Source organism: Natator depressus, chromosome 20 (genome assembly GCF_965152275.1).
Source record: "Natator depressus isolate rNatDep1 chromosome 20, rNatDep2.hap1, whole genome shotgun sequence".
Taxonomy (NCBI): domain Eukaryota; kingdom Metazoa; phylum Chordata; order Testudines; family Cheloniidae; genus Natator; species Natator depressus.
In genome coordinates, this window is record NC_134253.1 from 8,428,919 (window position 1) to 8,571,574 (window position 142,656).

The window sequence follows — 142,656 nt, forward strand, 5'->3', positions numbered from 1 at the left end:
ATAAAGGCACTGAAGCCCCTGAGGGGCCCAGGCACTGGAGGTATGGGAGCCACCTTACCCAGAGCTGGCAGGATGGGAGCGGTGCTGGGTTTGGGTGCGCCCTACAGCAGGGCTCAAAGAGCCACCTCTGCCTTCCTCCCCGGAGCCCACAAGCTGACTGTTGTCGCTGTGGGTTTTATCCAGTTCAATGCACCGCCCTGGCATCACCGTGCAGGAAAACAACCCGCCCACTCCCTGGTGCACAGCTGAGCTAGCTGTGCCGCGGGGACCTGCCCTTTGCAGCCGGCGGGGCGTGGCCCAGTGCCAGCTGCAACTTGGGGCAGCTCTGCCTGTCTGTGCTGGGGCACCAGCGCCACTGGGCTCTGGGCTACTGAGGCCTGAAACTGCCGGCGCAGAAAGGCCTGTGTGCCCCTTTCCTACGACAGACACCCCAGGACCCTGCGTTAGCAGGGAGCCCCGGGGTCACGGCGAGAAGGGCAGAGCCACAGCCATGGGGAGAAGGAGCCGCGGCCTGTGGCCATGATAGCAGATTGTGGGGAACGGGGTCACTCTCCACTGGGGCAGGGTCGCCCCTCTGCCCTTCCCCCTGGGAAGCTGTTTGGGTCAGGGGAGGCACAATCTGAATCTGGGCCTGGCACTTTGCTCAGCTTTGAGTGACACCTCGGCCCCAGGGGCACTGGGCTGGGGGGGGCAGCCCCTGGGGGGATCAGCGCCTGTGCCAGTGGGGAGGCACCTCTCTGCTCTCAAGCCACCTCCTGCATTCAGATGCCCTGTGAGTGGGGCTTGTAGGCAGGCTGTGGAGGGGTCAGCCTGGGAGGGATGCTGCGGGGGCTACAGGGGGTCAGCCTGGGCTGAGCTGGGAGGATGCTGGGAGGGTGATGGAGGGTGAGGCTGGGAGGGATGGTTGGGGGGTGATGGAGGGTCGGGCTGGGCTGAGCTGGGAGGATGCTGGGAGGGTGATGGAGGGTCAGGCTGGGCTGAGCTGGGAGGATGCTTGGAGGGTCGTGCTGCGAGGGATGGTGGGGGGCAACAGAGGGTTGGGCTGGGCTGAGCTGGGAGGATGCTGGGAGGGTGATGGAGGGTCGGGCTGGGCTGAGCTGGGAGGATGCTGGGAGGGTGATGGAGGGTCGGGCTGGGCTGAGCTGGGAGGATGCTGGGAGGGTGATGGAGGGTCGGGCTGGGCTGAGCTGGGAGGGATGGTTGGGGGGTGATGGAGGGTCGGGCTGGGCTGAGCTGGGAGGATGCTGGGAGGGTGATGGAGGGTCAGGCTGGGCTGAGCTGGGAGGATGCTTGGAGGGTCGTGCTGCGAGGGATGGTGGGGGGCAACAGAGGGTTGGGCTGGGCTGAGCTGGGAGGATGCTGGGAGGGTGATGGAGGGTCGGGCTGGGCTGAGCTGGGAGGATGCTGGGAGGGTGATGGAGGGTCGGGCTGGGCTGAGCTGGGAGGATGCTGGGAGGGTGATGGAGGGTCGGGCTGGGCTGAGCTGGGAGGATGCTGGGAGGGTGATGGAGGGTCGGGCTGGGCTGAGCTGGGAGGATGCTGGGAGGGTGATGGAGGGTCGGGCTGGGCTGAGCTGGGAGGATGCTGGGAGGGTGATGGAGGGTCGGGCTGGGCTGAGCTGGGAGGATGCTGGGAGGGTGATGGAGGGTCGGGCTGGGCTGAGCTGGGAGGATGCTGGGAGGGTGATGGAGGGTCGGGCTGGGAGGGATGGTGGGGGGCAACAGAGGGCTGGGCTGGGCTGAGCTGGGAGGGATGCTCGGCTGTAGTGGAGCTACAAAGCTGGGGGTTGTAGTCGAGGAGAGAGGTTGTCTTCACGGTGTTGCTCAAGGATTGTCTTGTAGGCAGTTGGTGCTGTGGGCTTGTGTGGAAGAATGAGGTGGGCAGTAGAGGTGACTGGGTTGGCAGTACCAAGCTACCTGCCTCCATGGTGCTGCAACCAGCTTGGCTGGGGAAGCACAGGGCTGAACTTACAGCTGATGTCCCCAGTCCAGGCCAGATAGGTGCATGGTGCAGTGGAACCCAATGGGTGGGAGGAGACTACCTCTCCCCCCATGGCGCCCTCACAGACAGCCAGTGGGCAAGGGGCAGCTGTCTATGCCCGGGGGTCTTAGTGTTGGCAGTGTAGCTGTAGCCAAGTGGGGCCCAGCATACAGAGGGGGGGCAGGGGGGGATCTCTTTCATTGGACCAACTTCTGCTGGAGAGAGAGAGCTTCAGAGCCACACCAAGCCCTTCTTCGGGTGTGAAGTTCTCCCAGCTCACAGCAAGGGGCAAGTGCACAGATTGCTCAGCGTAAGGAGTCAGCACATGTTGTAAGTGACCTGTGAGCTGTGGTGGTGTGTTAACACCGCTGCAGGGGCAGGAGAACAAGGGGGCTGGTGGGTTACAGGTGGTTGTAATAAGTCGGAGAGCCAGTGTCTGTTCAGCCCATGATTTTCAGTGTCTAGCCGTTAGGAATTGAGCCTTAACCACTAGCCCCCCTTTTTGTCCTATGTTAACAGGCCACTCTACCGCGCCTGGCCCCTTCCACCATTTGCTAACTGTGACGGTGCACTCATATGATGTTATGAAAATATGCGAATGAGCGTGAATATGATGTAACTGGAATATGCTTCATGCAAAAGGTCTCTTGTAAGGTATCATTACAAAGCTTATAATCTACCGTGTGTGTTCATCCAATGTGTATAAATGTATCATTCTTGTATCTGAAACTAGAAATATGAAATATAACTCTGAGGTCCTATTTGTAATTACGCAAAGTGTGGGCCATTAATGGTGGCTTGGAATCTTGATGGCTCCCATTAACCAGGACAATTGGTTGTAAATGGCTCTGTTTACTTGTAAGTCTTCCTGTATACGTGTGCTAGCAAGTGGGTAATGAAGTCTTACAGTGACATGTGATCACGTCACCTGAACTGGAATCCATCTTTAACCTGGTGCTTTTCCATTTAGGAACCCAGAAAGGGACAGAGGATTCCTGCCTTGTGCAAAAGATGTATAAGGGGGTGGAACAGAACAAAGGGGGCTGCAGTCATGAGAAATCCCCTAGCTACCACCTGAGCTGGAACAAGGGCTGTACCAGGGGAAAGGATTGTGCCCAGACTAGGAAGGCATCCAGTCTGTGAAAGAAGCTTATTGAAACATCTCTGAGGGTGAGATTTTATCTATATTCAGTTTTCTACTGTATTAGGCTTAGACTTGCGTGTTTCATTTTATTTTGCTTGGGAATTTACTTTGTTCTGCCTGTTATTACTTGGAACCACTTAAATCATACTTTTTTTTATTTAATAGAATCACTTTTTACTTATTAACCCAGAGTAAGTATTCATACCTGGGGGGCAAAGAGCTGTGCGTATCTCTCTATCAGTGTTATAGAGGGCGAACAATTTATGAGTTTACCCTGTATAAGCTTTATACAGGGTAAAACAGATTTATTTGGGGTTTGGACCCCATTGGGAGCTGGGTATCTGAGTGCTGGAGACAGGAGCACTTCTTAAGCGGTTTTTAGTTAAGTCTGCAGCTTGTGGGGGATGGGCTCCCACCTCATCTCTAGGGGATCAGTAATAGCTGTAGTGACTAGCAGCTCCAGGGCACTGGGGCAGGGACAGCCCCTTCCCACTCCCCCCAGGAGATAGCAGCCTCCAAGAATCCCCTGGGGCAGGTGTTTATATGACTGCTCTGCCCCAGAGAAAGCCCCCAGCCCTGCCCTCCTACATGCTTCACCAAAGCCCAGCCACTGGGAGCGGGTCCCCTGGGCTGCCTGCCTCACAATGGCCCAGACCTGCAGGGCTGGGAGAGACCCTGAGCGATGCCAAGGGAACCCCCCTCTCCCTCTCCAGCAGGATGCCCAGCCCCATGGCCTGCAGCCTGGAGAGAACTCCTTAGAGCCACCCCCATCAGGAGCCAGCCCAGGACGTGGGCTGGTCCCGGAGTCACTGCTGCACTGCAGCCCCTCCTCGCTGCTACTGCTACCCCCAACCCACTGCTGCCCCCTTGCACTGCCAGCCCCATTCCCTGTGCTGCCCTGCCAAAGCAGGATGGCGGTGGGGGCAGAACAAGGTAGGGGCTGGGTCAGTGCAGGTCCCATTTCATCCATCTCCTCTCTGAGTCAGCCAGTTTTTCCAGCCTCTCCCAGCTGGCCTGGGTGCCATCACTTGCTGGCAGTTTCCGAGGCTCCTGGCCCAGGGAGAGTTAGGTTTCCAGGCATGCCTGGCACCTGGAAATGCAGGTTCTGGTGGTGGTGGGGCACTGGGGAATGGAGCCCCCCTGAGCCTGGCAGACAATCCCTCGGGCACCCGTCCCAGCGTGGTGCTGGTGGTGGGGTGCTCAGTGCACTCTGTAGAGCCATGTTGTTATTGATGTGGGAAGCCGTGTTCACCTCCCCAGGCAACAGAGCCAGGAAATAGAACCCAGGAGTCCTGGCTCTCAGCCCCTCCCCCTTCCTGCTGTAATCACTAGACCCCACTTCCACCCCAGAGTTGGGAACACAGTCCTGGAGACCTGATTCGCTGTCCCTCTGCTCTAACCACTTGACCACCTGCCCTCCCACCCATGAAGAAGGCAAGGGAGACTTGACAAAGGGATTCCCTATACCAGCTCTCCAGCGCCATCTGCTGCCCCAGGAGCCTGGTTTGTTTTACAGAGGCCCTGGCTTAAGCATTTATTTTCAAGATGAAAATTTTTTGATGAAACACAAGAACAAAATCAAAACAAGTGTTTATATTAAAACAGAGTGATTCTGCAAAACAAATGGCATTATAACTTATTGTAGCCTTTTTTGGAGGCAAAATGTTTGAGTCTCTTATCTTTCTCAAGGCAGAACTAAGTATTATCTAGACCATCCCTGACAGGGGTTTGTCCAACCTGCTCTTAAAAATCCCCAGTGATGGAGATTCCACCACCTCCCTAGGCAATTTATTCCAGTGCTTCACCACCCTGACAGGTAGGAAGTTTTTCCTAACGTCCAACCTAAACGTCCCTTGCTGCAATTTAAGCCCATGGCTTCTTGTCCCATCCTCAGAGGTTAAGATGAACTACGCCACCATCCTCCTGGTTTCCAGAAAGGCTCAGCCGGCGCGGGGCCCTGCTGCTCGGCAGAAGAGGGTGAGGGCTGGTCTACACGGGCACTTTACAGCGCGGCAACTTGCTCACTCAGGGGTGTGAAAAAACACCCCCCTGAGCACAGCAAGTTTCAGCGCTGCAAAGTGCCCGTGTAGACAAGGCCCCAGGCTGGGAGCTATTCCCCTCGTGGAGGTGGGTTTTTTAGAGCGCTGGGAGCCCCAGCGCTGTGCCCTGACCACACAAGCCACATTAAAGCGCTGCCACAGCAGTGCCAGTGTAGACTAGCCCTGAGACTGGGAGGGGGGAGGAAGAGCAGGGGGCTCTTCCTCTTCTCCCCTCCCCCCTCTCCTGGCCATGCCAGACTGTGCTGTCCTTGGGGCAAGGACCATGGCCAATAGCCAGGGCTGGTGTTCAAGGACTGGGTGGGACAGGCTGCACAGTGCCTGAGGCTGAGGAGCCAGGCCATTTCGTCAGGAGCCATGGGTGCTTTGCCCTGAGGGAGGCTGCTGCGCAGGGGCACGCAGATCCCAGCTCCCCCTCACGCCCACAGGGTGGGCTGCACTCTGCCGTGGCTGGGGAGGGGTTGCTGGTGTAAGGGGCGGACTCAAACCCTCCCTCCAGAGGTCACTCCTGTCCTGTCTCCCACAATGCCACAGGGCCATGCCTACCAGGACAGCATCTTGAGGGGCAATTGCCACCTCGCCGCCCTCCCAAGCCAAAGCGAATGGGGAGTCCCCCAGGGACCCAGAAACAAACCAGGCACTCTAAAACTCATCCTGCCATCCCCAAACCTAGTGACTCCAGCCAGCCACCCCGCCTTGGAATCCGACCTTGGCTCAGCTCACTGGGCAACATCCACCCCAGAGCTTAATCTGTTCCCCCCCGGCTCGTCGTATCCGCAGTAACAGGATAAGGCCTCTAGCTTGCCCTTCCCCCCATCAGCTGCAGCTTACCTCAGGAACAGGCCTGCCCCAGCGCTCGCTGGTTACAGATAAAATGCCAAATTAACAGTTGGGTCGATGCTTTATTTTTGCAATTAAGAAGTATACCTGCCACCCTCCCCGCACCTGCAGCCTGCAGGGCTTCGTGGGGATTATTCACTCCACAGTGGAGTGGGTAGTGGCTAAATGCTTTTATCCTCTCAGGCTGAAACACAAACATGAGGCTGAGAAAAGCAGGTCTGCAAAGAACCCGACTTAAACAAGTCTGGAAGCAAAGCCCAGAAGGAGATTGCACAGGCAAAGCCTCAATTGCAGCCTTCCAGCCACACAGCACCTCGGAAAGCGTGGAAAGAAAGAAAAGCAACTCTCGGCCCCGTGGGGTGCCCGCCGCATGTGAGAGGAGTGAATGCAAGGGCTGCAAACTCTGCCTGCCCTTCAAAAGTCCCAGCATTGACATTCTGAAATAAGGTTTCCATTAGGCGGTCTGTATTTCACAGCCAACATGAAATAGACAATTCGCTGAAGCTATTGACAGAAATATGCTGCTTCTTAAGGTGCCATAAAGGGGTCAACAGTGTTTGAGATGCTTCTCCAGCCTGGTGGGATGGATGCTCAGCTTCCAGGCTGCTCTAAATGCTCCGCACATAAATAAAGGGGATTTCAAACTCCTGTCTGACAAGCACAGCTGCAGGCCTTGGAGCCGTTTGTGCTTTAAAAAATGTAGTCACAGGCAGCAAAGATAAACAAGGAGTCACACGCGTTATGAGAACCCCAGCTCTGCAGGGACCTGGGAGGGGTTATTTAAAAGTTTATTCCCCCACCTCCCCAAATCAGACACTTTTACCTGGATTAATTCTGGCAGGTGCTTGAAGTGTTTGTTTCCTTTTGCAGTACCCAAAACACAATTTTGAGACTATTTTAAACTGATAGCTAAAAAATGTGATCAAAGCAAAGGTAGCAGAGCTGATGCACCGCAGCACCAGGGAACTTAACACTTTCTTAAAGAACCTTCCCAAAGCGGAATTGTCCTAGGGACTATTCAAACGGTGAGCTCTCGCTTCAGCTCAAGTTCTAAGGGGACAGCACCAAACAGCAACAGAACAAACCTATCCCAACGTAAAAGTTCTCTGCTTCTGAAAGCCAAACTCGTGTGACATGCATGGCTGACTTGTAAGCCTGGGTCCTGCAAACATGTATTTAATGTATTCAATAGGACCACACGTGACTACAGAGAAGCACATTTAGATAAGCCTTTATACAACCAGGTTTAAGTCACCTTCTTTGTTAGCTCTGGGCCACAGCTGGCTGCTGGCATAGATTGCCATCGCTCCAATGTAGAGTTCTGACAGTTTCCCCTAGCTGATGATGTCCTTCTGTTTTAAATTGTGTGTCACAGGCTTCAAAATTATGGGGATTTTTTCTTTCATTCATGAAAGATTTTAGAAATAGCTTCCAAAAGAAAAGTGTGAAGAATTACAGACAAGTGTTCAAGGAACAATCTCTGTTTACACTAAACTGGTAACAGGTTCATATTTTCAATAACTGACTTAGGATGGTGAACTCCTTTGATTTTCAATGAGCTTAGACTCAAGTTTCTCATTCACTTTTGAAAATGGGATTTAGGTCTTGGCTATCAAGGGAATCCCATGAAACTGACTGATATGTTTTGCAGACTGCCAAGGCTGAAGATTAGGTTAGTCATTGTGATTGGTATTTTGTTGACATGTAAGGTCAGTGTCTATGTTATTACTTTACCACAAGTTATACAAACTGAGGAAGATACTGACAGATGCAGTAGCTAGTGCACTTCAGACTCAACATTACGTTCATTAGAATTGGTAATTTGGTTCAAGCTAAGCCTGGGGGGGTGGGGTTGGTTTTGTGACAGAATAAATTAGGAGTCTTGCTGTTTTATGAGACAATGGAATTTATGTTTAAATCTTAATTTTGTATTTCCTAATATTGTTTGCATTGGAAACTGAGAAATGAGTGATGGGCATGACTGGAACTCAGGTCAATGCAGCTGTTTGGGAATAGTGATGCCAGTGGTGTAACCCGCCTGCAGGGGCACTCTTATTCCAGTAGAAGAGTGGGTTACTGGGGGTGGTTTAGCTTAAACCCCTTCCTCAATTGATATAAACCAAACCAAGGCCCTTTGGATACTGAACTCAATGTCCACGAGCATCAGACCCATGCAGCTAGAAAGTCTGAATTTTAACCATTCACTTAAACCAAAAAATATTTTCCCACACCAACAAGGCCAAAGGCTCTTAAGTAATTTAAGCACTGGAAATGTTACCTACAGCCTAAAATCTATTTGTGCTGTTCTAGGTTGCCACTACTGGGGGCTCATTTTCCTCTTGCTAGACTGGATCAATTACCTCCTTTAAAATCAGATTTATTCTTCAATGCACCGCCTTGTTAAAGGCATACACAGCTCATTCACACCAATCTCACTACAATCTAGAATTCACCAGTCGGTGCTGGAGGTAATGTAATCTACCATTCTGAGACGATGGAATTCTTGAGAGCAGATAGGGCTGCTTATAGGATTAGAGAGATGCTATAAACAGGTTATTTTTCTCTTCATTTTTGTCGGAAGACAAAGGAAAAGGAAATAAAATGGCCTGCTAAAGTGGTGTAAGATGACAAGGCAGTGTGAGCAATCCAAAAAACAGGTTTTATTGAAATACGAACAAAATTACAGCCATGGACAGCTTTTAGGAACAGCATTTCCAAAACATGGGGAACAAAACAAAAGCTCAAACTCGGGTTATTTTCACCCCTGAGAAATGAACTAAACTCTTAACTGTGTCTGTTTTCTCTACATGGCTCATTGTTTTAGCTTTATGCAGTGTAACATTACGGCGCTGTGCAATGCGCAAACAAACGCACAGTGATGTCCCCAAAAGCACTTAAAGTGCAGCCAAAGCAGCTCCCTCCACAATGCTGATTTGAGCGCGTTTGGCCAGGTTTCCCGGTAGCCTCCATTCTTCTTCAGGGGCGCTCCTGGGTAATCTTGAAAATCTGCTACCAAGTTGTGGGACCCCATTTTCACAAGTGCATCTAACCAGCGCAGGAATGGTGGCCCAGCGGCTATTAGCTAGTACCACTGTTGCTAATGGCCCTATGTACCCATAATCAGACTAGCAAGTTGTAGGTTTTCAGCCCATCCTGAACACTTCCACAAATAAAACTTTAAATCAATGCACTTGTTTTTTTTTTTTTCAATAAAGGAAACCAGAGAGTAACTTTTGCCAACGGGCTTCTCAAACTTCCCCTTGTTTCTAACCCTGGAGGAGCATCAAGTTGCTGGGTGGTCAGGTGAAGCTTTCTTGTAAGGAAGACCACCACTGATTTATCCTGCATACAGACATTCTGCCCCAGCTCACTGCTGTCCTGTGCCTTGAGACAGTCACTCCCACCACCGCGAAGCTGCTGCGACATGCTACCACAAGTGCAAGGGCACCAAGGAACTGGGCCCCGTCTCTCTCTGCAGGAGGCACTCTCCAAACACCAGATCTGGCTCCGATTTTGGAAAAGGGCTATATTTCTACACAAGGCAGATGGTGCTGGGCAGTCTCTGACGGCATAGCCCTGGTTTCCAGCTCAGGTACAAGTGCCTTTGGTGGGTCCTAACTAATCCTAACTAACCCAGGATAACTAACATGGAGAGAGGGTTGAAAAGAATCAATAGGATTGATTCCTCACAATCCAAACCCACAAATGAAAAATGTGCGGGTGTTAGAGCAGCAGAGAGCTTGTAACCTCAAGAGACAAGAGCAGCTGAGTGCAGAGTTCAGGAGCGCTTTGCCTAACTCTGCCAGAGCAGAGGGGACATCAGAGTAGGTCTCCTTTTCTCTAAGATGTCCCCTTGCAGTTGCAGTACCTTATCTGCAATCTACTAGATAAAAGGTTATAAACAGCTTGCTTCTATTGCAGTTAGGCTCCCCCAAACTGCCAGACCCCTTTTGGGTTTGAAAGGGGGAGGTGTGTGTGTGTATGTTGGTTATTTATTGCATGGATCTTTTAGATCAAAACTCAACCCAGCTTCTGATAACAAGTTAGCTGTAAGGTCACATGTACATGTTGTTAACGCCCTACTAAGGTGGGGCAGGCAGGGTAAGGTCAGAGCTTGTCAGTATGAGTGCTGCAGGTGACAGGCTGGGACAAGACACAGCATTGACTGACAACAGGGGATTATTTCCATGATCACACAGTGGGGGAAGGGGTACTCTGCCCTAAACCCAGCTGAGAATTTTCTTGCCCTTTAATATTGGAGAGTGGGAGTTTGAGAAACATGCAGCTTTGGCCTAACTGCTCCACTGAAGCCAGTGCCTTCCACTAGCGTCACCAGGAGCAGTCAGGGTCTCTACACACGGAAGTCTCCCAGAATAGCAACATCTGTCTCAGGCCCCATGCAGACATACTGTTCTAGAATACGAGTGCCTTTTTCTCATTTAGCTTAATCCACTTTGGAGGTGGATTAAGTTTTAAACTAAATTAGAAAACGATACTCTTATTCAGCAGTAAATGTCCACACAGGGAGTTAATCCGGAACAGCTATTTCAATAACTTTCCCACTGTAGACAAGCTTGAAGGCCAACACCAAGCCCTTTGGGAAATCCCAGCGGTAGCTCCACGCAACGCTGTTTCAGTTCCTGCCCTGGTGCTGATGGGCACGCTCAGTGTCTGAGGTCTGTGCACCTTCCTGCCTCCACAAATCTTTGAGGCAACGCATCAGAATAGCTAGCCTAAAAGAAGTCCCATGACATCTGTCCTCTGGAGGAGAACATGCTGACCTAACAGGACACGCAGAATGTATTCTATGGAGGCGCTACAGACTGCGCCAATCTGGAGTGTGGAGGTTAGTGACATGCTGCCACTATGTACAATTGTTAGGGAGAGTTATTCTGCATACACTGGGATCTTCACAGACTAGTTTTAATGGCCAAACTAAAGATGTATAGTTTGCTTTGCTGCTAAGAAGCTGACTACTTAACTCTGCCCTCAAGAGAAATATGTTCAAGTTGCAAAGACTTAAAGAAACTACGCAACAAGTTTTATCACAGAGCTGCTGCTAATGGAGGGGAAGGTGCTACTTACCCGTTATCCCAACTTTTTAGACATTTCTCTCATCAGGTTTGCAAGTGGGACCTACTAAACCACAATGCCAGGAGTGGAACTCTGAAATCCCTCCCAAGAGAGTATCTCGTGGATACAACAATGGGTGTATGAAGAGCTCACTAACCAGAGCACATATTTATTTCTTGTCAGAATGGCAGGGTGGCAAAAGCAGATTTTGCTACACTTGCCTTCTGACCAAACACACTTCACTCCCTCAAAGGGCCAGCCCTATAGTTGTTTCCACGGTGACAAGCGGATGTCAAGCGCAGGATTATTCTTCCTGTACAGGATCAAGCAGTGATGCTCGGCTAAGAGCAAGGAGGGGCCTTTGCTCTTTACTCAGAATATCAAATCTCCTCTTTTGTGCGGTGGAGGGGAACAGGACAAGACAGGTTTGACGAGAATGTGATGGCCAGATCCTATGTCTGGCTGACATGCAGATGCTGGAGCCAGCTGGGGATAGAAATATCTTCTAGTGTAATTAATGCCGGCTAAGGACTACTTGAAACTACGCTGACTACCACAGTTCTCCCGAGACTGCTCTTTGGGCCAAGAATGGCTGGAGCGTATGTTGCTTTAGGGAGGCCCACTCCAGCACTTCTCTGCCCAGGAGAAGGGAGCAGGTAGCATGAAACTCGTTATGATGTCAGGGAAATTCCTGGCTGCCCTCTGTTCCCTTTGCTCTGCTGGACAGACACAGATGGGACAGAGCTACAGACCAGGATCTGGCTGGATATTCTCACGCTTTAATGTTGTCCAGATCACGTGACACCAGGTGTTAGACTGGGTGGATGTCCCAGGATGCGTAATGTTCCTGCCACCCCAGCCCTGTTCTTACAACAATTAACATTCCCTCACCTTCTCCATGAAGCACAAGGACACCCACACATGCCCCTGCTCAGAACTAAATGGCGCTCCCTGTGACGGAGTACAAAAATCATTTGCAAGTCCCCACAGCCCAAGAGAGTCTGAGCGAGACTAGAGAGGGGCACCAGGCCAGAGGTGCTCAAGCAGCAGCATGCACTGGGCATCACATATGTGAAGTGTGGTCTGCCACGGTGGGAGGGCACAGTGCAACTGTTTTTTTGATAAGGCAGCCACTTTTCAGCAGAATCCCCCATCCCAGCTCTCTTACAGATGAACTTTTAGGCCTAATCTAAACAGCAATGAGAATATTTTGTTTTAAGACTTTTTGCTTTGACTCCCCCATACACCATCTACAGTCTGAATGGCAGCTCCTTTTTCACATCTAGGTGGGTGCGCATAACAGGCAGGCCTTAGAGCTACAGCTGATCTGATCCTGGGACATACAAACACATTCAAGGTCTCTGGAGGGAAACAGAGGGAACCAAACATTCAGGTGCCTAACTCCCCATGGGGGAGAGATGTACCACCGAGAGCTTACCCCCAGTGTGGGCTCACATGGACCAATGGTCTGACCTGGCACAGCAATCCCTATGAGAGGGACGTACCATCAGCACCATGCAGTGGTAAACAGCTGCAACGCATTTAAATCCAAAGACATGCAGGGCTTGAGCAATGATTTACACAAACACCCTACAGGAGGTAACTTGTAGAGCATGCTGATCCAGACAGTTTGAACTCTGCTAGCTCCTTGGCATCAGCGTGTGTGGAGTTAGTTTTTGAGGGTTTGATCTCTGATATCAAGGGTTAACAGCATTCTGTCTAATCACCTTGGTCGGGATAATTTCGGGACAGCAGCCGATATGTGAAGGACAGTTCTGCAGGAAGGTTAGGGCTGCGAGTGCTTAGCCAACACAGAGGGAATTTATAAGTCTGAGTCTCCTAACCAGCACCTCACATTTCTAAAGGAAACAGATGATGAGCACTCAATAGCAGCCTCTTCTCTGATCTTCAGTTACCGGCTCCTGCAATTAGATTAAAAAGCAAGACATTTTAGATAATCAACAATAGCAGCTCTAACATCATCCCCCAGTTGTAAGCAACAGACAAGCTGCTTTGGACTCAGTCTAGGTCCACAAGCTACCCCCTCACCAAAGTCAATCACTGTGTTGAAACTCAGACACTTGGACCGTTCTTCCACACTCGTGCTCACAGCCAGGCAGTTTGCGGTCTCCCCAAAGCAGCGACGCAGCACTCCTCATGCTACCACCACCAGAGCACAAGCAACACCTGTACTAGCCCAGGGAGCTAGCGTTTTGCTCCTTGGTCAGCACACCAGGGAGTAGGGGAATGGGACTGGAGGCCTGGATAAGGGCTTAGGGGCCCTTTCATATACACAGAGAAGGGGGCAGTTTATTAGACAAACTGTTCTCTGTTTACAAGCAACATGCAGGAAAAGCTCCTTAACTGGGAGAAGCAGATGTCTCACTGCTCTATATAGAGTCCCAGTGTATGGTGACGATGCTCTTATTCCTGCCCCTTTGGCTGTGCTCATGCAAGATCAGGACTAGTGCCCAACCTGAGCCCAGAGCTCAGCATTAGTTCCTTCCCAAAAATAGACCCAGCCTGTCTGGCTGGAGCTCCAACACCTTCAGTGGAATGAAAACCAAGCAACCGTCCTTACTGCTGTGTCTTTGGGAGCTGACCCAGCAGAACAAGGCTGATGCCATGCATCAGCCCATAGTGCAATGATTCATTAAGAAAGATCAAATATGAAGCACAGGTACGTTCTGTAGGTCTCCAGGAAGCCCTGCTAGACTGGATCCTCACCACACCTTGGCTAGAAAGCTGGCTAAAGCTTTATATGACCAGCTGCTCTATTTGGGCACGTTAAGGGTCGTTACCACAGACTTGGCGTAAGTCCTTCTGCTTTAGCTCACTCTCAACCAATCCAAATGTACACAGACACATCTGAACTCATCTCCAGTGTGTGTTTATCAATGCTGTGACCTTCAGGCACTGAGCTAAGCCATTCCCCCTTTCACCCAAGTATCCTCCTTAGAAAACCTCATCTCACAAGATTAATGTACTAGAAAATCTAATCAGATACAGGTGCACACAATCCCAAGGTGGCCTGCCCATACAGCGACAAGACTGATTGCAGGTTTTGTCTGTGAAATGTTCCAGTACCTGTCCAATGATACATGTGGACTCTCCACCTGAAATCAGGACACCTACTGTCCAGCATCTGGAAATGGTCGACTATTCCATACCACAGCCAGCCAGCCCATAGTGATGACCATAGCAAAAGCTGATGAGCAGTCATTTTTCAAGTACCAATTTCCCATCCATGCACCTCAGCATAAAAAAAAAGCAGAGGGCTGCCGACAACGCACCCTGTACTCCCTAGACACATGCACCCAGCAGATTTTATTGTGAAATTGGTACAATATCCTGGGCTGCCTGGCTTTTTAATCATGGGAGGTGATTAAGCATCTGGTTGTACATAACAGGTCTGCTTAAAAAGGAGTCCAAAAAAGCTTCACTGCTGCTCGAAGTACTGGAACATTTTTAAAGTTTAGTTCTGGCTTGAAAAGCGAGGATATTAGACAGTTCCCTTTACTCTGACCTGCCACTTATGTGCATTTGTTTGTTATCTTTCTGCTTACTTTACTGACCAAACTACTTCTGCTAGCACTGCAAAGCCAGCAAAGCTGAGAGGGAGAGCTGGCTTGCGTATAGCCAGATTAGTCAAACTGAGTTCCAGCTGCAGAATCTCTAATTCTTGGCAATGCACAAGCCAGCATGACTTTCAGATTCTTACTTGGATTCTAAGCTCTTTGGGGAAGGGACTGTCTTTTTGTTCTCTGTTTGTACAGCCCTTAGCACCATGAGATCCTGGTTGTAACAACGATATAAATAATATCATCATGAATTTTCTGGCCTAACACCTGAGGAAAACTTGGGAATTAATCATCTCTCTTGTTCCCCCGCCCATGTGTTTTATGTAAGGCTGCTTTTGACAGGACAACTGCACTTAAAGGGTAAAAAAAAATACCCTGCTTGGTGCAAAGAAGGAGTCGATTAGCATAGTGTTTTACAATTTTCAGATTTTTCTTAAATCAGATTGCAACCAGACTATTAGACGTTATGCTTTTGAAACGTATTCATCGCTCAGCACCTCAGAGTTACAGTTACATGAATCCTGACCTACTAGCTCAAAATACAGTGATAAAAATAAACTACAGAAATAAGCTTCACACCAAGCCCCCATTTATGTGGAGTGTGTTTTGCACTGCAAATAACTGTGTCCACGATGCTGCATTCTCAGTTCATTCACGCTTTTGCCTGGCAATTTACAGCAGGCGTCAAGTAACGTGTGTATTTCAATGGGGATCTCCAAAAGTGGAGGCCTTTTTTTTAAAACTGGCAAATTCCTACCCAAAGTGTAAACCGTAATAATGCTATTTTGTGCTTCTCCATCACCTTTCATCTGAGGATGCGTTATAAGTTGCATGTTTATCTTCTCAGCTAACTAGTAATACTTAACTTGCAGGGTAAGTATTACCATCCCTCCATTCTGTAGATGGGGAAACTGAGGCACGGGGAGCTTAAGTAACTTGCCCAAGATCAAGGAGACAGTCTCTGTAGCAAGTGGGGCTCACACTGGGAACAGATGCTCAGATCACAGAAACTCTGTCATATACTCAGAAGTAAAAGACCATAATCCTCCCTAATGTTTAAACTAATGGCTACTTCAAAGGAATTCTCTTGCAAAATCTTGTTTTCTTTCAAGCCACAGGCATCCCCGGAACAGGACAGCTTTATGGCCAGTCCGTCAAGGCTACAGTTTGACAAGGGGACCAAGAAAAACGCTCAATGGGTCACACCTCCTTCCAGTTAATGCTTGTTGCTGTTTAAGGGGTAAAAGATTTTCAATTAAGTATAGTGTAAGTACATGAAACTCCCTCCCTAAGATCCAAATGGCATGGAATACCACCAGGCTGTTTAATAATAGTTACCCTGAACTCAATGCTTTGCGAATCGGGCTCTTGGGACACTGGGCAACTGAATCAGTTTTTAAAGAACAAAACCTTGTGAAGAGTCATATGTGGCAAGAGCTCATAAGAGCTGCAATACTGGGTCAGATCATATTCCATCTTGCTCAGTATCCTGTCTCCAACAGTAGCCCCTACCAGAGCTTCAAGGGGAGTAAACACAACAGAGCAATTATGGAGTGATCCACCCCTCTCTTCCACTCCCAGCTTCAAGCAGTTACAGATTTAGAGTCACCTAAAGCATGGGGTAACATCCCTTATCATCTTGGCTAATAGCTATTGATGGAGCTATCCTCCATGAACTTATCCAATTCTTGCTTAAGCCCAGTTACACTTTTGGTCACCACAACATCCCATGTCAATGAGTTCCACAGGTTAGTTGTGCACGGTGTGAAAAAGTACTTCCTTTTGTTTGTATTAAACCTACTGCCTATTCATTTGATCAGGTGACCCCCTGGTTTTTGTATTGTGTGAAATGGTAAATAATGCTTCTCTATTCACTTTTTCTACAACAATCATGATTTTATAGGCCTCTATCACATCCCGCTTAGTCATCTTTTTAGTCTCTCCTTGTATGGAAGCCATTCCAGACCCTGGGTAATTTTTGCTTCTCTTTTCTGAGCCGTTTCCAGTCCCCACAGCCTGACATCTGCGGATCGGAGATCCACGTCCCCTCCACTAGCAGGACATGTGGTGGACAGGAAAGCACGGCAGCCATGCAGCAAAGGGCTGAGACAGGGCATTCAGAGTAAGGCATGGAGCTGAAGCTCAGGATCTGACTTTGGGAGGGATAACAGCCATTTCAGCTCATCAGATGACTGAGAAAAATGCCAAGTCTTGAGCCCACACTCCCCAACAACTACAATAGACTCATCCATAGACACCATTGGGAACAGACCCAGGCTTGTATATAGGGGAAATTACCAACATTTACTCCAGGGGGAATTTTGTGCCACAACACAGTGCAGAATTTGCACATAATTTCATTTCCCCCCCTCCCCCCAGAGCAGAATTAGTGCTGCAAAGCTGCTGGCTGTCAGTAGCAGATGCGGGACCCAGCAGAGCCTGGCTCTCTAGCTTGCAAATACATGACACTGCCAGGGGGAGGGGGAGCTGGACTTTTCCATGCAGGTGCAGTTCCCAGCATGTCCTGAAGGAAGAAAGTGGCATGCAGGAAACTCTGTACAAGCCTGGGACCCAGCATCAGGCTGTTTCTCCCTCTGGATCCCTGGGTTCTGGGTGGTAGGGGGTGCAGGTGTCTGGGGCACCCCCTTAGTCCCCCACAGCTGGACTCTGGGAGGGTAGGGGGTGTGGATGCCTAAGACTGGAGGGACAGAGATTTCTCCCAAGATGGGCCCAGCTGATGTGTGTGACACACTCAGACAGGTGCCCAACAAAAGCATAACAGAGAAACAGGAACTGGGTTGCTGTAGGAGTTTCTTTGACTCTCTACTCCTGGGGGAATCTTTTTTGCTGTCTGTATTGTTACAGACATACTGGCTGACAGGTATTTTGAAATAAGATACCAAAATAATTGAAACTGGTGTGATTATATTATTATTTTGACAAATAAAATATACAGAATTTTAAAATATTGTGTGCAGAATGTTTAATTTTTTAATGCAGAATTCCCTCAGGAATACACATTACTACACCACTATGTGGGTGACTTCCTACGTGAACCCTTATTCCAAACAATGGCCTTTTTAGTTTAGATTACATCCCCTTGGAAGTAACACTGGTAGGTTTTCCTGGATAGACACACCCTAGCTCTGAGATTTCAATCAAGTTTTGCAAAACCAACCAAATGCTACAGCTGCTGCACACGTGTACAGCGTCCACTGACTTCAGTAGCAGCTGAACCCGAAGAGCTACAACTGTGCTGAGCTCCACTGTGCCAAACTCAGCCCTGTTTGTAAGCCTCGACTTTTGTTCAACCAATAGCGGTGAACAATTTAAATGTCAGATGCTACAGTAATGGGGGCAATACATGGAGCCTGACAACCTTTGACACAATGCCACCTACAGCAAAATAAAACCTGGATACAGAAGACACTCCATCCACTACAGAAATGCAGCTGCTTCTAGGGAGGACTGTGTTACAGAGCTCTCCATCTCCACTTGCTGATGGTGGTAATAAAAGCATTTCAGTTTATGTAGGGGAATGCTGACACACGGAATAAAAATACAGAGAAAAGTTATCCCATTCCACTTTGAGCTAACATGTAGGTCCCAGCTTACAGCATGAGGAGACCACCAGCCGTTGTACTTACTGCTTTTCCAGGGTAGGCTATATGGTAAGGACTTAGGTGCTCTCATGCCTGACATTAGGTTACTCTTCTGTTCCATTACTACGCTGGACCCAGGGCTGAAAGAGATCAAATACGAATTATCCTACACGTGTGTACTTCTTTTAGCCAAGTACCTTTTACTATAAATATTCAAGTATTTTTCTAAAACTGAAGACAACAGAGTATGTTAATTTAAACAAACCTTCATGCAATCAGAACAGTTACTTCTCCTCGCAAAGGCTAGAGAAAAGTGTGCAACATGTTGATGCCATCTACTTTGACTAAAATCCCCAGAATCAGTCATCCAGACAAGAAAGAAATAAGCCAAAGACAGCAAGAAAAACCAGAGTTAAAGCTTGATTATCAGTATTGCACTGCCCTCAACTGTAAATGGCATCTCAGCACACATGCCCTAGTCATCTCTATACATGCAGACTTCATGCAGACGTCTAACAGTGAATGCCAGTGAAAATGAGATAGGATCAGAGGCTAAAATAGGGAAAGAACAAGTTAAAAATTACTTAGACAAGTTAGATGTCTTCAAGTCAGCAGGGCCTGATGAAATACATCCTAAAATATTCAAGGTGCTGTCCGAGGAGATATCTGAGCCATAAGCAATTATCTTTGAAAAGTCATGGAAGACAGGAGATTCCAGAGGACTGGAAAAGGGGCAAATATAGCGCCAAATCTATAAAAAGGGGAATAAGGACAACTTGGGGAATTACAGACCAGTCAGCTTAACATCAGTACCCGAGAAGATAATGGAGCAAATAATTAAGCAATCAAATTGCCGAATCCTAGAAAATAATAAGGCGATAAGGAACAGTCAGCATGGATTTGCCAAGAACAAATCGTGGCAAAACCAACCTAATAGCTTTCTTTGACAGTGTAACAAGCCTTGTGGATGGGGGAGGGTAATGGTAGATGTGGTGTATCTTAAGTTTAATAAGTCTTTTGATATGGTCTCGCATGACCTCCTCATAAACAAACTAGGGAAATACAACCTAGACGGAGCTCCTACAAGGTGGGTGAATAACTGGTTGGAAAATCGTTCCCAGAGAGTAGGTGGCTCACAGTCAAGCTGGAAGGGCATACTGAGTGGGATCCCACAGGGATCAGTTCTGGGTCCGCTTCTGTTCAGTATCTTCATCAGCAATTTAGATAATGGCATAGAGAGCACATTTATAAAGTTTGCAGACAATACCAAGCTGCAAGGGGTTACAAGTACTTTGGGGGATAGGATTAAAATTCAAAATGATCTGGACAAACTGGAGAAATGGTCTGAAGTAAATAGGATGTGCAACACTCCATATTCATCATAGTGTTATTATTAGGATCATTGATTATGGCATAATTATGATGTTTTGTACAAGATCGGTCATGTAAGGTGTCATTGGAAAAATTATGATTTGCTGAATATGATTATCCTATTTGTATGCATGTATCATTTTTGTATTTGAAGTTATGAATATTGACTAGGTATCTGTATTTCAAAGGGGCTTACTCTGGAAAACACCCACAGCCAGCCTTTCAGGTACAACAGTGAAGAAGCCAAACAGTGCTAATGGCTCATCAACAAAGACAATGGACTGTGGAATAGCTTAGCCTTCCTGTGGAAGGCCAGTCTAAGTTATGGCTGCTATGACTCTGCAAGGGCACGTGACCAGACCATGCTTCTGGACTCCATTTGGGGTACCTGAATTTTTCCACAAACTGGTCTGGGAACCAAGTTTGAAACAGAGCTCCTGCCATATGAAAAAGCTATATAAGGCAAGGAGTGACATCGTTGGTTGTTCTTCACTTCCCCACAACTCAACAGAGAGAAGCTCTAAAAGAAAAAGTCTTGGAACAGGGTAGGAGATCCCAAGCTGCAAAACAAATGCAGCTTGTCCCTTAAGAATCTGCAAGCCTGACTATCATCAGCCAGGGTGAGAATTTGTTAATTCATATCCAATCTTTCTAGTATTTTCGGCTTATAGTTTGCAGTTCTGTTTATTTACGAGGTAATCATTTATAATCTCTCTTTTGTAGTTAAACTTTTTTGCTTTATCTAAACTGGTATGCCTGTGACCAAAGTGTCTGGGGAAAAATCTCAGCCTGGTTAACACAAGTATGCATTGTCCTCTCCACATTGAAGGAATGGCGAACTGGGCAATAAATTCATACTGATTGGGGTTTTGATCAGGGCGGGATGGTACAGCTCTGGGGTCCCAGACTGGGGGTTATTTTGGCTGTAGCCTCTCTATTGCTGGATCATGCAGTGGCTGTCCAAAGCCTGCATGAAACTGCAGCTGGGTGTGTCCCTGCCTGTGTGAATGCTGCTGGGAGTGTAGGTCCAGGAGCAGTCTATAGCCTGTGACAGCAGCACAGTGCTGAGAGGGAGCCCAGGCTGGTGAGTCAGTGGGCTCAGTGGAACCCCAGTCCCAGGTGGCACCCCTGGGGGAACCCGTCACAGGATGAAATTCAATAAGAACAAATTCAGAGTACTCCACTATCAGTTGCACACATACAAAATGGGAAATGACTGCCTAGGATGGAGTACTGAAGAAAAGGATCTGAGGGTCATACTGGATCACAAGCTAAATAGGAGTCAACATCATTCTGAGATGCATTAGCAGGAGTGTTGTAAGCAAGACGCGAGAAGTAATTCTTCTGCTCTACTCCATGCTGATTAAATGTCATCTGGAGTATTGTGTCCAATGATTGGTGCCACATTTCAGGAAAGATGTGGACAAATTGAAGGAAGTTCAGAGAAGAGCAACAAAACTGATTAAAGGTCTAGAAAACATGACCTATGGGGGAAGATTGAAAAAAATTGGGTTTGTTTAGCCTGGAGAAGAGAAGACTGAGAAGGGACATAACGGTTTTCAAGTAGATAAAAGGTTGCTACAAGGAAAAGGGAGAAAAACTGTTCTCTTTAACCACTGAGAATAGGACAAGAAACAATGGGCTTAAATTTCAGCAAGGGCGGTTTAGGTTTGACAGGAAGTTTTTCCTTTTGTCCAAGTGGTTGAGCACTGGAATAAATTGCTTAGGGAGGTTGCAGAATCTCCATCACTGGAGATTTTTAAGAGCAAGTTAGACAGACAGCTGTGAGGGATGGTCTAGATCAGTGGTTTTCAAACTTTTTTTCTGGTGACCCAGTTGAAAAAAAATTGTTGATGCCCGCGATCCAAAGGAGCTGGGGATGAGGAGTCTGGGGTGTGGGCTGCGGCCAGGAATGAGGGCCTCAGAGTGTGGGAGGGGGTCAGGGCTCTGGGCTGGGGCTGCAGGAGGGGGCTCTGGGTTTGGGGGGTTCAGAGCTGGGGCAGGGGTGTGGTGTTATCTCGGGAGGCTCCTGGTCAGCGGTGCAGCTGGGGTGCAGAGGCAGGCTTCCTGCCTTTCCTGGCACCGCGGACAACGCTGCACCCCGGAAGCAGCCAGCAGCATGTCTGGCTCCTAGGCGCAGGGGTGCAAGCAGCTCCGCATGGCTCTCGCCCACAGGCATTGCCCCACCCAGCTCCCACTGGCCGGGAACTGGCCAATGGGAGTGCAGAGCCGGTGCTCGGGGCGGGGGCAGCGCATGGAGCCCTGGGGCTCACCCCCCACCTAAGAGCTGGACCTGCTGCTGGCCGCTTCCAGGGCACAGTGCAGTGTCGGAACAGCTAGGGACTAGCCTGCCTTAGCTGGGCAGCACCACCGACGGGACTTTTAACAGTCAGCAGTGCTGACGAGAGCCGCCGCGACCCAGTGCCCTTCATTCCGCAACCCAGTTCTGGGTCACGACCCGCAGTTTGAAAACCACTGGTCTAGATAATACTTAGTCCTGCCATGAGTGCATGGGACTGGACTAGAGGACCTCGAGGTCCCTTCAGTCCTACAATTCTATGTCACTGTTACAGGCTGTAGAAGTTCATATGTTGATGACCTCTGATTAGACAGGTAAGGCACAGTACAATGATTTGGGTGTTCAGGGGTGAGACAGAGATAATGACCAGACACATTATGCTTCATTTTCCAATCCCGCATTGTGATTACACAAACAACAAAATGATTATTTCTGACTCAGGCCATGAGAGATTAGATTAGCTGTCAGAAGTTTAAGCCTAAATTGCTTAACAGCTGACATCAGTCTGCATTTCTATCAAGCCCAGCGTAACAGTTTAGTGTTTAATACCCCCCCCCACAAATACAGAACCAGTGGGGATTGAACCCAGGGCCATCAGCACTAATAGTACTACAGTAGAACTAGAGGAGTAACCATTATCTGGTAGCAACAGTATGTTCGTATACTCTCATATGGATCTGCCACTAAAAGGAGACAGGAAACATTGACCCAGGGGCACAGGACTGTTGAGTCATGCCAGTGGGAACGCCCCCACCATCACCCCAAAAATAGGATTCATAAAGTAAATTGCATCTTCCCAACAACACAGCAGCATGAGTTCAAAGTAGTCTGAAAGCACATCATTTATGGAAAGCACTGTCACAAGAAATACACCTTTTGCTACCTGTTGTTTACGCCACTACTGAACGTGCCCCAGACGAAAGTAGAATTTGATTGCTCCTGTAGATCTGCCAAAAGGAAACAGACATCACTGTGGCTCAGTACTGAGTAACTTCTGCAAGCGTCATAGCAACATCAAATAAGAAATACGGCAGAGACGCTGCTAGGTTTACAAAACGGAATGAGAATTTTCTACGGCTTGGCATAAGTGACAGCAGAGCAGACATTTAACTGAGAAATATAAAGTGTAAAGGTTATCATCAATTTCCATTTTCATCAAAGCACAGATGGTGCAACAGACTATATGGAAAACAACAGAAGTTCTGTAAAGAATAGAAGGCATGTGGAAGAGCCTGTGAAGCAGGGGAACTTAATTTGTTCATGGACAGTATAATTGGGTGTCCCAACACATGATCTGTGCAGAAGGATCTATGGGACCTCTCTCTCCTAGTCCATGTGACTTCTTTGGGGACAAGAAGAAGGGAATAGCAGGCGCTGACAGCCCGTGTCATCAACCTACTTCCTTACCTCTATCCCAATCTTCTTCACATGGAGGCGGCTGCCACATGCTGACAATGTTCATCTTCTCTCCCTGGCAGTTATCTGACTGACTCACTTAAAGCAAAGAAGAGTCTTAGTGAGAAAATCTTTTTGGATAAATAAAATCCTATTTTAGGTACATTAATCATTTTTTGACCTAGCTGTAGAATAGCTCTAGGCCTTGGAGAGGAGCAGCATACACTGGAAGCTGATCAGGTACTCCCCTAGTCTTAGGAGCAAAACTCTTGAGGCCAGGGATGGGCATCTTGAAGGTAGCAAAGGGATACAAAATCCATGAGAACCCTTTGGTGGGCCATACCTTAAGAGGCTATATATTGTCTAACTCAGAAAGGTTTGCTACAACACCGAATGTTTGGCAAGCCAAATCAAATGATCTGGCAGGGTGGATGTGGCCCCCATTTGCCAATGCCTGTTTTAGGCCTTTTCTAAAGCTAAACAATTCTGCACACATCTTCCAGCAATGGTGCAGCTGCTCCAACATACGAATTGGGAGAGGGTTCAGGTGTGTTTCTACTGTCATGTCACAAAAATCTTCTCAGGGTTTTTTCACTACTGTCATGCTCTAAGCCCTGTCTACATTAACATGCACATCATTGCTATCTTCAGTACAACTCTACATTTGCCAGAGAATAGGTACGTTTTCCAGTGTAGTGATAGCCATATAGATATCAGTGGGGGGAAGAACTGGAACACGACCCACATAACCAAGTGATTTAGGTGCTGGGCTGACAGACCTGGATAGTGAACTCCTCATCACAGAGCAGACAGCATGGGCAGTGGTAGGGAAGCTTCTCCATAGTCCCCTCCCCAACTTGCCCCACTCTGAACTGGAGGAACCTAACTCCTGTTGGGAAAGTTATTCAGCCTCCCTGGCTCAGTCATGGCTTTTCCGCTAAGATAGTCAAGTAGGATGTAACAGAAGTGAGGATTGTTATGATCTAGACACTTGTCCATTAAGAACTGGACTGAGACCAATTTATTTCACATATGCCACTAGACAGGCTATAAAGATTTTTGGTCACTATCAGGTCAGATCTGCACTGGAGACCCACCTCTCTCATGGCCACTATCTTTCCTCTCTAAGCCATCCAGATTCCCAGCTAGATCTCATTCAACACACACAGTTTATGGCATAATGCACAGTTCCCATTTTAATGCTAAAATCTCTGGCAGATAACACATGTAATGCAAGCCAGTTGCCTCTCAGATGCTTAGGAGAATTTCCATGGGCACAGAATGAATGAAACTCAAGCCTTCAAGGACTCCTGCTGCTTCAGGATCATGAAGCACTACGGGTAAAGGGTTGCTTATGGAATAATAGAGCATTAAAACAATCTAACATTAACAGCAAAAGTTACGTTAGAACTCCGTTAGCCCAAGAGTTCCCAAAGTGAGTTTACAGAGCCAAAGGAGTCTACTATTTTCTCACCAATGTCTTCCTCAATGCAGCTTTTGTCATCACAGCTTGATATATGATGGCTGATCTCAGCTCTGGGAACCTGATGGCGGGCATTAAAGGGGCATGTGGCTAGCTGCTTTGCAATTTCAGGGTGGTTCTAGAGAAACAGAAAAAGCATGTGCTATCTCACTGAATTCACCCAAACCCTTGTGTTTTCTAATCACTAGTGAAGGGTTTGTGCAATCTGCATCCTGAAATAGGTTGAAAAAATTAAAACAAGGAAAGTCAAACTTAGTTCAGGTCCTGAGCACAAAAGCAGTGGAAAAACAGCAAAGCATACGCATCCTTTATGATACAGCCTATGTTTGTTTATTTTTACATTTAAACTACGCCCTGAATTTATCTGACTGAAGATCAGCCCCAGAACAAGCACAGTGAAACTGTTGCAGTGTCAGCACTGGCATGGTTCAATGCACAGATGAAATTGCCCTAAGAAGCCGACCTGGGGAGTAAGTGCTTTGAAACCCTAAATAATTCAGCCACTTTATTTTTAAATTAAGTAAGCGACAAACTAGAGAACAAGAAGAAAGTCAAGGAAAGTGTGAATGATGGAGGCAACCTAGTGACAGAGGATGTGGAAAAAGCTAATGTTCGTGAAGACAGAGGCAAAAAAAGTACAAGGTCAGCTCCCAGACTACTGCACTGGGCAGCACAGCGTGCGGAGGAGGTGACCAGCCCTCTGTGGAGAAAGAAGTGGCTCGGGACTATTTAGAAAAGCTGGACGAGCACAAGTCCATGGGGCTGGATGCGCTGCATCCGAGAGTCCTAAAGGAGTTGGCGGATACGACTGCAGAGCCACTGGCCATTCTCTTTGAAAACTCATGGTGATCGGGGGAGGTCCCGGATGACTGGAAAAAGGCTAATGTAGTGCCCATCTTTAAAAAAGGAAAGAAGGAGGATCCAGGGAACTACAGGCCAGTCAGCCTCACTTCAGTCCCTGGAAAAATCATGGAGCAGGTCCTCAAGGAATCAATTCCGAAGCACTTACAGGAGAGGAAAGTGATCAGGAACAGTCAGCATGGATTCACCAAGGGCAAGTCATGCCTGACTAATCTAATTGCCTTCTATGATGAGAAAACTGGTTCTGTGGATGAAAGGAAAGCAGTGGACGTGTTATTCCTTGACTTTAGCAAAGCTTTTGACATGGTCTCCCACAGTATTCTTGCCAGCAAGTTAAAGAAGTATGGACTGGATGAATGAACTATAAGGTGGATAGAAAGCTGGTTAGATTGTCGGGCTCAACGGGTAGCGATCAATGGCTCCATGTCTAGCTGGCAGCCGGTATCAAGTGGAGTGCCCCAAGGGTCGGTCCTGGGGCCGGTTTTGTTCAATGTCTTCATAAATAATCTGGAGGATGGCGTGGATTGCACCCTCAGCAAGTTTGCAGATGACACTAAACTGGGAGGAGAGGTAGATACACTGGAGGGTAGGGATAGGATACAGAGGGACCTAGACAAGTTGCAGGATTGTGCCAAAAGAAATCTGATGAGGTTCAACAGGGACAAGTGCAGAGTCCTGCACTTAGGAGCGAAGAATCCCATGCACCGCTACAGACTAGGGACCGAATGGCTCGGCAACAGTTCTGCAGAAAAGGACCTAGGGGTGACAGTGGACGAGAAGCTGGATATGAGTCAACAGTGTGCCCTTGTTGCCAAGAAGGCCAATGGCATTTTGGGATGTATAAGTAGGGGCATTGCCAGCAGAGCTAGGGACGTGATCGTTGCCCTCTACTCGACATTGGCGAGGCCTCATCTGGAGTACTGTGTCCAGTTTTGGGCCCCACTCTACAAGAAGTATGTGAAAAAATTGGAAAACGTCCAGCGGAGGGCAACAAGAATGATTAGGGGACTGGAACACATGACTTATGAGGAGAAACTGAGGGAACAGGGATTGTTTAGTCTGTGGAAGAGAAGAAGGAGGGGGGGATTTGATAGCTGCTTTCCAATACCTGAAAGGGGGTTCCAAAGAGGATGGATATAGACTGTTCTCAGTGGTACCAGATGACAGAACGAGGAGTAATGGTCTCAAGTCGCAGTGGGGGAGGTTTAGGTTGGATATTAGGAAAAACTTTTTCACTAGGAGGGTTGTGAAGCACTGGAATGGGTTACCTAGGGAGGTGGTGGAATCTCCTTCCTTAGAAGTTTTTAAGGTCAGGCTTGACAAAGCCCTGGCTGGGATGATTTAGTTGGGGATTGGTCCTGCTTTGAGCAGGGGGTTGGACTAAGTGACCTCCTGAGGTCCCTTCCAACCCCGATATTCTATGATAAGTCTCTGCCTGCGCTAGAGCTTAAGTCTTTGCAGTTAATTTAACCCTCCTGAAACAGGAGGGAAGTTACTCAATGTTCCAGCTGAGGCCACATCTATATTGGGAGCATTTTGCCAGGATAGGTAAACTAGTACGGACATAGAAGAGCACTACTGGCCCCCACTGAATGAAGAGCCTTTACCCTTAGAAAAGAGCAAGAATACAAAGAGGAAGAACCCACTGCTCAGGCTTGCTCTGCATGGCTTTTATATTACTAGAGCTATGTTGGCTAGGGGCGTGATTCCTCACCAATACAATCAGACCAGTACATCATCTTAACACATGGATGCAGTTATACCGGTATAAGTGCGCTTATACCAGTACAACTAATATACACTAGCACTGGAGAGCTTAAAATAAGATACTAGACTGAGAGGACAAAAGAAAGGAGCAGATTCTCCTCTTAAATATACAGCATTCTCGCCCAGGATAGAAGACTGCGAAGAGGGACTTGCAGACAGATGTACACTGAATAGAGTTATTAGCAATATAAAAAAAAAGATGGCTTAGCAGCTCTCCTGCTCTGATTGCAAAGTAAAGAATTAACTGCAACATCAGATCACTTCTGCTTTGGCCAGCCAGAAGGCATCCATATAACACTGGCTGCATTTGCTCCATGGCCTGAAGTGGGAAGTAAATACCCTGGTCCCATGAGTGAACTGTTGGAAGAGAATAGGATCCCGTCACTGAGCTAGGTATTCTGAAGAACCTGTTTCGCCTTTCTTCAGGGTAAATGCACTGATCTGAAGGGCATTACTAAATATGAACTGGATGCTTTTACGAAGTGGTAAATGGAGGAGCGATATAAATATGAAATAAAGACGGCTTCTTCCAGCCTAATAGCAAGTGAATGCATCCTTCTAGCAAAAGGCAGCACAGCATACTGAGCTCACCATGCATTAGCATTTGCAAAAATATGATTTCCCAAGTGCATTAGAGACCTTAACATCCCATCCTACCTTCCTGCACTTTATAAGATGATAGGGAAACCGACAGGCCCTGATTTGATGATATTTATCATAGGGACATTGTATTAACCTCTCTGGATCCAAAGCATCAACTGGAAGAGAAGGAATAAAAAGACAAAAGAAAAAACATTCTGTAAAACAAGATTTAAGTTCATCATCAACACAATTAACAAGAGTGGAAACATACTAGGTACTGGAGCTGCCCTCTAACGGGGTTAAGCCATCAATTTTTAATAGCCGAGACAAAAATGCTAAACTGCTAAGTTGGCAATCACTGTGTGTACCCAACCAAATTCACTTCGGATTTTGGGTGAGTGGAATATTCAATTAAAAATGAGGAAAGCGCAATCAGTAGTGCAGAGTGGCCAGTACATATTAATGACTATACTTATGCAGAACAGTGAGCTGGAAATAAACATTACTATAAAAACCCTTGAAGCTACCAAATTAGCTAGTTGTACAGTAGTGACATGCTAAGGATTGGCAGAAGCACCGCATTCTGAAGTAAATCCTTTTGCATTTACCTTCATACTCCAAGGCCATCTCTGCTGGATTAAGAAAAAAATCAAACTGAAACAAACATGTCTGGAGTAAAGGATGCAATTTGCACTACAGTGCACTTGGCCCTGTAAAGTGCAGAGGTTGGCAGGTGCTTAAGAGCCCAACACTCACTGAACATAGTGAGGGCCTAAGTCACAGGCACTTTTTGAAAATGTTCCCTCCTAGTCCATACTATGACCCAGAGACAGGCATGAATCACCTTAATCACTTAACAGTTACACAGAAGGGACAAGGTAGGGGAGGACCAACTTCCGATAGTGAGACACACAAGCTTTCAAGCATACATAGACCTCTTCTTCAGGATTCAGTTTGTGTCCATGCAGCAGCTTTTTTGCCATCACAAATGTGTCTCCCCTCACACCTTCCATGCTATTTATCCACGTTTGTATCAGAGTACAGAGGGCATGCACAGAAAGGAACATGGGCCAACGGACTGTGGGAGGTTTTCTAGATAGCTGGAAGTAAGGGGGACGGGCCAGATTGATTACAAAGATCAGTGTTTTTCAACCTTTTTGATACCAGGGACCAGCTTAGAATCATAGAATATCAGGGTTGGAAGGGACCTCAGGAGGTCATCTAGTCCAACCCCCTGCTCAAAGCAAGACCAACACCAACTAAATCATCCAAGCCAAGGCTTTCTCAAGCCGGGCCTTGAAAACCTCTAAGGATGGAGTTTCCACCATCTCCATAGGTAACCCATTCCAGTGCTTCACCACCCTCCTAGTGAAATAGTGTTTCCTAATATCCAACCTAGACCTCCCCCACTGCAACTTGAGACCATTGCTTCTTGTTCTGTCATCTGCCACCACTGAAAACAGCCTTGCTCTATCCTCTTTGGAACCCCCCTTCAGGTAGTTAAAGACTGCTATCAAATTCCCCCTCACTCTTCACTTCTGCAGACTAAATAACCCCAGTTCCCTCAGCCTCTCCTTGTAAGTCATGTGCCCCAGCTCCTTAATAATTTTCGTTGCCCTCCGCTGGACTCCCTCCAATTTGTCCACATCCCTTCTGTAGTGGGGGGACCAAAACTGGACGCAACGCTCCAGGTGTGGCCTCACCAGTGCCAAATGGAGGGGAATAACCACTTCCCTCGATCTGCTGGCAATGCTCCTACTAATACAGCCCAATATACCATTGGCCTTCTTGACAACAAGGGCACACTGCTGACTCATATCCAGCTTCTCATCCACTCTAATCCTCAGGTCCTTTTCTACACTGTAGCAGTGCATGGGATTTCCTTCCTTCCTTCCCAAGTGCAGAACTCTGCACTTGTCCTTGTTGAACCTTATCAGATTTCTCTTGGCCCAATCCTCCAATTTGTCTAGGTCACTCTGGACCCTTCCCTACCTTCCAGCATATCTACTTCTCCTCCCAGTTTAGTGTCATCTGCAAACTTGCTGAGGATGCAATTAATCCCATCATCCAGATCATTAATAAAGATGTTGAACAAAACCAGCCCCAGGACTGACCCCTGGGGCACTCCGCTTGATACCAACTGCCAACTAGACATGGAGCCATTGATCACTACCCGTTGAGCCCGACAATCTAGCCAGCTTTCTATCCACCTTATAGACCATTCATCCAATCCACACTACTTTAACTTGCTGGCAACAATATTGTGGGAGACCGTATCAAAAGTTTTGCTAAAGTCAAGATATATCACATGCACTGCTTTCCCCATATCCACAGAACCAGTTATCTCATCACGGAAGGCAATCAGGTTGGTCAGGCATCACTTGCCCTTGGTGAATCCAAAGCTTGCAGCCTTTCTAAACAGTGTCAGGGGGATCTGAGGGACAGGCCATTGAGAAAGACTGACACAGGTACTTAGGACAAATGGCTACTTGTGACGAAGTGGAAAATGTCCTAGTGTTTGCATGAATACTGTGCGCGCCTCAGTTTTCCCTATGCGTTGCACAAGTATCTAGGTGGGGGGATAAGGGTGTGGGACCTTTGCAGATACCCCGAGAGGGAAGGTGCAAGTGCCGTCTAGCTCCCTGGGCCCAGACAATAGTTGTATCCTGGCAACTGATTGCTGGGCCCCATCCTCTGCACGAGCCAGTTGGAGGAATTGGAGAACAAAGGGAGGTGGAGGCAAGGTGACCGGTTTGCCTGGGGAACAGCATACAGGATGGAGGAGGGGCAACTGGGTGTGACCGAAGGTGGGCTGCTGGAGGCTGGTCAGACTCCTGGTTTGGGACTCAGGAGGAGAGACCCATGGCTCTGGGTCTCCTCAAGTTGAACTTTGCTGTAACTTCCTGCTTTCTGTGCTAAGAAGATTCTGCTCTATGCTGTGTTCCAGACGACTAATAAACCCTTCTGTTTTACACCGCTGGCTGAGAGTCACTCCTGACTGCTGAAGTTGGGGGTGCATGGCCCCTTTGGAGGGCGTGTAAGGTTTCCCCAGCTGTCCTATTCAGGTGGCTCACTGCAGGGAGCTTATGGCGTGCGACAGGGATGCTGAATGCTCCGAGGTCAGATCAAGGAGGAGCTGAAGCCCAGGAGGCTTGTCCTAGTGAGAGTGTGCCCCAAGGGGCAGTCACACTGCAAGAGGGTCCTGGTCTGGGGGCTAGTCTTCACCAGACTCACTGCAGCTGCGCTAATGTAGGGCAGTAGTGTGAACGCACTATGAAGACCAGAGAGCGCTTTCCTGTCAGCATAATTACTCCACCTCAGTGAAAGGTGGAAGCTATGACCCAATGAGAGTGTGTCCCACTGACTTAGTGCTGGTGCGGACAGCTCAGGGGGGTGGCTTTTTCATATCCGTGACCGACACAAGTTACATCAACTTAAGCGGAAGCGTAGACAAGCCCTGAACTTCATTCAATGGTTCCAGAGCACCAAGCCCGTGCATCCATGAACTACTATGGGGGGAAAAAGTCCCCAATGCCTCAAACCAACACCATATACCTGGCTAGGCCTCTGGAGAGGGCAGCACCCTTACCTGACCATGGTACTAATTAGGGCTGTCGATTAATCACAGTTAACTCACACGATTAACTCAAAAAAAAATTAAAAAAAAAAAAAATGAATCGCACAGTTACATTTCAATTGGTATTCTATTGTGTGTGTGTATTAAACATTTTCGGGTGTATTCTACATTTTCAAATATATTGATTTCCATTACAACACAGAATACAAAATGTACAGTGCTCACTCTATTCTATTTATTACAAATATTTGCACTGTAAAAATGATAAACAAAAGAAATCACATTTTTCAATTCACCTCATACAAGTACTGAAGTGCAATCTCTTTATCGTGAAAGTGCAACTTACAAATATAGATTTTTCTGTTACATAACTGCACCCAAAAACAAACCCAATGTAAAACTTTAGACCTTACAAGTCTCCTCACTCCTACCTCTTGTTCAGTCAGTCAGTCACTGAGAGAAACAAGTCTGTTGACATTTATGGGAGATATGCTGCCCACTTCTTATTCACAATGTCACCTGAAAGTGAGAACAGGCGTTTGTATGGCACTTTTGTAGCCGGCATTGCAAGGTGTTTACATGCCAGAGGTGCTGAACATTCGTATGCCCCTTCATGCCTCGGCCACTGTTCCAGAGGACATGCTTCCATGCGGATGACACTTGTTAAAAAAATAATGGGTTAAATAACGTGTGACTGAATTCCTTGGGGGAGAGCGGTGCGCCCCCTGCACTGTTTCACCCGCATGCTGCCACAGATTTTCTGTTATAGCAGTCGCAGATGAATACCCAGCAAATGATGTTCATTTTAAGAACACTTTCACTGCAGATATGACCAAACACAAAGAAGGTACCAATCTGAGATTTCTAAAGATAGCTACAATACTCGACCCAAGGTTTAAGAATCTGAAGTGCCTTCCAAAATCTGAGAGGGATGAGGTGTGGAGCATGCTTTCAGAAGTCTTAAAAGAGCAATACTCCAATGTGGAAACTACAGATCCAAACCACCAAAAGAGAAAATCAGCCTTCTGCTGGTGGCATCTAACTCAGATGATGAAAGTGAACATGTGTGGGCCACACTGCTTTGGATCATTATTGAGCAGAATTCATCATCAGCATGGACACATTATCTCCTGCAAATGTAAACAAACTTCTTTGTCTTAGCAATTGGCTGAACAAGAAGCAAGACTGAGTGTACTTGTAGGCTCTAAAGTTTTACATTGCATTCTCAAACAAAACAATTTTTTTTGTACATAATTCTACATTTGCGAGTTCAACTTTCATGATAAAGAGATTGCACTATATTACTTGTATTAGGTCAAGTGAAAAACACTATTTCTTTTGGTTTTTTGTACAGTATAAATATTTGTAATGAAAAATAAATATAAGTGAGCACTGTACACTCTGTATTCTGTGTTGTAATTGAAATAAATATATTTGAAAATGTAGAAAACATCCACAAATGTTTAAATGGTATTCTATTATTTTTAAGTGCGCAATTACATTTTTCAATTGCTTGACAGCCCTAGTACTAACAGGATATTAACCATGTTGCGTCTGTAGCAAAACGCATTTTGGAGCCAGCCACTGGTAATAAAGTCTATTATGAATTATGGCAAGGACAGGGCCTTAATAAGAACAGTCACTTCACTGGGATGATCCCCAGGAAATTGATTTAGGCCCTGGCTGCACAAGACATGACTGTAGCTTTATAACCAGTTTGTACCCCACACAGCAAATTTGATCTGCTAGTTGGATCATCCATTTCTCCAGACCACAGACATGCTGCAGCTGGGGGACATAGTCCACTAGGTCAGTGTGGGAACTCACAAACCATGATGCACACTGTGGAGGACTGCAAAATGGCAACTTCCTGGAGCTCTTCATGCCTTGAACATCACTGATAAGAACGCTGCGGCTTGGCCGGATTGCATACACTAAATTAATAAAACGAACCACACACAGCTGAGTTACGCCCCCACTCCAGCCTTCCTGGCTCACAAAGGTTGGGGCATGATGTAGAGTATCTGCACCCAATACACTGCCTAGAAGCATTTGTCTCAGAACACCCAGGCCCCAACCCAACAACTACATATTACCCAGCCGGTCTCACACCCCCCTTGAAAAACCTAGGTATTGTTTCTTGCTGTGATATTGACCCACATCATCCTTTATTGCCTCTAACGTTTGTGTGGTTTTGAATTGCAAGACCACCGCTGCACCTGGTTTTGGGTCCCAGAATGAAAGAAGTTGTGAACTGCTGCTCTAATACACAGAAGCATCTATTCACCAAACTTAATGCCTATAGCGGAAAGTTACTCCACTCCCTCCTTTAACCAAGTTTAAGATACTTTCAAAGATCTAAGCGATCTCTCACTGTATCTTTGCAGGAACCATGAATAGAAACAGAGAATTGCAGGACTGGAAGGGACCTCGAGAGGTCATCTAGTCCAGTTCCCTGCATGAATATTAGAAGCCAGCAAAGAAACACTTACCATAGTTGCCTTCTAAATCCATTTGACTGATGCTGAAAGAACTGAAGCTTTGTTGGAGGACGCTTTGAGCCAGTCTCTGAGTGTCACTCTCCTCCTAAAAATATCAACCCTACAGATGAAAAATGAGGAGATTCACAGATTTCTAAGGCCAGAAGAGAATTATGATAATCTAGGAGTGGTTTTTAACCTGCCACCGGCAGACCCCTGGGGGTTCACAGATTATGTCTAGGATTTCCAAAGGGGTCCTGCTCCTCCATTCAAAATTTTTTAGGAGTCCTCAAATGAAAAAAAGTTGAAAACTACTGATCTAGGCTGACCTTCTGTAGAACACAAGGCATAGGACTGCCAGGAATTAATTCCCATTTGACCTAGAGCAGATCTTTTTGAAATCAAAATTGGATGTCTTTCGAAAATTTGATGGAGAATCTACAACAGTTGGTAATTTTTCCAATGGTTAATTATCCTCACTGTTAAAAATAAACCTTATTTCCATTCTGCATTTTTCTAGCTTCAACTTCCAGGCACTGGAAATAACTTTAAAGTCATTTCAATTTATCCATCACAGCTATTAAGTGTCAAAGATCAACTGCACTACAGCAAGTGGTAGACTTTACAGCTACGCTGTGCAGGCATAGGATACAAGCTTATTCTTGGGGGCCCACGTATAACGTAGGGTACGGGAACCACGTATTCTTGTGCTCCACAGAGAAAAGGTTTCCTCCAAGATGCTAAAATCCATAGATTTTTGTCTGAAACATTCTCTTTTCCCAATACATTTAAGAGGATTCAAAGAACCAGTTCCCAAGAAAAATTAAGCCATGTATTTGGGGAGCTCAGTTATCTTTTCTTATACACACTTAAAGTAATACTCCATCCTGAGCCCTTCCACCTGCCTGAGAGGTCAACACTTTTACACCTACCTTGTGGCTCATGATCTGTATGAAGAACTTGGTTCCTGATGTTTTAGTTAAAACAAACAAACAAACACAAAGAGTTAGATTCTCTCCTGTTTTCACTGCAATTCACACAATTTGAATGCATCGGTCCTCTAAAAAAAATCCTTCCCCCCCAAGATTATAAGTCTAAATAAGACAGAATTTAAAGGACTGCACAGTCTAGAGACAACCTGAATCTCAGATTTGGTTGCCCATCAGAAAATATGTTTGCTACCCCGCCGGCCCAGCCGGGGAAAGGGGGAGGGGGAGGGAGGGGGAAGGGCTACCCGGCCGGGGGGAGGGAAGAGGGAATAGGTTACCGGCCCGGGGGAGGGGAGGGGAACCCGGCAGGAGGCGTTACCCAGCAGACTTTGCGCCGAACCGGGGGCACGCGGTCTCAGTGCGAAGGCGGCTCCTGGAGCTCCGGAGCAGGCACCGCGAAGCTCCCGCGTCCTGCGCCGTGAGACCACAGCGAGGCTCCAACCCCCCCTCCCCTCGGGCACCCCAGCGAGGCTCCAACCCCCCCGCTCCCCTCGGGCACCCCAGCGAGGCTCCAACCCCCCCGCTCCCCCTCGGGCACCCCAGCGAGGCTCCAACCCCCCCGCTCCCCCTCGGGCACCCCAGCGAGGCTCCAACCCCCCCGCTCCCCCTCGGGCACCCCAGCGAGGCTCCAACCCCCCCGCTCCCCCTCGGGCACCCCAGCGAGGCGCTCACCCCCCCTCCCCTCGGGCACCCCAGCGAGGCGCTCACCCCCCCCCTCCCCTCGGGCACCACAGCGAGGCTCCAACCCACCCGCTCCCCCTCGGGCACCCCAGTGAGGCTCCAACCCCCCCGCTCCCCCTCGGGCACCACAGCGAGGCGCTCACCCCCCCTCCCCTCGGGCACCACAGCGAGGCTCCAACCCCCCCTCCCCTCGGGCACCCTAGCGAGGCTCCAACCCCCACTCCCCTCGGGCACCCCAGCGAGGCTGCTCAAGTCAGCCCACCCGCGGAAGGGGCGGGGCGGGAGGGGTCTGGGCACTCGGCGCAGGGGTTAGCTGGCGCCCCCCAGGGTCGGGCTTGGATTGGAGCAGGCCGTGCTGGGAGGGCGGGGCGAATGGGGGAGTGCGGCTAAGGGGCCATGGTGCAGGCTGGGACAGCAGTGGTGGCAGGGGATGGAGCGCAGCCTGGATGGTAGAGCAGTGCATGCTGGGAACGTGGGTCAGAGGTGGAGCGGTGCAGGCTGGGACAGCAGCCGAGGGCAGGAGCAGTGCACCCTGGGAATGTGGGTCAGAGGTGGAGCAGTGCAGGCTGGGACAGCAGCCGAGGGCAGGAGCAGTGCATGCTGGGAACGTGGGTCAGAGGTGGAGCGGTGCAGGCTGGGACAGCAGGTGAGGGGCAGGAGCAGTGCATCCTGGGAACGTGGGTCCGAGGTGGAGCGGTGCAGGCTGGGAGAGCAGGTGAGGGGCAGGAGCAGTGCGTGCTGGGAACGTGGGTCCGAGGTGGAGCGGTGCAGGCTGGGGCAGCAGCGGAGGGGCAGGAGCAGTGCATGCTGGGAATGTGGGTCAGGGGTGGAGCAGTGTATGCTGGGACATCAGCTGAGAGGGGAGCAGTGCACTCTGGGAGTGCAGCTTGAGGGTCTGGGAGCTGTTTATGCTTAGGGTTACCAACTTTCTAATTGCACAAAACCAAACACCCTGCCCCTGCGCCTGCCCCTGCCCCCCTCTCACTACATTCCCCCTCCCTCGGTGGCTCGCTCTCCCCTGCCCTCAATCACTTTCGCTGGGCTGGGGCAGGGGATTGGAGTATGGGAGGGGTGAGGGCTCTAACTGGGGGTGCAGACTCTGGGGTGGGGCCAGAAATGAGGGGTTCAGGGAGGAGGGAGCTCTGGGCTGGGGCAGGGAGCTGGAGTGCGGGAGGAGGTGAGGGTTCCAGCTGGAGTGCGGGCTCTGGGGTGGGGCTAGGGATGAGGGGTTTGGGCTGTAGGAGGGGGCTCCGGGCTGGGGGGTGAGGCTGAGGGATTCAGAGTGTGGGAGGAGGCTGTGGGTTCAGGCAAGGGGTTGGGGTGTGGGAGAGAGTGAGGGCTGGGGCTGAAGTCTCTGGGGTGTGGCCGGGGATGAGGGGTTTGGGGTGCAGGAGGGGCTCCAGGCTGGGGCTGAGGAATTCAGAGTACGGGAGGGGGCTGTGGGTTGAGGCAGGGGGTTGGGGTGCAGGATTGGGTATGGACTCCAGCTGGCGGTGCAGGCTCTGGGGTGGGGCTGGGGGTGCAGGACGGAGCTCTGGGTTTGGGGGAGTGGCTCAGGGCTGGAGCAGGGGGTTGGGGCACATGCTTACCTCAGTCAGCGGGGCTAAGGCAGGCTCCCTACCTGTCCTGGCTCTGCGCTTGACTTGGAAGTGGCCAGCAGCAGGTCCAACTCCTAGGCTGGGGGCCAGGAGGCTCGGTGCGCTGCTCTCACCCACAAGCACTGACAAACCCCCCCCCCCGCTCCCATTGGCTGCAGTTCCCAACCAATGGGAGTGTGGAGCTGGTGCTCAGGGTGGGGGCAGCACACAGAGCCCCATGGCTCTCGCGCCTAGGAGCTGGACCTGCTGGCCGCTTCTGGGGCGCAACGCAGTGCCAGGACAGGTTGGGACCAGCCTGCCTTAGCCCTGCAGCACCGCCAACCGGACTTTTAACGGGACCCTTTTCAGGGTCCCTTTCCAACTGGGCGTTCCAGTCAAAAACCAGACACCTGGCAACCCTATGTATGCTGGGAGTGTGGGCAAGTAGGGAGGGGTGTCTGCTCATGAGCTATGGGCTGCCCTGCTTAGACTAAGCTGCCCGGCCCATGCTGGGGCCTCTGGAAGTTGTCACTTCAGTACCATGATGTGCTTTTGCTCTGAAACATGACTGGCTAAAAATGGCATCTCCTTAGCTGGCGTGTGTGTGTGAGTGTGTGTGTGTGTGTGTGTGTGTGTGTGTGTGTGTGTGTGTGTGTGAGAGAATCAGAGCTGTGACGGTAGTGACAAAAATGAGAAAGGGGAGGATTTGTTGCATTTTGCTCGTTTTAACTCAGCAGAGCCAGCCCAGCTACAGGAGGGAGAGCTCAGGTCTATTCTGCATCATCATTGTTATTATTTATTTGTATTAGCATAGTGCCCAGGAGCCCTAGTCATGGACAAAGATCTGTTGTGGTAGGCACTGTATAGTGATTAAACACATGCAACATTAACAGAATTAATATCATATTGCCGCAATATAAATCCACACTACATCCATATCTTGAATACTGTGTGCAGATGTGGTCGCCCCATCTCAAAAAGATATATTGAAAATGGAAAAGATACAGAAAGGGGAAACAAAAATGATTAGGGGTATGGAACAGCTTCCTTATAAGGAGAGAGAAGACTAGGACTTTTCAGCTTGGAAAAGAAACGACTAAGGGGGGATATGATTGAGGTCTATAAAATCATGACTGGTGTGGAGAAACTAAATAAGGAAGTGCTATTTCTGCTTCTCATTACACAAGAACCAGAGGTCATCAAATGAAATTAATAGGCAACAGGCTTAAAACAAACAAAAGGAAGTATTTCTTCACACAATGCACAGTCAACCTGTGGAACTCCTTGCCAGAGGAAGTTGTGAAGGCCAAGACTATAACAGGGTTTAAAAAAAGAACTAGATTAATTCATGAATTAGTCAGGATGAGCAGGGATGCAAACCCAAGCTCTGAAGTGTACCTAGCCTCTGTTTGCCAGAAGCTGGGAATGGGCCAACACTAGGTAAGGAGGAATTCTAGGCTACCCTTAGCTGTATGGTTATGACACTGTCTGACCCCCCTACTGGGTCCCAAGGCCATAGAGCCATTCAGCCAAATGGATGGTATTGAGATGGGGGACTATGACCTGTTCAAAGAGGCTTTGCTGCTGAAGTATGAACTGACCCCCAAGGCGTACAGGAAACGATTCCGGGGTGTACGCAAGACCCCAGGTGTCACAAGGAGGTCGCCAATCTGCTGGGGGAATATCCCTGTAGGTGTGGGAAGGGCACAGGGGCCACTACCACAGAGGAGGGGTGTAACCTGGTGGGGTTGGGGCAGCTGTATGACATCTGCCCTCCAGACCTTAGGATGTGGTTAGTGGACTGGAAGCCTAAAGATCTGCGCAGTGCAGGGGCACTATTGGATGAGTTTGTGAACAGCAGATAGGGGGCAGGAGGGAGTTCCACATCAGGAATTATGATGTGATTGGAATAACAGAGACTTGGTGGGATAACTAACATGACTGGAGTACTGTCATGGATGGATATAAACTGTTCAGGAAGGACAGGCAGGGCAGAAAAGGTGGGAGAGTTGCACTGTATGTAAGGGAGCAGTATGACTGCTCAGAGCTCAAGATTGAAACTGCAGAAAAACCTGAGTGTTTCTGGATTAAGTTTAGAAGCGTGAGCAACAAGGGTGATGTTGTGGTGGGAGTCTGCTATAGACCACCGGACCAGGGGGATGAGGTGGACGAGGCTTTCTTCCAGCAACTCACAGAAGTTACTAGATCGCAGGCCCTGGTTCTCATCTGGGTGACTGAAGTCTCCCATATCTGCTGGGAGAGCAATACAGCGGTGCACAGACAATCCAGGAAGTTTTTGGAAAGTGTAGGGGACAATTTCCTGGTGCAAGTGCTGGAGGAACCAACTAAGGGCAGAGCTCTTTTTGACCTGCTGCTCACAAACTGGGAAGAATTAGTAGGGGAAGGTAAAGTGGATGGGAACCTGGGAGGCAGTGACCATGAGATGGTCGAGGTCAGGATCCTGACACAGGGAAGAAAGGAGAGCAGCAGAATACGGACCCTGGACTTCAGAAAAGCAGACTTTGACTCCCTCAGGGAACTGATGGGCAGGATCCCCTGGGAGAATAACATGAGGGGGAAAGGAGTCCAGGAGAGCTGGCTGTATTTTAAAGAATCCTTATTGAGGTTACAGGGACAAACCATCCCGATGTGTAGAAAGAATAGTAAATATGGCAGGCGACCAGCTTGGCTTAACAGTGAAATTCTTGCTGATCTTAAAACACAAAAAAGAAGAAGCTTACAAGTGGAAGACTGGACAAATGACCAGGGAAGAGTATAAAAATATTGCTCGGGCATCCAGGAGTGAAATCAGGAAGGCCAAACCACACCTGGAGTTGCAGCTAGCAAGAGATGTTAAGAGTAACAAGAAGGGTTTCTTCAGGTATGTTAGCAACAAGAAGAAAGTAAAGGAAAGTGTGGGCCCCTTACTGAATGAGGGAGGCAACCTACTGGCAGAGGATGTGGAAAAAGCGAATGTACTCAATGCTTTTTTTGCCTCTGTCTTCACGAACAAGGTCAGCTCCCAGACTACGGCACTGGGCAGCACAGCATGGGGAGGAGGTGACCAGCCCTCTGTGGAGAAAGAAGTGGTTCGGGACTATTTAGAAAAGCTGGGTGAGCACAAGTCCATGGGGCCGGATGCGCTGCATCTGAGAGTGCTAAAGGAGTTGGCGGATGTGATTGCAGAGCCATTGGCCATTCTCTTTGAAAACTCATAGCGATCGGGGGAAGTGCCGGACGACTGGAAAAAGGCTAATGTAGTGCCCATCTTTAAAAAAGGGAAGAAGGAGGATCCTGGGAACTACAGGCCAGTCAGCCTCACCTCAGTCCCTGGAAAAATCATGGAGCAGGTCCTCAAGGAATCAATTCTGATGCAGTTAGAGGAGAGGAAAGTGATCAGGAAGAGTCAGCATGGATTCACCAAGGGCAAGTCATGCCTGACCAATCTAATTGCCTTCTATGATGAGATAACTGGCTCTGTGGATGAGGGGAAAGCGGTGGACATGTTGTTCCTTGACTTTAGCAAAGCTTCTGACACGGTCTCCCACAGTGTTCTTGCCAGCAAGTTAAAGTAGTATGGGCTGGATGAATGGACTATAAGGTGGATAGAAAACTGGCTAGATTGTCGGGCTCAACGGGTAGTGATCAATGGCTCCATGTCTAGGTGGCAGCCGGTATCAAGAGGAGTGCCCCAAGGGTCGGTCCTGGGGCCGGTTTTGTTCAATGTCTTCATAAATAATCTGGAGGATGGTGTGGATTGCACCCTCAGCAAGTTTGCAGATGACACTAAACTGGGAGGAGAGGTAGATACGCTGGAGGGTAGGGATAGGATACAGAGGGACCTAGACAAATTGGAGGATTGTGCCAAAAGAAATCTGATGAGGTTCAACAAGGACAAGTGCAGAGTCCTGCACTTCGGAGGGAAGAATCCCATGCACTGCTACAGACTAGGGACCGAATGGCTCGGCAGCAGTTCTGCAGAAAAGGACCTATGGGTGACAGTGGACGAGAAGCTGGATATGAGTCAACAGTGTGCCCTTGTTGCCAAGAAGGCCAATGGCATTTTGGGATGTATAAGTAGGGGCATTGCCAGCAGATCGAGGGATGTGGTCGTTCCCCTCTACTCGACATTGGTGAGGCCTCATCTGGAGTACTGAGTCCAGTTTTGGGCCCCACACTACAAGAAGGATGTGGCAAATTGGAAAGAGTCCAACAGAGGGCAACAAAAATGATTAAGGGACTGGAACACATGACTTATGAGGAGAGGCTGAGGGAACTGGGATTGTTTAGTCTGCGGAAGAGAAGAAGGAGGGGGGATTTGATAGCTGCTTTCAACTACCTGAAAGGGTGTTCCAAAGAAGATGGATCTAGACTGTTCTCAGTGGTGGTAGATGACAGAACGAGGAGTAATGGTCTCAAGATGCAGTGGGGGAGGTTTAGGTTGGATATTAGGAAAAACTTTTTCACTAGGAGGGTTGTGAAGCACTGGAATGCGTTACCTAGGGAGGTGGTGGACTCTCCTTCCTTAGACATTTTTAAGGTCAGGCTTGACAAAGCCCTGGCTGGGATGATTTAGTTGGGGATTGGTCCTGCTTTGAGCAGGGGGTTGGACTAGATGACCTCCTGAGGTCCCTTCCAACCCTGATATTCTATGATTCTATGACTCAGAAGGGGAGTCACACAGAGACCTCTCCAGGGTGGGACTCCAGGAAGCCCAACTCACGGGTGCCCCTGAAGGTCAGGGTGGGCCAATCCCCCGTGGGACTTGAGGGACCTGAAATGTAATTTATGTGGCCAAAAAGGACACAAGGTGGCTCAATGCCTGAAGATGGAGGAAATGGCAGCCGAGCAGAACCCGGGGGGGGGTCAACCGAAGCCCACCAAGAGGGGGCACCGCAGGTCCAGGGGGCCGCAGTCGATAGGGCTATGCTGGGGGTGGGGGGGAGATACCGAAGCACCGAGGGTAGGGCTTGACAGTGCTGGGCCAGAGCCTCTGTCCCAAGGTGGGGAAACTGAGGCACTGCGAACCAGGGCTGTACCCTCAAACCCAGCAGCCGAATTCCAGATGGAGCTGCAGGAGGATCCCTCCTTAGAGAAGCTGAGGGCCCTTGCTGGCCACAGTGGTGCAGGATCCCAGGGGGAGGACTGCCGGGAGAGATTTCTGTGGGAGAAGGGATTCCTGTACCGGGAATGGGCTGTGTCAAGGTTCCTTCCCCACTCTGAACTCTAGGGTACAGATGTGGGGACCTGCATGAAAACCTCATAAGCTTACTTTTACCAGCTTAGGTTAAAACTTCCCCAAGGTACAAAATTATTTTACTCTTGGATTTCTACTGCCACCACCAAACTTTAACTGGGTTTACTGGGAAAATGTAGTTTGGACACGTCTTTCCCCCCAAAATCCTCCCAACCCTTGCACCCCACTTCCTGGGGAAGGTTTGGTAAAAATCCTCACCAATTTGCATAGGTGACCACAGACCCAAACCCTTGGATCTTAGAACAATGAAAAAGCATTCAATTTTCTTACAAGAAGACTTTTAATAGAAGTACAGGAATCACCTCTGTAAAATCAGGATGGTAGATACCTTACAGGGTAATTAGATTCAAAACAAAGAGAATCCCTCTAGGCAAAACCTTAAGTTACAAAAAAGACACACAGACAGGAATAGTCATTCTATTCAGCACAACTCTTCTCAGCCATTTAAAGAAATCATAATCTAACACATACCTAGCTAGATTACTTACTAAAAGTTCTAAGACTCCATTCCTGTTCTGTCCCCGGCAAAAGCAGCATACACACAGACACAGACCCTTTGTTTCTCTCCCTCCTCCCAGCTTTTGAAAGTATCTTGTCTCCTCATTGGTCATTTTGGTCAGGTGCCAGCGAGGTTACCTTTAGCTTCTTAACCCTTTACGGGTGAGAGGATTTTTCCTCTGGCCAGGAGGGATTTTAAAGGGGTTTACCCTTCCCTTTATATTTATGACAGGCTGGTTCAGGGCCAATTGAACCTTGGAAAGGCAGGAGGCAATTGGTGGTCCTCCCCCAGAGGGACCACCACAGACTGTTGTATTTGGCCCACAATATTCCCCTTTCAGGGCATCTGGCGCACCAGGCAGAGGCTGCTGCAGAACTTTTAGTGGCCCGGGGCCTTTGATGCCGTCCAACAGTATTGAGGGCCTGGGACTCCTGCCAGAGTGGGGGGGAAGGCCCAGGATAAGTGTAAAGCAGCTCTGAGACCTCTGCCCATCACAGAGGAGCCTTTCCAGAGGGTGTCCAGGGACATAGTGGGGCCCCTCAGCAGGGCAACCCAGTCGGGGAAGAAATACATTCTGGTGGTGGTAGATTTCGCTATGCGCTACCCCGAGGCAGTGGCCATGTCCTCTAGGGAGGCAGACACCGTGGCAGACGCGCTGCTCACCATTTTTAGCAGAGTGGGTTCCCCAAGGAGGTCCTTACAGACCAGAGGTCCAACTTCATGTCAACCCTGCTCCAGTGCTTGTGGGAGAAGTGTGGGGTCTGACACACCTGGGCCTCAGCGTCTCACCCTCAGTCCAACAGGCTGGGGGAGAGGTTCAATGGGACCCTAAAGATGATGCTGAAAACCTTTCTGGACCAGCACCCACAGGACTGGGAGAAGTATTTTCCCCACCTGCTGTTCACATACAGGGAAGTGCCCCAGGAATCCACAGGGTTTTCCCCTTTCGAGTTGTTGTATAGGAGGAGGGTGAGGGGACCCCTCGACTTGATGAGGGACGAGTGCGGGGGGAAGGCCTCCCCCGATGGAGTATGTTCTGACCTTTCTGGAAAAGCTCGCGGAGCTCATGGGCTTGGCCAGGGGAAACCTAGCCAGGGCACAGAGGAAGCAGAAGGTCTGGTACGACCGCTCAGCACGTGCCTGCTTCTAGGCTACCAGGGACCAGGGGATGCTTCTCATCCCCATGAGGAAGCACAAGCTGCAAGCTGCCTGGGACGGCCCCTTCAAGGTCATCAGACAGGAAAATGAGGTGAAATATGTCGTGGAACTGTCCATCCGGGCACACCGCCACCGGGAGCACCATGTCAACATGATGAAGCCATACTGGGACAGGGAGAAGTTGGGGCTGGCTGGGTGTGGGCAGTGGGAGGAGAAGGGAGAGGATCCCCTGGTGGGACTCCTCCCTGAGGGGGGGGCTGACCCCTCGCTGGAATCAATTCTCCCCTCAGACCAGCTAACCCCTGCCCAGCAGGCAGAGATCAGAGAGGTGCTGCCTTCACACCGGCAGCTGTTCTCCAGCCGGCCTGGGCTCACTAACCTGGCTGTTCACCGGGTGGAAACAGGAGCCAATCTTCCCATCAGGTGTTCCCCATTCAGGGTCACTAGAAAAACAGCCCAGGACCTGGAGAGAGAGGTTGGAGACATGCTGGCTTTAGGGGTGATCCAGCCATCCTCCAGCCCCTGGGCCTCTCCCATGGTGCTGGTCCCCAAGAAGGATGGGTTGAGCCGGTTCTGTGTGGATATCGGAAGTTCAGTGCCATCACCGTGTCCGATGCCTACCACCAATAAAATCCTAGACAAGTTGTGGGGGCGCTGATGTGACGAAGTGGGACTGTTCTTAATGTTTCCTCTGAATAGTGTGGGGGTGCCTCAGTTTCCCCTATGCAGTTCTTAAGGATCTAGGTGGTGGGATAAGGGTGTCTGAACACTGCAGAGCCCTAGAGGGCAGGTGTGTGCAGGAGTCTGGACACAGAGAATGGCCGACACCCTGTTTCCTGGCCACTGATGGCCTGGGCCCTTCCCCCCTGCAAGGTGAGAGCTAAAGGGTTGGAGAACAAGGGAATCAGGTTCCCTCCTGGCCGGGGAAAGGGACAAAGCCCAGAGGAGGAGGGGCTGGAGGGAGTTTCAGTTTGGGGCTGGCTGGGACATGGAGTGAAGGGCAGACGTGGTTGTCTGGCTCACTGCCCCCCAAAATGGACCCAGCTGAGGGGTCCTGTTCTCTGCACCTACAAGCTCTGTTTTAGACCATGTTCCTGTCATTTAATAAACCTCTGTTTTACTGGCTGGCTGAGAGTCACATCTGACTGTGAAGTTGGGGGGCAGGACCCTCTGGCTTCCCCAGGAGCCCCGCCTGAGCGGACTCGCTGTGGGAAGCGCACGGAGGGGCAGAGGATGCTGAATGCTCTGAGGTCAGACCCAGGAAGCTGTGTGAGCCGTGTGTCCTGCAGACAGTCTGCTCACAGACAGGAGACTTCCCCAGAGTCCTGACTGGCTTCATGGGGAGCAGTTCCAGAGCATCGCCCGGGGACTCCATGACAGCGATCAAATCCCCCCTCACTCTTCTCTTCTGCAGACAAAATAACCACAGTTCCCTCAGCCTCTCCCCATAAGTCACGTGCCCCAGCTCCCTACTCATTTTCATTGCCCTCCGCTGGACTCTCTCCAATTTGTCCGCATCCTTTCTGTAGTGGGGGCCCAAAACTGGACGCAATGCTCCAGATGAGGCCCTCACCAGTGCTGAATAGAGGGGAATAATCACTTCCCTCGATCTGTGGGCAATACTCCTACTAATGCAGCCCAATATGCTGTTAGCCTTTTTGGCAACACGGGCACACTGCTGACTCATCTCCAGCTTCTCATCTGCTGTAACCCCAGGTGCCTCCCCCCAGCCCTGCTGTAAGCCCCTCAAGTCACCCCGCTCTGCCCCAAACAATCTCCCTCCAGCAGGGTCTGCATGCAGGTCTCTGCAGGATGAGCTCTTCTGCAAGCCTGGTGCAGCTTCACCTGTCCCTGGGTCCCAGCTCCACCCTAGTCATGATCCCCCCAATCCAGGCCCAAAGGTCTTGGGGGCCCTGGCACAGCTGACACTGGGAGCTTATGCTCAAATAAATTGGTTAGTCTCTAAGGTGCCACAAGTACTTCTTTTCTTTTTCCTAACCCAAATGGCTACAGGGAGTTCCAAGCTGGGACAAGTTCACCTTGATGTCTTTCTCCAGCAGGCAGATGGTTGCAGAATCTCTCCTGGGTTGCAGAATCGCTCCTAGCCAGGGCTGGCTTTGATGCAGCAGCCTGGGGACGGTGCCCCATCCTAGCTGGGCAGGGCTCATGCCCTCCTTGCCTGGCCAATCCCATGGGGCTCCCCTTGAATATGTCCAGGACGCGATGGCTGCAGCCCTGCAGCCGCTGTACAGCCATGGGCACAGTAGGCCTGTGTGTGGGTGTTCGTCTGGCTCCAGGGCTGGGGAGGGAGGAGGAGACCCGGGAAAGAGCAGCAGCAAGCCATTCGCTGAGTAGACAGGACTGGGCTGGCAGCTCCAGGCGCGTTTCCAGCTCCGCGGAGAGGGACATCAAGGCTGGCTGGACTGGGTCTGCGCTTCCCTCCGAGCCAGGCTCCGGGCAAAGCGTTGGTGACTGGGAGACCCAGCGTGTGTGTGATTACCCCAAACCTTCCTGCAGGAGCCGGGGGACTGGGTGGCACCTGGAAAGACCGTGGAGGTGTTTCCTTTGGGCCAGCTCCAGCCTGGCCAGGCTCCAAGCTCAGCGCTCCCCTGCCAGCCTCGTGAAGGGTCCTGGAGGAGCCAGAACACAGGGCAGGGGAGGAGAACGTAACCCTGCCGTGGGGCAGGGGCTGCTTTGCAGCCGAGGGCGGTGGGGGGCTGCGTGGGTGCTCCCGCATGGGCACTGCTGCCCGCCAGGGGACGGACGGCTGGGCCTGCACAAGGGGGCCTGTGTTTATAGCTGGCGCAGACACAAGCGCTAGCGCCGCACAGCAGCTCGTGAGGATCTGACGGGCTCCATCCCCAGCCGCGCCCTGACGTGGCCCAGCTCTGTGCCTCAGTTTCCCCCTCTGTAGAACGGGAGGATAGCGACACCAACCCTCCAGCTGTCCCGCTGCAGGACTGGGCCCTTGGTGGCATGGTTCTGGAGGAATAGCTTCATGCAGCCAGGGAAGGCTGTCATCAAGCTGTCTGTGTTTTCAAAGGCCCTCCAGCTCCCTCCCCTCCCCCTGCACTCTGGTGTGGATTACAGGGATCCCGGGGCGGTTGTTGATTGGGAACGCTTCCCAGCCGCTGCTCCAGGCCCAGAACACGGTGTGTTCGCTTTCAAACCTCGCACTGCATCTGTTAGCCTCTTAGAACGCCAAGACAAGAGCTGGGGACGCAGCCAGGGCTGGAGCTCTTCTCCATGTTCCTTTCCTGGTGTGCCAACCAGACGGCTGCACCGTGCCACAGCCAGCAAGTTCCTTTCCCTTAACGCTCAGTGGAAACCCTTTCTGCTGCCCCTTGCCAGCCACGCCAGCGTCACACCCACAGACCCTGGTCGTCGGCGGGTGAGGATCAAACCTGGGGCCTCTGGAGCTTAGTGCATGAGCCTCTATTGCATGAGCTAAAAGCCCCCTGGCTGTTAGCGACGGCTGCAGAGCAGACTCATCTCCTCTCTCTCTCGAATGGTCTTGGTGCCACTCGATGGGACACAACACCACACCCAGAAGGCGCGTGGGTTACATCAGCTGGCGGAGGAGTAACTTCATATCGAGCTTCAGATCCCCATCTTGGGCTTTGATTGATTGGGGAGGGGAGTCCCCAGGCATGCTGGGGTGGCTGGGAGGAAAACAAAAGGAGCTGTTTGTGCTGAATTGCCCCTCCCTCCCCCGTCACCCCACATTCTCCATCACAAACTCCGGGGCAGCAGCAGCTTCCAGTATACTGGGTTCCCCACAGCTCCCATCGGGGCAGACCTCAGCTGGGGCAGTTTGTCCCAGCCCTGTCCAGGGGCACAGCACATTCTCCAGCCCCGTTCCTGGAGCTGTGGTCACTGACACGAGCAGTGGATCTGCCCCAGTGACTTCAGTGCAGCTGTGGGACTCAGCGCTGCAGAACAGGAGGCCCTAGGTCACTAGCAGCTGAAGCGCCAGGATGAGAACCCTGGGCCCGAAAGCCTCCCTGTATGACGTCCCCAACCGCTGTCCAGAAGAGAACGCTTGCCCTGGCTCTGGGACTAGGGCTTTTAATCCACTCCGGGTGGCTCCGTTCCCCAGTGGCGCAGGCTCGTTCCTACCAGAGGGGTTTATTGCAGTCTCTGTTTGCCTCCCGTTAACAGCAGGCGGGAGGGAGGCAGAAGCTAGGAATTGCACACCCGCCCCGCAAGGCAGGTCAGTCTTTCCCAGAGGCTTGGGGAGTGGCTCTGCTTTCACTTTGGCCCGTTCGCTCCATCTGACACTGTTGTGGGCCGGATGTAAACCAAGCTGGCTGGGTTTCAGCCCAACACTCATTGCAGGGCCTCTTGGCGAGGCACCAAGTCCCAGGGTTAACCAGGGCGCCCTGGGGCTCCCAGCTCCCTGCACAAACAGCAAAATCTCATACCCAGTGTGACAAAGTGGGACTGTTCTTAATGTTTCCTCTGAATAGTGTGGGGGTGCCTCGGTTTCCCCTAGGCAGTTCTTAAGGATCTAGGTGGTGGGGTAAGGGTGTATGATAGTTGCAGATCCCTAGAGGGCAGGTGTGTGCAGGGGTCTGGACACAGAGAATGGCCGACACCCTGTTTCCTGGCAACTGATGGCCTGGGCCCTTCCCCCCTGCAAGGTGAGAGCTAAAGGGTTGGAGAACAAAGGAATCAGGTGCCCTCCTGGCCGGGGAAAGGGACAAAGCCCAGAGGAGGAGGGGCTGGAGGGAGTTTCAGCTTGGGGCTGGCTGGGACATGGAGTGAAGGGCAGACGTGGTTGTCTGGCTCACTGCCCCCCAAAATGGACCACCCCAGCTGAAGGGCCCGGTTCTCTGCACCTACAAGCTCTGTATTAGACCATGTTCCTGTCGTCTAATAAACTTTCTGTTTTACTGCGGGAAGCAGCGCGGGGCGAGGGATGTGCTGGCCACGGCTTCCTGCAGCCCCCGTTGGCCTGCAGTGGGGAACCGCGGCCAGTGGGATCCGCGATCGGCCAAACCTGCGGACGCGGCAGGTAAAAAAACTGGCCCGGCCCGCCACGGGGCTAACCCTGGGGGGCTGCATGCCAAACGTTGCTGACCCCGGTGCTACAGCAATCTCCCGTACAGCAATGGCTGTTACAAGACAGCGTAATTTAGAACAACCCAGAGTCTAAAGCTCAGGTGTATTTGAGGATCTGGGCCAGTACTTGGCTGTTTCTATAGTAATGACCCCTGAGCAAGCAGTGTAATGTACATGCTTATCACTGAGCGTGTCCAGAGGCTGCACGTCCATCAGAATGACTAGATGTCCTGATGTGTAATAAAAACACTTGGAGTCATAAAAAATCAACCCAGCCTACTTTACAGGGCCTGATCCTTCTCTCCCTTACAGCATCTGAGCAATAGGAGAATGGCTAATACGGGCCAGTGTTATGGTTGTTGTATTCTATTTATAAAAGTATAATACTGGCCAGTATTCTAGTTGCTGTATTGTGTTATAAAACAACAAAAAAAATAGAAAAATAGAAAATACAAATTAATGTTTTGAATTAATTTAGGGAAAAGAATTTACAGCACAGCACAAGAATTTAAAACATTTAAAACATTCCTTTCTTTCTCTCCAGTATTATAGTCTCTCTTGTTCCAATTTTGGGTAGCGGGAGCGAGTAGTATAAGGGCCCTACCATCAATCGAACGTTAACCCCACCCCTTGGCCCCGTAAGCCCTGCACACGGGTCACTGGAAGTCCCACCTCATGGGAGTATTACTTCCAGGGTCAAGGCGGACACATGTCCGGAAGCAAGGTGTGTCATGTGACCCCTGTAAGAACTCCTCCCACTGTCCTCTGCTGATCAGGATGGATTTTGCCCCCACAGGAACGCCTCGAGAGAAGATTTGACCAATCAGGGGGAGTTCCGGGGTTTGTGTGACCCCTCTAAGAACTCCTCCCACTGCCCTCTACCAATCAGGAGGGGTTTCAGCCGCTGGGGACCACCCCGAGAGGAGATTTGTCCAATTGGGGGGAATTCTGGGGCGGGGTGACCCATCAGGAAGTGGCTCGTGTGACCCCTCTAAGAACTCCTCCCACCACCCTCTACCAATCGCGATGGGTTTTGGCCACAGAGGACAGCCCCGAAAGGAGATTCAACCAAAATAGGGTGGGTTCTGGGACGGGGTCAACCGCCCAGAAGAGGGTCGTGTGACCCCTCTAAGGACTCCTTCCAACACCCTCTGCCAATCAGAGTGCAGCACCATCACCTCATAAGTCCCAGCGCTGGGAAGAGGAGGCCATCTCTTACCAAGAAGACGTGGTTTAGAAATTGTGGAAAGGCTGAGAGGAAACGTGGACTCCTTTACCATCCCTGTGAGAACTTCAGACTTTGTTTTAGCCCCGAGGACCTTTGGAGTTGTGTGGAGAAAGCGCTACAGCAGCGACAGTTCTGAAGAGGATGAGAGAGAAGCCAAGGGGATTCCTTTGGCCCAGCCATTGGTGGACATGCCAGAATCCGAACCTGAAGCCCAACCGCTCATGAGACACCCCGATGAGCATGGTGGCCTCTCGTCATCCGCCACCCTGGAGGAGGAAGGCGATCATGGCTTGGGGGAGGCACTGGCAGACAAGGTGAATGGAAAAGACGTAGCTCAGGTAAATGAATGATTAAGAAGCGACGGTCGATGATTGGGTGTAATGGGGTTAGGAACCAGGGGTTGTGTAAATCTAAAAACAAGCAGTGGGAACTTACACTTGTTTCTTGTCTGAAAATCTCTCGACAGCTTGACGATGCCTTTCTAGAGGACCCGGAGGCCCTGGACGGCGTTGCATCAAGCAGCGAAGGTGAACCAGGCCCGTCTTGTTTTTGCTCAACGCCGCTAGAAATTGTTGAAGATGACTCCGAGGAGGACGGCTAGGAGGAGTTTAGGAGGAGGCCTGGCATGGAACTCGCTGAGCCAGTGCCACGTCACGAGCGTAAAAATGGTATGCGGACTATTGTACGCGTTGCTGTTTATGCTGTTCTTCATCACTGTCTTAGGGAAAAGCTTTTAGAAAATTGTGAGGGCTGTGTCATAGATGCCCCAGCCCAATGGCACCATGACTGTGACTTGGACTTCAATGGCTAGAAACTGCAAGTTCTGGGGCCTGTGTGCTGAGCTGTGTTTGGAAAGCTTATTGAACACTATTATTGCCATAGGTTATGTTATGCAACGTCTGTGCCTAACCCAAGAACATTTAGCGCAAGGGGTGACCTTGAGAAATGCTGTGCAATTCAGTGGAGACCCTGACCGTGTTTTAAAGAAAATGTCCAAACCGGAAGATGCCTGCTTACAGGGTTACATTGACCGCCTGGTCCACACAAAAAGGGACAGAACCCTGCTTAAGAAAAAGACTATTTGTAAGAAATCTAAAAGGATTAATTGAGAGAATGATGAGGGGACAAACATGCAATATAAAACTTGGTCGCTGTACATTTTAAAAAATTGAATGAAAAGGGCTTTGTGATTATCTGTGTTTCTGTTAGAAGGTCTCTGGCCCTTAAGTGAGCTAAAAGTTTTAATGGAGCATCTGGGTTTGTTTTCAAGAAGCTGTATGACTTTTAAATTTAAAAAAATGGTTTGTGAGAACCTAGGTCTTGTGTCTTTGTGTAAAAGAGACCCATTTACAGCAAAAAGCTGTGAAGTGGGAGGGGAACAAATCCTAAAAATGTGTTTACAGTGTAACCCTTCTGCCCATCAGAGTTGGCCACAACAGGGGCTGGATTCAGTATTGAGGAGCTCCATTCCAGTAACACGATGCAAAACCGGGTCAAGCCCCCACTAGTGGGGCACTGAAGCTCCCCTACAACAAGTTGAAATCACTGAATACTGTGTTAAGTAGTAGGGGGGCCTCAGAGCTGGGGCACCATGAACCCAAAGTGAATTCAGCTCTGCGGTCTGTAACCAAACTCCTAATAGAATCAAAATTACCTCTGACATTACACAATGGAGAGAAAGTGCAATTGGTGTTTAGAGCCCTCAGAAGAGAGCTCACACCACTAGGCACAAACCTTCAAACTCTCTCAATTCACTGGCTTTTGGAATCCTTGTCCCTTGCCTAGCGAGTGCTACTTAGTTGATGGCGAGTCCCTCCGTCATAAAAGGCCAAGGACAGTTCCACTGTCCTTGATTCACATCATCAGGATAACAACACTTTATTCTTCCTGCCCCAAGAACAGAGAAACTGGGGATCCCACAGCAGCCAAAGTGACCATTTGGGCTCCTGTGGGCTCATGCTAGGTGGGGTGAGTGTCCTGTGCAAAGGAGATCAGCTCCTGAAGTCCTTTTCCACAACTCACCACCAGATGTCAGGGTAGAGCTCATCCTGCCTCTGCTGACAACACGAAAACAAAACAGGGATGGTTCAGACATGTGTTTGAGTACAATAGAGTTGACTCATCCTGTTGAACTCAATGGTTTTAACCACACCCCCCACTGAATAGAGAAGGTAACTGTGATTCCTTACCCTTGTTGCTATAGGGATAAATTTGATGGGTGTGCACCCATAGTAAGGGAGGTGGGTGGGTGAGTTCGGATTAATATGAAATGAAATAAAACCTCAGGAATTCGCAGATGCTATTGGGCAGTTTAAATATAATCCCTGGAGTTGGTAGAGCACTATTGGACAGTGAAAATGACCCAGGAACTGGCAGAACTCTACTGGACAGTTTAAATATGACCCAGGAGTTGTTTGAATGCTATGGGTCACTCTTTCTAGCAATTCAAAGCCATTAAAAGTTTAAAATACTATATTTACCAAAAAACCCAAAACAACCAACCAAAAAATCCCACCACACACACACACACACACACACACACACACGGGTCTAACCCAAAACTGAAATGTTTGAAGGGTTCACAAATCTTCACCATGCTTTAGAACAAGCATTTGCTCGAAAGACAAATTTTTAAAAGCTGTGGGTGCTTATTATGGTTGTGATACAACCATTTTATTTCAACCCCCCACCCCAAACTTTAAGCATGAAAGAAACATGTTTAAAAAACAAGCCCCAAAGACATTTACTGAGATCTGCAAAGGGTCCCCACTTGGAAATGGGTACAGTTACATTACGGATTGGTGATTTACTGTTTAATACTGTAAGAAGGCCCTACAGAAAAATGTATTTTAACTAAAAGGAAAAAATTGTGGCCAAAAGCAGCTCGGTTGTGCAGACAGCTTAATTTGTTGGATCATACTAAAGAAGTTCTGTATTAAAATCACAAATGAGTTTGATTCCCCATAGTTTAAATTCCAGGGTATTACTAATTAAGAGGTCTCTTGGGTTTTGGTACTGTTTCTCTCCCTCGCCGTGTGAAAGTTGCAAGCTGCTAATTGTGTTAGTACATCCTAGACAGAGTCTGTTCTCAAAGCAATACTTTGTAACAACAGAAACAGCACACAGAGACTCCCCGCCCTTTTGTTGTATTTATCTGGCTTTGTTAACGATTGTGCTTTAAAATAGAGATAGAGGATGTATGTGGATGGATGCTTGGTGTGGATAATAACTGAACGATCAGGGAGGTGCCAGCCTAAGAATCCAGTGTCCCTTGGCCGAAGAAGGCGTCAACCAGAGGACCCCCGGAGGGCAGACTGGAATCCACCCAACAGCTTCAAGGATGGGAGAACCGAAGAACAAGACGGAGCCGTCAGGAATGTGCCATCTGCTGATTGATTCAGCAACAGCATAATGAAGCAATTCCCATAGGCTGGCATAGGAATAAATTCCTATAAAAATGGACTCTAGAAACAGAAAACTTTGGGGTCTGATTCTGCAAACCAACTTCCAGGAGCGTCAGATGTGCATCTGACAAGGCCCTGCTCCCTCCTCGTCTCCAGGCCACCTGGCTAGTGGCTTGGCATGAGCAACTCTAAGGCTGGTAACTATGATAACAACCTTGCAGAACCTCTGTGTGTGTGTGTGTGTGTGTGTGTATGAATGAATGTGTGAATAAATATGAAATTGAATGGAATGTTATAGCTATAACTAACTGCTTACTATGATTCTTTCTGTATTCACAATAAATGTGGCATTTTGCCTTTTCCCTTTTAATAAGATCCTGCTGGCTTTTATTTTATTGGTATAACAAATTCCCCCACCCCAGATCACAAAAGGGAATGTTAGGGAGGGGTGCCTAACGTCCTTAAGTAGCTATTATTTGAGAGTTGTAGCGATCAAATCAACCTGCTAGCTCCTATTTTGAAGTCTGTTTGAAACAAAGGCTTAGGATGGTGTAAAAACCTCAGGTATTTTGGAGACTCTTTCAACAGAAACTCTCTTGAATGGCTGCTGGACTGCAAAAGGAGCCATGCTCCCTGTTTTTAACTCTGAAAATATATATTCTATTCTATCACTCGTTGGCCATGCTGTCTTAGTAAATAATGGTGCCTATGTTTCTTGCAGTGTGATCTGTTTAGCATGGAACCAGTCACTTTAAACTGCATTTCATCACCGGGCCAAGGTAAAAACCATTTTAACTGGAGTTTTGCTTAATAACTTCAGGTATTACACAGGTTGGATAGGGATTTGGGGGTAATACTAACTAACATTTTTGCTTGTTCTTTAATCCAAAGGCCCAAACACACATGGGGGTGGGGTGGGGGGGGGCGTAACTTTCTGCAATTGGCTTTTAAATGCATGTGGGTTTATTGAAAAGTATTTTGTTGCAAACTGTGTTTTAAACTCTCTCTCTCTCTGTAAAAAAAATAGGTGTTTTTTTTAAAGTATATGGCTGCAAACTGATGGTAATGGTGTGTTTCAAACTAACAGGGTGTTTTTTTACTGTTCAAAATGTGTTTTAAACTGGATTTTAAAAGTTGATTTTAAAAGCAGTTTGGTTTTTATTTTGCAAAATGAGGTCTATTTAAAAAAATGTTTGCGGGTTTGTTGTTTTTTGTTTTAAAGTGGTAGAAATAAACTCAAAACTCCTCTTTGTTGTACAGCCTGAAATGGATTATTTTGTTTTAAAGCTCTGACTTTTTAAATAGAAAAACACCCTAATGAATATTTTATTTTTAAGTTTACAAGACAGTTTCATGTGATTTACAATAATAATAATCATAATAATATTGTCTGCTCCAGAGTACGGTCAAAACATGAGAGACCCTTAGACCAGAGGGTAAACAAACTTAAAAGAAAAAGAAAAGAGACAGGTGAAAAGAAAAATTCACCAGATGGATGGATGAAGCCCAGTAAATATACTGTGTTTGTGAGGTTATGAGGTTTTGTATTTTAAGTAAATACATCGGTGTGGGTGAGAAAGATGGTAAAGTTAAGTTTTGTTATATGTTCCTTCGCCCCTAATCGGGTATGTGCAGTTCTCCTGACAATGCTGTAGTCAGAGTTACAGGGACACCTCCACCAGACCAGCCAAAGAACCAGAAATCTGCTTTGAGACCTTTAACAACTCAAAACAGCACAAGAGTGCAGATGAAGCATCAGGGCAGTCCAAACCTCAAATACGTCAAACCCAAGGACAAAACAAAAGACTCTGGTAAAAACCAACCACACAAACACAACTCCAGTTCCTCAGCGGCCACCTCCACACCAAGCCCTGAGAAAACCGTGAGTGAAAATGCCTACCTACGATGCTCCGTTCAGAAGACTGAGGGACGCTGTATCCTCGGGGGTTCTAAAAGAACGGTATTCTAAAAAGGTTTGGGGAAAATATGATGCTTCGTTCAGAATACCGGTGAATGGTGTATCTTCAGGGGGTCTAAAAGAAAGGAGGGCTGGAAAGCACATCAACAAAGCAAAAGCTTTGGTGGGTGACTTTTTGAAAAATACTTCAATTTTTGGCTCTGCGCAGGCGTGACTAGTCGTGGAAAGGGGCCTGGGCAAAAGGGGCACCCTCAAGGATACACATCAGCTCAGGTGTAAACAAAAGGGGGGACAAACAAATATCTGCCAAAAAGTTCCAGGCCAGGGTCGTTGTAAAAATTTTAAAAAGGGCTAAAGAGGTAATGCTAAAAGGCTAAAACACAGAGGTTCTGTAAGGCTAAAAAGGGCTAAAGAGGGTTCTGGTTGTGAAAAAGTTGTTCGGAGCAAAAAATTATGGTGAGTTTTGCCCCACGGTGCACAGTCACGGCCACTCTTGCAGGTCCAGCTGCTGCCTCTGCTTGAGCATAACATGCTCAGACAGTGTGGACGTGCAGCTGAGGTGTCCTCGCCGTAGACTGTATTGTCAGTCCAGAGAGCATTTAGACAGACACATCGACTGGACATTGACAGAACAAGCTGAATGCCTGTCTAAAACGTTGTGCGATAAGGGTCAGTCTTACGTGGACAAGCGGCACAGGTGTAAAGGGAGGCGCTGTAAGCAGGGTCAGGGTTTGATCGCTGGTGATGTAGACGGTCACCTCGGTTTTATGGACAGCCTTAGAAAGCCCGAATCCTCAGAAAAGTGTATTTGTTATGATTCCGAATACACACAGGAGACTGGGTTGCACACTCCCAATTACATTTTTGCTATGTCCCTCAAGCCGGAAAATCCTGGGAATTTAAGGGTGATGAGTGTCTTTCTATGTTTGTTCAGACCTTTATTGGCAAAGAGTTCCGGGTCTACACGTTCCAGGCGCACAATTCCAAAGGTTACGATGCATACTTCATCATTAGACAGTTACTGAAGGAAAAGATGTGCCTAGAACTGATCACTCAGGGTAGTAAACTAATGTGTGTGGAAGTTAAGGCCCTGGGCATTCGTTTTCTAGACTCTTTAAACTTCTTGCCCATGAAGCTTGGTAAGCTCCCGCAGGTGATGGGGTTTGAAGGGTGCAAAGGGTATTTTCCACATTTTTTGAACACTTTAGAAAATCAAAATGACATGGGGCCTATGCCCGGTGTGGAGCACTATGGTGTAGAAAGCATGATGCCCAGGGAAAAAGCAGAGTTTCTCGACTGGTAGCAGGCCCACAGGGAGGAGACGTTTGACTTGCACAAAGAGCTCGCGTATTACTGTCAGCAGGATGTCAAAATTTTGAGACAGCCTTGTATCCTATACAGAAAAGAGATTATGAAAATGATGGAGAAGGGAGATCTAGTAGAGAGAGAACCTGGTAAATTCACCGAGATAAAACTGGGTATAGATCCATTCTGGTACATAGCACTGGCATCTGTCTGCATGGCTGTGTACAGGTTTATGTTTCTGGAGCCTAACACGGTAGCTCTTCTCCCTCCAGACAATGATGACAGGCAGAAAAAGATATTCGACCCCATCTGTTCAGTGGCTGTTGTATACCTCTCACAAAGAAACTATACAAATACGGCATGCTTTACAGGGTGGGGAACTAGAGGTAGGCTCCTACTCTTTAGAGGGTTATGCCAGTGTTGACAGGGTACACACAGCCTTAGAGTTTAACGGGTGTTCTTTTCCACGCTTGTGCCACCTCTCATTGTGAAAAAGCACAAAACCCTAGGACGGGGACAACTTTTGGGTTTCTTTATTACAAGACGCAGCTCAAGACAGACTATCTGAAACAACTTGGTTTTGTAGTGAGGACTCTTTGGGAGCAAGAGTGGGAAGTGATGAAAGAAACAGACAGGGAGCTTGCAGGTATTTAAAATGAGCCCAGTTGCCCTAGCCTCTCGTGCCTAGGGATGCTCTTTTTGGGGGGAGGACAAACGCTATCCGCCTATATTACAAAGTTAACTCCGGGGAAGAAATCCACTATTCTGATTTTACCAGCTTCTACCCTTTTGTAAAGAAAACCAAAGAATACCCTATCGGACACCCCGATAGAGTTTATGACAAATTTGGACCCCTTGCAAATTATTTTGGAATTGCAAAAGTTAAAGAGTACCCCACACAAGGCTTCTTTTTCCCATTGTTACCTGTCAGAGTGGGTGGCAAACTTATGTTCCCGATATGCCGAACCTGTGCGGAAACCGAGCAGCAGGAGATGTGCATCCATACTGACGAGGAGAGGGCCATCCTGGGGACTTGGTGCACGGTGGAATTGAACGCGGCCATAGCGAAGGGGTACGCGGTGGCAAAAATATATGAAATCTGGCTTTTTAATGAAAAATCTGATGAACTCTTTTCAGAGTACATCAAATGACACCTCCGCCAGAAACAAGAGGCTTCAGGGTATCCCAGCTGGTGCACAGACGAAGAAAAACAAAATAAGTACATGAACTATTTCTACCAGAAAGAAGGCGTGCGTTTGTGCCAACACGAGATCAGGTTTAACCCCGCTAAACACCAAATCGCTAAACTCTTTCTAAATTCCCTCACTAGCGAGATCCCGCCAGATCAACACATCACCGAGTTTGTGTCAGCAGGCCCGAAAACGTACGGGTATAAGCTGTCGGGAGGAAAGGCCTGTATGAAAGTCAAAGGTATTACCCTGAACTTGGCAAACTGTCAAAAGATCAACTTTGACAGTTTGAAAGATCTAGTCCTGGACTATTGCACGGGCCTGCGAGAAAACACCTCAAAAAAGAGAGAGGTGCAGCAGCCCTCTATCGTAAGGAACAAAAATCAGTGATAAATAGAGACCAAAACCCTTAAGAAAACACAGAAAGTCATTTACAACAAGAGGGTCCTAGGAGAAGGGTTTAAAACCCTGCCCTACGGATTTTAAAATGGATACGAGGTGGAAACACCCCTTTTCTGCAATTCTCACGGGGCCTAGAAACTGTGGGAAAAGTTACTTTATAAAAAATGTGTTGGATAATGCCAAACAAAACATTGTCTGTTATGCCTGAGAATATTGGATAACATGGCTAGAAAAAGCATTGCAAGATACACATGTCTGGGCTTGTTGAAACACATTTTGAGCAAGGCTAGGCACGCCCAAGAATTTAAATGTATTTTTTACAAAGTTCATCACCATCCGGTCGTTTTGCACTAAGTCGTTAGAATACAGTTTTAAAATCCGGTCACAAGATAAACCCTTGCTCCGACGATGTAAGAAAAACACTCAGTGATAGCCGCAGGCGACAGAGCAGGGGTCTTGTAATTGTCTATTGTGAAACACAATGCCTGTGGCATTTTTGTTTAAAAATTTCATAATGCTTTTAGGAAACAACATGCTCTTCGGGGGGTGCCCGTATGAGTCTAAAAACTCTCCACAGTTACGCTCCGCCAGACACAAGGCAAGCCAGTGTTCACCAGGTTGGTTGTGTGGATGCGCGATAGAAACCTAGGGGTCTCTGAGACAGCTTGTCGCCAGGGAGCCAAATCCAAGGGAACACATCTAAGAAATTCTTTTTTGTGTAAGGCACCTTGATAAGACACACGAGAGCTGCACGGTGTCCATGTTCACATATGGTCAAGCAGAACGTCTCTCCTCTGATTTCTCTCTATGATGTTGTCAAAAACCCCATGCACGATCAGATTGATGGTGATGGTTAAAGCCTTCCCAAAACGTATTTCTGCTCTCAGGTTCCCGGTTTGAATCAGGGAATAGTCATCGGCACATTCCTGGTCGGGAGACAGGTCAAAGGCAAACAAGGTGTAACCCTGTGGAAACTCCTCACGGTCGATTAACAGAGAACGATCTGTCATGTGTTTACCAGTGTCTGTACCAGATTCATGTATTCTCTCACGCAGCATCCTGCCTCGAAGTCTGGTTGCAGAGGCTTGGTTGGTATCTGTTCACCATCCACATACAAGGCCACAAAATTAATATCATAATGTTTAAAATGAAAGGGATTTTTAGTGTAACTTCCACTCAAGGCATAAGACAAACCCTAGGACAAGCATTTTGGGTAACTGTCCCAAAACACAGGTTCTCCTGGTTATTGACCCTGCTGCCCACGGGGATGCTAAACACTTTCATTCCCACACGGTCCACGGGATATTTAGCATTTGTGGTAAGCAGGGACTCCGCGTGCCCCAGACGAACGCTCAGGGCCACCCATACTTTCTTCACAAAAAGGGATGCTGATACAATGCGCAATTTAAAGCCTTCGGCTGCACTGCCCATTAAACAGAAAGCGTCTTATCTGCGCGTCAATTTAAATTTTCACATCCACTCCGTTCAACAAATGAGACGTATCTGTTCTGATCTGTCTTTATTTCAGTGGTAATGGTATCGATGTGGTGTTTTCTGACAGGAACATGATGAGGTTTATCGTAGGTGATGGTGACAAACTCATTGTTCCTTCCTCAGACAGGGACACAGCGTAACAGGGGAACAGAAAAGTCCCTCACAAACGGGTGTTCTACAATATCTGTGTGCAGATACCGGAAATTAACTCCCCCTGTGATGTCTGCCCAGAAGGGGAATTTTTGGACGCTGCGCTTGGGGCCCAAACCTAGAATGTTAGCTAGCTAACTGCTGGTAGAAAACATAAAAGTAAAATCAGCGGATTTAAGGGTAACTTTTCTACCCACAGGGTCATCGTTCATGACCACCTCAGGCGGTGGGGGAGGACGAGCCATGGTACTGTTCATATGATCCAATCATTCGGGTATGGACGAGTAATAACCTCGTCGTAGGATAAAACTCTATGCCATATCTTCAAAGGTGATTTCAAAAGGGGTGTCCTCGTTGATAGCGTTCCAGCTGTGAGGGTGTTGTATTTCCACTAACCCCACCTCCCAGGCACCTGGGAGATCCAAGGGCTTAATTAGCTGTATTGTAAAGTTCGAGCTGGTGTTTTGAGGAAAAACTGCAGAGCTGGCATTGCTTGGCAAAGTCAGGTAAAACCCGCTGTCGCTCATTTTTTTTCACTCCCTCAGTCTTTGCAGGAGGAATCTTTTTGTTTGTTTGTGTCTAAACGTCAGAATTGAGAAGCTTCCACCCAGCTGGTAAACTTATCGCCCCCCCCCCCGCAAACCATTTCACCAGTAGCTGCTTTTTTCTCCCTTTTCCTTTCTCCGCTAGAACTTTTTCGATCCTGCAAATCTTGTCTTGTTTGGGGTTTACTTTTTGTAAATCTTCAGGGTAAAAAGATCCAGTAACTGTCTCACCCTCGTAATCTTTTAATCGGTATACAGGTCTCGGGCTCCTGGTTAAGGCTTCATCCACTATAAATATCTCATTGGTAAACGTCTGTTCACAACCTTTTTCAAAAGCTCCTTTGGTTTTAGTAACAAAAAGCGTGAACGCTTTGCCGTTTCAACAATCTGCTAAAAGGTTTGTTTCAAAATTCTTTCCACCGATTAGTTTGTCATTTTTGAGGCACGCACCTTGGCAAGAAATAGCTTTAAAGGCCTTGGATTCCTCACCGCTCATCTTGTCTTATAGGCCTAAGGCCCAGGCATATTTGGATAGAATGTCTATCACTGTTAAGATGTACTTAAAACCGCTGTTGTGTTTGGAGAAGCGGTGCATACAGACCAAATTTGCCTGCCATTGCGCGTCCACATCTGAAACAACGGTCCTGGTTCTTTTAAAACGTATTTGAGCTGGTTTGTGTAAAGTGTAAGCATCCTGGTGTGAAAGCCAAGCTCTTACCTGTCTTCTATTTAAAGTTTTATGATGCTTTTTGGCCACTTGAAAAAGAAGATTGACCCCGTCAAAGCCCCCAACTTTCCTGGGGGTTTAACAGATTTTCTTTAACAGAGCCGTCTGTGGAGACATGACTGTTCCTGGGACCGTCTTTTACGAACACAAGTATGGAGGGGGACACGTTCATTCTGACACATTTAAATAAGTTTTATTAATCGCCTGGTTTAACACAATCTTTTACAGCCGCCTGAAACAAAGGATGCCATGATCCCTACCATGAGGGAGTCTGAGCTGCTTCATTCTTCCATTTTTGTCCTTTTCTGGATTTTCCTCTTGAGATCTGGGTCTCAGACAGGAGCAAAAACAGCTGATGCGCGATGGATTTACTCCCACAGGGCTACCGATGTGCAACTTCTCAAAGGCCTCCAGAAAGGCATCGTCGAGCTGTTGAGAGATTTTCAGACAAAAAACAGTGTAAGCACCCCACTGCCTGTTTTTAGATTTATGCAATGCCAGGTCGATTCCTAACCCCATTACACCCCCATGATCGACCGTCGCTTCTTAATCATTCATTTACCTGAGCGCCGTCTTTCCCGTTCACCTTGTGACTCCCCCAAGCCACAATCGCCTTCCAACTTTAGGGCATGGACAATGAGAGGCTGTCATACTCATCGGGGTGCCTCACAAAGGTTTGGATTTTGGGGTCGGGTTCCGACGCATCCATCAACGGTTGAGTCAAAGGGCCCTCCTCGGAACCGTCACTGCCGTAGCGCTTTCTCCACACAACTCCAAAGGTCCTCGGAGCTAAAACAAAATCTGAAGGTCTCACGGGGTGGTAAAGGAGTCCATGTTTCCTCTCAGCCTTTCCACAATTTCTAAAACATGTCTTCTTGGTAAGAGATGGCGTCCTCTGCCCAGCGCTGGGACTTATGGGGTGATGGTGCTGCACTCTGATTGGCAGAGGGCGTTGGGAGGAGTTCTTAGAGGGCTCACATGACCCTCTTCTGGACGGTTCACCCAATCCGAGAACCTGCCCCATTTTGGTCAAATCTCTTCTCGGGGCAGTCCTCTGCAGCCGAAACCCATCGCGATTGGTAGAAGGTGGTGGGAGGAGTTCTTAGAGGGGTCACACGAAGCACTTCCAGACGGGTCACTCCACCCCGGAACTCCCCCCAGTTGGTCAAATCTCCTCTCGGGGTGGTCCCCAGTGGCTGAAACCCCTCCTGATTGGTAGAGGGCGGTGGGAGGAATTCTTAGAGGGGTCACACAAACCACTTCCAGACAGATCACCCCACCCCGCAACTCCCCATGATTGGTCAGACCTCCTCTCGGGGTGGTCCCCAGTGGCTCAAACCCTTCCTGATTGGTAGAGGGCGGTGGGAGGAATTCTTAGAGGGGTCACACAAACCACTTCCAGACAGATCACCCCACCCCGCAACTCCCCATGATTGGTCAGACCTCCTCTCGGGGTGGTCCCCAGTGGCTCAAACCCCTACTGATTGGTAGACAGTGGTGGGAGGAATTCTTAGAGGGGTCACACAAACCACTTACAGACAGATCACCCCATCCCACAACTCCCCATGATTGGTCAGACCTCCTCTCGGGGTGGTCCCCAGTGGCTCAAACCCCTACTGATTGGTAGACGGTGGTGGGAGGTATTCTTAGAGGGGTCACACGAACCACTTCCAGACAGGTCATCCTGCCCCGGAACTCCCCCGATTGGTCAAATCTTCTCTTGGGGCGTTCCTATCAGGGCAAACCCCATCCCGATTGGTAAAGGACAATGGGAGGAGTTCTTAGAGGGGTCACATGACACACGTTGCTTCCGGTCATTTGTCTGCCTTGACCCTGGAAGTAATACCTCATGGCTTGGGACTTCCAGTGACCGGTGGGCAAAGCTTACGAGGGCCAAGGGTGGGGTTAACGTTTGATTGACGGTAGGGCCTTATACTACTGGAGCGCCTTGTTCTCTTTGTCTCCCGCTTCATTCCCCAAGCACTCGGCCAGGACAGATGTCATTTAGGACCTCAGTTGCCACCAGCTGGACAGAGGGACTTGGGTCTTTCTTGAGGACGTGGAGAGCTGAAATGACAGAGGACAACATGTTAGTGTACAGACTGTCAAATCTCAGCTAAGCGTGATCACAGAATCTTGAAGTACCAGAGCAGAATGATCACATGGTAAAATGTGAAACTGGGCTCAGTCCTTCTATTGGGATGGAAAATACATGAGAGATGAATATGCCTCACTTTTCATATTGTCACCTGTGCCTGAAATAGCTGGAGACTTACTACCTCTGAATACCACGCTACAGAAGCTCTCCAATACAAAGAAAGCTTTAGGTTCCTCCATTGGCTCCCTTCCGTGCTCCCAACAAGCGGGAAGACCCTGACTCGACCAGAAAGTCATCCACTCTGCTGTAAATGGAAGAAGGTCCATTGTTTCAATAGCTTCCACTTTTCAGTTTATTTTCCATCTCTATTCAGGAGCCACTGTCTGAGCTCCAATAACCCTGGAATTGAACAGAGGCCAAGTCCAAGCTGGTTTGTGCAGGATGCAGGGCACCTACTGGAAGAAAAATTGCTGGTGGGAAATTTGGGGTAGCAGAAAGTGGCTACAATTTCTCCTCACCTGGGGAGTCCACAGAGAGCCAATAAAGCCCAAAGAGTGGATAGCACTGGCTGCAGAGGGGGCCTTGCCAGGACAACCAGGAGATGCACGGACTCACATCACACCCTCTGCAGCTGCCTCCTTCAGGGGAAATTAAAGCTGACTTTCTACTGGGCGAGAGTGAATTTGTCCCTTGATGTGTGGCTGATGCACTTTGCACCAGTGGTATCGGTTACTGCTGCTTGTCAGCTAAATTCCTTTAGAACTCATGGATGAGCAGAACTTCAGCTGTATTTATTACTTACACATCAGCAGATGTTCCAGATCCAGCCATTTCATACGCTGCCTGTCTGTGTGTTCCAGGATGATGCCTAAATACACAATGGAAAACAAACAACAACAACAATAAAACCTTCCCTTGTTGAGTGCAAAGTGATATTAGCAGCCCCTAGACAGGTCTTTGGCCTCTCCTACTGTGGGCCTAAGGGTGAGCTGTGGGCAAGAGGATGCTAGTGCAGTTTAGAGTCCACACTGAAGAGAATGAGAAAGATTTTTTTTTTAAGAATGTTTACACAAAACCCATTTGCTTTAAAGAGTCTGTGTTCCTCTTGCCACTGCTGTCACTTATTGGAGACATACTAAGCTAGTGTCTTGGTCTAGTGGTCTGAGCAAAGGACTGGGGCCAGGAATAAGTGAGTTCTAAGCAGGGATCCCACAAGGTGACTGATAGGTGAGACTTAGGCCACAATGCCTGCCTGTCTCACCTGGGTATGCTTGGGAGAAGAGGGCACAGGGCCAAAGCGGAGGAACCTTTTGCCTCCTTGACGAGGTGGTGTGGCCAGGAACCTGACACAGCAGGCGCTGAGGGCAGGTGGGCTGCATGCCTCCCAATGATGAAGTAGTAGTGAAGAGCACTGAGCAACACTGTGGGTGGGTCTGCACTTTGAGCGAGGGGGATCACTCCCAGTTCAATGGGACAGGCCCACACTAGCTCGCACAGCGCTCGCATGCTAAAATTAGAATGTAGCTAAAGCAGCACGAGCAGTGGGAGGAGCTAGCCACCTTAAGAATCGACTTTGGGGTTTGGATGGGATCATACTTGGGGCGGTTAAACCTCCTGCTGCTCCTGCCATCGCAGCTACTCTCTATTTTTAGCACTCAGAGCTAGTGCGGGTATGTCTCATCAAGCTGGGAATTAGACCCCAGCTCCAAGTGTAAACATGCCCTACGAGACAGTGTCCCAGCCTCTACTACTAAATGACTGCACCGCGCTTTCCCTGCAATAATCCCAAAGCACTTTATAGCAAGTCATGATTTCCTCCGACCACCACACTGGAGAGGTAGGGATATTAACCTCCCCATTTATGTATGGGAAGCTGAGGCACAGAGAGATTAATGGCAGCTCAGTGCTGCACAGTGGGATTTTTTTCTCTCTCCCTCAATGGGAATACCAAAAGGGACACTGGGCATCATCTCTCACCAGCTAACTTGGCTGCAACTGCCCGGATCTCTTCCCAGCTGCTAAAGAAGTATGTGATGGTGCTTTTGTACAAGTTCTCCAGTAGCTCGGCATTCTCTTTGGCCTAGAGGAAATCAGGGACACATGAGCTCTCTCTGGCTAGAAGTGCCCTTTGATTGCCAGCACATGCTTTTACGAGCCACAGGTAAATCAGAGAAAGAACAGGTGACTGGGTGGACGTGGGAAAAATGGGGATCTGTGGCAGATTTACATTTCCCGTCACCCTCAGTCATATATCCCACTCTGACCGTTATTTCCATTACCCATCACACATCCCCTCCACACCTCTACACCACCACATGCCACTCCAGTCAAGAATCTCAGACACTTCAACAGCTCACTCACAAGGTGTCTGCAAATGTCCACCTGGAGCTCTTCAGGCTTCAGCTCGGCTGTGCCATCAAGGTGTTGATTCACGGCAGTTTGGAGCCTCTTCAGTCCCAAAAACGGGACACAGAGGTGAAACGTAGCTCTGCATTCCTGAAAAAAAGAAAGCGTGTCACACCATTTAATTGTTCCCTACTGAGCGCTTTGGTCATTCAAAGGGAACTCATCTGCTTGACTGCTCATCTATTCCAGGATAAAAAGGGATTCATCTGGATGTAATTGGCAGAAAACATGCAGGAATGACTAATAGAGGGGAGAGCTTCCACTGCAACCTGGAGGTAGCATCAATGTCTTTTTGGAACAGATCTACTTATGAAAGCTGCTTCACCAGGTCTCTCTTCTGTTCTGGGGAGGCAGGGGCCTGGGGTGCAGAGACAGACAGGAATAGAGAGCTGTCGGGCTCAGACCCAGGACCTATCCTGGATTCTGGTGAGGCAGCCATGGAGCAACCTGGCGGGAACTGACTCAGCAGGAGGGCAATGAACTGAGGGGAGAATTTGGGCCTCCACAGCAGGCAGGAATAGTAGAGCTCCCCTGGCATTGGGAGGAAGATTCCTTTGGCTTAGTAAATAAGTCACTCTCGGTCTTACCACTGAAACCCTGGGGTTCGGGTCTTGCAGGTGCAGCAGAAGTGTGACCCAGCTCTGTCTAACCTGCTCGGCGAAATAGCCCTTCCATTTTCTTTTGGTCAGGCGGGCCAGGATGCCAAACAGGACAAAGGACAATAAACGAAGAGCATCGTCCTCCTACAGCCAAGAAAGCCCCACAAGTTAGTAACTAAGGGACAATCACATCACGTACCTCGCACAGCCATCTCTTCTACGCTAAAGTCGAGGGATTCCAACTACAGCTAGTCGGAAACACTTTCATGAACTAATTTTTGATTCGAATTTGCTGATTCATCAAACTATTTTAGCGACAGTTCCATTTGGATGAAATTCCTCCAGAAGCCAGGCAGGGGTCCTTGGAAACCTGCCTGCTGTCTTGCCAGTGCACCCATTCAGCTCCTTGGAAGCCCATCTAGCAGGCTGACTGGGATCGTGGGCTTCCAAACCTCCAGCATCTGGGACCCTGGCTCTCAAATTGGCAACTCCCTGGCACTTCTAGCTCCCACAGTTTCCTGGGTTCCCAGCACCTGGGTTCCCAGCACAGAGAGCAGACTGCCCGGACCCAAGGCTTTCAAAAGAGCTCGGCTGAGAATAGTCATTCTGTTTCACAAAGAGTTTTGAAGTTTGGGGAGAGGGATTCCCACAAATAGGAACAAAACCAAAATTTGAAATCTCAAAATTCTCTGCAAAACGGAATCATTCCAACCCTCTCACGTAAAAATGGTATAGAGCAGGCCCAACACTCTCTACTGTACCTTGGAACCCCCTTTTCATGGTTATCTAGCTACCTAATCTAGTATTCAGACTTTCTTTGAGGTTCTCAGTGGCAAGAAAGAAGAACAGAAGGGGGAGACTGTGGGAGCAGGGATGTCATCCCCATCCTCCTAATGTTCTCCTCCTCCGTAAAACACCTCTCTTCCCTGGGGCCGAAACATCTCTTCACTCTGACATGAGCAATGCCCAGGGAGTAAATGGAGTCTAATCAAGATCGGTTGAACTGGGGCTGGAGAGTTCTGGTCACATACGTTGTCAAAGTAGGTCCGGATCTGTTGGGTGAGGTCTCTGAAGGAAGAACCTATGTCCTTCTCTTTCAGCTCCTTCAGGACTTTGGCCACTGCTTTCATGCTCTCGCCAATGACTTCAGAACTGAAAGGGTCACTTAAGGCCCTGATCAGTATGACCATAAGAAACTTCTTGTGCTTTTTCACCTGGACAAACATACGACATTAAAGAACACTTATCACTGATCACACTTCTAATACGTTTTCTTTAGCAGTTATGAAGCTGTGGGAATTTCATCTCCCCCTCCCACCCCCCGGAGACCTATAGCTATATTTCAGACCAGGTTCGAGCTACAATGAGCCAAACTCGGGGCCATAATACACCTGTGTCATCCTATTATTAGATTCCTAGTTACTTAGATTCCAAGGCCAAAAGGAACCCTTGTGATTATCCGGTCTGACCTCCTGCATAACATTGAACTTCCCCGAAATAGACTCTGTTGGAACTAGAGTGTATCTTTTAGAAAAACGTTCAATCTTGATTTTAAAATTGCTAGTGACAGAGAATCCACTACAACCCTTGGTAAATTGTTCCAATGGTTAATTAAAATTACCATTAAAAATCAATGCCTTATTACCAGTCTGAATTAGTCTAGCTTCATTTTCCCCCATTGAATCTTCTTATCCCTTTGTTTGCTAATGGGAAGAACCCATTCTCACAATGTGCTCCCCATGTGAGTAGTTCTAGACTGTCCTCAAGTCACTCCTTAACCTTCTCTTTATAAAGCTAAATAGATTGAGCTCCCTGAGTCTATCACTAGAGGTATCTTTTCCAATCCTTTGAGAATTCTTGGGACTCTTCTCTGAATCCTCTCTAATTTATCAGCATCCTTCTTGAATTGTGGACACCTGATCTGGACACAGCAGTCCAGCAGTGCTCACATGAGCGTCATATTCAGAGGGAAAAGAACTTCTTTACTCTTAGTCAAGATTCCTCTCTTTATGCCTCTAAGGTCATTTCAGCCCTTTTGGCCACAACTTTGCATTGGGACACCTTATGTTCAACTGATTCTCTGCCATGACTCAAGTGGTTTTCAGCATCATTGCTTCTTGGCATAGAGTCTCTCATCCTGTAAGTATAGCCTGCATTTTTTGTTCCTAGATGGAGACATTTACACATGGTCATATTAAAGTGCACAGATTGTTTGCTTATGCCCAGCTTAGCAAAGGATCTAGCTTGCTCTGTATTGACTGCAAAGAGGTTACTCGGTTATGTGAGAGAGCAAAATTTGGCCTAGTGCATTGTGTGCAGCCTCTGTAAACTCCGAACAATTATTTCCCTTGGTTTCTCTAGTTATGCTGCATTCTAGTCAGTATTCTCTCTTACCTTCTCAGGCACCCCATAGACTAAATTTCCCAGGCCTCTTACAGCCATCTGCCGGACAATGCTGTTCCTATCATGGGACTTTTCTTCCAAGATGTGTAAGACTTGCTTAAGGAACTTCTTCTCCCTGAGCATGGGATCACTCATTAGCTGAAAGAAAATCAACCTGTCCATTAGCCCCAATATGATCGTTAAGATTGGGAATAGAATTTGAGCCGACATGTCATACACTAAAAACAACAAGGAGTCCTCCTACAGCCCCAGTCTTGAGATTACAGACAAATATGGCTACCCCTCTGATACTTGGCACATAATACACTCTAACTTTAGTATTCCACACAAATGAGAAAGGTCTACAAAACATGGAGCTTTCCTTTTGGGCACTAGACTAGGGATCCACTCACCTCTTGAGAGCCTCTTAGTGGCTGGGTATGGTATCACAGTCCTTTTCTCACCCCTCGTGCACCCTGCCAGCTGTCCTCAGTGAGTCTTCTGTGGCTCAGGCCTCTGGCTGAGTCCCAAAGTCCAAATGAACCCCTTCTGGGGTAGTCCAGAACAGTCCCATTGCCCTCACTAGGGTCTCCAGCCCCAGCTCTGGGTCCTTTACATTCTGCCCTTTGTTCAAGCTCTCCATTAGCATTGTCCCCTCCATGGGGCTTATGCCACTGTTGGTGGTAGGGGAACCTGGGCCTGCCCCTAACTCTGGGTTCCAAACCATGGATCCTATAAACAGGAGCTAGGCACTGCTTGATTTCAGTTCATTGTCGCTTCTTCCTACCCGCCAGTTTTAGCTTCACCCTCACCTCAGGGTTAAAGTTCTTCGGGACTCTCTTCCTGAAAACCCAGCTTAAGTAAAGGCTGCCAGAATCAAACTCTGGCTGTCCCCTGAATTTCTGTGGCCAGAGAGCAGCGCCCTTTCTTGCTCCTCCAGTTCCTGCCAGAAACTGACCTGCTAAAGCCCTTCATAGAATCATAGAATCATAGAATATCAGGGTTGGAAGGGACCTCAGGAAGTCATCTAGTCCAACCCCCTGCTCAAAGCAGGACCAATCCCCAATCAAATCATCCCAGCCAGGGCTTTGTCAAGCCTGACCTTAAAAACTTCCAAGGAAGGAGATTCTACCACCTCCCTAGGTAACGCATTCCAGTGTTTCACCACCCTCCTAGTGAAAAAGTTTTTCCTAATATCCAACCTAAACCTCCCCCACTGCAACTTGAGACCATTACTCCTTGTCCTGTCCTCTTCTACCACTGAGAATAGTCTAGAACCATCCTCTCTGGAACCACCTCTCAGGTAGTTGAAAGCAGCTATCAAATCCCCCCTCATTCTTCTCTTCCGTTGACTAAACATTCCCAGTTCCCTCAGCCTCTCCTCATTCAGCTCCTTTTAGCCGAGCCTGATGGGCTCGGATTGGCTGCTTTCATGAGGCCTCTCTAGACAGACCCAGATTGGGGGCTCTTTTCCTGGGGCAGGGTGTAGTAGGACCACGGGGCCTCTTGTAAGGAGCCTTAAAGCCCAGGTACAGCCCATCACAGGCACAGAGAGGTTGTTTTTCTTAGAACCAGATAAGCCCCGAAGATAGTTGCTTAGCATAAGTGGGAAATATGATGCAGATGTTGGAGGAAGACTGTGGAAAGGGAGGATGCTCCAGCAGGTATCCCCACACTAGCCTAGGACTTAGGAGACCCAGGTTCCATTTCCTGCTCCCTCAAAGACTTCCTGTGTGACCTTGGGCAAGTCACTTAGCCCTTCTGTGCATCAGTTCCCTGCCTGTAAAATAGGAAACATAGTGCTTCCCTACCTCGCAGGAGTGTGGTGGGGATACAGACATTAAAGAGTTTGGAGGTCCTCAGATACTAGAGTAATGAGAACCTAAGATAGACATTAATGTAGTTGTAGGTTGCTTGGTTGGTAGTATTAGGACGCTCGGTTCATTCAGAAGATGTGCTGAGCTAAACCAAAATCAGGAGCTGTTGGTTAGGATCAGCACTAGGACTTGGCAGAAGAGGTCCACTCATCCAAACTCTGTCCGTATCTCTCTCAGCCAGCACCTGTGGTTGTGTAGCTAGTATAGGCAATGACGGCAATAAAAACCACAGAGAGAGAAGGACTCAGAAAGGTATCGTGAAGTCCCTGGTGAGGTTTCCATATAAAGGAGGACCTCTTCTACTGTCTAAAATGACAATTACTCCTATGAACTGAACTGTACAACTCCCGAAAGAAAGGCAGACAAGAGTCTAATGGTGAAACTGCTCTTCAGAGCCCTGTGTCTTACCTGGGCAAGGAAAGCTGTGCTGGTGACTCGGTGGTTTTCTGAGGGGGAATTCACCCAGGGGAGGAGGCTCTGTATGATCTCAGGTGTTATGAGTCCAGATCTTAGCAGAAGACTGGAAGACAAAAGAAACCGCTCATGGGCTAGATTGCACACTTCAAAAACTCAGCTGCTCTGAGCATACAGCTCTGATAGCTAGGAGTGGGAGCTGTGTGTTTCCACCCAGGACACCCCCGCACCCCCTGCCCACAAAACTATAAACGGGAGGTTCCCTCTCAGCCACTCTATTGGCTACTCATTCCCAAGGATAAAATGATGCCTTCTAGATCTCTTACCTCACCAGCAGACACACTCCCTCATGGTGAGTCTTGGGGTTTTCCACAAGAGTCCAAGTCCTCTGCTTCCTGAGCGCTCTCACCAGTCTCTCATTCCCACCCTTGAAAAGCACAGATTCTAATGCTTTGATAGAAAGCCTGGGGAAAGAGAGGCACAGAACTGCAGCAATCAGGAGGAAGGTGCAGCTTGAACAGAGAGTCAGGAAGCTTCAGTTACTTCTCAGGTCTGCTGTTCAATCGGCAGTTCATCCATTGGCAATGTCCTGGACACCAGTGTCCCTGGAAGGACTTGATGCTGGGAGGTAAGTTTCAGTCTCATACATCTCATAGGACTAGTTTTGCTAGGGACAAAATTTTGCAGTCCTTTTTCTCTTTCTGCAAGGAGTATGGGCACTAGCAGAGTATAGTGATATGGAAAAGATACATGATCAGGACCCAGAAACAGGGGGCATAGAGTGTGGTGATCACTAATGGACATTTTGGGGTCATATCTCCAGATATGAGGTGACAGAGTGCTGAGGGTTTGCACTTGAGTCAGCACTCTGGTCACTATTCGTACTAATTCGGTTCCTCACAGAAGGCCTAATTGGATAGAGGTGTACCTGATTACGAGGTCAGATTGGGGCTAGTGAGTCAAGGAACCAATCATTCCATTAACAGGTAAACTGTATAAAAGGACATGGGCAGGAGCCCTCTGAAGGGAACAGACAGAAAGAAACTTGGGTGACCAGATGTCCCGATATTTGGGGCTTTATCTTATACAGGTGCCTATTCCCTCCCCGCCCCCACCCCCATCCTGATTTTTCACACTTGCTGTCTGGTCACCCTAAGAGAAACAGAAAGACAAAAAGCTAGGAGAGCCTGACAAAGTGAGGTCTCTGAGTGGAAACACCTTACCCCCCACCTGACTTTTGGAGAAGAGTTTAGAAAGTTGAGATACAATATAAAGGTGCTATGTATTGGTAGGAGGATTAAATAGACTATACGTTGCTGTTTACAAGCAAAAAAGTCTTAACGCGGTCTGTGTTTGTGGAAGATGTGGGGGTGCAACACCCCTCTCTGTCACAGCTGGGGGCTCATCAGGGATTTCCCTGTTATCTATGCAAATGGAGAGCCTGTTGGAGAAGCCGGTGTAGAGGTTTGGCAGTCCAGGTGATGGAGGGAACACTGAAATGGGCGATGAAGCAGCAAAGAGAAGTGTAGAACAGGGGTTCTCAACCTTTCTGTTTCTGAGCCTCCCCCAACCCTCAACATGCTAGAAATACTCCATGGCCCAGTTCCAGGCCTCTGCCCCGCCAGGCATCAGAGTTTGGGGCTCCTGGCTCCAGATTTTAACCCCACAGGGTGCAGGGACTTGGGGCTTTAGTGCAGGTGCTGGGCTCAAGGCTTCAGCTTTCTGCCCTGAGCCCCAGCTAGTCTAAAGCCAACCCTGCTTGGCAGACCCCCTAAAACCGGCCCGGTTGAGAACTGCTGGTGTAGAACAGTGGTCTCCAAACGTTTTGGCTCACGCACCTCCAGGGTGACCTGCCGCAGACGCGCCACCGATGGAAGACCTGCCGCAGGCGGGCCGCCAGAGGGGAGCACCAGCCGTGGACGTGCAGAGCTGCTGCCGAAGGAAAAAAATGGCGGAGTGCAGTCCGGCGGCGCTACTGCTGCCACGCACCCCCCGGGATCATCCCGCGCACCCTAGTTTGGAGACCACTGGTGTAGAAGACCCGACAGACCTTCCAACAATCCCAGCAGACAGAAAAACAGCCTTTCCTTGCCTGGGAGGTTTAACAGCAAAAGAGTCGGCAGGAATTTATACGGGAGCAAGCCCAGGTCTGGCAACAACTCCTCCAAAGTTTGGTGAGTCCCATGACAGGAAATGGAAACCAGGCACAGGAGATCAGACTGTAAAATGGGACCTGCGAACAACCCCAATGTGTTTTTGGTTACTCTTCAAGGAGGAGCAGTGAGACCTCCTAGGGACAGAACAATGTGGGCCCTTCAACTGACACCCTATTTAACCGGGGAAGCACATATAGGGCTTTTAGTGATGAGCAGGCAAGAGATTATGACATGATTAAGGCAGCCATGCTGGACGAGGTGGGGCCTGTCCACGGAAAAGTACTGCCAGAAATGTAGAGTTGAAAGATGGATTGAGGGATTATGCCTCTGTGCATTTGGACAGAAATTAAAAGATTGGGCCACTCATTGGTAAGGCCAGATACTCAGACTGTGGGGGAGATCATGGACTGCATGGTTCTGCAAGTTTCTTCAGAGTCTCCCTGAGCATACCCGAGTATGGGTTCTTTGGCGCCAGCCAGTTCATCTGGACCCCACAGTTAAAGTGAGAGGAATTTGCAGAGGCGGACATTCCCAGAGTGAGTCAGTGGTTTAAGGGACTAGATTTGAGAAGGACCAGAGTGCCTACAGCTGGGAAGGGCAGCAAGAAGAAGAGGGAGGAGCCTCAAGGAACTGTAGTGGAAGCTTGGCCTACGGTGTGCTTCCGACATGGACCTGAAGGACATCTAAAAAGAGACTGTCTGAAAATGGACTGTGGGTTTGCCCAGTTTTGTGGTTGGGACAAGACTCCCAGGCAGGGAAGAAAAAAGAAAGTATCTACCGTATCGGTCTGGGTAGGGAGGAGCCACCAAAGGGACTAATGGACACAGCTTCATCCTGTTTGCTAATCAGGCAGGAGTTAGTGAAACCCCACTGGATACTTCCCAGAGGTAGGATCAAAACTGAATACCAGGTCCATGGGGACAATAAATTCTGCCCAATGGCAGAGGTGACTCTGAAAATTAAGGGGAAGTTTAGGCAGAAACATGTAGGGGTAGTGGATGGATTGCCCCACTGCCTTCTACTGGGCATGGACTGGAATCCCTTTCTAACAGGGACACCAAGGCAGGTATGGAGGCCCAGGAGGGCGGAAATAAAACCTGAAGGGCCAGGTAAAGAGGAAATATATGTAAAGGGGCTGGAGGAACCTAGACACGAAAGTATAGACAAGAGGGAGGAGAAAGAAAACAAAGGTCAAGCGTAAAGGTGACTTAAGATCATCCATTGGGGTCAAACAGTCATCAGAGCCCTTACCACCAGCATCTCAGGAGCAGGCATCCCTAGAACACTTTGGAGGGACTCAGAGCAGTCTGTGTCCATGGAAGAGGCCGGGGCACAGCCTACCACCCCATCACATATAGGTACCTAAAATGGGCCTGCACATGGGCCAACAGCATGAGCAGAATATATACTAGTGTCTGCAGCGCCAGCAATCACATAGGTAGGTACCCATCCATCTGAACAAATTCAAGTTTTGTGGACAAAACTGAGGCACCCATCTTGAAAACCTGACCCACTGTGGCCACTACATAAGATCAGCCTTACTGGGTCAGTCCAATGGTCCATCTAGTCCAGTACACTGTCTTCCAACAGTGGTCTATGCCAGCTTCTTCAGCAGGAATGAACAGAACAGGGCAATCATGAAATGATCCAATCCCTGTTGTCCAGTCTCAGTTTCTGGCGGTCAGAGGCCTAGGGACACCCAGAGCTTGGGGTTGCATCCCTGACCATCTTGCCTAATAGCCATTGATGGACCTGTTCTCCATGAACTTATCTAATTCTTTTTTTTTTTTAAACCCAGTTATACTTTTGGCCTTCACAACACCCCTTGGCAATGAGTTCCACAGGTTGACCGTGTGTTGTGTGAAGTAGTACTTCCTTATGTTTATTTGATACCTGCTGCCCATCTGTGAACAGAGCTGAGATCCTGGTTTCCTAGGAAAATTCAGAGACATTATAAAACCATGAAGTCTGTAATTTGAGCACCTTGTTGGCATGGAATAAAGAAACACAACAAGAAGAGAAACTAATAATGTTGTGAGATTGGTGGGAAATGTACATGAATGTGCTACCAGAGCTGAAGTCAACTGAGGACTCAGGAATCTTAGTGTTAACTGGTGAGGGGCACAGAGTGGGTGCCGAGGGGCCTGGTACGTACATTCTAGCTCACTAAAAGATTGCCCCATGAGTCTCAAATAAAAGCCCATGTCACCAATATCATTGTGAAACGCATGTACAGATGCTGTGTCAAGAGTCATGGATATGCATTGAAAATTACATTCTTAGGATCTGTGTCTCGGGACTAGTCACCAGGAAAGGTGACAAAATAGTTTTCTTTCAGGCAAGAAATGTTTATCCATCTCTTTGTTTTCATGTACATTAAGCATGTAGGGTTCACATTCAGTTGAGAAGGCCTGTGAGAACTTCAAAGAAAGAAAAGTAGCAGGAAGTAGACAGGGGGTGGGGACCCAATTTTGGGGTACACATCAAAGGTTTGCTCTAGTCTGTTTGGGGGACATCTTTCACTTAGGAAGTAGATGGACCGCGAGTTTGCTTCATGAAAGAGGGGTCGCGATCAGGCTTGGTTGAGAACTTTGGGTGAGAAACATCTTTAGACAGGAGGTTAACCTGTTGGTTAAGTTTAGTTTCTAGGAGCAGGTTATGATTTCATTTGAAATGTAACCATTTTTTGCTTGCATTCTTACTCACGGTCACTGGAATCTCTGTTCTTTGAGAATCTCGGTTCTTGTTTTCACTAGAAATATATCTAGGTGCTGTGAGTTTTGCAGTACAGAGTATAAGTATCTAGTGTAGAGTCTAAAGTAGAAGTAATAAACTGGTGTGTCCTGTTCCATTGGGAACAGCAGGCCTGATCATTCTGTGGGAGTTCAGTGGATAAAGGGCTGGACACTCTACGGAATGGTCAGAAGACTCGGGGGTTGGTGTGTGCCTGTCATTAACCTGTACAAAGAGACTGAGGTCTGAGGAGGCCTGGGTGGCAGCGTTTGTTTTGCCAGAGCCTGGTAGTTTCAGGGAACTGACCCACAGCAGGCACAGACAAGACTTCCTCACTCGAAGGGCATGTGATGGTAAGGTGCCTCGTAACCCTGGGAGCTCCTGGGGAGCGTCACACAACTCTACTGGAATTCTCTTTGTTTCTCTCCCTTCCTTCTAATTACCGGCAAGGGTTCCCCTCAGTAAGTTGTAGCCCTCTTCGGAATTGGCTCGGGCTGCTTCTCGTTGGCAAAGGCAGCTTTTGTCCGAGGGTTTGGCTGACCTGCTGCAGGAGAACAGGAAACAACTCTGGGAGCAGTTCCTGCACAGCTTTGCTCGACTGCAGGGCTGACACCACCTCAAAGATGGCACATGTTGCCTGAAAGGAGAGCATGGTAAAAAAGGAGATCTCTTCCCAACGCCATCACACCCTGTCTCCCCTTCTGATATCTGCTGTACTAAATTCTCCCTTCTGCCAGTAACTTGAATGACAGCGAGCAACTTGCTTAACTCGTGGCTCACTTTCCCACATCTGTACAAATGTGTATGACCTCCCAAGGCATGCTGTGAGTCCAAAGGAAGATTTGCAAAGCACTGTGAGAAACCTGCTCCAAAGACTTTCTAATGGCCAGAGAGTATTAAGTAAATCAGTAACGTTTCTAAAACTGCCGTATTTGTTCCACAGACAGCAGAGCCGGACTCAGGGAAACAGTCCATCAGAGGAGAAGTGCCCACACACCAATATTATACCACACTTCCCGCTTTCCATCAGCGGGATTGTCACAGGGCACAGGAAAGCCTGAAAGACGTGTCTGTCATCTAACTTACTGAGAGAGGTTCAGCAGCTGCCAAATGCCTGTCAATTTCTGTCTCTGAGGTGATGCTGCCTTCTGTTCTTGTTGGAGTCTTTATCTTCTCTATTAGGGCTTGTAGGACTTGAGTGGCAAGCAAGGGGTCTCCCCCCAGAGATCTCCACAGCTCAGCGGTGTCACTGCAGTTTAACAGAAGTTACAGGTGAGCCCTGGACACTTTTGTGGCTCACACTGAATGTGTCATATTTTAGTAAAGACCAAATGTTCTCCTTGCCTATGATGAGAGAGTTAGGAGTCCTGTCCTCCTTTAACGCTCCTCGTGTTTAAATATGGAGTTTCCAGTTACAGAACTAAGTTAAGTGACCTAGTCTTCCTGCAGCCTAACCATTAATACTAGACTTCAGAAGAACAGGACACAGAGCACCAACCTCACTTCCTGTTTGCTCCACTTCCCAGTCAATATGGAATCATGAGCATGTGGCTCCCAAAGAGCTAGGGTTTGGAAGGCAAGTGGATGAAAGAAAAGCCAGATTCCTACTAGATGGACATACAACTATGAGAACGAATATTCATGGCCATCCTAGGTCCCCTTCACAAATGGTGCCCCTACCCTCTGTTTGCCAGAAGCTGGGACTGGGCAACAGGGGATGGATCACTTGACAATGACCTGTTGTGTTCATTTCCTCTGGGGCATGTGGCACTGGTCACGGTCGCAAGACAGACTACTGGCCTAGATGGCCTTTTGGTCTGACCCAGTATGGCCGTTCTCATGATCTTAGATTCCAGCACTGATCACTGATAACTCAGTTAGGGATCTTTAAATGAAATGATGGATCTGCTTCCAGTCCACTTTTAAGTACCAAGGGTGGCAATTCTGCTCTGGCGGCCACACCCTCACTGATGCCAAGCAGAGGTCTGATGATAATATTGGCCCTAGTCTTTGCAATCAGCCAGGGATTTGCACCTGAAGCTGTCATGCTACCAGGAAACCAACAGCCACTGCTCATTTCCAGAGTGAGCTCAATTCAGGCGTCTAGAGAGGTAGATGTTTCCAACAATACACTCCAGTTATACCAGTAAAAATAGGTCTTTAGGATGTCAAAGCAGCTATTAATGAATGGAAACAGGATGACACTTAATTTCTCTCCGCACCCCAACTTAACATGTTCTTGGACCTTCCTGCAGAAAGAGCCAGGCTATTAACCCTTAGGAATGATCCCAAACTGTCTGCTGCTTAAATGAAGCCCTACATCTCCTAGTAAAGCTGTGGGATCCATGTTTTACCAAGATGAATGCAATAGGTAGCGGTATATACCTGTCCATCGGCAGACCTTTGCTGAGGAGGCTGGAGATCACTGCCTCTTGGTGATGGTGAGCTAAAATGGACACTGCCTCCACCAGGAACTGCCTCAAGCTGCCCTCCTGGATAGTAGGCATGTGGCGATATAGTATAGCCAGGATATCGGGCACCTGGAAGGAACAAAACCAGAAAGAAATGTCCCTTTTTCTTTCTCTCCATTCAGTCTACAGAATCAAAACCTTTCTTTAGCCATTTGCTGCTTTTTTAGAAATGCCTCACTTCAAGAAGCAAATGTTCAAATACGTCTGCGTAACTTGAACCCACACAAATTGCCCACTCACTGCTGTAAAAATTAACACTGACACACACATAGACATACCAGGTTATTTAATGTGGTGGTGCCCAGCTATGCATTACATAAACCAGTTCACATGCACAAAAGGCGGCTTTGCTTGCCCAGATTTTGCAGGTGTGATTTAAGCAGCCAAATCTGACCATTTGCCTCGAAGAATGCAGAGCTCATCAACAACCACAAGCACAAAATATGCAAGTGCTTTAAAGACAGTGTGTAAATGCCTGGGACTGTGAACAGGGGACTACCTCTCATATTCATTCCTAGCCCTTCACATCTTCAAAACACTGTGCAAACATGGCAGTTGTGCTGCGAGGGATCCCTGTCCTGAGGCCTTTCACCAGCCTTGTTAGAAGATTTGTGGAGAGCTCCTTTCATCTAGCTCTAATGCACTGGGTTCCAGAATAAGGCATATAAATAGTGGATCCCAAAGACACTAGAGTTTTCTCCCTCCCTCCTCCTCTTCTTAAAGGGAGGGTAGGTCTACACAGCAAAAAAATCCCACAGCACTGAGTTTCAGAGCTCAGGTCAACCTGGGCCTGTGGGGCTTGCATGATGGGGCTAAAAGTGGAGCTGTTCCTGCTCGGGCTGGAGCCCAGGCTCAGAAACCTGGCAAGATGGTGGCAATAGCCCAGTGCTCTTTTTAATCCATGTAGCTCTTAGCCATAGGCCTCCTAATACCTGGAGGCCTCCAAGTGCCAGTCATTCTGTCTTCTTGTATTTTCCCCAGAGTCTGTTTTCTCAAGCCTTTCTTGGCTGAATACTGTGGCAACAAGCTAGACCAATAAATAACCAACCATCTTCCTTTTCCCTTGGATTATCTCGGTCTACTGCTATTGATTCTGCCATTGCCTATCTTAGGGTAGGAACAGAGATGGAATCGACTCTATGTCCGAGGGGGAGAAACAGCAGATTTTTCTTCCTTACACATGAGGGCAAAGATCAAAAAGCCTAGAGTTTAGGCAGAAAAGCTCTCCAGTTCCCAGTTTTACCTGGTCCAGCATGGCATCTCCACACTCCTTCAGGATGATCTTCATCCACAGTCCAGCTGCCGTGGCACAGGTGGGGCTAGCAGACAGCAGACCACCCAATGTGGCCGCAATAAAGTCTGTGGCCTGTTCGGAGGGAAAGTACTCACTAACAACCTGGGAACAAATCAAAACCAGGAGAGACCGCAATGATGTTTGGCTCCAGCACTTTTAAAAATGGAAAAATATATATACCTGCATCAGCAAATGGCGAATTAGCCTCCTGTCTAGCTCGCCATTTGGGATTACAATTCTCTCTCTAGTCTATAGACTACATTTTTGTCTTCTACACTGATGATATCAGGTTAGAGGCAAAGACTCTGTTGCATAGTTAGCACAACATTGTACTGGATATGCAGGAGGTAAGTTTCCCCTTTGTAGTCTCTTACATACACTGCATCTTTTTACAGCACATAGAAGTCAGTCAAGAGAGGCGTGCACACAAATATCGGCGAAGGCAAACCCACAAGGTGACAGAATGAATCCTGGGTGGTTTCTCAGCTTGATGTTCCACTAACACAGTTTTTCTCCTGGATGGCTGGATGGCAGGGCCGGCTCCAGGCACCCGCCGAGGAAGCTCGTGCTTGGGGCGGCAGATTGCAAGGGGTGGTGTTCCGGACAATCTTAGGGCGGCATGGGGGCTCTTTTATTTCATTATTTTTTTGTGCTTCACTGCTCTGGATCAGTGAAAAAGCAAGAGCCGGCCCTGCTGGATAGGTACATGTGTGTGCATCTGCGTGCGCATTTTCATGGGCGTGCAACATTCTGTGGAATCTGGTTTTTACGTGGCATTCAGAGCACACATCTATGAAAAGCATCTTGCTGGTTACTAGCAACCAACGCCCCGCTCCCACAGCTCGCTCCGAGTACGGAAAGGCATCATGAAAGAGCAAATGTCAAATGAACGGTGGCCGGTCACTCGCACATCCGCACAAGCTTTTTGAGTCAGTTACCCTGGCCATTTTGGAAGATGCCTGAAACAGAGCCTCGGGGTCTGGAGCTGTTACTGCTTCACAGAGACATCTCAACTCCTCCTCTGCTGAGCCCAGGTTTATGGACTGGCCTGGAGTGGAGAAAAGGAGAAAAAGTACTGTAACGATTAAGGAAACTGAACCCCTACTGCATGGTTCTTCATACGGGAGGATCCATGTGCTATGTTGTCATCAGCATAGTGTAAAATCTTGGCCCCACTGAAGTCAATGGCAAAACTCCTGGTGACTGGAATGGAGTCGGGATTACACCCTGAAATGTCTGAACGTTACCAGTCGTGGTATGTTATTGTGAATGATCCAGGATTGAACAAGCTCTGTGTTCAGCTTGGAGCAGCTTTCTGTGGGTGCCTGGTTTCAGTAGTCTCTCTGCTCTCACTATTTACATCTCAGCTCCTATTCAAGTGCAACTCATGCAGGTAGATCAGAGGTTCCAGTTTAGAGGTGAATCCCTCCCCCAAACTCTCCTTGTAAAAGAGACGGGGATAGACAAAAAACTTCGGCAAGAAACCCAGGCTCATCAGTCACTTCTAAACAATGCTGGGATTACTATGTCGTACATTCAAAGGTTGGAGTCCTTTATTCTGTTTCTGAATCACCAACACTGTTTTTAGGACTGATTAAGAATAATTGGAAATAGGGTGACCAGGGGTCCCGATTTTATAGGGACAGTCCCCATTTTGGGGTCTTTTTCTTATATAGACTCCTCTTCCCCCCCCACCCCCTGTCCCGAGGTTTCACATTTGCTGTCTGGTCACCCTCATTGGAAATGGCCTTAAACGATAACCAAGCTCTATCCCTTATCATCTAACCATTAGGTGAAAAGAATATCCTACTCTTTCACAGAGGGGAAAAATGGCCTCTACTCACTCCAATAGCTCTGAATGCTCATGACAGAGGGCTGCTGGAAGAACTTTTTGTTTACAGAATTATTCCAGGAAACCCCTCCAATCCAGCCAGTGGCAGGGGAAAGAGAATGAAAATGTTTAGTACCAAGGGCTTGTCTCCATGGAGATATTCAAGAAAGCTAATCCACATTCATTTTCAAAATGCATTAGTTAAACTTCATTCAACACCTATGGGGACACACTTATTTAGAATTAAAGTGGCCTTCATTCAGGTTAGTTTCATTCATGGAATTCACTACAATTAATAAGGCCCATTTTAATTCAGAATCCGAGCATCCACACATGTGTTTAATGACATTTACCTCATGCACTTTAAATGGACACCTTTAGTTCATTTGGATTAACTTTCCTTAGTGTCCCTGTGTAGACAAGCCCGAAGGAATTTAGCGCTTATCTACCTGTATGCAGACCATTGATTAGTTGTACAGTTCCCAAAAGTGTGCTAGGCTCTTTACACATCAGAATCTTCTCTTCTAATGAGGTATTTACAAGATGCCCACCATTCTGTCTAAGCGACAACAGACAGGACAGAAAGAACTAGATAGGCAGACAAATGGACATTACAACAGTGAAAGAAGGTGAAGAATTCCTTATACCTGCTAATGGTCTCCTCACCTTGTATACAGAGAAGGCAGCTGATACAGTCAACCACCCACTGACGGGACGTGGCCAGCGAATCACAGCTGTATGGTGCTATTAGTCCAATCAGAGATCCAAACCCATCAAAAGTTCCCTGAGTCTAATGAAAAAAGAACGAAAAACGAAGAATGAATGGTCTCCAGTTGGACTAGACTTCACTTGCCATCCTTATTGTTCAGACCAGTCAGCTCTGTGTTTTTGGGGAACCAGGGCGCAGTATCTAGCCTGTCTGACTCATGAAAGACACCCCCCGCCCCCACCAGTCTCTGTTGGAACCAAAACCCATCAGAGAAAAGGCTTGCAGAGAACAATGAAGGGTGTTGGGAGACACACCTAGACCCCTCCTGAGAAGGGTGACAAGATTAAGACATCTCCATTTGCATACAGAATGAAGAACAGAGACAACTCCCCTAGCCTCATCTGCATGAAAGATGGGATAGGAATTAGCATGAAGAATGAGGGACAGAGAACCGCACTCAACTCTGGGACCAGAAAAGCAGGGACGCACTGCATCATGGGAATCCCTGCTCCAGATGCTAATGAACCTACGCCTGCACACACCTAGCTCAGCAATTATCAGACCAATTCTAGTAATAAATCTTTATTATCCTAAAATACTGAAGCAGCCTAGTTGTCTTGTGAGCTCCCTGGAAAAAACCACCACCCATACCCAAGAGCGATCAGCTCCTATTGTCTAGCCTAAAGAAAACCCTTGAAAACCCATCAGTTTACCCATAAACAAATCTAGTGTTCTCCCTTGAACCACTGTATTTTCTCTACAAACCCCCCTACCTATGCCCAAGTAAGGGTTCTGATGTATAGACCCAAACTCTGCATCAGTTCCACTGGGATTCCATCTCCTGACTGATCATGCGGGGGCCTCTGCCTGTCTCCAGCACTCAGGACCCTGAGCTACCACCATCACCTGGGAACCCCACCGAGTTCAAGCCTCATGGAGTGGGTGAGATTCCCCCCCCCTCGCCCCTCCGTTTTCTTTTCTTCCTCAGGTATTAACCTTTCAAATGTAACCATTATGTTTGTTTAGCCCTCCTTGTGTAGTTATCACTATTATTCAATAAATAACTTTTATGGTTCAGCTGGTTGCTTCTCTCTCTCTCTCTCTCTCTCTTTCTCTCCAAATTTTACTCTGTATTTTCCGCTTCCCCCATTTACTCTGCAGCAACTTCTTTTACCTAAGCTAAAGATCCCGGTAGCGCCCAAAAATACTGTGGGGTTTGCTCATGAAGTGGGTTACTACCAGTACAATTGTAACGTGAAAGTGGGATAGGGATGTGTTAAACTTGGGGCACAAAAGAGGGGATGTCATAAATATAAAGGGAAGGGTAAACCCCTTTAAAATCCCTCCTGGCCAGAGGAAATCTCCTCTCACCTGTAAAGGGTTAAGAAGCTAAAGGTAACCTCGCTGGCACCTGACCAAAATGACCAATGAGGAAACAAGATACTTTAAAAAGCTGGGAGGAGGAAGAGAAACAAAGGGTCTGTGTGTCTGTCTATATTCTGTCTTTGCCGGGGATAGACCAGGAATGAAGCCTTAGAACTTTTAGTAAGTAATCTAGCTAGGTACGTGTTAGATTATGATTTCTTTAAATGGCTGAGAAAAGAATTGTGCTGAATAGAATAACTATTTCTGTCTGTGTATCTTTTTTGTAACTTAAGGTTTTTGCCTAGAGGGGTTCTCTATGTTTTGAATCTAATTACCCTGTAAGGTATCTACCATCCTGATTTTACAGGGGGGATTTTTTTTATTTCTATTTACTTCTATTTCTATTAAAAGTCTTTTTGTAAGAAAACTGAAGGATTGTTCATTGTTCTTAAGATCCAAGGGTCTGGGTCTGTAGTCACCTAGGCAAATTGGTGAGGCTTTTTACCAAACCTTGTGGTTTTGGGAAGTATTTTGGGGGGAAAGACGTGTCCAAACAGCTCTTCCCCAGTAACCAGTATTTGTTTGGTGGTGGTAGCAGCCAATCCAAGGACAAAGGGTGGAATATTTTGTACCTTGGGGAAGTTTTGACCTAAGCTGGTAAAGATAAGCTTAGGAGGTTTTTTTCATGCAGGTCCCCACATCTGTACCCTAGAGTTCAGAGTGGGGGAGGAACCTTGACAGGGGAGCAGCTGAAAGTGCTGCGTAACCCAGCCCAGTGAGCACAGGGACACACGAGAGGATCAGCTGGAGAGGGCTGATGGACCTGGTCCGCTCACACTTGCTCTGCTAGTGTGTGCGTGCGTGCGCGCGTGTTCATCTAGTTCTAGGGCTGGAGGGACCCAGCCCTGGGGAACCGAGGTCCTGCAGGGCAGCTCCATTGGGAGGGGACTTGCAGAAGGAAGGAGTAGAGCTCCATAGGAACACACAAGTGACATAAGCAGCACAGTAATAGAATTACAGACCCTCCCCCTCCCCCCAAGAAGAGTAACCCTAATCAATGAGCCTACCCCAAAGTAACAGGCACATCTGGTAACATTGTGCCCCTGATTCCTGTACCGTACTGGGTAATGCACTTTGGAAAACATAATCCCAATTGTACATAGAAATGGATGGGGTCTAAATTAGCTGTTATCACTCAAGAAAGAGACCTCAGAGTCATTGTGTACAGTTCTCTGAAAGCAGCCGCTCAACATGCAGTCAAAAAAGTTAACAACATGTTAGGAACCCTTAGGAAAGGGATCGATAAGAAGACAGCAAATATCATTATGCCACGATATGAATCTACAGGACCCCCACACCTTGAGTACTGCGTGCAGTTTTGGTCATCTCATCTCAAAAAAGATGTGTTAGAATGGGAAGAAATACGGAGAAGAGCAACAAAAATTAGGCCTATGGGATAACTTCTCACCCAAGGGAGATTAAAAAAGGAGTGACGTTTCAGCTTGGAAAAGAGACGACTAAGAGGGAATATGCTAGAGGTCTATAAAATCATGACTGGTGTAGAGAAAGTCAATAAGGAAGTGTTATTTAGCCCTTCACCTAACACAAGACCAAGAGGTCCCCCAATGAAATTAAAAGGCAGCAGGTTTAAAACAAACCAAAGGAAGCATATCTTCACACAATGCAGTCAGAAGACAGGATACTGGGCCAGATGAACCATTCTTTTGTGGGAGGCAGGTTAGCCATTCTTATGTTTTATGTTCTTAGCTGGTTAAATAGAAATTTTCCTTTACCACCCTGGGAGCATAAGAACCAAGAATGCATTTGTGACACTGGCAGACCAGGCAACCTGTGTATGACCCATAATAACTTAACAAGAGGCACTTCCACTGTATCAAGACAGTTCACTTGCATGTGAATTTCAAAGAGATGGATTAGACAAGCAAACATCAACTCATTCAAAAATGAACAATAGATGCTAAGCCTATTTGTCTGTGTTGATCTATACGCGGTTAGCAGTTTCACTATGTAACCAAATTAGCTTGTAGATGCTCATTCCCTTTCAGGTCTTCATTATGTATGCAAGGTGTTCAGTTAACCTTAAAATCAAAGATGTAAGATACTGCAGGAAACTAATAATTTCTACATTGTCTTCAGCTTAACTCTCTGTGTTATAATGGAAGAACGGCTAATCACCTTATGCGAATGAGTAACTAGTTTACTGTGTATGCACACGCAATAGAAGATTAGCTTCAAAGCCAAGTACAGGAGGCGATCTGCATTGCCTAGTCTTTCTCGGGGGAAGGTCCTGCTGTAACCATTTTTGTGAGGTAGGCTTGTCAGCCTGCTAGAATAGCTAGAAAAGAGAAGGCTCGGGCCTCATCCTGTCATCTCTAGTCTGCTGAAACTTTGAACAGGGAAAGTGTAAGCCATAAGACAGAGAGCTTCCAAATCATCATTTGAAAGAACCTGGAAAATGCATGGAAAAACTAACAGACTTTACATCTTAGCTGCCTTTGGAGTCTGATCTGTTGGGATGATTCCAGAGAGACTTGTACAAGCCAGCAGTTTATTCCATCACTGTTGTGATCCTGAACTATGAACATTGACAGTCACTTATATGGATATTGATCTTTTAACCATTTGTAACTCTCTTCTTTCTTTTAAGAAGAAATCTTCAATTTAGTTATTAAGGATTGGCTGGCAGCATGCTATTTGGGAAAGACCTGAGATTCACATTGACCTGGGGATAAGCATCTGGTCTTTTATGATGGGTGAACCTCACATATGGTGAATCAGGTTTTCAGTAACCCCTCACTATATTAGACTGGGCTGTTTAGATGGGAGCCTAGGTCTGGAATGCCAAAAGGGGACCGTGTTTGGCATTTTGTTAACTAGGGTGGAAGCTCTTTTGCTGTTGACTTGGTGAATGTAATTCTAGAATAAGCCATCAGTTTGGGGGATTGTCTGCCCTTTACTTCTTGCAGTCTGCCCGGAGTGTGGTCACAGCATTGTTGTGTAAACCTCTCTCTTATGGAAGCAGAGGGATCTTAGTCACTTTGAGATCCCAGCTGCTGCCCTGGAAGTGTTTTTCATGCATTTGCGTTGAGTGTCAGATCGGATATAAGCAGGGAAGTCAACTCAAGGAAGAGGAAGGCTATACTCACTGTGCTATGAACTGTCTCTTGATAGGCAGTCAGCAGCTGGATGGTGGCCTGCAAGGCCCTTTCTCTCTCCCACTCCTTCTCTGAACGGAGCCATGTCTCTAATAGCTTTTGGTAGAGCAGGGGAATGGACAGAGTTAGTACCAGAAAATCCCTCCCAAAAGTTCCTCTTAAACAGGTTTAATTGTCACTAAAATCCCTCTCCAAAGCATCCGACCTCCATGGAGCGAAGGAATTACATGTCTAATGGAAGTCCCAGGGACCAGATTCACCTCTGAGTGATTGAAGCCAAAGGATTTACATGAGAGATGAATCTGGGCCTGTGTACGTGAGGTCTCCTGTAGACTGTCCGATGGGAGCTGTCTACCACATTGCATGCTGTTTGATGTCTGCTGCTGTGTTCTGTTTCCTGGGCAACTTCTCCCACGTGGAGTGGCCAAATGACAGAGAGGAGCATTTCTTTTTATTAATTTGAAGAAGAGCAGAGAAGTCCCCCCAGCCCAGCTCCTTTTAGAACTTCATTTTTATACTGAAGGTGCATCAAACTCCCCACCCCTCAGCTCTTCAGGATATTCTGTTCATGTCTGAGGAACAGGAAGTCTCCTCTGGATGAGTTTCCATACACAGGGCTTAACTCAATATGAATGAATTCCTCTTTGAAGAAGTGATCAGTTTCAACTGGTTCTCTTGGATTTGGCTACTGCAGTGGTGATTTTCTTGCCGGTCCAAGTAGTGTCAACTACATTGTAAGAAGTTGGTCCCAATCCAGCCCTGGCATAAAATGGCATAGCTTCTGTGGATTTCAGCGGGGCACATGCCTGCTTATCCCAGGAAGAATTTGGTGCTTTTTCGCCAACAATTCACTCCATTGTGGAAAATTCCTCCACAACTGAAGCTTGACCCCCTAAATCTCTGACTCTTCCCTGCAGTAACACAACAAACAAACAAACAAACAATCTCCACCATGGTTCAATGGTCTACTCACTTGAAACATTTCCTGGAACCAGTGTGCGGTTGGTTCTTCCTCCAGCAAAGTCTTCATTAGCTTGCCAAGGGCTTCCAAGGACTCTACGTACAGTGACTGAAACCAGAAGAGAAGGAGTGAGGCTCAGCACAGATAATTTGTGTGTGTGTGTGGGGGGGGGGACTGGGGGCTGGGGAAAGCTAACCATAACCTTGCCAGGGAGGCCATGTGTGACTGCCATCACCCAGTGCTTGCTGGGCAGAAATACAGTGGATGGTGCCTGAGGAGAATTGTTGTCACGTACCTGTATAGGCAGAGCATCCTTTGCTGTCTCACCTTCCTCTTTCATCATCTTCTCCAAGGGAGGGAGGGGAAACAAACTTTTGAAACACTGATGAAGGAGCTCACGGTTTTCCTTCAAGGTCAAAGACGGTTTGAGTTTGCTGGCAGAAGAAAGAGAGAGAGAGAAAAGTCATGCATTAGACTCAGTACCACCTCCAAGTAAAAGAAATGGGTCCAATGACTGGAGATTGTCTCAATCTAAAACCCCAAATGCAAACAACCCTTCACTTTGCAGCTGAGCACCTCTTTGCACCTCTATTAAGTATTGGCTCATCGAGAAGTAAAGCTAAAGCTTCAAGTCCCCTTTTTAGAGAAACCCACAAGCTTCCTTCCCCCTGCCAGCAAGCCAGACACCTCCCTCCCCATCTGAACTCTCCTGCATTGTACTGCATGCCCCACAACCTCCAAGTTTGTGTCTTTCAAGCACAAACCTCCAAATGGACACATTCAAACCCTCAAGAACTAAAGTTCTGCTGGTGAGCAGCATGTGAGCCAAACCCAGCAGGCATCAAACTGCTCCCATCCTGACACTCATGAACTAACAAAGACGACGTCACAGTGCCAGGAAATATGGCAGAAAATAGCCTACCTCAGATGTCTAATGGCAACAATTGCCTTGTAGCGAACTGGAGATGCCAGGGAATCCAGTGGTTCCTTTTTAATGAAGTCCTGAAATGCATGAATAGGGAAATGAAAAAAATGGGAAATGGATTTGAAAGGCAGAGAGGCTTTCCTCTCACACCCTGAAACAAGGCCATATGCCAGACCTGTAATAAACAGACACCGTGCTCGGCAGGCTCTCTGCCTCAGAAATGGACCGTAGGGCCATCTGCAGGCTATATAGAGGACAGAAAGATAACTCGCCAGACGCAAGCCATTCCTGCCACTTACAGCCCACAATAGGTCGGCATCCCTGCCAAGCTCAGAGCGGACCCAGCAGCATTCTGGGTGCCATGCAGGTAGCTTATGAGACTGCAGTGGTACAGTCACAGCCAATGGATAAAACAACATCTACCTGGAAAACCAGTCTTATGACATTACAACAAACTCCTTTGTACTTCAGTCCTCAAAGCTCCTAATCACTCACCAGCATGTAGCCAAGGAGCTCCAGTTTGTAAGAGAAGTTGAACTTCTGGGAGTCTCTGGTCTCCAAAATGGCACAGCTAATCTCCGTGACATTCTGGATGAGGGTTAATTTTAGGTGCATGTCCTACATAATCCAGAAGGAGAAACAAGAGGATGTGGATGAGAAACGGAGAGAAGAACCAGAGTCCAGAAGATAAAGATCAGGAATTAAATCTAGCCTCAGGAGAGGAGAGAGGTGTCCACAGACTCCAGAAGGCAGAGGACCCTGGCTCTGCACCCACCTCAGAAGAAGAGAAAACCCAGGTTCATGAAAGAAATCCAGGGCCACTTACACCAGAGCAGCCAGGACTCCTGCTTGATGTAGCAAGGAAATCAAGCTCTATGCAATTTAAACAAGCAACTTGTGGATAGAAAAGGCAAGAGCTGAGGGCAGATTATTTAGAATTTACCTTGTTTGTAAGAGCGATGCCCAGCACCTGAAAAACGAAATGCAAAACAGCTATTAGCAATGTCTATAGTCCCACATAACACACATCCTCAAAATGGCCTGGCTGGTGAATATGGAGCAGAGAGAAATCATGATTGTTAAATCTTCCAAAAGGCAGGAAATGTATTCAGAGGGGGTGTTTTGCAGAGGTCAAGATCAGGGGCCATCCTACGGAATATTTGCATTTGTGAACTTCTGGAAGATATCCGTTTGGTTCAACTGTGATCAACTTTTTTGACAAAGGCTAAATGAGATTCTCACTTAGACAGGACAGAATTGAATGGCAAAGTGACGTGGCGAGGTTGCACTGAGAGGAGAGTCAGTACCAGCAGTCAGACACCTAGGGAACAGAAATAACGAGCACACAGACAAACAAGACGACAGAGAAGAGGTAAGGGAAGTAGTGAGTCCAAGAAACAGAGTGACAGCAAAGAAACTAAATACAAGTTAGCACCATTCTCTCTTGGTTAGCGAAAGATAGAGCTAGATACACATACATATTAGGGGAGTTAGAGTGTTATTCTGAATAGCCTGAGTGTGACTGCGTCTGAATTACTGTGTAGCTGTGCTCGACAGAATTTCAGAAGAATATAGAAAAACTAGAGAAAACACAAAGAAGAGCAACAAAAATGATACAACATGTGACAGCTCACGCTCCATCCATTACAGTTTTAAATTTCAGTTATGTGACAAATTATTGCTCAAAGGAGAGTTTTAGAAAATACAAGCCCTCTCTCTGTAAACTCAGAGGCAATGCTATAACTTCAGGGTAATGCCCCTCACAGTTGTCACGCAAAAGCTCTTACCTGACAACTGGTTCTGTAATGGTGAAGGACGTTCCTTGTGATGTCTGCCTCTACTCGGGAGAGAAGCTGCTCTTTTGGAGCATGGACAGCCACGTTGCTGTATGTCAGCATCAGGGTGCGGCGAGTCTTGCCTCTTGTCCCATGCTGGTAGTCCTAGACAATAGGAAACATCACTAGAGACAAGTTCTTCTGATTCATTTGGCCTTGGAATGAATCAAACATTGGTGGAGCCGGGCCCCCGAGCCTTGAATACTGCTGGAGCCCGGGCACCATGAGCCCATAGAACTCGCCGCCCCGTCGCCATCATTCCCACTGGGTAACTCTGACCCAGAGAGCCGAAAAGGCTGAACCGACAGCAGTGGAGTACACGGGAGCTTAGTCATTGACACTGGTGGGTACAAGATCAGGCGCTAAATGTCTTGACTAAGGCTGCACAGTGAGTAAATGGCAGAGCCAGCAATGGGAGCCCAGAGGCCTAGTCTCCTGCTCTATCCTCTAGATCAGTGGTGTTCAACCAGGGGGACTTCTGTACCCCTGAGGGTCTGCAGGGGTCTTCCAGGGGGTATATCAACTCATCTAGATATTTGCCTAGTTTTACAGCAGACGACAAAGAAAGCAGTTGCAAAGTTACTAACTCAAATTTCATACAATGGCTTCTTTAGACTACTCTATATACTGCCCACTGAAATGCAGGTACAATATTTAGATTCCAGTTGATTTATTTTCTAATTCTAGGGCAAAAATGGGAAAATAAGCAGTCTTTTTTCAGGAATAATGTGCTAGGACACTTTTATAATTTTATGCCTGATTTTGTAAGCAAGTAGTTTTTAAGTGAGGTGAAATTTGGGGTACACAAGACAAATCAGACTCCTGAAAGGGGGACACTAATCTGGAAAGGTTGAGAACCACTGCTCTAAATCAGAGGTTCCCTAATTGTCATCCGTAGACCACTGGTGGTCTACCTAAAGCGGGTTGGTTAGCCACATGCTGCTCGCAACACCTCCTCATTTCCAGCTACTAACCTGGAATAAAAAACAGCTAAAAATACCTTCAATGCTTTTCCATGCAAGCAACTGATGTAGTTCCCACACATTGTGCATGGGAGGGGCGCTCAAGCCATGAGACATCAGACCATAAAAATCATTTGAGAGAACCCCAGCTCCACATTGTGCTCCTCTCTGCTTAACTGCAGGCATCACGTAGAACGCATACATTGGGGGACAATGCTAGCTGACCAGAGCAGACGCTACCGCGGGGCTGCTGCCCCTGCTTTAGAGGGAGAGGAAGTTTGAGAGAACCCCCTGGCTCCTTTACCTTCAGGCGGCTGACGAACCCAGAAATCTTAACCTGGCTCATTGCAGCCCCAAACTCCTGAAGTGCCTTCAAGGTGAGGTCCAAGTGGCTCGCAGCACAGACTGCGAGGATGGAAACGACTCCCTGTCACCCAAGAGAAATACAGGTTAGGATCGAACCAGGTGTCTGATAGAGCCCACAAGTCCATTCCTTTCACCCAAAGTGGTGTAAAGTGCCAATCAGGCCTGAGACACATGGGGAGCGGGCGCTGAGTGAAATAGCAATCAAGAGGATAGGAAGCAAAATGGCATCTGTCCCAGGCCAACTCAGAGCTGAGCCCCACAGGGAGCATTCAGGGATTACTTGGTAAAATGGGGAGAGGGACAGAGGCCTCACCTGTCTCTCAGGGGCTTCCATATAATCTGCTATCGTCAGAAGTGTATGAATCTGTGATTTAACATGGACCAGGTCCTGACAAGCTGCTAAGGACGTTCCTAGCGCCTTATACAGGAAACTCTGAAAGAAAGAGACCAGCCCTGGGATATCAGGAACACAACGTGCCTGTCAGTACAGACCCAGCTCAGCAACACTCAGGAAGGAACAAGACAGCCAAGTCCAAGCACCCATGCTGCAGAAAATCCCATCGTCTAGCCCAGCCAGAGAACCAACAATGCAGTACAGAGAAGCAGCCTGTCCAAGCAAATATTGGAAGGGCAGGGGGGCAAGAGAGCAGGGAAGAAGTACAAACAAATTTTATACGCAGAATAAAATATCAAATAATGAAACCTTGAGAGAAGCCTTATGCAGCCCTCCAATCAGAATTTCAAGGGAAAGTAACTAGAAACTAAACCTTAACAGAGAACAAACCTTCTCTTTGGAGGGGCTGGCATAGCCGCCCATCTGCCAGCTCAACTCAAGGGATATCTGGCTGCTCCAGGCACTGTTGTCTATCATCTCCAGAGATGTTCTTAGGAACTGAGTGTAAAACCAGAGTTAAAGCAGATGGTTAATTGCAAGAATGTGGGGGTTGTTTTGGGGTTTTGTTTGGTTGGTTGGTTTTTGCTTCCTTGTTCTGTTGTAAACTTTCCAATATTCAGGTGTCATGGGAAGATTATTTCCCTATGAGAACTATAAACATTGACAACCCAGACTTCCTCTGCCTCTTGTTCTTGAACCTTTGCCTGAAGATTCCTCTCAGTCCCCAAACCCAGATGGACAGTGAATTGGAGAATGAGATGGAGCCAAGACATCTGACCATCGAGGAGTGATTTTCGAGTGGATGGACGATGGGTCTAGTCAACTTTGAACAAAGGGCCCTGGACTACGAAGGACCAGGCACCTTCTCTGAAGTGCTATGGACCCTTTATGACACCTCCCGAGGGTACCCAGGGTTGTGAGGGACCTCACTACCACCTGCCCTTAGCATGAGGAAGCCTTCTCTGTACCTGCCAAGTGTGAGCTCCTGACTCTGCCAGTCACAGGAAACACAAGCACACCCTTCTCACCCCATCCAGGCTCCACTGTCCTTCTACAGATAAGCAATCGGTACACTCCACCCGCCCAGCCCTCTGGGCATCCCCAGAATGTCCAGCCCCTGTTCCACTGGACACTCACAGAATTCAGAGGTTTGCTACACACCACCTTACCAGTTTCACCTCAGCATCACCGCTCCATTTCACACACTTCGATACATTGACAGTGAAAACAAGTAGAGTTTAATTCACCAAGATCAGAGATTTGAGAAGCAGCAAGAAAAATTAATGGAAACAAATGGTTACATAAAAAGAAAATCCTAACACACTTCTAGAGCTTCAACTTAAAGAACCAAACAGTCCCCTGTCTCACAAGGGATAGCTCCCCCAAATCTCTCTCCCAGCAGGAAACACCCAGACCAAATGTGATCCTCCATTCATAAGACAAGCCACTTGGCAATTTGTCCAATAGGTGAAGGATACGTGGTGCAGGATACCTCTGGACCTCCAGATATAGTTCCAAGCATCCATTGTCCGCTTGTAAACAGGGTACCCCCTATTGTTTGTTTGTTTTTCTTGTCTCGAATCTCCTCTGGAGACTTTGCAATCACTTGATTAGAATTTTGCTCTATTGATTAGCATCCACTGGGAATAATTACTCAGTCTACATACAGCCATTCAAGCAGCTAAGCATCTTCTGCCTGAAAGAAACTTCTTTATCGCCTTCTGGTGACCAGCCGCAACGCACAGACCTTCAAAGCATCAATTTCAGTAGACAACCATAATGCCTTAGATATTACCAATCCAGTCACTGTGCAATGATTATGAGGATTATGCAGTATGGCACAGGCATCCAGGAAAGGCTTTACATGACACCCTTTGATGATATAGAGATCAGATCCAGGGAATCCTGGGAACCCTATGCACTCCTGTGGCCTCTGCCAGTGGGTACCCAAAGGACGCGGGGTCACACCCTCAACTCCCATTGAAGTCAGCCAGAGGTTAGTAACTCTCAGCACTTTGCTGTTTCAGGCCCGACTTTTGAACAGCAGCCAGGAAATATCAGAAACCTCACAAGAGAACCTAATCTTAGTTGATTTTTGAGCCCAAAGAATTTCAAATGAGGCTGGATCTGGAATGGGAAATTCTAGAGTGTAATCCAACCCCAAATGGAACTCCAAACCTTCTGGGGCTTCTTTGTAACTAGGTCCTTTCCTTTCATTTTCAGCCCTCGCCATAAAAATCTTCCTTGTCTGGATTTACATGAGGCTGTAAAGAGCTCTTTCTGACCACAAAGGCTTCTCCATGAGATACAGACACCAAACCTTGTCTTGTCTCTTTTCCTTTTTGGGTTTCTCAGAGCAAGTTTTCTTTTGAGTGGCAAATAGAAAAAAGAAACCCTTTAGACATCCCCCAGTGATGCATTAGCACCATTAGCATGCTGGGTTTCTGGTTAAGTTTTGTGTTGTTCCCAGGGGTAATACAGAGGGATTTATAACTAGAGCTGGTTGAACAATAGTAAGTCCATTTCACAAAACAAGTGGGATTTTTTTGTTTTCTTGATTTTTCAACATACAAATGAAAAGTGAAAACACAAAAATATTTTGCTTTTCAAAATCAAAAATGACCATTATTCCATTCTTTGTTTTCCCCATTTCCTTCCCTTTATCCCTCGTCCCCGTGCTTTTTTCCCCCTCTTCCACTTGTGATTGAAAAGGTGGGGGGGAGGGGGGGAAGGAGACAAACAGCAAAGCAACTGGAAAAAAAAATCAGCTTCAGTTTCAAAAAACTAAACATTTTCTATTTGGGTTGGGCTTATTTTGTTTTGGTTTTTTTGTGTGTGTGTTTAAAAAAAAAAAAAAGAACCCTGAAAAATTTGAAAATGTCCCATGAAAATAAAAAGGCCATTTTTAATTGAACAAAAGTTGCAAATGAAATGGTTTGACCAGCTCTGCTTATAATGAATAATTTATCATTATTTTTTTCCCCAGCTGATACATTTGGAGGGGGAAGGGAGGACTGTGACAATACATCTGAAAGCCATCCTCTACCTGAAGCAGCATGTGCTCCCACCGTGCATGGTCCAGGGAATTCTTTGTGTTTCCTATAAAGCAGGAGGCAAAACAATAATGTCACCTAGATTAGCAAGAAGAGTCATCCCAGGTATCTCCTTTGCAATGAGTCCTTCTAAAACTCCTGGTCTGCCAAGCTGTAACATACCTGGGCTTTCAAGGTGAAATGGGACTGTACCTATTGGGCTCTGGGAGAGTCACCCCGCTCCTGTCCTGAGGGGCTTAAAACAGCCCTGGGCGAGGGCTGTAGGAGGGAAAGAGGTGAGAGGTTTTTTGCAGGAGTGGGTGGGTGAGATTCTGTGGCCTGCGTTGTGCAGGAGGTCGGACTAGATGATCATAATGTTCCCTTCTGACCTTGCTATCTATGAATCTAGGAAAGGGATTAACAACAGCTGGGCTGACGGGGAAAGCAGCCAGAGCTGTAGCCAGGGTAATCAGGGCCCAGCTGGCCCTTATAAGAGGGCCGTGGGCCAATAGGAGAAGGTCTTTCTCTCTAGTTTTGAAGGGAGCAGGGCCTGCCTGCAGAAAGGGTACTGGGAATGAGGGCGGGCTGGGGAAAGGCCAGAGGAGCAGGGAAGCTCTAGGCTGGCAACTCCCCAGGCTATCGGGCCTGGTCCAAGGCCCATAGGGGTACTGGGTTGCAGGGAAAGGCAGCAGACCCAAACCCCCTTGCCTGTGGTGACTGGCTCTCACACTGCAATCTGCCCCAAGGTGCAGGGGCTTGATGATGATGATGATGATGATGGGCAGTAGCCCAGACTGAGGCAAGGTGGGGATTAGAGGGTTGGGCGTTCCCCAGAGAAGGGAGACCCATAGAGACTGAGGGGGTACTGCCAGGGGGCAGCACCCTGGGTAAAAAGGGCACCGGGGTCTGAGAGGGACACGGGCCTGCAGAGGGTGCTCTGTGCTGGAAAGAGCTAATTCCCAGATGGCCAGCAGGAAGCGCTGCAGGGGTGAGTCGCTGTGCCGTCACAGGGACCTGCGCCAACGTTCTTTGTTGGACCAACAGAAAATGTCCTGTTTCAGAGTAGCAGCCGTGTCAGCCTGTATCCGCAAAAAGAAAAGGAGGACTTGTGGCACCTTAGAGACTAAGAAATTTATTTGAGTGTAAGCTTTCGTGAGCTACAGCTCACTTCGTCAGATGTTACGTACCCTGCTGGCATTTTTATTCAGGGTCCGTCAACCCACCAGGAGTGAGATGCTGAGCCCTCCCAATTCCTCTTGACTTGAATGGGAGCTGAGGGTGCTGAGCACCTCACAAAACTGTTCAGCACATCAGAAGACTGGGTTTAATAGGAATACAAACTTTTCCTGCAGAATCAGAGATTCTGGACTTGATCCGAACTGGATGTAAATCGGTGTAGCTTCACTGAAGTCAATGGAATTATACTGATTTACATCAGCTCAGAATCTGGCCCTGTTTCTGAGTGTCCAGCTCTAACCTAGCCTTCTTTAATGTCGGCACAATGTAGTGCTGGGGACTCTGTACAGCCACAGCAAGGAGGGAAGATACAGCTCATTTTTTAAAATCTTTTTCGGAATATCAAACCCACTTGTCCATTGTGGGGTTCGAAGTTCATGAGAAACATATCGGGCTTGTGCTGCACTTAGGGTCTGTCCTGCTCCACAGAGACTAGACAGGCGCAGCTAGTGTCACTGGAGCTCTGCTGGCATAACGCCATCGTGTAGACGCAGCCTACACTGACTGAAGGGTTTTTTCCATGGACGTCAATAGATTCATACCACTGTAAAATTGGTGAAAGACATTATTAGGCCCACAATACCTAGATTCTCCCTAGGGCACCCACTTGGCCAACCTAGCTTTTATGGCTTAGGTTTCCTTACAGAAAGACAAACTCTGGGTTTTTTAATTGAATCCCCCTTGAAAGTAAACATGGGGTTTAATTTTCAGAAAAAGTCCGTTTGCAAAATCAGACTCTATATGTAACCCCAAAATCTTCCACTAACCTCCAGCTTCATGCGTATTGACCTTCCCAAAAAAATAACCTAGCAAAGGTGTGGGGGAAACTGCTGTGAAATTTCCATTCAGCTGAAACCTTCCTGGCCTGATTCTGCCCTGTTTGAATTGGCCTCAGTGGTTCACAGGTATCCAGATGAAGGAAAAGTGTGGGCCTAGAAGCCCCATTTCAATTCCCCACTGTTCCCACGTACTGCAACAGGAATGGCACAACACACATCAATACGAAGCTGCTTTTTCTGGCTTCCCTTCTATTCTCCATGGACCACACTCCTCCTAACTAGCACTTTACCTTCAATGTACTGCAGCAGAGATGGGATCTTTACTCCCCACATCTCACCCACTGCTGCATGGATAGTTTGGTGCAGGGCCTTTAGTAACTGCAAGGCAGCACATCCGTCTCCTTCTCTTTCATAAGGGGATGAGGCTACTACCTGTCAATGAAAGAGAAAAAACAGGCTAAGTTTTGTCGGCACAATACCCGTTTGTTCCTGAGGGAGGGAATAGTTCAGAGACTCTCATTGTGGAGACAATCCAATGGAGTTGTTGCTTCTACTGCAGTGCCTTCCTGAAGAAGAAAGCATTCTAGCTAGTAGGAGGATGCAGAACAATGTGTCTCAGGAGAGGCCGGAGAGAGAGAGACCCAACCATACATATTCCTCAGTCTAAGTCAAGCATCTAGCTACAAAACCAATTTGTATAGTTAACTGTCCCATTCCACAGAAAACCTATTCTCATGGTCTACTCACCAGGAGTCGCGCCAGCAGCCCCTGGGGTGTAGGGAGTTGCACTAGGGAAAGAAACAGAATAGCGTTAATTATGCCAGGCTTTGCAGAGAGTCCTGCTGATGTTCTTCACCTATCCATTTCCAACATGCCCACCAATGTTGAATACAGCTGATAATAATTTGCATTTCCATAGTGCTTTCAGTCTGAGCATCTCAAAATGCTCTGCAAACATGTATGAATTCCACCTCACAGCACCTCTGTGAGCTTGGCATGAATTACTCCTTCATTTCACAAGTGGGGAAGCTGAGAGAGAAAGATCAAGTGATTTCCCCAAGGTCACATCAGAATTTTGGTGGTGAGCTGGGAACAGAACCCACATTTCCTAGCTCCCTCCCATGGCCGTGTTGTAATCACAAGACCATCCCTCATTTATCTGAGCCTCCTGATTGCAGATGAGAGAACTGGAGCAGACTGAACCTGTTCATTTCATAGTGCCTGGAGAGAAGAAATGAAAGAGTTTCTGTTATAAACCTCGTCCACTGTAGTCGAGGCAAGCAGCTGCTTCTCCTTCCTGCTGCTTTTTCTCAGCCAGTTCCCTCAGGCATCTGCAGAGAGGCTTCAAAGTACCCGTGTACTGAGCTGGCACCACATACTCCAGCAGCCTGGGCCATAACACCTGCAGAGAAGAGCGAGACTGTTCAGTACGGAGCTATTTCCATTCCCCGACCTCCAGTATCCTGCTGTCTGAATCCCTCCCTGTCATGTAGCTTCTCCTTTGATTCATCACGGACCCTTCCCTAACCGATCACCTCATCTCTCTCTCCCCATTAGCTCACTCTACCTGTCCGGTGCCCCCTCACTCTGTCTTTTAAAGACACTATCTTGTTTGGTGAGCAATTGGGCTCTCACCCAGAGATGAATCCTCTTTCCCAGCATTAGAGCATTATGGAGATTTTTAGATAATACCATAAGCTTACCCACAACTTGACAGACCTATATAAGGCACAGTCCCAGCCCCAATATCTCTTCAAATCCAGGATCACCAACTCTACATTTCAGAAGTATTCATGGGGGATCTAAGGGGAAGTTGCACTCAGACAGTGGAAAGAATTAAGAGACGATCTCTGCAACATGATTCCTTCCAGTTAAGTTGCTTTATATCTTTTCTCTAATGTGAACCGCTTACTCCATGATGAAGGGGTCACATCATCCCTGACATGAATTTGACATGCTGATCCTCCATTATGCTGACTTTCAGAAAGCTTCCTTGTGGAGGGGTACAAGGAACGTAAGGAAGAAGGTCCCTATTTCAAGAAGCAGTAGCAAGAGGTCACTTACTTGGGTCATTCCATTGACTGAGGTGTCCAGAGATTGCAGGATGTCAATGCACAGGGTTTGGATCGTGCTTTCTTCCTCAACACCCTGGGCGAGAAGTGTTGTTCCCTGCTGTGAGATAGCTACATAGAACTTATTCGCTAGTAGTAAGACACTGGCAATAGAACCAGTGTCCTTCTCTTACAAAGCCATCTTGAGCATTGACCTGTGCCTGCTTTTCTACGGCACTGGAAGTGCACAAACGTCTGAAGGGAAGAGAATAATAGAAACTCCGAACTGGAGGGTCAGATCCCAGGCTTAGGAAAACCCTAAAATGAAGGGAATGATTCACTGAACACAAAAGAGTTCCCCCAACAGTGTTCAATTTTTTAAAATTTGAAAAACTGTTTCATCTTTTGATCTCTGAGGAAAAACATTCCGATTCTGCCCAGGGGAAACAAATATGCAGAACCAGGGGGATCCAATCTCTTTCTTCTGATGCCCCAACCAGCTTGGTCATTCTGTGTGTAGTGAGTGTGATTCTATCAGTGGGCCTAATTCTCTACTGATTTCAGTTTAAAGGAGACCAAAACTGGCCTGATGAGAAAAAGCTGCCTTCTTTAAGGGGTGTGTGTGTGTGTGTGTGTGTGTGTGTGTGTGTGTGTGTGTGTGTGTGTTGCCACAAGCTCCAGCTTTGTAGAAAAGGGGCCAGGCAGAGCTAAGATCTTCAACACCTTACTGTCAAGTTGAACTCTTTATGTTCATACATATCATGGATTCAGTCATGGAGCACAAAGTGTCTGGAGCCCGGGGCTGTGTCCATGGATAGAAATACGGCTTGAAGATATTTTTAAACTAGTACATGTAGAGTCGAGCATGTAGTGAGTGAAAGATGCAGCAAGCTTGTCCAGGCTCCTGAGACAGTCTGTGATGCAGCCTGCATAACTGAGTGTTTTGCTGATAGTTTAGGTCTGCTGTGACAGCCACAGAACGGGGCATCGTTCTGTTTTTTGGAGAGTCTATTTGAAACAAAAAGATGTGCTTCCTTGTACAAGAACATTGCACTGAAGAATGGTGTTTTCTGACTGGTCAATGACTCATCAGAGGTTGGAGCAGCACAGATAACTCTGTTAGATGGAAATACCCAGTGTGAGATTCTGGTCTCTGTTACACTGGTATAAATCCAGAGTAACACCACTAAAGTCAGTGGAGTTACCTTGACTTTACACCAATATCACGGATCCGATTCTGGCTCTATTCATTCAGTCCAGCTGTCCTGGAGTCAAAACTCCCACTGAAGTCAAGGGGAGCAATCAGCATGCAAGAATGGTAGGACCGAGTCCTGAGTGATAAGAACTCTCCTTACCAGTTTGCTGGTGGACACACTGAACTCGCTGAAAACATATGCTACCAGATCCCATGCTGCACAATTCTCCACACTTCCTGAACTGAGCAGCGTCCTGATGAAATGAAGAGCTGCCTTCCTCACCTGCAAGGGTAGAGATTACACACAGCACTTCTTGTTAGCCCTTCTGCCTGAAATAGGAGCTAGGATATGATATGAGAGTCCTTATGCTTTTGATTTTGTTTCCTTGGATTAGAAACATGGATACATTTAACACCGGCAGGAGAATGACATGCCTTCTCTATTCTGCAGTCTCTCATCTGGATCGGAATGAAAGCTCCACCCAGATATCCATTCATCCCATAACACTGAAAAAATTGAAATAGTTCACTGTTCCACACACAATCTTACCGTAGCATTCTGATCACTGAGAGTGGATTTCACTGCCTTCACAATCAGAAGCTTTTTACCTCTTGTCTCAGGCACTGAAAGATAAGGAGAGGTGTACAGTACTTCTTTGTTCCACACACACTCACTTTCCACACTGGAATTAATCCTGGATTTCAAAGGGCCCTAGTTAAGAATAGTACCAAGCTTCTCTCCTCTACAGAATCAGTGGGGAAAACGTAGGACCAGATTCTGGTCTCAGTTGCACCAGTGTAAATCTAAAGTAATTCCATTTCTCTAAATAGTGCCATCCTACTACCATGATGGAAATATTATAAAGGAGTTTGATAGACTGAGGAGACTGAAGTTAATCTGTGTTTACACCGGCATAACAGGACTCAGAATCTAGTCTAGAGTGTATAATACTTAGGATTCTCGAGTCAGGAGTATTATTCTATTTTTATCTGATTATTGTTATCATGCATTAGCCCCAAGTTAACTGCTATATTGGAAGTTGAAAAAGACCTTGACAAATATCTTGGGCTACATTCAGCACTTAGTTGAACCTGTTGATTTCCATATGGGGCCATATGGGGGTAACTTAGGGCAGCATTTGGTCCCTTAGTGGATCTCCAAACCACTGGTGACTGTGTGTTCTAGAGCCTCTGTGCGCCAGGTGCAGAGGTGATGAGTCTGTTGCAGCCCTGCCGTGCCTACAGAGCCTTGGTTCTTTAGCTCAATCTCTAGTAGCTCAAGCTTTTAGCTCTGGATGTCCTCAACTCAACCCTCAGCATGTCGGCCAAGAGGGCAGCTGGCACAGTTGCTCCTGTGTTACTTACAGTCAGCCCCAACAATAGCTCTCAGGAGCTCTAAAGACGCCACACGAATGGCCTCATGCTCAATCTCCAGCTGCTCGTGTAGGAATGCTAGCAGGTCATCAGGAGAAGAACGGGCTGCAAGGGAAGAAATCACATCCTCACTGTCTGCAGAACTCTTCTTCTTACCGTGCCTCACAAAGGTAAGGAAGTTACAAAGAAACCACTGTGTAACTCAGAGTTTCTTCCCCTTACCTAGCAGAAGTACACAATGGAAGAGTTCTTTGTGGTTTTCTATGCTGAGCTGCTTAGCTGGAGAACAGATCTGTGGGAAGAAGGGAAATGGTCAAAGAAAAACTAATCAGAAGCAATGGAAAAGAAAAATGTTCAATTAATTTCTAAGCTTCCACTTCCTGCTGGTCCAACTAGAGGTCTGAACCCCAGGGAGATGGTCCTGCACGCACAGCAAGACTCAAAGACAATGACCACTACATTAGATAAGAGAAGCTAAAGTGTTTTGAGCAGCAGAGCTGACCTAATCAAGACACAGCCACAGTTTTTACTTTACAACTCTGACTCCCCCTGGTAATCGGCTTATGGTGAAATTGCTTTACAAACTGAGCTGGATAGTAGCTAAGAAAATGAGAGCGCTCCCTGCTTACTCTTGAGCCTGCAGAAATCAGTAAGGCATGAGGAGGTCCCCAGGCTCTGCACGATCATTCCATCGATTTTTTAGTGTTAATATGCTTCAGATCTGCTGTGCCTAAGCTCAAGGGATCCAAGCAAAACCACCCCTCACCTGGTTGTGCAGAGCACTGCAGATGGCTTGAAACTTCCCTTTAGGTAGAGGGATCTTATATTCACCAGAGACCTCCAAGAGCTGGCTCAGACTCTGCAACAGAGGGCGAAAGTCAGATGGTGGGCACACAAAGGAGCCATATGTAGTGACTGAAGCAGATTCAGGGGATTCCTAGATTCCAAAGCCGGACCGGGTTCTTGCCATCATCTAGTCTGACCTCCGGTCGGTATGACACAGGCCATAGACCTTGCCCAGAATAATTCCCAGAGCAGAGCTTTTAGAAAAACATACCAATCCTGATTGAAAAATCGTCAGAATCCGCCTCGGCCCTTGATAAATGGCTCTAATGGTTAATTATCTCACCATTAAAAATGTACACCGTATTTCCAGTCTGAAAGTGTCTAGCTTCAGTTTCTAGCCATTGGATCAAGTGACACCTTTCTCTGCTAGACGGAAGAGCCCATTAGATAATAGGAGTCCCTCATGTAAGATATTATAGACTGTAATTAAGTCACCCTGTCACAGGATAGGTCCACCCCGTCAGGGTGGTATCAGGTTGAGGAGGAATTGAAGTAGATCTGGAGCGGCCCAACTGGCCTAGTCTCCCTAGCCACCACAGCAGTCTGGGCTCCTAGGGCAGCATCGCCTAATGGTCGGGATCAGTGCAGCAGCCCTTGGGTGAGGGTCCGCGGCCCAACAGCCTGAGTCACTTGGGCTGCCCTCCTAGGGATGGCAGTGCGGCCTAGTGGTCAAAGACACTAGACCCACCCTTGGCTGCAGGGCAATGCGGCCTAGTGGCCAGAGTCGATAGAACCACCTTTTGTGGCAGGGAAGTGTTGCCTAGTGGTGAGCCCTTCTCCACTGGGTCCTACCTATTCCACAGGTCCCTAGCCCAGGGCGCAGGGGTATCTGCCACCAACTCAGCGGGGATCCTTCCAAAGCATGCTGAGTCAAGCCCGCTACCTCAACTGGATCAATGCTTCGTCCACCTAGGCTGCTTCCCACCCGTTCTTCCGCAGCTGGGAGTCTCAGGGATTCTGGGGTCTCTCCTCCATCTCTGGCATTGGGTGGCTGGGGTCAGCTGCAGCCACAGTCCGGCTGGCCTCTGAATCCTGGAGCACTGGCAGTCTCTCTGCAGGAGCCTGCAATGCGCCTCCGCTCCCTTCGGCAGCCATCCCAGCCTGAGCTGAGCGGCTCTCTTTTGTATCCTGGGTCCAGCTGAAGCATGCCCAGCAGAGATGAGGGGGCATGGCCTCCTCGGCCCACAAAGCATGATTAACCCCTGCTGAACCAAGGCGGGGTAGGTAAACCCCATCACACACCCTTTTACTTTCTGTGTATTAAACTAAATAGATTGACTTCCTTGATTCTCCCTCTGTAAGGCATAGTTTCTAATCCTTTCATCACTGTGGCTCTTCTGTCAATTTATCAACACCCTTTTTGAATTGTGGGCACTAGAACTGGACACAGGATTCCAACAGTCGTCAGACAAGTGCCAGACTTAGAGGTAAAATAACCACTGTGCTCCTCCTTGAGATTCCCCTTTTTATGCATCCCAGCTTTTGCTTTTTTGGCCACAGCATGAGTTCATGTTCAGCTGATTATGCCCCATGACCCCCAAAATCTTTTTCAGAGTCACTGCTTCCCAGGACAGCATCCCCCATCATGTATGTCTGGCCTAAATCCCTTGTGCCTAGACGCATACATTTACATTCAGCCGTATTTAAAGGCATATTGTTTCTTTGCGCCCCGTTTGCTAAGTGATCTAGATCACTCTGAATCCGTGAGCTGTCCTCTCCATTATTTACCACTCCCCCATTTTTATCTCATCTGCCAACTTTATCAGTGATGATTTTATGTCCTCTGCCAGGTTATTGATTAAAAAAAAGGTGAAAATCGAATTCCTTCCTGCATCTAACACACTTTTCTCCTTTGCTGCTTGAAGCTTCCCGAATGTCTCGGATGCCATCTACATACTTTACTATGTTTACACAGTTGCGTAGTGCCCTGATGCTATCAAACAAGTCCATGATGCATTGGTTCCCTCCAAATCATGGGTATTTCAACCCCCAAAGTGACCACATACTCTGTACTAGAAAGCTTCAACCAACATAGACGGTGAGTAAATATCACTACCAAGAAGTTAGAGCTGTCTCATGACTTCATTTACAACTGTGTAGCCCCACTGAAGACAGAATATGGCCCCTTACTTCTCGCTCATGTGGTACTGAGGGGGGATGAAATAGAGAGACAAGGTGAGTGAGACAATATCTTCAATTAGATTATCACACCCACCTTGTCGCTCCAATATCTTGGACCAACATGGCTACAACAGCACTGCAAAGAACGGTAGATGAAACAGGCAGGCAATGATTTTATATCTATCGAGTTATGCAGTGCAAAGCAATGACCCTCAAGCCTCCTTATTATTAATTTTCAACCCTTGACAGTTGGCTGGGTACCGACCAGAGACAACATATGGTAGCCCCTGCTCTGAGGAGCTTATGATCTAAAAGAGAGACACAGAGTTGACAGGATGTTTTGGGAAATCACAAGGAGGGAGTATCTTGTTGTGCAGGTGTTTTGTTTTTTAGCTCCTTCTCCTCCCCCCCAGGAAACAGAGGATGCTTTTCATCAGAGGCAGTTACCTACAAATCTTGTTGCCTGGGTCACCATGTGTATAAACCCAGAACTTGTGTGCATATTTATTATCTAACAAGTCACTATCTAGACCAGGAAACCCCACTGGCAGCAAATTCCTCCTGCAGTTCACACATGCACACACAGAGACAGTTACCTTAATGAGTGGTACCTCACCTTGGTGACGTGAAAAACATCAATTTCCTCCTTATATTGCTCAAGGAGCCATGAGATCTCTTTAAATATCGGATTTTGCGGCTCCTTTTTGTGTAGCAGGATGCCCATCATGGGACCAAGGGCTTTGATGATGGCCTGCTTGAGCTGCATAGATGAGACACAGAATTTATGTTCCTACGAATTCATTCAATATCTTCCAATAGGCACACCTTTTCTACTTCTAATGAGTGCAGTTTCCCTTGTTCCACTGTCGGAACAGTCCTATCCCAATATTTCCTGGTAAAGAACCAGGACTCGTAGGGTTGGTGTCAGGATTATATTCTAATGCACCTCACAACCAGACCAGGTAAAATATTTCCCCAGATTAGTATGCGTTCTAGGCCAACTCATCCCTGCTGTAACTCCACTGGGGCTGAATGGACTTAGACCAGGAATTAATTTAGCCCACTATCCTGGGTTCATCTGCACATTAGGTGCACAAAACTAGACTCCATGTACACTGGGTACAGACCGAATTTCCATGATGTGGTGACATTATAAAAGTATGGGTTTTCGATGTTTTACATGACAATCTGTTCCATCCAAAAGGACCGACCATTAAATGCCATCATCACAAAGAGTGCCAGACACACAGAATGTAACATCACAATTTCCGCTAAAGGTTGAGAAAGCCAGCAATTCTCACCTCCAGATCCTCACAAGTCAGCCAGTTGCTGGTCACATGACAATATAAGGGAAGAATTTGACGGCAGAATTGTGATTCACCCATTCTGGGGAATGAGCACTTTTCCCAGTTGGTAAAATATCCATTCACTGCCCTTGACCATTTTTCCAGAACTGCACAGAAGGAGAGAAGACAGGCAATGTGAAAAGGACATAGTAATAATGAGGAAAAGTTGCTTTCTCAGAGAAGACACCCAGGCCTATCGTTTACTCCAATTCCATGGCAACTCCTATCAGGACTAGATGCTGAAATCCCATATCAATCTGGAGCTATTTCTCTTTCCCCCATTCCATTTCTTGTTTCTTAAAAGGCTTTTTTCTTTGTACATCTCTCCATCTTTTTTCAATGACCATCATTTGAAGACTCGCGTCCTCTGCAGTTGTTGTTTGTTCAACCCGAACACTGTATGATTTCATCTTGAGTTACAGTTTGTCTGAAAGATGTTCAGGGCCCCTAACTGCCATTGGCTTTCCTGGGATTTGAAGGTAGTGGGGAGCACTTTGCCCTAAAAGTAGGTGTATCTAGTGTCCTTGCTAAGACGAATTAGGGCCCAATCCTGTTCTCTATGAAGTGGATGGCAAAATTCCCATTTCCCTCAAGGGCACAGGATTAACCCCTTACTGAGCATCACCTGAAAAGCAAAGGAAGAGAGAAGTGGAGAAGAAGAGAAGACAGAGAAAGAGGGTGAAAGGAGATGATGATGATGATGATGAAGAAACTAAGGAGAGAGAATGGGTGGAGGAGTGGGAAACAGGGGATTTTTAAATGTACAGTAATGAAATCTGCTCCCTTCACCTCCTCCCCCAGGAGCCTCCTGGCAGAGGGACAGCTTCAGCCTTTGTGTCTGTTTATTTTAAACGATATGCGTGAGTCACAAAGGGCCTGAACTTACAAATGCTCAGCACCTCCTGCAAAGTAAGGAGCACTCTCAACTTCACTGAGTGCCACGGGAGCCAAGGAACGCAGCACCTGGTGCAATCCAGGGAAGGGAGCACAGTTCAGGGCCTGTTTGCAAACTTGGTCAGTAACTTAAATCTGTACCAAGACCCCCTAAATATCCATTTGGGGCACCTACAGGAAGTGCTGGCACTTACCACCACAAAATGCTTGTCTCATCCTGCTGTCCTTGACTAACTCCAACATGGAGATCATGTCGTTCAGGATCACTCCCACAAAAGGGATACACTTAAGTGCTGCAGAGAAAGGCCAGAAGAGAAGGAAGACAGACAATCAGCTGCTCTCTGCCTTCTGACAACACACTTAGAAACACTGTGGGGCAGGATGCTATGGGTTCCGAGGCCATTGGCGCTGCGTAAGCAGAGCAGAATGGCTTTAAAGCAGCCATTGAAAGCCAGTGGGGGATTCACCCTGAAGAGGGGAATCCTCCACAAGTGTACAGCTGTGCCCAATGCCCAACTCACTCCCAGAGTAAAGGGAGAGGGCACTGGGGCGGGATGGGAAGTGGGGTGGAGAAGAGCTCCACCAGACCTGATCTTCCACTCATTCCCATCCTTAAGGTACTTCACTCAGGGGCATAAGTTAGAGCTTGCACCTCCATCTGGATCGCTCATGATCTGGAGGCCAGAACTAGCAACAGCAGTTAATCTTGTGTTTCTACACACACACACACACACTCAAACAGAGCTCTGTTTAGCGGTAACATTTTTAGGTAGAGAGATAATCCCCTGTCCTTAAATGAAAAACAATCACTTTGAAAGAAAAGAGGGAAGTGACCATACCATAGGCGGATGACAGGTTGCCCAACGTAATGAAAATAAACTCTTCAGGCAGCTCCAGACGATACATCAGCTCATACATGACATCATTGAAATAGCAGCGTGCCAGAGTCACTAAGGTGTTGCTAGCTGCCACTTTTAGTTCATTTCTTGCTTCCTAAAAACAAAAACCAAAAGAGAGAGACTGAGGTGACTGAAGCCGGTTGCACTAGCCAGAGTTGTTTACATGAGTCAAGTCCTTCTTTCTGTGCACAAGTTGTGAATGAACCAACCCAACTTTCTGAGGGTAGAGTCATTCGTCATAAATATTCCTTGAGTCACTTGGCGAAACAGTTTTCAGCCTTTGAGTTGCTTGCAAGCTGCTTCGTTAGCCTATTCGCTGTTAGCTACTTGTGGTGGGTGACTGGTCACCATAGTCACATGATATTTTCCCTGCCCTTCCCTGAGGCGGTAAGTGAGACACAGACTGGGCAGCTTCAAGATATTCCGAGAGCTTTCCTGGAATAAACTGTCCCCCAAAAGGAGGCTGACTTCCTTTGGAACAAGAGAGGGATTTTTCCATGGGTTTTCCTGCTGGCAAACTATATTCTAAATCCAATGCTGCTTCTTTTGGAGATAGCTCAGATTCTGTCTGTCTTGGGGCTTTATACTGCCACTTATCGCTACAGTATCAGAGCGCCTTCCACATAAAATCAGTATCAATAATGAAATCCCGAGTAGACTTCGGGAAAGACTTGCTCCTTAAGACACCATAGGCCTGTCTCTGGGTCTGAGATCATGTGTCTCAGGTCCTGATCCTGCAAAGCACTTCAGCACATGTGTAACTTTCAGCATGTGAGTTGTCCCATCTTATGCATGTGCACAAGTGCTGTCTAGGACCTGGGCTTTGGTCTGGAGGAAGGTGTGGACCTCTAACAGAAGAATACATTTTCATTTCAGTATATAGTTTATCCCCCAAAAAGAGAGTTTGAATGAGTTAAAGCTTTGGATCCTTTGATTGGTATCTCAGGAGAACTAACTTACCTGAGTCTCTGTCATGTGGTTTGAGGCTAGTGTTATTAGTTTCTTCAGAAGCCGTCTCTCTAGGCCCTGGGTGTCCTGCTGTAAGACTTTCTCCAGGACACAGTAAATGTCTACTCTGTTTTGCTGGGGACAAAACATAAAAGAGAAGAATTGGGAAAAGTTTTTCTTGACGACCAGACAGTAATTTGGCTAATAAGCCCCTGCCCTAATTGGTGGCTTAATTGGTGTAAAACATGCCCTGCCCTCCACAAGCACCGCATTTAGCAGCGCTTCAGAAGCAGCCGAGCAACTGACATCGTTTAATCTTCCTGGAGAGAAAAGAGCCAGAGGAAGCGCCCTTCACTGCCCCCTTCTCTAGTTTCATTTATTCAGAACAAACAATAAAAATGAGCCCCTTGCCCTTGCTCTAGCCACTCCAGGCAGAATTTGTAAATGTGGAATATAAAATACCCAACTCCTGCAGTAAGTCCTCAACCGCTCCCAGGGGCCATGAGCTCAGCCGTTAGATCTACACTGACAGTAGCACGCTCGAAGGTGTCTTTTATGCGGCCCATCAGTGTAGAACTTCACAGATGAGACTAACTATGGAGGAGTTGTAGGATCAGTTGGGACCGAGAAAAAATAAAGCGGGACACAGAGCAATTAAAAGCCTGAGGAGAGAACAAGATTCATTTCAGAAAACTGCAAACTAGCACCTCTGGAAAGGAGGTAGAAGTAACTGACAGAATGGGAGGGAGAAAAGTGGGAAGCAACAAGTGCCCTGGGGGTGACAGTGGAAAACAAAGTCAACAGGTATATGCAAGGTGTGATGGCTACCACAAAGAGCCATGTGGGTTGGGTCTTTTACACACAGGGATCATGGCACAAAGCAGGAAGACAACAGTTCCTCTCTGTTCAGCTGAGCTGTGACTGCATCTGGATGAGTGCCTTTTCTAGCACCACATTCCCAGAGAGATCAACAAATGGGAAGTCATTCCTGGGAGAGCAAAAAAGAATGCAGGGGGCTGGCAGAAGTGACTTCTGGATAGAGCCCTGCAACCTGACCCAAATCCTAGGGGACCTGACCACAGGCGTCCGGGTCAGGTTGGATGAGAAAACAACTGGACCCTCTTGGGGTGGGGTCAGGTCGGCTCTCCTCCTTTAGCCCCTGGGATCGGCACAACCGTGACTGCGTGTTCCTGCCAGCCACCACCTCCTTCCTGCGCTGCACGCGCTGTGGAGCGAGGATGCCGAGGAGTCACAGCGTCTCCCTCTCTCTCTGCAGCGCAGACCCAGCGCAGCAGGGGCCGTGTCAGAGGATGGAGCCATCGCTGCACACAGTGGCCGCTGCACCAGCCCCATGAGCAGGATGCAGCGGCAGGATCCGGTTGGGGGGGAAGGGTTGGGACCAGGATGGAAAATGATTCAGCCCTCTCAGGGTGAGGTGAGTGGGCCGGGGGCCAGTTCAGGTTGGGCTTAAAAATTGGGCCCGAGCAGACCCCTACTTCTGCAGACAGACGGAAAGAGCTGTCTGTGTCCGATGCGGCCAAGGGATGACTCTGAGGGAGAGAGGATAATACCATACAACTACCTGGAGGGTGTGAACACCAAGGAGGGAGAGGAATTTTTTAGGATAATACATTTCGGTAAAAGTAGCAGTAATGGGATTAAGCTAAAAAAGGACATTCAATTTAGACTTTGATAACAGGAAAAATGCCCCAACTGTGAGACAGGGCTATTAGGTTATGACATAGTCTTCCTAGGAAAGAGGCGGAAGTTCAGTCCTTAGGGGCTTTTCAAATTCGTTTGGCCAAAACAGTGGAAAATGGCTGCTGGGAATGCTCCTGTATTAGCAGGGAAATGGACTGGATGATCCAATAGGTCTTTTCCATCTCTGTCTCCTGTGAGTCTAGACATCTGTGTGACCTGCATGCCAAGGTCATAGCCCACTTTGCAATGTTCAAAGCCAATCAGATCTCTGACTGGGAGAGGTTAGGGGTCAGACAGAGTCTGCATCAGATCTCTTGATTGGCTATACGTTCCAGTGGTTCTGCTTTAAAAGGCATGCTTCTGCAAACTGCAATCATAACAGACAGCTCCACTGGGGAGAAGCCCCTTCCATTCATTTTTAAATGTAAGGAGGATTTTTTTAATTGAAAATTGTCACTGACAACTTATCAATACATAAGCACTACATAATTCAAGTAATTCAAGTAATTAATTGTAAGCAGTGTCAGGATGAGCTGCACCCTGACATCTGGTGGTGAGGTGTGGCAAGTTGTGGAAAAGAACTACAGGGGCCGATCTCATTTGCATAGGCACACCCACCCCACCTAGAATGAGGCCATAGCTGCCCAAATGGTCACTTTGGCTGCTGTGGGATCCCCAGTGTGTCTGTTATCGGGGCAGGAAGAATAATTTGCTATTACCCTGATTATGGGAACTGTGCTTGGAACTGTACTTGGCTTTTTGTTATGATGGAGGGATTCACCATCAACTAAGTAGCACTCGCTAGGCAAGGGTCATGGGTTCTAAAACTCTGTGCATTGAGAGAGGCTGGGAACAAGTATTAATACTTGGTGGTATGGGTCGCTGGGTGAGGGCCTTATGTGCTAATTGCACTTTCTCCTCTCTCCACTGTGGAATATCAGAGCTAATTTTGGTTCCATTAGGAGTCTAGTTACAGGCTGCTGAGCTCACTTTGGGTAATGGTGCACCAGCACTGAGGCTCCCTACTACAAGCTGAATTCACCAGAGAGCTGAACTAACTAAGAGCTGAAATCACTGAGCATTGTGTTAAGTAGTAGGGGAACCTGAAGATATATTATGGACCAGTTTGCAGGACGGCTGGAGTGCCTTGTGGACAGGCTGGTGGAGCAGTTCGTGGGACGGCGGGAGCTGCTTGTGGGTAGCGGAGCAGAGCTGAGCGAAGCAGTTCGTGGGGCGGCTGGCGGAGCGGAGCGAAGGCCTATGGAGCTGTGGGGTGGTCAGCTTCAGATCACGTAAGGTGCCCCTTACCTCTCTTCCCCCCCCCCCCCATCTTCACCCAGGTTGGGAGGTAAAGCTCTGCAGATAAACTTTCGAACTCTGGGGCTGCCCTGACCAGGGAAAGAGACTTTTGGGTCATTGGACTTTTGGGACTTTGGGTGATTTGGGGTTGCTGGACTCAAGAACCAAAGGGAAAGAGCATGCACCAATTTGCTTGGGGTGGGTTTTTGCTCATGGGTTGTGTTACAAATCCTGTTGGTGGTGTTTCCCCAACATAATGCCACATTGTTTCTCTCTGTTATTAAAAGGCTTTTGCTACACTCAGACTATATGCTTGTGAGAGGGGAAGTATTGCCTCTTGGAGGCTCCCAGCGGAGGTGGTATATATTTGTCCCACGTCACTGGGTGGGGGTCGAGCCGGTTTGCATTGTGTGATTGGAATGAATCCCCTAGATATTGAACCCGGCCCTTGTTGCTGCCAACTCTGACGGGCAGAAGGGTTACATTATCAAATGAATTAACCTAATTAATCACTCTCCTTACAGTGAGTATGATAACACCCATTTTTTCACGTTCTGTGTGTATATAAATCTCCTCACTGTATTTTCCACTGAATGCATCTAATGAAGTGAGCTGTAGCTCACGAAAGCTTATGCTCAAATAAATTGGTTAGTCTCTAAGGTGCCACAAGTACTCCTTTTCTTTTTATAATTAATCAAGTAATTCAAATAATTAAAGGAGTCGGAGGCCAAGACAAGCAGTTCAGTTGGCCTCCTAGTACTTTAATGGAAACTAAAATGCCTTCTGTGTTGGCCTTTAATAGAGAAATGGACTTTGTCGGATGCAAGTATTAATCAATGGAAAAAAGGGGTCTGAATATTCCTCCTGGGGCAATTCTGCACTACTGCACAGGTGCATAATTAATGAGCCCCGCATATTTTTATATGTTTGCACAGTAAAAAGCTTCTGCTGAAATGCTGCTGCCATTCCATCTCTTGCCCACCAAAGGGTGCTTTGGCAATAGAACAAAGCAGCAACTCCCTATCAGCGAAGGAAGAGAGAGAGCCTGTCTTCTTCACAGCAGGCCAGGTCAGGAGACAGGGGCTATGGGGAGACAGACAGTGTGGGATGCTGGGGTGGGGTCAGTCAGGGGCTCATAAGGGCTAGTGGGGGAGGACAGACTGGGGCAGGGGCTGAATGGGAGTGGAGGCAAAGAGTTAGAGGAGGAGGGAGGTTCAGGGCCCCATAGTGATGGGGGAGGAGGTGCAGAGCTACATAAGGACAGGGGGTGGTTGGCTGAGGGCACAGAGACACAGGGGGAGGGGGTACAGGGACACATTGTTAGGATATAGATGTTCAGGCCTGTCTGTAAAGGCCTATCATCTAAGAATTTAGGTGTATTCTTATCACTTGGCTAGTTCTAGAGGTATAAAAGAAAGAATCAAAATCACTGTCTGCCAGTGTAAGGTCCTTCTCTTACTGTGACAGTCTGAGGCCCTGTTCTTAGGCTAAGGCCTTTGGCTAAGCAGCAGAGGCAGCCATAAGCTGGGAAGTGACAGGTCACCTCCTCACATTCCCAACTAGTCACATTGAAATAAGGTGCTATTGAGCTGTTAGGAACACAATCCTGTCCTGATAATGCCTATCGCCTCCAGAGAAAGGGAAGGGCCTAGAAGATGTAAAAGGAAACTTAGTTTGATAGCATCCTGTCTGGCAAGAACTCACTTATCACTAGCTGGGATGTGAAATCCTCATTTCTGTATTTGTTCTATCACTGTAGTCCCCATTTCCCCATTGTTTGTCTGTATAATCTCTGTCTGGTTCTGTGATTGTTTCTCTCTGCTGTATAATTAATTTTGCTGGGTGTAAACTAATTACGGTGGTGGGATATAATTGGTTAAATAATCATGTTACAATATGTTAGGATTGGTTAGTTAAATTTCAGGAAAATGATTGGTTAAGGTATAGCTAAGCAGAACTCAAGTTTTACTATATAGTCTGCAGTCAATCAGGAAGTGAGCGGGTGGGTGTGTGGGTGGGGGAAATGGGAACAGGGAATGGGGGTGTGGAAATTGGAATCATGTTTTGCTAAAGGGGGAAATGGGAACAGGGAACGGGGCTGGGGAAATTGGAATCATGTTTGGCTAAGGGCAGGAATGGGAACAGGGACACAGCTGTAAGGCTCTGTGGTGTAAGAGCTGGGAAGGGGGACACTAAGGAAGGAAACTGGAAACATGCTTGCTGGAAGTTCACCCAATAAACATCGAATTGTTTGCACCTTTGGACTTCAGGTATTGTTGCTCTCTGTTCATGCGAGAAGGACCAGGGAAGTAAGTGGGTGAAGGAATAAGCCCCCTAACACACATGGGGATGGGGAGAATGGGTTTCTCAGTGGGGGTGGAGGGACACGTGGACAGGGGGTGCAAGGACCCATGGGTGTGCAGGAACACATGGAGACAGGGGCAGATGTGCCTTACTGAAAGGGAGAGGTTAGGGGTCAGACAGGATCTGCATGGGGGGAGCTGCCTAACAATTCCTCCCTCCCCTCCCAAAAAAACTGTTCCATACTTTTCCCACCCATACCCAGCAACGCTCCAAGTTCACACCCAGGCTCCTTCCTAGCAATTTACTTCCCTCTCCCTCAGCTCCTCCATTACCCCTGACTCTACCAAGCCTTTGCACTGCGCCTAAGGGGTGCAAGAAATATGGTTCTGTATTGAGTTTAAATGAATTATTACTCAGAGTTCTGTATTAACATGCATAGTAAGGAATTGGTTTGTCAAAAAACATTTCCTGAATCCTTTTTGTTGTCTGTATTCATACAGACATACTTGCTGACAGGTATTTTGAAATAAATAACCAAAAATAATTTTAACGGGTATAATTGTATTATTTTGACAAACAAAATATGCAGAATTTTGCAGAACTTCTAAAATATTGTATGCATCATTTTAATTTTTTTCTTGCAGAATTCCCCCAGTAGAAAATATATAGATAAGGGTCCCTTCAATGCTATAATCTCAATAATATGTCATCATAATAAAGGAGTGTTGGCTGGGATTTAGAGCAGGGAGTCAGTTCACTTGGGTTTTATTCACATTCTTTGACTAACTTGCTAAGTGGTGTTGAGCAAGTTACTTAATTCCCTGTGACACAAGTCATCCGTAAATGGGGATAATGCTTCCCATTCTCACAAGGGTGCTGTGAGTCTTAATTCATTAGTATTAGGGAAGTGCTTTGAGATTTTTGGACGAAGATGCTAAAGAAGGGCAAAGTACTATTAGAAGAGATCACTGCTAGTCCGATCGTGTACTTTTACTGTCTACAGCCCATGTACTCCACTGTGTGTAAAAGGACAATGCTCTCTTTAGAGAGCATTATATCATCCTGATCTGTAAGAACAGCATTTTGCATGATGAGTTTACGCCTGAGGACAGAAGGGCAAATACTGATTCTACTGATGGTGCGCCAGGCCAAGTTCTACACTGAATTACCCCCGTGCAGTCCCCTGTACCCCCATGAAGTCAGGCAGAATTTGGTGTAGACACCTGGAAAGCGGATGTAATTTCATGAAACTGCCCTACCTCATCCTTTTGCAGTTTCTCAAGCAGAACTGTCAGAACGATAGCCAGCTTGGTCTCAGCTATAAAGGCAATCCTGAGGGCAATTTTGCCCTTATCTTGGTCATCCATATGTGCCAGGAGGGAAACAACCTCATTATAAACACCTGAAATTAAATAAAAGGATTCGGCTGGTTACCACTGATAGCAGAAATTGGTGCTGGCCTCTTTAATTCACTCTCCAGTAAAGATTCTGCAGGAGCCCAAACACTGTGAGAAGTAGACCTGGGAATCCTGGAAATCCTCTTCCTTCCTCCTCATGACCAGGTTTGTTTGCTGAACTACCCAGTGTGCTTGGGGGGAAATCATAATGAAGCAAATTTGCTCCTTTCAAGTAGGTCCCCACGTAAAATAATCTTCCTTTCCCTCTTTACTGTCAATTGATGAGTTTTGATAGCATACAGAGTAATAATTTAACTCTAAGCCAAGAAATAGAGCTAAAGTTAAGCACATGCTTAAGAGTTTTGCTTAGTCAGGGCCTCATTTTCAAAAATCCTGAGCACCCAGATGTACCTATTGGCTATGCTGGGAACTTTTGGGGCTCGGTATCTCTTGAAAATCAGGCCACTGTTGGAGACCTCAGTATGAATTTAGAAGCCTAACTTTAGGCCCCTTGTTTTGAAGAAAGCCTTTAATCTTCTTTTATGGTAGTTGAAATACTTGCAGAGAAGACTCATGGAACGGAGTTCATCCAGTTCATAGAATATCAGGGTTGGAAGGGACCTCAGGAGGTCATCTGGTCCGACCCCCTGCTCAAAGCAGGACCAATCCCCAACTTTTGCCCCAGATCCCTAAATGGCCCCCTCAAGGATTGAACTCACAACCCTGGGTTTAGCAGGCCAATGCTCAAACCACTGAGCTATCCCTCCCCCCTGTACAGTTGCCTGTAGAGGTCATAAAGGAATTCCCCCGCCCCCGTCCCCCCCACCCCCATGCACAATTGGCAAGGTGTACGCTGTGAGTGGGGTGGGGTGGGGTGGGTCCCTCCAACCTTCATCTGAAGCATCAGGGATTGACCATAGCAGGAGATGGGACACCTGCTAGGGTGGACCAGTGCTCTAAGATGGTTCAGAGAATCTGTTTCCTTAGCTGTCCTGCTCACATGCTCAGGGTCCAACTGATCTCCAGAGTTGTGGGTGGGAAGGAATTTCCCCCTGGTCGGATTGGCAGGGACCTTTGAGTGGCAGGATGGGGCACTGATCACCTGCTAGGATAATCTGAGTATATCTGACCTAATCAATTCTCGACCATTGCAAGGGCCTCAGGCATTGGTGGAACCTCAGTCTCCCCTGTCCTCTGCCGATGGCACACAACAGTTTTATCTCCTAAAGACTGAAATGTTTTAGTCCAAGACAAGTTTTGGGGTTCAGTGTAGGATTGCTAGGTGAAATTTAGTGGCCTGTGAAATACAGGAAGTCAGACTAGATGATCTAATGGTCCCTTCTGGCCTTAAACTCGAGGAAACAATGAAATAGCTGGTGTATGAAAAAAATCAGGATTTGATCTCCCATGTATCTCTTCGCTCTGGGCAGAAATTCTCCAGGAGACTTAATATTTCACAAGAAATCTGAAATGCCGTATTTATCTGTCTCCATTGTAACAGCATTCCAAGCATGAAGGAGGAACTAACAAGATTTCCCCTTCCCAGGAAAGACTGCTTGAGGGTAGGTGATTGCCCATCCGTTATGCAAATTGCATCCTTCAGTTGTAACACCCAGATGCAAACGGAATCATAACTGTAACCTACTCTGCCCATCTGTGTGGGATGAGGAGCATTAGTGTTGCTAAGAAATGTGACCCCATGCTTTGTTCTCCCTCATTTAAGATATTAGCAGAGCTTCATTTAGACAGCTAGAGGAGAAGTCCTTCTGCCTTTTTTGTTCTCATTTCCCCTATCTCTGATGGAGTTGGCTCCATGGATGCAGAAGACACAAAATGAGGACCCATAACAAACATAAAACAACTGGGAGAAAAGAAGGAAGACCTCCCCCATAACATTCCCTAGAAACTCAGATTCTCAGGAAAGTTTCCAGGTCCAGAGGCTGTAGGCCAACTCCTCAACTGGTGTAAATCAACACAGCTACAAGGAAGTCAACAGAGGGACACTGGTTTACAGCAGCTGAGGTTCTGCTCATACAAAAGGAGAACATTACAGCTAATCTGTATGCCTATGCTTTCTAAATGTGTGTGTGAATATAGAATGGATATAGAGAATACAATGCTGACCCTTACCTCTGTCGGTTAACTCCTGCTCACTCACAGATTTATTCATGTTTTAATCTTTCCTCAACACTTCCTCCAGTCCTTTCTCCAAAGAGCTCCAGTACTGATAGGCAGCTGGCCTCTCAGGCTGTCCTGTCCAGGATAGCCAGTTCAGATTATGCAAGCACTATTATGACATCGCTGTGACTGTGACATAGCACATAAACTGCTGCTGACCAGGTAGGTGCTGTGATGACATGGACAAGAGCCTCAAAGGTATTTAGGCTCCTAACTCGCACTGAAATCAATAGATGTGAGGAACCTAAATACATTTCAATATCTGGGCCCATCCATGTACGCAGTCCAATAGGTGGCTAAATTTGCTCCAGTGTAGAATTTCTCATTCGCTCTAAATCCTTTTGAATTTTGGTTCCGTCCCTCTCTCAATTTGCCACACTTTCCAATATTGGTTTTATTGGAAAATCTGCTCCTGGTAGAATTGATAAAAAATAAAAGCACCGAACAAAGAAAGAGAAGAAACTGCCTTGGAGAATGCACAGTGACACTTGAGCGTGGTTGGTTGGTTGGAATGCACAGTGACACTTGAGTGTGGGTGGTTGGTTTCCTTTGCTTTTTAATTTGGTTGATTAAAAAGCTTGATGAAATCTTATTGGACTGTATTACAAATATTGATTTTTATATTGTTTTACAATGAATTGAAATTTATTCTTCATTTCCATGTCCCGCCAAACAAATCAACTAAATTTATTTTTTGTTGTGTTTAATACAGCGTGGTGTCATATGTATGGCCATATGTAGAGGCCACACTTGATTTTGGAGATGATGTTGCCTTCAAAGCATTCAGAGTGATGACACTCTTTGCAGTAAACCATATGGAAAAAGAATTCCAATTACATGTGTCCTTTGCTATGAATAACTGATTTTGTGCCTTACCCTTTCTGATTTTGCCCTTACACGGACATGCTATTCTTTTGTACTCTTCCTTAGTAATTCATTCATGTTTCCCCATTTTGTAGGATTTCTTTTGATTTTCAGGTCATTACAAAACTTCTGATGGAGCCATTGGCCTCTTACTATTCTTCCTATCTTTCCTTTGCATTGGCAGTTGTGCCTTTAATGTTATCTCCTGGAGGTTAAACTGCCAGCTTAGACTTTTTCCCCATGGGTCGCTACCTACCAATTCTCTCAGGATGTTAAAGTCTGCTTTTGGCAGTCCTTCTCCTGTCACTCTCACTCCTTCCTTTCCTTAGAATCATGAAATCTATCCTTCATGATCCCTTTCACCCAAATCACCTTCCACCTTCACATTCACCACCAGCTCCTCCCTGCTGGTCAGAATCAAGTCTAAAATGGCTGTCCCCCCGGTCACTTCCTCCATTTTCTGAAACAAAGCATTGTCCCCAGTACATTCCAGGAACTTATTGGGTAATTTGGGGTTTTACCATATTCCTTTTTCAGCAGATGTCTGAGTAGGTAAAGTCCCCCATTACGATCAGGATTTGTGTTTTGCATATTTCTGTTGTTTGTTCTAGAAATGCCTCGTCTCCCTCCTCTTCCTGATTTGGTGGTCTGTAATAGACCCCTAGCAGAACCTCACCCCTGTTTATTCCCTCTTTTATCTTTACTCAGAGACTTTCAGCTGGTCTGCTTCTCACCTCCTTCTGGACCTCAGAACAGGTTTACAATGCAATATGTCCTCTCTTTTTTTTCCTGCCTGTCCTTCCTCAACAAGCTATAGCCCTCTACACCAATAGTCCAGCATGAGATTTATCCCATCAGATATCTGTGATGCAGTTAAGCTCAGTTAAGATTTATGTACTAAAACTCCCAGTTCTTACTGTTTATTCCCCATTATTATTCCTCCTTGCTTGTGTGTACAGACATCTAAGATGTTAAGCAGATGCCCCCATGGATTTCCCTCTTGTTTCTCCTATAATTCTACTGCAGTTTTCCACATCTACTTCTCCCCACGCAGCTAGTCCTCTATTAAGGCCACCTTTTTTTACCTGGTGGCTTTTTTCACCTGCCCCCTCTGAACTTAGTTTTAAGCTCTTCTCCTAAGGTTGGTGAGTCAGTGCATGAAGATGTTCTTCTCCTTCTTGGTCAGACGGACCCCATCTCTTCCCAGCAAACCTCCTTCCTGCAATAGCATCCCATGGTAGAGGAAGTCAAAGCCTCCCAGAGACCCATCTTCATAACCCTATTCTGTGGGCATGCCTACCACTGAGTGTGTATTGAGCAGAAAGAACACTCAGTGCAGGAGACAAGGGGACTGAATTAAACTGCAGATGTCAGGTTCACATACTTCCATTTTCCGTGACTAATCTCTTAAGCTAGTGGGGATGGCCACGGTATAAAAATATTTCTGGAGATCAGCATGTGATTATTTGTATTGCAGTCCTGCCTCACAGTCCCAGTCACAGAGCAGGATCCCATTGTGCTAGGACCCGTACAAACAGAGAACAAGATGGTCCTTAACTGTCATTAATTAACACATCTTAACAGCACAACAAACAGACAAGAGGATAATAAAGCAAGCAAAAAAGCCCCCTTTGACCAGGTACCAGCAGATAACTAATATAGTGCTACCTATTTCGGGAACTTTCTTCCTGATTCAGGGTCTGATGTGACTCAGCCCCTGTTCCATGCCATTGTGTAAACTGGGGACTCGTACATTTGCACAAGATGGAAAGTATCCAGTGGCACACCGTTGAGGCCTACTCCATTTTTAGTACATAAACAGCAGGCCACTCTGCAAGAAGCTAAGGGCATGGTCAGCACAGAGAGTTTGCCTGTCTCTGTGCTGGTGTTCTGCACCCCTCACTGTCTACACCTGGCTCCATAAAGTCGGGCCTTTCCAAAATGCAGCATCAGGTAGGAGCACAGGTAATTGTAATAATGCTTGCTCATTGCAGCTGTTACCAACCGGGCAAGGCATCCACATATACGTCCACTACAGATGGACCAGTGATGGGAAGAGTGTTCATGCATGTGACAAGTAACACCATGAACTATGTAATGCCACAGAATAAATTAAGATCAAGAACAGGAGTATGTGTGGCAAAGCCATGACAAACACTGTGCAGGCATCGAGGAGCTCATAAATTAGCACCTCATCACCCCAACACTTCCTCAGCTTGACTTAGAGCTTGGGCAACAGTAGACCCTCAAAAGGAGGAGGCCACAGCTTTACACCCGTGGTCACTGTGACGTTAACTGGCTGCACTTGACAAGAGCTGGATCAGAGGTTGACTTTGAGTGTATTTACAGGGGGCAAGGTTTTCACAACACAAGCCTTGTGCACACACACAAATAGTGTTCTGCAGCAGCGCAAGTTGAGCTGCAGCAATGAGCAGCGGGATCCTGCTTGGGCTCGTAATTCATACACTTCTCTCACTAATGAGGATCAACAGATCAACCCATACTGAATGCAGCTTGACAATATACCATCACTTAAAACACATTACAGTCAGAGAGGATGATAAATATTCCATTTATACACATTATGTACAAGGCCCAAAATGACTGAGGATGCAAGAAAACAAAGCTGGTAAATACAGAAAATGCATTTGTCATAAATATAAAGGGAAGGGTAAACCCCTTTAAAATCCCTCTTGGCCAGAGGAAAAATCCTCTCACCTGTAAAGGGTTAAGAAGCTAAAGGGAACCTCGTTGGCACCTGACCAAAATGACCAATGAGGAGACAAGATCCTTTCAAAAGCTGGGAGGAGGGAGAAAAAACAAAGGGTCTGTGTCTGTGTCTGTCTGTCTGTATGCTGTTTGTGCCGGGGACAGAACAGGAATGGAGTCTTAGAACTTTTAGTAAGTAATCTAGCTAGGTATGTGTTAGATTATGATTTCTTTAAATGGCTGAGAAGAGTTGTGCTGAATAGAATGACTATTCTTGTCTGTGTGTCTTTTTTGTAACTTAAGGTTTTGCCTAGAGGGATTCTCTATGTTTTGAATCTAATTACCCTGTAAGGTATCTACCATCCTGATTTTACAGAGGTGATTCCTTTACTTCTATTAAAAGTCTTCTTGTAAGAAAACGGAATGCTTTTTCATTGTTCTAAGATCCAAGGGTGTGCGTCTGTGGTCACCTATGCAAATTGGTGAGGATTTTTACCAAACCTTCCCCAGAAAGTGGGGTGCAAGGGTTGGGAGGATTTTGGGGGGAAAGACGTGTCCAAACTACGTTTCCCAGGAAACCCAGTTAAAGTTTGGTGGTGGCAGTGGAAATTCCAAGGGCAAAGGGTAAAATTAATTTGTACCTTGGGGAAGTTTTAACCTAAGCTGGTAAAAGTAAACTTAGGAGGTTTTCATGCAGGTCCCCACATCTGTACCCTAGAGTTCAGAGTGGGGAAGAAACCTTGACAGCATTACTGAAAAAACAGCTGCAGATTGACTCCTGCTAGCAAGAAGCTTCTGTACAATGTACAGTAAGATATTGGGCTTAACCTAACGCAGGGCTAGGCTGAATTAAAGTCAGTCAAAGTTTTGTCTGAGTAGGGTATGAGGCCCAGCTCCTCAAAGGTCTTTAGACTCCTAACTTCCACTGAAATCAGTGGAAGCTAGGAGCCTAAATCCCTACTGTAGAATTTGACCCAATAACAACAATAATAATAATTTGCATTTCTAGAGAGATTTTCTTCTTCAAAGCATTTTACACACATGTTTTCTAACTCTCTGCTTCAAATAAAAGCCATTATTGACAGACAATTACATTTTTCCGTCACAGCAGAGACAAATAGGAGAGTGAAGAGAACACAGTTTATTAATGGGATTTTAAGCAGGTTCTTGTATGGAAAAAAATTAAAGATCCAGCACTCAAAAGATGACTCTGCTTAGCTGTGTGCCTTGTGGCTTAAAGCAGAATTCCAAGAACATTACTTTGCTTTTTGAAATGGTTTCTCAATTAATGACAACTCAAAATATCTGCTTCCACCTAGTGGTGCGGGTTTGCATAACATGTGTTGTTTGTATTCCCTGTTTTCGATATCTTTGCCTAAAAGATAAAATACATCAGAATCTACTGAGACAATTCACACTTCTGCACCAAGCCACAACAGCACTAAGAATGTATATCTTTGTTAGCAAATAGGATCATTAGGGAGAAGGAAAAGGATAATCTCAGAAAGAGGCTCTCTCTTTCTCCTTCACTCTATTCTATATAGGTTTTTCTACTGTTCTCATCAATGAAGTATCTGAGCAGCTTCCTCTAGTACATTAATAATATGACTCACATCTGTCATGGTAATATCTTTTATTGGACTAACTTCTGTTGGTGAAAGGACTGCACAGAGTTCTCCTTCAGGTCCTTGAAAGGTTATTTCTTTCACCAACAGAAGTTGGTCCAAGAGAAGATATTACCTCAGCTAGGGTGACCAGATGTCCTAAGTTTATAGGGACAGTCCAGATATTCGGGGTTTAGGCGCCTATCAATCCCACCCCACCCCCATCACGATTTTTCATACTCACTATCTGGTCACCCTATCCTCACCCACCTTGTCTCTCTAATAGCCTCGGAATGACATGGGAGTTTGTTCTCCTGTCACAGACTGTCCCCTGAGAAAGCTCTATCTACTGCACAGACAAGCCTCATCCTTATAGTAGAACACTTCATGGTGCCTGAGAAATAGGCCCTGTCAGCCACAACCCTAATCCCAGGGATTTACCTGATATTTTAGATATACTGGGCCCTGGCCACTGAGCCCCTGGAAGAGAAGGACTGCGACCTGGAACCTGACTTGATGTGTTCACGTTGCAGAAGTATGTACACAGTGTCTGAAGGCAAACAACAAACAACACTTCAATGGTCACAGAATGCGGGGCCTGTGGAAAAAAATAGTACAATTGTGCAATTAAAGACTGTGTCAAAATGCACATGCGCAGTACTCAGACTCCCTGAATCCTGGCATTTCCGAACTTTCCATTGCTCAGTTTTGCAAACTTACTAATTGTTATTTTAATGCAGATTTTTATATATTTGTTGGGCGTCTAAAGATATAAAAATACAGACATCGATTCATATCATTGTCGTGCAAACATCCCCATTTCATTGTTTGTTTTTAAAGAAAAAAGTACAGGACTAGGTTCTGGCAATTTCTGTATTGAGCTGTAAAGAAAGATATTTTTAAGGGTTTTGAACTGTCGAAACAGAGGCCCAGAGATTGTCTCACACAGGGAGAAGTGGGTGATGCAGTGCACACTTTCCCAAGCCAGCAGAGTTGCTGGACCCCAAGAGATTCCCCCTCTATTCCTGAGTCAACCTTTGCCAGAAGCAAGCAGACAGAAGGACAAAAGTAGCTCTCCATTTTCATAAAGGCTCTTGTAACTTCCTGGGTAAACTGGTCCCTTCCATTCTTTAGCTGACTATTATTCAGGCTCTTTTCTTACTGGCGAACTTGAATTTTGATTTTTCTACATCATGGCCAGTCTTTATCGTCTCTCTTGTAAACTTGAATATGCCAATCCCTGAGAGGACGTACTTTCTTGTTTTGTCCTGATTCGGCAATCATAGCTCTGGGGATTGAGCTCCCATTTAAGGTACTTTTAATGATGACCCCCCAGTCCTTTATTTCATCTATCAGGATGTTCAAAGAGAGCAGCTACCCTTCACTGAACGCCACTGCTCTGACTTTGGATTCCCTTGTAGAATGTGTGGGGCTGGGGTAGTTGTCTCAGCTGGATTCTTAATCCAGAGGAAAGACGCTCTCCCCTGTTCAATCAAGATCAGGAATGGCACATAGATTTGGGAGAAAAAGTACATTTTACTTTTACTCTATTTTCTTGTTTCTCAAAAGGAACAGTACAACAAAGATAAAAACATTGTGAATAATCAATATAGGTATTGATGTATCTTGTCTGAAATGGGACAGCTGCTCTTCTACTCTCGGGATGGATGCCATATCAATAGATAAAATAAAAAGACAGGCCTAACTGAGAGACTGAACCCATATGAGGGCCAAATTCTGCTCCTCGGTTACATGAGTATGTCGCTCCCCAACTAGGGCCCAAATCTGTGTAAAGAAGAGTAAATCTGGTCCCGAGGGAGTATCGAACAACTTCCAAACTGTATAAGGAGGGTGGTTGAGTCTAAACTATAAAGACAGTTCCAAATATGGACCGCAGTTCAGGAAAGCAGCCTTATTCATCCGAGCATATGAATGATGTAAGAAAATTCTGAAAATGTGGATCTTAGATCATGGTCATAATTTAAAAAAATTAATTGACACAGCGGACACCATTCACATTTGAAACATAAAGTAGCTTAAAACTGTCCTAGCTTGAAGTGGTTTGAAACTGCTTCAGGAAATGTGGTCCTCTTACAAGTGTAGATGTGAGGTTGCATATATGGTAAAGCCATGTATACAGAATACATGCTGATTTTAATCCTACAAATTTCCTGAACACTATACAGAATATCGAATTGCTTATTTTTAAATCCTAATCAGAGAAAAATTAAAATGATTTGTGCAAATAATTGAATTCTAAGGATTGTGTAACAACAAACACTCTTATTTTCTAGATCTACTGAGAGCTAGCTCTGAGAGAACAAAACAGTATTTTCAGTGTTTATGGTTCTTTACTGAAGCAGGTCTATTCTTTATCTAAGAACAGGAAAACAAAAGAATTCACAATATTGTTATCCCTTTTGACCTGAGCAACTAGTAAATATTTTGGGTCTTGTGAGTTGTTTCCATTAGGGGGAGAAATGGATGATGGAGTCAGGTATTTTTTTGACACAATCCTGCTTATTTACAAAGAATGTACACAAAGTTCTATTTCCCTAACAACAGCAGGAAATAGTTTCTTGGCTCACAATTCCAAGCCTCTTTCTATCCAGCAGTCTTCCCTAAAGCTCTCTCTCTCTCAACTTTTTCTGAGATCACACTACAAATACTTCTCTGGGGCTCCTTTGTGCTTCTGCAGTGTCACACTCCCTCTCTTCCTCCCCCCCGCCCCGAACCCCATCCCCCTGCATTTGCATTCAGACCCTAGTGAAAGCCCCTTCCACTGTATGGCTCAACTCCTAGTCCAGCTTTACTTGATGGTGACTTCTATTAAGTCAGCCATCTATTCCACAAAAGAGCTTGATTGTTTTTACATTGATCCTGAATAAAGGACAACTGGTATGCCCACCAGCTTCAATAAGGCTTCCCCTTTCCCCAACATAACTACCTGTTTTCATGTTGTTTTTATAAATCTGTATCTTGTACATGTCCGCAAAACCCACAGCATTCTTTTATTTTTACTAACCTGAAACAGGATATTGAATGCATAATTTCAGTTACACCAATGTAAATCTGTGGTAATTCATTAGAATTATTCTATACTTATCCTGGTGGCAAAATATGTTAGCACGTCACTAGAGAAAACATGACACTTTTTGATAATTGTTATTGTTGCCGGCACCCAGCGCCGAGAGGCTAAACAACAGCTGAGGTTGGTTCGCTACCCGGTGTGCTACACCCAATAATCACAACGGGGTGGAGAAGCAGAAAAATTTATTTGCACCTGCAAAAAGGTACAGGGAGAATAAAATCTCAAATCCTGCACCCAAAGCAGGAAGTTACACAGGCTTTTATACATCCTTTTTCCCAGCATACCTATCCAATAGCAAGCTGCCCTAAGTATCCATATAGCCAGCCAATCCAGTTCCCAGCTAGTTCCCTTCTTCTCTGTATCATTTGTTAAACTATATATAAAGCTGCTTTATTCAGCATTGTTCTTCCATATCTGCCCTGTTTGGCCTTGTTTAGTTTCAGGCAGTCTGACTCTGCAACATAGTGTTGCAGATCCTCAGCATAACTGCTGCGAGTGCCTCCAGGCGGGGGGGGCCAAGGACACTTGGGCCTAGTACGCAGAGCTGCTGCGAGTGCCTCCAGGCAGGAGGGCGGGGGGCCAAGGACACCTGGGCCTAGTGCGAGCGGGCTTCATCGACACTCGTGGTCTTCCATCCCCTCAAGTTACCTAGTGGCCATGCCCCAGTGTCCCCAACAACTCCCTCCTTTGAGAACACTCAACAGCCTTGGCTCTGAGTTTTCTCACTTGGGCTACTTATTTCTTTACAATAGGACTTTGTATAAGCACTTTGTGATAGCCCTGAAAAGAATGACTTATTAACTTTTGCAAAAGGGCCCTAACACATGATACTGCACAGCATAATACCAGTAATACAAGCAATACAGGAAAGAAAAGTTTCAATAACAGGCTAAATAAACCACCCAGCCAAGACGACAAACCCCTGCCTGAAAACAAGGTTTGCAACCAATCGCTCTCTGGGGCAGTATAGGCAACCTGTGCTGCGGCTCGGGCATGGGCCTCAGCCTGTACCACCTTTTCATAGATCTCATAACTGCTATCATTGACATATATACAACATCGGGGCCCGACGAGGGCACAAACCCCTCCTTGGGATGCCAAGAGATTAGTCCAGAGCCAGCCTGTTTTGGAGGGAAAACGTCCTGAGCTGCTGTACCTCTTTATTTAATGTTTTTACTGCTGATCCTAAATCACTAACCGAGTCCTCTAACTCTAAGGCCACTTTCTCAAGTACCACTTGCAGCCTTACAGTATAGCGGCCTATGCATGCCATGGCTGGCCCGGTAAACAGTGGCGCTATTCCCAGTACAGAGCACCCTACAAGCTTCTCGGTTGTTAGGGAATTCTTCATATTGCCCTCCAATGCCGTAGTCAGTCGCCGCAGGGTCTTTTCTCGTGATTCAACAGAGGTTTCTTGGGCATTTCTAATCTTTCCTTTGGGCAGTGTGCCCAAAATTTATCCTGGTGGCAAAATATGTTAGCACGTCACTAGAGAAAACATGACACTTTTTGTTAATTGTTATTGTTGCCGGCACCCATAACAAGTCCGCTTGTACCTGGGCAGCCAGGGGACGGAGTCCGGAAGTGATAAAGTATTTTCCCATTAGCTGGATAAGTGCTTCCCTGCCAGCATGAGTGGTTTGACGTAGTTTCTGCAGCACGGGCTGGATCAGGCCCTTTGGTAAGAGGACCTTCCCTTCTGGGGAATGGAGCCATCCCTCCTTTTCCCGGAGACCGAGTTTGTGAGTTAGCTGTATCTCCTCCCCAGAGTACTGAGGGTTTGGAAGCTCCCCTACTGATGGGATAAGGGCATGCATATGGGCGTTCTCAATCTGAGGGGATGGCAGGGTGGTAACATGCTTAGCCACTCTATCTGCCTGGGCGTTACCTCTGGCCACATCTTGATCTTCCCTTTGATGGGCCTTACAGTGTACCACCGCCACTTCCGAGGGAAGTTGTACGGCTTCTAGGAGCCGGAGGATTTGGGGCCTGTACTTGACTGGGGAGCCTTGGGCTGTCAGCATTCCCCTTTGCTTCCATAGGCCAGCATGAGCATGTAGCACACCAAAAGCATACTTTGAATCAGTAAAAATGTTGACCTGCTTTCCTTTTGACAGTTCAAGTGCATGGGTCAGGGCTATTAGTTTGGCCAGCTGGGCAGAGGTCCCAGCAGGCAAACCTTCAGCTTCCACAGTGTCATGGAGGGTCACAACAGCATAACCCGCCCTCCTTTGCCCATCTATTACAGTACTGCTACCATCAGTGTACCACTCATAATCTGCATTTGGGAGGGGTACATCCTTTAAATCCGGACGGCTGGAGTACTGGGCATCTATGATCTCTAAACAGTCATGTTTTTGTTCCTCTGTTTCTGGCAAGAGAGTGGCTGGGTTAAGGGAGGGGCAAGGCTGTAAGGTGACTTCAGAGTTCTCTAACAGCTTAGCCTGGTACCGAGCAATCCGAGCCTGGGTGAGCCAAAGCCCTCCCTTTGCATCCAATACGGCTCGGACCATATGGGGAGTATAGATTTGCATAACCCCTCCCAAAGTTAGCTTCTCGGCTTCCTCAAGCACTAGGGCAGTAGCTGCAACTGCCCGTAAACATGCCGGCCAACCCTTTGCAACCTGATCCAGTTGCTTAGAAAAATAAGCCACGGGACGTCTCCATGCTCCTAACAGCTGTGTGAGCACTCCTAGGGCCACCCCCTTTCGTTCATGTACATACAACTGAAAGGGCTTAGAGAGATCCGGCAGGCCCAGAGCCGGGGCTTCCATCAATTTTCTTTTCAGGATATTAAATGCCCTGTCAGCCTCTGGGGTCCAATAGAAGGGGTCATGATCTGCTCCTTTTACACAGTCGTACAGGGGTTTAGCCCACAGTCTAAACTCTGGGATCCATATCCTGCAAAAGCCTGCCATACCCAGAAATGCCCTGAGCCGCTTACGAGTGCTTGGGGTAGGAACTTGACAGATAGCTTCCTTTCTTTCTTTTTTTTTTTTTCGCTTGAACGCTGACGCTCCCCTTGCCTTAGCTGTAACCTGATTCCTTTACCTCAGACAACAGAGTTCTTAGGAGGATATTACAGTCATCTCAATCCGGCTTGTGACTACTGAGGCACCCCTCAAAGACTGAAATAAACCTGCTTGGGTTCGTTGAGAATTCCCCAGCCTGTGTTTTAAAAGCTGCTAAGTCTATTGGATTGAATGGCACATGGGGGTAAACTTGCATAGTGGTAGCCTGACGTCCCTCTGCCCCTGGGCAAGCCACAACAGTCTCGGTAATCAAAGGATAGAGTCCCACCGAGGGGGCAATCTCTGTAACCTGAGGAATCCTACCCTTATAAGGTGGGGGTGTGGGGGCCGAAGGGGACACCGGCTCTGCCATTACAGTGGGGGTGGGGGTCTGGGGACTAACATTAGCAACTACCGAACCAGTCGGAGTCAAATTACAACTCTGCAGAATTACAGCTCTGTTCTATTTCTTAAAGCCATAAACGCTTGTGCATACAAATATTCATTCCATTTACCCATTCACTGACAAAACAAAACTAATTGGAGGATCGTGTTGTAATTAATTGACCCTCCTGGTGGCCACCACTCATGGTCCTCTAGTTGATATTGAGGCCAGTCAACTGTACAGAATCGTTTTGATTGACTCTTAGTCATCGGATCCGCACCAAATACCTTCCAGTTTGCTAGAATGCATTCTAGGGGCATACACCATGCCCTAACCCCCGAGCTCTGTCCCTGTCCCATACCTACAAGGTAACTCTGGGCATCCCCACGTTCCAACGGAGCATACAATCCGGATTTCAAAAGGTTCCTACCTTATCCAAGGGACCGGTTCCTCACCGTCGTCCGCAGCTGCTCCTCCCCTATGTCCAAGGGACCGGTTCCTCACCGTCGTCCACAGCTGCTTCTCCACTATATGAGTGCGTTGCACCATTGTGCCCTCCAGGGTCGATCAAATCGTGTCTCCTCCGAGGCCCCCGATGAACTCACCAGTGCGCGCTGGGCGTCGGTTCTCGTCGCAATCCTCGACCTCCAGGAGGGGTCCGGGCAAGGCTAAATAGCAGCCTCGTCGCCCACGCAGGGACGCCAAAAGCTGTTGCCGGCACCCAGTGCCAAGAGGCTAAACAACAGCTGAGGTTGGTTCGCTACCCGGTGTGCTACACCCAATAATCACAACGGGGGGGAGAAGCAGAAAAGTTTATTTGCACCTGCAAAAAGGTACAGGGAGAATAGAATCTCAAATCCTGCACCCAGAGCAGGAAGTTACACAGGCTTTTATACATCCTTTTTTCCCAGCATACCTATCCAATAGCAAGCTGCCCTAAGTATCCATATAGCCAGCCAATTCAGTTCCCAGCTAGTTCCCTTGTTCTCTGTATCATTTGTTAAACTACACATAAAGCTGCTTTATTCAGCACTGTTCTTCCATATCTGCCCTCTTTGGCCTTGTTTAGTTTCAGGCAGTCTGACTCTGCAACATAGTGTTGCAGATCCTCAGCATAACTGCTGCGAGTGCCTCCAGGCGGGGGGGCCAAGGACACTTGGGCCTAGTACGCAGAGCTGCTGCGAGTGCCTCCAGGCGGGAGGGCGAGGGGCCAAGGACACCTGGGCCTAGTGTGAGCGGGCTTCATCGACACTCGTGGTCTTCCATCCCCTCAAGTTACCTAGTGGCCATGCCCCAGTGTCCCCACTGAACTCCCACATCTGAACTCCCAGCCAGAGCCCGTACGTGCTCCACCACTAGAGGCCCTGATGCAGCAAGCCACCCCTATAGAGCAAAACAAAACTACTTCCCACATGGCATTAGGATAGCAAACGATAACAGAGAAAGATAAGAACTTGCTATAACAGGGGTTCTCAAACTTCATTGCACCACGACCCCCTTCTGACAACAAAAATTACTACGCGACCCCAGGAGGGAGAACCAAACCCTGAGCCCGCCCAAGCCCTAGCTCCCCCGGGCCAGAAGGGGCCAAAGTCAAAACCCAAGGGCTTCAGGCCCAGGCACAGGGTGGGGGGAGCTGTAACCTGATCCCAGGGCTGAAGCTCAAGTCTCAGCCCTGCTGCCCAGGGCTCAGGCTTGGGCTTCAGCCCTGGGCCCAGGCAAGTCTAACTCCAGCCCTGGCGACCCTATTAAAAAGGGATCCCGACCCACAGTTTGAGAATCGCTGTGCAGTAACATGCACTGATTATTGGTGATACTTGGTTTCCTCATAAAGACATGCACAAGGTTACATGGAACTCACCAGATGGTTAAACCACAAACCAGACTGAGCACATGTCAGGAGACCGGGTTGTAGGCGGTCAGGCATAGTGGTCAGAGTGGGAGTCATGCCTAGTGGTGAGTGTCCAAATGCCAAAAGCAGGGATTGAGACAAGGCCAAAACCAAGAAGCAGGTCCAAAGATTAGAACTAGAGTCAGAATCCAAATGCCAGAGCCAAGAATCAAGTAGGGTGACCAGACAGCAAATGTGAAAAATCGGGATGGGGGTGGGGGGTAATAGGAACCTATATAAGAAAAAGACCCCCAGATCAGGACTGTTCCTATCAAATCGGGATATCTGGTTACTCTAGAATCAAGAGAGAGTCAGAGTCAGGAATCAGAGCCAAGGGTCAGAACCAGATCACCGGGGGCAGGGAAGAAGGGAGCAGGGCTGGTTCTGAGGCAGGAGCAAGGCTGGGTGTAGGACAGGATCTGGGCTGAAGCTGTGGAGGAGCAGAGCAAAAGCAGGGCTTGGCAAGAGCTGAGCCCAGGGAGGCAGAGAATCACTGAGCACCCAGCGAGCGACTGCTGCTGCTGAGTTGAAGAACCAGACAGCTAACTTCTTCAGCCAATCTGGCAGGGTGGTCCAAGCAGGACAGTGTGGGAGGATGGTGCCGTGGGGAAGGCGAGCAGAGCTTCATCATCGTGAGCTTGCTTCTGGACGGCGCCGTGCCTTGTGGTGCCGGAGGTCTATCTTGCCTGGTGGGAAACTGCGGTCCCATCATGGCAATCAAGTCCCTGGCCACCTCAAACGTGTCCAGGATGGAAGGGAGCTCCTGCTCCTCCACCTGGCACTCTCTAGCAGGAGGGTCCAGTGGCACCAGACTTGACGGATCCCTCTGCAGGCCCAAAGTCGACAGTGCTGATCCCTGTGTAGGATGCATACCGCTTATGCTGTCAGAGCCAGTGCTCTGACCATGGGTGAGCACCCTCTAGTCGTCTTCTTGTGCTGCTTAGGTGGCACCGGTGAGTGCGAGCCGTAGTTTCTCTAACAGAGGCCAGAGCGCTGCACACAGAGGTGCTTAATGCCAAGTCCTGCTTGCCCAGAGCCGGCAGGGGACGGAGGGCTGCCTCCATAAGGAGTTCTTTGAGCCTGAAGTCCCTTTCTTTCTTTGTTCTCGGGTGGAGAACTTTGCAGATCTTGAAGCGATCTGTTTGATGTGCCTCCCCCAGACACTTTAGGCAGGAGTCATGGGGGTCGCCCATTGACATGAGCCTGTAGCAGGTCCCACACAGCTTAAACTCTTGGGATGGAGGCGTGTGCCAAACCCCAAGAGGGGAGGGAATTGGGCTTGGGGGAACCCCCCACTTCTATAGAACTAATTACTGAAAACTGACACTAACTAATTCACTATTTACAGGTTAACAGAAAGTCCAATCACTGGGGAAACTGCTTGCGGAGGCAAGAGAGACACACAGCTCCAACGACCGTCAGAGGCGGTAAGAATGAATTGAAGAGGTGGCAGGTCGGCAGGGACCTATATACACCGCCATGAAGGCGCAGCTCCGGGGGCTCCCCAGCTGACCCGACGGGTACTGCTTGGGGAAAAACCTTCCGACGACTGTGCACGGGGCATACGCACACCTACTTGGAATCGACATGAGCAAGCACTCGAAGAACTTGGCAGATTCCCCCACAATGAAACCCTAATGCAGGGCAGCTTTACTGTTAATCTGTGCATTAGATTAGGAGTCAGCAAGCACCTGACAGGGCTGTAGCCATGGGTGGGCCTGAGTGGGCTGCGGCCACCCACTTAGCATCCAGGCCCACCCAGATCGGGGCTGGAGCCCCCCGAATCCACAGGCTGGGACTCCCAACACCGGGTCGGTGTCCATCCACGTCCCGCTCCTGCCAGCGCCACATGCTGCTGCCCTGGTCTCCAGCCCTGCCCCTACAAGGTTCACCCCCGCCTCCCCCAGGCAGCCTCATGGTCAGGTGCCTGCTGAGCAGTAAAGGACGGCTGGAGATGGTGGGGGAGGCCGGTCTCCCTACCCCCAACCGCCCCGTCATTGCCCACCCAGTTTCCCTGTCCTAGCTACGCCACTGCCTGTAAAGCTTTTCCTACAGAAGGAAAGTGCTCTCTTCAGATCACCACTCTGCCAGCAAAAATAGCTGAAGGCTGGTTCTTATCAGCCTTCCCTTGAAACTTCAGCAAAGCCTTAAATACAGGCCCTGGCAGAATTCGTCTGAAAGGAGATCCCAACACAGGTGTGGTGAAGTCAAGGGGTAGTCAGTCCGTATAGCAGAGGGTGCAGCTTCTCAACCAAGAAACAGGCCTTCTGTCCCCAATATTCAGCTAAGCTCTATTCACGGTACCTCTACCACTACCCGACTGCAGAAAACGTCTCATGTAAAAGAGGCTCTCTGAAAAGGCCCCCTTTGTACACTGGAAAGTGATCTCAGCAGGATTCGAATTAAATCCCATTTCCTTTACCCTTTTTAGGAACACTAGTACGGCTGCTTTAGTCTCCAGAGTGCTTTAGAAGCATTCCCAAGAGCACCTGTGTGAGACAAGTCACCCCGTCGTACTCGTGGGAAAAAAGTGGGCACACACAGCCTGACACATTTCAGGCAAGTCACTTAATACTGAGAAAACTCTCAGGAGTCCTGCTAGAAGCTGCCGTTACGCAATAATGCTGAATTTACTCCATTTGCTTTTCCATGACAATCGTGTGATGCCACAAACCCAGGATAATGACACCATAGCAGGCTCAAGTTCAAGGAGAGGAAGAACTGGGTTACAGTCTATGCATATATTTTATTCTCATGCAGAGACCCAATAACAACAATTGTATCTAACTCACTGATCCCCACTCCTCCAGCATCTGGACATCCCCTCACAGTCAGACCCCCCTGCTGAGCTCAATCTCCCCACAACTCAACCCCCTCCCCCCACTGAGCCCCAACTACCTTCACCTAGACTACCAATGCAGAATCCCATTACCTTTGCAGCCAGAACCCCCAACAAGCTCCTGGGCATCCAGATCACCCACTGAGCCGCTAGCTCCCAGATTGCCCCACACAGAACTCCCTCACCCCACAGCTGGATTTGTTCCACACTCGGATCCTGCCTTGTGAGCCTCCCTGTCCACACCTGGTGCACCTGGCATGGTGGGGCAGGACTCTGGGGTGTTTCTGGGGCAGACCCGATCCTTGCATGGTGTCAGGGTTGGGTACAGCCTCACCGGTGAGTCCCTGTCCCCTGGGGGGGGGGGGGGAGGTGGAGGGCGTGGCTGCACAATGATCTCCCACCTCTGTGCAGCCAGTGGCTTGTGCTCTCCAATGCCATGCTGGAGTCTCCACATTTAATTAACAAATAAAATTTGCAGAATTTTAAGATATTGTGCACAGAATTTTTCATTTTTGGCTGTAGAATGCCCTTAGCAGTACTGGGCTCACACCTACAAGGCAGTACCATGGCCGAAACAGAGCACTCCAACTAAAGGAACTGCAGCCATGATGCAGGTCCACTTCTGCTATTACAGATTCACACGCTGTCAAATTGTTGTGTTCAGCTGTACAACAAAAGGATTTCACCAGAGCTGACATGATACCCCTACTCATGGTGATTTCCACAGCCACACAGGAGAACAAAACTTGTTTTCTAACTTCCTTCTATATGACACTAAGTCCCAGTTATCACTAGGCCCCTTCTCTACAAATCCCTTTAAATGCGTGGACCTCAAAATGCATACAATTGTTTCAAGAGCTCTAGTTCTCAATTACTGATATAAATTAAGCAACCTCATTTTCCTTTCTACAGTATGCAGAAGATTGTTTCCCCCCACCCCCTTCCAAAACTTAGACATTTATTTCCGAATCAGCATAAATGAGATCTAGCATAAAGTACATTCCGGTTTCTGAGAGCTTGCCTAAATACCCATTTCTGTTCCCACTCTTTTGTCATTGACTTTAATGGAAGTGGATTGGGCCCTAAACTAATAATCTACATTGAATGCTCATCACTAATCTCATAATTTAAAACCAAATTAAGCCCTCCCAACCTGATCACCATTGATTGAGGAAACAATTTAGTTGCCAACTTGAAAAATTCCTTTCTAGAATACTAAAGAAAACAAATGCAAAGCCTAACTTTCCAGCTGAACCACTAGGAACTTTTATCCTATAAGGAACATTGGTTGTGAGCCAATTTTCAGTCTATTTTGCAAACCATTTTCATGAACTCTAGCCTAACCTACAATGAACAATGTATTATATATTTAGTGAAGATTAATTGTAAAGAGGTTCCTTGATCAATTTTACACTTATTCCATACAGACATTCAGTTTTAAATAATTTTAGCAGACAACTATATGGGTAAAGGCCTATCAAGAAAAAACTTTTTTTAAAAAAATCAGTCTTAATAAAAATGTCAGAACAAGATATCAAAGTGTCAAAACATTTCTAGAGACAAAAATATACCCAGGCCATCTTACAAAACCTCAGACAGCAATACATACGTCAGTCTCTCATAGCTTTACGTGAACAAATATTACAGTCAAATTATACGTCTCCTCCTAGCCCAGGTGAACCAAAATATCCTGTTTACTGTCCAATACCTTCACTTTACATAAGCTCAAGCTTCCAATGAGAAGGTCAATTACTTACTGGGATAATAAATGCCAAGGTTTTGCCTGATCCAGTCTTTGCAGCTCCAAGTACATCTTTACCTTGCAACGACAAGCCTATGGTCTGCCTCTGTATCTCAGTAACCATGCGATACTGTGCTTCTTGCAAACCTAGTATTTGGGAGAGAAAAAAAAAGATTCTTACTTTTTGCCTTGGATAATGATACATTTTCCCATAAGGAAAAATCCTGCAGGTGGCAACATTATCTTGGAACTCTGATATTTAAAAACAAAACCTCCTGAAACAGCCAATGAAGAAGACTGATGAAAATTGGTCTTTTATTCAAATACTTTCCGAAGAACTGTTGGTGTACTTACCTTTCAGTGTTTTGTTTGACAATGGGAAATCTGAAAATCTTTCCCTTTCATTTGGGCTGATCTGAAACAAAAGGATTTTTAATCAATGCTAGAATATAAGAATACCATGGGATTGAAATGATATCCTTTTCATTTGCGGGTAACGGTTGGTAGAATTTTTAGTGGGTTAATTCTAGGAGTACCCGGCAATCAACCGCAACCAGCTCACTGGAGGTAAAAGGTCTACACATAGGCATAGTTTGACTTCTACATTTGGGGGGCCAGCTTCAGTCAGGCCAACAGGACTCTGCATGGGGGGAGGGGGGTGCGCAAATTCCACAACTGTCGAGGCCTGCAGTTTGGGGAGGAGGGGCAACCCTCCCACCCCACAAACTACACCCTTGCATCTACATGAGGTTTACCTAACCCTGACAATTTTTCCTAATCTAGACACATTTTAAAATGTGGAAAGTGGAGCAAAATATGCACTTATCATGGCTCTATTATGTACAGTAGCAGTTCAATCTAAGGTCTTCAGAGACATCCAATTGTAAGGATAATCTAAGATACATAATCAAGGTTTAAGCATTCCCTATGCTGCTTGCCAAAAAGCCCAAGCCATGACATGCAATTAAATGTTCATACTAAATAGATGATAAAACAATATCAAACCTAGGAGCAGAATTTCTCTAGATTTTTCTGAAGCTGTCCCACCATTGGGGACTCTCTGCTTCTCTCCCTCCCCCATCCCCAGGGCCCCTGTGCTTCCCCACCCCCACCCCTCGACTGACCTCTTCCTTGCCTGCCCACCCCCAGACACCCTAGTGCAGTGGAGGAAATAGACCGCAGGAGCTGGAGGAGGGCACCTGCATGGCACAGCAGGTAAGAGCTCCGACTATGTGCCACAAACAGACCTCTGGTATGGAACTCGAGATGGGGGTGCCCCTCCACCCTCCCTAAATGGCAGCCCTGGCCAAGGCTCCCACGGCTTCCCCACAGCTGCTTGTGTCATCCCCACACCTTTGCAGGGCGGGTGCAGCAACAGGGGCAAGAGTCGCGCACTGGCTGTATGGTGGTGGGAGATCACCCTGAAGCCCCCCGCCTCCCCTGAGACATGGACTCAGAGGTGAGGCTGCACCCGACCCTGACACAGGGCCAGGGCTGAGCCTCTCCAGAAACACGCAGGGACTCTGCCCATCTGCACTGAGCTGTAATGTATCTTTAGCCTGAAAAAGAAAACTCAGAGAGAAGGGAAGAAGCAGCTGATAGGGATGGGAGAGAATGGGGATGGACGGATGGAGAGAATGGTATTGGTTCCCTCTAACTAGACAACAGGGATGGGTTTGTGTCTTGGAGAGAAGACGGTTTCCATTCTTCTCAGCAGACTGGGAAACCATCAAATTAAAGAGGCACTTTGTAGCCAAGTCTAACAGAAAAATGCGTGAGTCTCCAATAACATTCAGGGACAACACCTGAGCAGGAAGCCCTTCTCCTCCACCAGTAGTGAAGTAAAGGGGGTGGGATTTGGCGTTCCCACCATAGCACAGCCCTTGGACTCCACTGAGTAGGAAAGGAATCATTTGAAGCAAACTCTGGTTAGTAGGTTTAGTCCTCTGGTTATTAGATGTGTGGTTGTGACTATTGATAACACTTTATGATCATCTGGTGCCTTTTATCCAGAAGGATTTCAGTGCTTTACACATGGTATTATTTTATCCTTTGCTGAATTGCAGCCAGCCCTTGGATGGAACATGTCCGTCAACCTTCACTACATGTGGGGTGAAGCGCAGAGTAATCTATCTATTTGAGACTGCTGTGTGGGCATGAGTGTATGCTTGCCTCGATTAGGCTTCTTTCACTCTTGTGAGCAAAACCCATAATTGGTGGTGTATTCTTGTATTGGGTTTTGTCACGTTTGCGATGGAGCACACTATGAGACTGAGTACAGCAGTGATAAACTTTCTGTTATTACTAGGGCCCTACCAAATTCACAGTCCATTCTGGTCAATTTCACAGCCATAGGATTTGAAAATAAGACAATTTCACATTTTCGGAGGTTTACCCCTGAAATTTCAGGCTGTTGTAATAGTGGGGGCCCCAACCCAAAAGGGGATGGGGGAGTGTTGCAAGGCTGCTCTAGGGGCATTGCAGGATTGACACCCTCACTTCTGTGCTGCCTTCAGCAGGGATGGAGACCCCCTGCATCCAGACCTACCCCCACAGAGCCCCCCCTGCGTCTGGATCTGTGCTGAGCGCCTCCTCCCTGCATCCAGACCCATGCCCTGACTAGCCCCCTGCACCTGGACCATCCCAAATGAGCCCCCCATCCCTCTGAGCCCCCCAGCACCTGGACCCCCATGCTGAGTCCTCAGCACCCAGACTCCCCTGCTGACCCCCAACCACCTTCTTCTGGACCCCCTGCACAGTCCCATTCCCCCTGCACCCGGAACCCTCACTTCTGAGTCCTGGCCTGCGACCAACACGCGCAAACTAGGGCCCGCGGGACTGGCCTGTCGGGCCCGCCTGAGCTCCCGGCCAAGGAGGCGAGCCCCGGCCCCTCCCCCGACCGCCCTCCCCCCATCTCCGCCCCATCCAACGCCCCCGGCTCCCTGACTCTCTCCGCAAACCCCTGCCCCTCATCCAATCCCGCCCCCCGCTCGCCGGAGCCGGTCCCGCCGCTGCAATGCTCCGCGGCAGGAGCAGCGGGCAGAGGGCGAGCGGCTGCGGGGGAGGGGCCGGGGTTCGCTCCCCGGCCGGGAGCTCAGGCGGCCGGACAGGACGTGGGCAAACGACGTCCGGCCCGCAGGACCGTCCTGTCCAATCCCCGGCCCCTCCCCCGCTGCCTCCCCTCCCCCGGGGTGTGGATAGGGGACAGGGAGTGGGGGGGGTTGGGGTCCCGGGGGCAGTTAGGGTGCGGAGGTCTCCGGAGGGGGCGGTCAGGGGACAGGGAGCAGGGGGGGTTGGGTAGGGGTTGGGGTCCCAGGGGCAGTTAGGGTGGGGGGGTCTCCAGAGGGGGCGGTCAGGGGACAGGGAGCAGGGGGTTGGATGGGTCGGGGATTCTGAGGGGGGCAGTCAGGGGGCTGGAAGTGGGAGGGGGAGGATAGGGGTGGGGGCCATGCTATTTGGGGAGGCCCAGCCTTCCCTACCCGGCCCTCCATACCATTTTACAACCCCATGTGGCCCTCGGGTCAAAAAGTTTGCCCACCCCTGCCTTAGTGACACAGTGGGCCTGGCTCATGGCTCTGAGAATGAAGGCACAGCCTGGCCAGTTGGAAACTGGTCCATGAGATCTCTGTGCTTCTCTGAGCCATGTGGCTCCTGATCATCGTCAGCTCTCAGACACGCCAGCATGACCCCCGGTCTGAGTCCTGTAGACCGAGGAGAGCGCTAAGCCCCTGCTGTGCCCCGTGATTCTGCTGCAGAGAACGACAACCTCTGGCCTTCTCAATGCGGCTCTCCCCTCTCCTGCCTGGGACCTGACCCATAAAGCATGTTTCCCCGGATTTGTATTAGGTGTGTTTTGTAGATTGTGAAACTGAGGCACAGAGAGGCCAAATGACTCTCCCAAAGTCACAGAGGGAGTTGGTGGCAGAGCTGAGCATGAAAACCTGGAGTCCTGCCCAAAACCTGCCCACCAGGGGAGATGGTGCTCCACAACCCCCAGTGTCTTAACTGGTTTGACCTACATGGTTCCAGTGAAGGCCTGGCTGTTCACCTGTCTTTGAAGGGGAAATGTGCATGAAAGGCCAGGATTCCCTGAGCCTGGGAGGGAATCTGTTACCCTGAGTAATGGTGGGGCAGAAGGGGATTGAAGGCCAGAGCCTGAGAGGTGAGAGTCGAGAGGCTGCTCCCCTGTGTCTACTGCTAACTCTCCCCCTTGAGCGTGTTGCTTTGGGCCAGGTCTGGCAGAGCTGCACCCAGTTCTGCACTCATAGAATCCTAGAATCCTAGAAGATTTGGGTTGGAAGGGACCTCAGGAGGTCATCTAGTCCCACCCCCTGCTCCAAGCACTCTGCAAGGGCTGGGCGAGCGACGGGTGTGTGATGCGATGAAAACCCTCATCTAAGCTGACAGTGCCCAGGAGACAGGCTCTGCGGCACCAACTGACTCCTGGGCGACCTCAGCTGAGTTGCTCCCCTCTGTCACATGGGGCCAGTCATCCCCGCAGGAGGGGCACTGGGGCTGAGTAGCTGGTTTGTGGTGGGCGTGGCGTCTCTGATGAAAGGCCAAGTATTAATAACAGGTGCCCACCATACTGGCCAGCTGCCTGAGTGCCAGCGCCACACCAGTGCTGCTGCCTAGCTCTGCTGTGGGTCCAGGGCCAGGAAACGTGCTAGGGAACGGGCACTCGTGCAGCCCACGGAGCTAACCTAGGGGTGGCTGTGTGTGAGGAGCCCAGCTTGGCTGTGCCAGGCCCCCTGTGTCCTAGTGCATGGGCAGCAATGCGGATGCACTGACAGCCAGGCGAGAGCATAGCCTGGGTATTCGGGCTGCTGCTCACAGCTGGTGTGGACACGCTGCCTCCTTTGCTATGCGAGAGACATGCCTGGCACTTCCCAAGCCAGATGCCCTGTGGCAGCTCTCAGCAGGAGCCCTGCCTTTACACCCTGCTGCAGCTGCATTTCCTGCTCCTGCTGCTGCTGTAAGGGCAGATGCTGGTTCCTGGTGGGGAGCATCTGGCAGTGCCTGTTCTGCTGGGGCCAGTCACCAGGGCAAAGTGTACTTGGCAACGAACTGAAAAGAGAAAATAGCAGAATGAATGCCAAGCCTGATACCAGTGCTTCTGGGAATGCCAGCCTGGGCCCCCAACTCCAGCTAAGGAGGGTGGCAGATCTCCTGCCTTCAGAAGCCTGTCTGTGGCCAACTCCCGCTTCTGTCTGAACAGCGGCATGCAATGCTGTCAGCCCCTCTGGGGGTGCAGTCAGCGTCCATCTCACAGTTGTCTTGTGGCTGATCTGCCCAGCGTGGGGGCTGCTTCACTGCGGTGTTGAGTTCCCTCCTTTGCCTGGCACCAGCTCTCACTAAGGTTGTTGGCCTTCTGGAGCATCCTCCTTTGCATCTAGCTTGCGGCCGAAGGCACAAACCTTGTGCACAGGAGCAGGTTGACACCTCACTGCCTCCCACCGGGCACTGCCATCCTGTGCAGGGGTGAGGTCACTCCCTGAGCAGTTCTCCTCACAGGTCGCTGCTCCCCACTTGGAGTCTCTTTTTCGCATTGCCCTTCTCAGCTAATGTGTTGTGTGTGGACACAGCCCCTAATGTGAACAAAGACCTGGACCCTGCAGCTCCAGGCCAGGCCATGATTGAAGAGATGCCATCAGTGTGGGGCTCGCACCAGCTGCTGGGCAAGAGGGACCCTGGCTTTGATCCCACCTGGCAGTTCCTGTGGCCCTAGACAGTAGCAGGTTCAGGAGACTGGGTGTTCTGCACTTGTTAGACTCTGCACTGAGCTCTGGGAGCGGGCGGGGAGAGTGGGTGGGGGGGGGGGGGCTATGTCTACACTGCAGTGAAACCCACAGCTGGCCTGGGTCAGCTGACTTGGGCTGAGGGGCTATAAAACTGCTGGCTGGGGGCCCTGTGCTCTGCTTCCCTGCAGAGAGGTGGGGGAAATCTCCTCCTCGGTTGCTAGATGTGACTGCCCTGCTTTTGGGGCTCCCCTTGTCTTTTCAGATCCTCCACTGACCTGGGTCAGTTTCAACCAGTCCTTAATGACCCATTCATTCAACTTCAGACAGCGTGACCCAACACCTCTTAAGAACGGCCATACAGGGTCGGACCAAAGGTCCATCCAGCCCGTATCCTGTCTTCCAGCAGTGCCGAGGTGCTGGAACTAGGAGTGCTGGGGGTGTGGCAGAACCCTCTTGCTTGAAGTGGTTTCCCTCATATAGTGCATTTAGTTTTGTTCAGTGGCTTTGAGCACCTCCACTATAAAAATGGAGCCAGTGCCCCTACAA

General features: G+C 47.9%; 1 protein-coding gene across 1 annotated transcript; it reads right to left on the minus strand.

Moving 5' to 3' along the window:
* Positions 1-12,446: 12,446 nt before the first annotated feature.
* LOC141975265 (maestro heat-like repeat-containing protein family member 2B) lies at positions 12,447-89,692 on the minus strand. Its single transcript, XM_074935564.1, is given in 22 exon segments — positions 12,447-12,455; positions 18,291-18,417; positions 22,831-22,894; positions 23,355-23,441; positions 24,817-24,943; positions 28,111-28,211; positions 34,105-34,201; positions 66,140-66,274; positions 66,772-66,927; positions 67,815-67,997; positions 69,178-69,324; positions 71,451-71,562; positions 71,783-71,920; positions 78,731-78,885; positions 80,060-80,212; positions 81,049-81,158; positions 82,608-82,731; positions 87,183-87,287; positions 88,165-88,260; positions 88,448-88,586; positions 89,075-89,154; positions 89,573-89,692. Coding segments are annotated over 22 exon segments (2,565 nt in total).
* Positions 89,693-142,656: the final 52,964 nt, after the last annotated feature.